We start from the raw sequence: 133,783 nt of genomic DNA, 5'->3' as shown, positions 1-133,783 counted from the left end.
ACAAATAAATTGAAAATATAAGTGACTGCAAATTGCCATAATTATTTAGCATTTCCTCCTTTCAAAACAAAAACAAAAGCGACACCAATTTGATTACACGAATCAAAACAAATCACCAAATTAGAGCCGCCGAACTTTCTACTGCTAATTTTCTACATCATATTTTCCATTTTTCTTTTTGACAGTTTTCTCTCCAATGGAAACAACCATCATGCAAACCAATAATTGACTGAATTCGTAATAACCAGCTATGCACACATGCAAACACTTTTCCCAAAAAAAAAAAAAATAACTGAAAACAACTCACACAAATGTCGGTCAACCGCGCCAAGTTCACAACCGGTGGTTGCCATTTTTTGCTTCTCGCTTCGCTGATAACGCAAACCACCTGAACTCACCTTCCCCCATTCCTTCCTTGATCAACCCCATTTAAAGATGATCGCACTAACATATACTCACGCGCTTACGCTCCCAAAAAGGAATCCGTTTCGTTCCATTTGTCTGCCACGCAGTCAATAACAGATACTAAAACAAGAAAATAAAAAAAAACAATCCAAATATGTTCACCTTTTCGTTTCGAGTTCACCGTCCGCTTCCGCTTGCCAGGTTCCGATCGAGGGATCCCTTAACCCGTACCGCCGCCGTACCGGTTGCGCACTGTGTGACGTTTGTTGTGGTCGATTTCAAATGTTTGCACTGATCAAAGTCACTTTTGGGTACCACTACACTGTTGCACACTTTTTTTTCAACACCACGCCATCCGGATGGTGACCGATTGAGCACTTCAATTCGGGGGAGTCTGACCGAAAGCTGACGGTACTCTCTTCCTTTTTCGAGTGAGTGGATGCGCACAGGCAACAAAAAACCGGTCGACGTCGTCGTCGTCGTCGTTGAGAAAGTAGTGAAAGTTTTTGTTCCTTCTTCTCGCGACGGCAAACAGGCAGACACCGCGTCACTAGCTAGCTAGCTAGGCGAGCGATTCGAGCTGAACGATGGTAGCACACATGCACATCACATGCGTTTATTAGGAGATCTTTCGGCAAGTCTCGATGCTGCGATGCGAGCGAGCGAGAGAGAGAGAACGAGCGGTGCGAGATTTGTTGGGCGCTAACCGATGCCTGAATATGAGAAACTATACACGTCCTACGTTGCGAACTGTTGCGGCAAGACTGAAACAGATTCGATCGGTGGTTGGGTGTTTTATCAATTTTGGGGTGTTTGGGTCCCGGGATGGTTTCGGACCACCGGTCTGTTTTCGCTGCTCGGGGAGGTTGCGAAAATTGGGAGAGAGTTTGAGAGTGGTATACAGAGTTAAAAATAATCGAAGCTCTTTTTTGACGGCTGAAAATGAGCCTGTTGCGACTCGCGGTGAATAGAAAAAATATTCATTCAACTATCCGTCTTATTCATTCAGTTGATTATCGTACAATATATTCATTACACTAATTATCTAGGAAAATGTTTTCAAATGCCGATAAAGCATATGAAACAACAAACATCATCGCTTACATTGTGCCAGGGTCCACTTTGATGCGTTTGAGTCGTTGCTGCACGGTCGCTTCGTGTAATAATCGGAGCCGAATGAAAACCTGCATGGATGAATGGGCGGTTTGTTCGTTCGACGTTTTCAACTGCGTCATTGAATATTGAAAATGAATGCGGCTGAATATAATCAATTTTCATTCAATGAATTTGAATATTTTTAACTCTGGTGGTATAGCTCGCGTGTTTTTTTTGAGAAAGAAGCTGCACGCAGAGATAACAGTCGGAAAATGAGATGACGAGAAAAACTGCCGCGGTGGTGAGATGATAGCAAGTGCACATCTACGCTTATGGGAGATTGGGGATCGTGGGGGTTCGTCGCCTGGGTCGTCGTTGATGTCTTATGAGTAATTTTTGGTTTTGTGATTTGTTCAGTAACTGGTGGATGGTTTAAAATTGGGTAAGGAAAATAACTACTCAATTTTCTGAGTTGGATTGACGTAGACACCCGATCAGAAACACATAACAGAAATATTTCAAAACTATATCTCGTATTGTTACTTGTTATAAATTTCTGTTATTTTAACTACTAACGAGACCAAATTTATAAGACAATATAATACAAAAAATGTGTTCTGTTATAATCTTGTTATTTCATTCTGATCGGGCATGGTAGGGTTTTATATTAATACCAAATCGATTGACATGCAACGGATCATGAAACCTTTAAGATATTTTTATTTCCTTGTTGATGCTGCCGAGAAAATTTTCAATGCTCTAGGTCTGAGTATATTGCACACTTATAATTAGTTCTATTTGAGCATTTAAGAATTTTTGTTTATTGTTGTACATTTATTTTTAAACTTTATACGTTTTTTAAACGATAAACATCTTTTTCTCATATCGTGTGTTTAACCTATTTTACAATCTCCTCATATTTTACATAAATTTGACATCTACACATTTTTATATTTGTTTTGTGGATATATCATTTATACAGTAAGTACCCGATTTTATTAGCTTTTTGAGCCGATTTCGCCAACTTTGCGTAAAAATCCATCTGATGGTCTCTAGTAGAAGAACCAAGCTAAATTCAAGTGAATCCTTCGACCATAGTTTTATTAAGTTATAGATATAATCTATTTATTTATTGCAAGTCATCAATCACATGTAGACCGGTTTCTTACAATAATTATTAAACTAACTTAAAACTAGTTAAAAATTTGGTTTACTTTAAACTGCTGCTTAAGTTTTGTTTTCAAAAATTGACAAAAATAAAGAGTTAGTATAAATGATAAGAAAAGGTTATAAGACTAGTCTAGGAACGTAAGAAAAATATTTTAAGTCTCGGTTTATTAAACAGAAAAAAATATCTCGATTTTGTCAATGTTATATATTATCACATATTTTATATTAATAAAGTAATTTGCATGTATTGCGTATTTGACATAATTTACAAATTTTTAATAGATTACGTATTCTACTTTACATGTTAGGAATTGTTATGAGCTTTTTAGCTTTCAGAATTTCAGAGTTATTTTAGCTTTCAGAATTTGATATTCAAATAAGACACCAGACTGGCGCTTGTTGATGTACCAGATCCTGAAGAGATCAAATGCTAATGCAAGAATTTTAAGAACTGTTGGGCATTTCAAACATTTTGGTTTTTGGCATTTCCAGTTTTTTTTAGAATTACCTGCAACTTTTAAAACTCTTAAAAAACATATTTTACAATATTTTCGTCCATCGAATGTTTACATTTTGTGCATATTTAACATGCGTTTTACATTCTTTTTTAACTTATTTGAATGTTTTTAGTAAGTTTAAGTCTTTTAGCTTAATATGGTTGACTAGAGTGACAGGAAAAAAATTACTCCTATCGGCCCACACCTGAGTCGATTCCTAGTCCCATCAGGAGTATTTGTTCCATATTTGAAGCAAATCGGATAAGTCTAGCTACCGGACCAACGTGCCTGAAGTTTGTATGGGATTTTTCGACAATTTACATGGAGAAAACCCACTAACTCGCATTTTTGCCGCTAGGTGGCACTGTATGCATCGTATTATCACTGTAAGTGAAAATAAGAAAGATAATTTAATTGCCTACAACTTTGTCGAAGACTGCTAGTGAATCCGGCATTGTTAAAAGAAGTTATTAAACTTTTAACGAAGTGATGTCTGAGTCAGTTTTGCATGGGGCCTAGCAGTGCACGGTTGTGTATCAGTACTCGATTCGCACGAACTAAACATTTTTGTGAAATAATGGTTAGGTTTAGGTCAATAGTATGTTCAGAAGATTTATAGTAAGTAATACGAGTCATATTTTGGTTAGAAAATTTTAGTTCCACATTTTACCACATAGAAGGCGCCAACACTAACTTTTCACCGGAAAGAGATAGAGATTAGTTGTCTTCCACAAAGTTATAGAACAAGCATTTCCAAAAAAATCTTCCGAACATCTCGATATGCTATCTCTCTTCTATAAAAAGTTAGTGTTGGCGCCCTCTATGCGGTCACAGGTGGAACTAAAATTTTCTAACAAAAACATAGCTCGTATTATGTACTACACTTCTTCTGAATATACTATTCAGCTATATCTAACCATTATCTCATAAAAATGTATAGTTGGTGGAAATCGAGTACCGATAAACAACCATGCACTGCTAGGCCCCATGCAAAACTGACTCAGACATCACTTCGTTAAAAGTTTAATAACTTCTTTTAACAAAGCCGGATGCACTAGTAGTCTTCGACAAAGTTGTAGGCAATTAAAATATCTTTCTTATTTTCACTTACAGTGATAGTATGATGCATACAGTGCCACCTAGCGGCGAAAATGCGAGTTAGTGGATTTTCTCCATGTAAATTGTCGAAAAATCCCATATAAACTTCAGGCACGTTGGTCCAGTAGCTAGACTTGTCCAATTTGCTTCAAATTTGGAGCAAGTACTCCTAGTGGGACTAGAAATCGACTCAGGAGTGGGCCGATAGAGTTTTCCAAAATTGATCATTTTTCTGGGCACTCTAATGGTTGACTCTAGAGATTTTTAGCCTTTCACGCGTTTATTAGTATTTTTTAACCTTAACCCAGCTAATATAAGCCATTTCGAACCTTCTCTAGCTTTGTTTATTAGTTTTTAGCCGCTCTGAAATATTTAATATTTACGAACCTTTTTTGTTTAATCTCGCTTTTAGTCTCTTATATCTTAAGTATATAAATACGACCGGATAATGTTTATTAATTTTGTTTTTTTATTCCTCGGCTTTTCCCGTTCTGATTTGAATGACCGAAAAGCCGAGGAATAAAAAAGAAAGTTTCTTATATCTTTTAGACGTTTCCGGCATTTCGGAGCGTTTTGAGTAATTTAAATTGTGTGTTTGTCTTTTTAAGCGTTTATAGTAGCATTGTATACTTTCTAGAGCTATTTTAACGTCTTTAAACCTTTAACGCCTGTTAAAAAAGAAGTTACGCTCTCAGATATCACCTTGTATGAGCAATGTTCAACAGCTGTCAAAACCCTATTACCATCAGTGTCCCGTTCTTATACCGTCCAAGACCTGTTCGTGCCTCGTCCGTGCTCCATCCGTATCTCGTCCTTTCTGAAGTGCCGTTCGATTTCATTGAGTTATGAAAACTTCCGTGTCATATGAGGCATGCCTCCCATTTTCGTGTTCCGTGCCCTTTCAGTGCCTTTTCTATGCCCTTTCTATGCCATTTCTGTACCCTTCCTGTTCCTTTCTGTGTCCCACCCATGTCCCTTCTATGCCTTTTCTGAGCCCCTTCTGTGCCTCACCTGTGCCCCTTCTATACCCTTTCTGTTCCCCTTCTGTGGCCATTTTGTGTCCCTTCTGTGCCATTTCGGTACCCTTTCTATTCCTCTTCAGTCCCCATTCTGTACACCTTCTGTGCCTCTTCTGGGCCCTTTCTGTGCTTCTTCTGGGCCACCTTTGTGCCCTTCTGTGTTCCTTCTGTGCCGTTTCGTTGCTCTTTCTATTCCCCTTCTGTGCCCATTCTGTGTTACTTCTGTGCCTCTTCTGTTCCTTTTCTGTACTTTGTCTATTCCCTTTCTGTGCCCATTATGTGGCCTTCTGTGCATGTATCCTACTGTTCCTATGCCCTTTCTGTATCCCGTTCTGTGCTCCTTCTACGCCACGTATGTACCATTATATCCCTATTCTGTGCCCTTCTGTGACTCTTCTACGACCCTTTCATGGCCCTTCTGTGCCCCTTCTGTGCTTCTTTCTGTGCCTCTTTCTGTGCCCCTTCAGCGCTTTTTCAGTGCCTTTCCCCTCTTCTGTGCCCCTTCTGTACCTTTTCTGTACCTCTTCTGTGCTCCACCTACGTCCCTTTTGTACCCCTTCTGCGCCTCTTTTGTGTCCCTTTTGTGCCCTTTCTGTTCCCCTTCTGTGCCCCTTCTGTGCCCCTTTTGTGCCCCCTCTCTGCCCCTTCTGGGCCCCTTCTGTGCCCTTTCTATTCCCCTTCTGTGCCCCTTATGTGGCCTTTCTGAGTCGTTTCTGCGACTCTTTTGTGACCCTTCCATGGCCCTTCTGTGCCCTTTCTGTGCTTCCTTCTGTGCCCCTCCTGTGCCTCTTTCTGTGCCCACTCAGTGCCTTTTCAGTGCCCTTCCCCTCTTCTGTGCCCCTTCTGTACCTTTTCTGTACCTCTTCTGTGCCCCACCTACATCCCTTCTGTGCCCCTTTTGCGCCTCTTTTGCGTCCCTTCAGTGCCCTTTCTGTTCCCCTTCTGTGCCCCTTTTGTGACCCTTCTGTTCCCCTTCTGTGTCCCTTTTGTACCCCTTCAGTGCCCCATCTGTGCCCTTTTTGTCCCCCTTTTGTGCCCTTCTGCCCCCTTCTGAGCCCATTCTGTGGCCCTTCTGTGCCTCTTCTGTACCTCTTCTGTACCTCTTCTGTACCCATTCTGTGTCCCTTCTGTGCCGTTTCGGTGCCCTTTATACTCCCCTTCTGTCCCCATTCTGTGCACCTTCTGTGCCTCTTCTGGTCGCTTTCTGTGTTCATTCGGTGCTCCTTCAGGGACCTTTCTGTGCCCTTCTGTGTGCCTTCTATGCCCCTTCTCTACCTCTTCTGTGCCTCTTCTGTGCCTCTTCTGTTCCTCATCTGTGTTATTTCTGTCTTTTTTGGTACATTTTCAGTGCCTCTTCTTTACCTCTTCTGTGACCATTCTGTGCACCTTGTAGCTTATGTGTCCCTTCCTTTCCGTGAACCCCCCTTCCTTCCTTTTTTGAATCAGCAGTGCCTGGGGAAGTGGGTACTCGAAAGTGAAGTCGATCTAAAACACATTTTTTTTGAATTTTGGGAAAACTTTTTGGTATGCGTATCTCAGAACTTCATACACCCTTAGGCTAAATAAGTTCATATCAGGGGGAGGGGGGTTTAAGATGAATGTTTTGAAGATTCAGGTCGACTGATACGTGTTTTCATTTTTTTTCGTTTAACATGCAGTCATCTTGTGCTATTGCACTGAAAGTTTATCCACTTATCGGACGTTTCGGTTCGATGTATTGTGCCTTCTTCAGGTAATCACTATTTGAAGAAAAAAAACAAGTTTAAAGTCTTTTTTATGTTTTCCTTCTGTGCTGTATCTTCTTAATAGAGTTCTGTCTTTCGTTAATCTATGTTATATTTTAAATTATTTGTGACGCAAATTCACAAAGTTACATTAAGGTGTTCTATATGTTGAGGATGGAAAATTTTCGAAATTTTCATTATTTTCTCTAATCAAGAAAGCAAAATTTTACTAAACACACTCTATTGTTTTACAAAAAGCATGTGCATATCTTAAAGTACTTATAAGATTACAACGCCGTTTTTCTCATCTTCTGCGGTGAGCATGATAGTCTGCAAATTGTTCAATTAAAATCAATGGGAATTTAAAAATTGTTAGTTCATAGCAGGTTATTCGGAAGAATTAGCGAAAATAATAATTTTTCAAGAATTTTCGATGTTACCTAAAATGGGCTTTGGGATAAAAAAAGGTTTTTTTAACAATAAGATAAATAAAAATGCTTCATATTGAAATCCCTTCACTTGTGAATATAAACAACTCATGAACATTTCAGTTCGATTGGCTCAATAGTATGTACTTAAATTATGTTGCGCGCCGCGAGGTCATTTTTTCGAAAAAGGCGATACCTAGTTAATCGTGTTGAAGGTTGAACGCGTTACTTGGTGCAGATTATAGGGGAGCCCGGCGTTCTTAAGACCATGGGGGTAATCCAGACGCTCTCGATTTCTCAAAAAAAAAATGTAACTTTCTGACTGCCGTATTTGTGGAAGAGCCATTCTGAAACATTAATTTTGACAGATGAATCTCATTCTGATTTTTTTTAGAAATCAATTACGACGGGCTTCATTTCTTGTCATTCTTAAAACAAAAATTATTATAATGGCAAAACCGTGATTAAAGAAACAAATAAAAGTGAAAAAGCGACAGTTTTTTAGGAAAGCTTAAGGCTCCTATTTTATAGAATGATTTTTGTTTGGGCTCAGATATTTTCAAGATGCTCACAACTTTTGTACCAAATAGCGTACGGGGCGATTCGGACCGCCAATCCCATCAACCACCGTTTAGCGGCTTGCGTCTGCGCACACGATTACACGCACCACAGCAAAAAAAAAATACATAGTGCGCCAATCGACAGCTGTGACTAACCAGATAGTTTTTTACTGTTTAAGGAGTATCTCCAATCATGATTTCATAGGTAAGCATAATTCTGTAAAAAATGACGATCTGAATTGTCCCGTAGGGAAGTCAGAATTATCTCCACTTTGTAAAAGGATGGAAAAACGTTGAGTTTCGCAAATCGTCGCCTAACGCTGCCATGGAGTGGGGCAAATGAATTTTTAAGACTCCAAAATGTTGCAGAGGTTTCAAACTAACAATGAGGACTATTGACCGATAAATTCCTAAATGTGAACATACCTAAAAATATATTTGCTTAGGTAGGTCCGAATAGGCCTGGGTTCCCCTACTTATTGCAATAAAAACGCATCGGAACTGGAAGCATAAAAAACTTTTATTTCATGTTTTTTTATATTTTGGACATTGCTGCACAGTGGTCGGAAACGTTAAAAACATTGCTGCACAGTGGTCGGAAACGTCAATTCACTAGAGGCCAAACCATCGAATATATTCACAGGGTGTCTTTGGAGGAATTGTTCATATGAATATTCCCCACAATCTGATAACAATTGAAATGAGGCATGGCTTACTATGATCGAACTATAAAAATTAACTATTTATACTGTCAAGGTAGAAAGTTGGTGTCTTCGACAAAGTTTTAGGAATGCTCATAGTGAAGAATTCTGTTGAAGAACTTGATCTTGTAGGACTAAAGGTTATCGATTTATAAGGCGTTTTCTATGGCAACCCCCTTTAATCTATTTTTTTTAATATAACTTTTTTCATTGTGTCTTTTCGTGCAAACTACGTTCAAGACAAATGTGTAGGTATCAAAACTACATAATATTGTCGAAGACTTATGTGAAAATACTCATTCATTTCAAAGTTAATGAAGATTTGTACATTTTTTTACACCAACTTCAACTACGCATAAGAAAGAAAGGTGCAAACCAAAATGCACGAACAGGCACTTTTTTCACTGTCTAAAGTATGCACAATTAATCTAAGAAGGTTTGGTGCGTGGCACTCTAGAACCCTATGAATAGGGTAGAAAACGCCTTATAAATCGATAACCTTTAGTCCAACAAGATCAAGTTCTTCAACAAAATTCTTCACTATGAGCATTCCTAAAACTTTGTTGAAGACACCAACTTTCTACCTCGACAGTATAAAAAGTTAATTTTTTTAGTTCGATCATCGTAAGCCATGCCTAATTTCAATTGTTATCAGATTGTGGGGAATATTCATATGAACAATTCCTGCAAAGACACCCTGTGAATATATTCGATGGTTTGGCCTCTAGTGAATTAAGTTCACGTTTTGGCGTTTCCGATCACTGTGTGCTGCTAGCGATAGGCACGAAATCCCGCTTGATCTTCAGAGCGCAGTAAGCCGAGCGGGAAATGAACCGCAATTCTGACTGATTCTAGTTAGCATTCCTGCTACAGCGACTCAACTGATTCTAATTACATTCGGTTGTGTCACTGGTGCCGGAATACTAACTAGCACCAGCTAGAATTCCGGCCCATTTTCCGATTGCAGTTTACTAGGAAGTATCATGCTAAAAGCAGCTGTTATTTCAGTTCAATACTCAGATCACCATGCAAATCTGCGTTTACAATATTGAGGTTATGTACATGAAATGTTTGCAATAAATTCTATTCGGTTTGTTTTATCTAAACACTAAAGTAACTGTGAGAGCTCATAGGAACTTAGGTATTATTATTACGATGCTCTCCCTTTCCGGTCCAATCTATTTAACAGTTATGTGTCCAACAAAAAAAACACCTTTAACAGGCCAACGAGGGTACCCGGGTACCCACAAATTGAAATGCTCATAACTGTGGCTTCCTTTAACCGATTTGGACACTTTTAGATATTTTGGATTCAGGAACTCGTCTACTTTTTGATTCTGTACAATAGAACCGGAATAATGGATCTGGTTTTTGGTAATCCGGATTTTCCGGAGTAATGTTCCAGTACTAGGATATGGTTTGTAAATTTTAATAATGTACTAGCAATATGAGTATCAAAACTCTTCAAATTGTCTTGGAAATCTGTTTTCTATTGTTACGGGACCCTATGGCAATTTGAAAAATGGAATTGGAATGGAATGGCCACTCACGGCCCCACGGGAACCTGTTCCGGAATGTCCATTCCGGGGTCAAATCACCAAATGGTTCCAAAACCACGATATACAGCCTACTGATGCAATTCCAAGAATTTTGATACCCATATTGCTAGTATTCCATTGAAGTTCGCAAATAGTACCCCAGCACTGGAACCTGCTTCCGGCAACCCGGATTCCCGGGAATCGAATGAAGTAACCCGATGCATTTTTACCAAGTCCAAAAGTGGGTGAGTTTCTGAATCCAAAACGGTCAAAAGTATCGAAATCGGTTGGATATTACCTTAGTTACGGGCATTTTAGTTTTGTGGGCCACGTCGGCCTGTTACGTAGTAAAAAAAATTCAGGAGCCCCTCCTTACTCCCACCCTTACTATATCAACAATATTTGTAACCCAAAAGCTTGACTTAGTGAAGTTCTAAGATGTCACAAAGTTTCAATGTCCAGCTATAGATAAAACATCGGAATTTAATTAATTGAAACTTAAAAAGGTACCCGGGTACCGCGTCGGACACACAACGGTTAAACAAGCAAGAGTATTGAAATATAGTAAAAATTCGTAGCTTGGAAGAGATTTTATCTACCAAAACTCATTTTTGTTTAGTCAGTGTCCTTAGTTAAAACATTTTATTCCGACTTGTTTTTAATCCAATTTAAAGCAATAAATTAGAAATCATAGTTCCAGAGTTATGCTCTACAGAAATAGATAATTATTTTGCACATGAAGTTTTGTCTAATTTGTGCAAGTGACATTGCAAAATTCAGCGAAGATCGCTTTCGGTTGCCAAGCAAATAACCGAGTTCAAGTACACTGTAACAAATTGTAAACAAGTACACAGAAAATGCATAGTTAATCAGAGCTAACATGCGCAAGATCATCTTCAAATCTATTAAGTTTCTAATCAGCGAATGCAAATCTGTAACCAATCTTAGTAAATGTCAGTACATAGGTTCATCTACGCTGAAATAATTAATCCTACATCGTATAGAAGGGCTTAGTTCACCTCCTCAGTGAACCTTGTTTTTAGCTGTTTGAGCAATGAGTTAGCAGGAAAAACAGCGTCAGTGATTATCCTCGTATATCGCACACAGGTGTCACACGGCCATTGTCCAGATCGCTCGCTACAATGTTGCAAACCTGACAGCACGTGGCCCAACACACAGTCGCCACACGTCACCGAACCGAAGCGAAGCGGAAGAAAAAGTGCGCCCATTTCCGATCTTCAATCAATCTTCTATGCTACAGCAACCATCGTGATTTATTATAATTTTCGCTGGTACTGATGACACCCGCACAACAAGCGAAAGTTCAACCAGGCATGGCGCCATGATTGCTGTTTTTGTTTTATTGTTGATGCACGGGTTTGACACTGATGGACACTTGCCCGTCATAATTATGCACTCTTTCGGTCGAGTGTGGTTTTATGCTGGGTGTCGTTTGGTTCGGGAAGCTCGGTGGTAAGTTTAATAATGGAAGTTCTCTGTCTTGGTCCATCAGGAGGAATTTTGTTGTAATTGTTTATAATGAGGTAGAAGAAGTTGTTGGCAAAGGGTATGAAAGGTTAATCGATAGCAGTTTCTAAGTTCGGCTAGATTTTATTTGTCGATTTACGGGATTTTTTCTATTTTTCTATCGGCTATATTCCAGTTGCTGAACTGTGCTTCCTCTCCTCACGAATTGGAGTCGAGAATATAAAAAATAGCGTTAAATGCACAAAAAGCGATTGGCGTGACTCCTCAGAAAAATCTCAACGACCTCGGCTGAGATTGAACACCAGACCAACTAGGGTCAGTGCCGTCGTCACGCTAACCACCGGCGCCACCAAGCTGACATTATCGCAGCAATTGCTTTACCAAAACATTCCGAGCAGTCCATCCATACTAATCATATTCAAAGCAAGCCGAAGAATGATGATGGCACTGCTCCTGGGGTCATCGCGGCCGTAGGTATATCGCTGCGAAACTGCGCTGGGTTGAGTAACAATCAACGTTAGCGAAAGGTGCAGCTCACATCACATGTGACCAACCGGTATTGTTTCGGGAAGCGCGGCACACCTGAGAGTGAATGCCATTCGTTTTATTATTTGTTTGCAGATTTGTAACTAACTAGTGCTGTGTCTGTACTCGTAGCAGAGGTATATGAAGGTCGTTATAATTTGTCACCACCAATTAAGTAAGGTTCAGTGAACGTAGCATATCTATGTATTACGGTATATTTCAACCGAATGTGCAAAGTGGATCTGTGTCCGTGTTGTTGTCATCGATAAAAAGTGTACGGAATGTGTGATATTGGTGATATTATGAGGTGTTTATTTCGGCAGAGATCAGCAGTCTCAACAATAATGTGTTAAATATAGTTATATTCTTGTTTCAGTGATTAAATTAGTATTTAAATAATAAGCCTCTATAATATTACTCAAGTTTATATTCTATATCAGTAGTGCAGTTTGAAATCCTGATGGTCAGTAGAACCTAGCTAAAACTATTCCAATTAACTAACTTATTATCACAATAAATATGTAGGTAAACAAAGTATTCCCGACGGCGTAAATGTAAAGCATATGCTAGGGCGAAAAGCTCCCCATTTCCGAGGCCAACCACGTCAATATAGTCTAATCTACAGGCGTTTTATACAAAGCAAAGAAAGTGAAAGGTGAAAAAGACAGTGAAAGCGAAACAAAAAAGTAATCAACCCAGGCGAACGCTCATTTCTCTTCGCTCCCGTATCGGCTGCTCGGACGCTCGATCAGTGTCCCTCGTGTGCATAATACTCCGGCTGCACTAATCGCTGCGAGCGTTTCCAACCGGCGGTGGCACCCCCAAAATCGCCATGATGGTGACTGATTTCCTCCGTTTCAGCATGCGAATAGACCGGTTTTGCTACGATCTCGTAGGTTGTGGACTTGTGTCCACCACCGCCGCCACCACCGGCTAGCGATTTGAGGCCCACTATGGTGGCAAGTGTCAACGCAAGCAGACCGGTCATCAGCGCTTTTCCAGCTATGAGGGCCAGCGTTCCCAGTGCGATGGCACCGAGCGTTCCTGGAAGGATAGGAGCAAGTTTTAGAAGTATGGAATTTTTGTGAGAATCATACAGTAGTTCACAATAACTTTTCATGAATAATCTAGTTAGGTGGGTTAGTTAGGAAATTAACCGGTAGAAGCTTACACAAATCTACAATTTGGAGTGTAAATATCAGTAGTGGGTATTGGATAAAATATGAAAAGTTTTGATATAAGCCTATCGATATTCAAAATGTCGAATGCAAAGAGTGACAACGACAAGATTGATCGGGACAAGGACCAACACATTCTGTAATTATATTTTCATGTGACATTTGCTTCGATCAAGAGAAATAGAGTAAACTAATTGTGTTTTACTATATAGACAGATAACAAAACATTTGAAAACGATTTTCTAATAATCCAGGAACAAATATTTTGAGCAAAGCTTCTTTACCAAAAGTTTGTAAAACTAACATTCTCATTTCTTACAGATGTTTACATATATAAATGTGTGCGATGTTAGGCATAAATACGTGAGGCATAAGTACGTTTGGCATAATGTATGTTTGGCAAAATAGACGATTGGTGTAATTTACGTTAGGCATAATGGACGATAGTCATAATTTAAAAATAGAAGATTTTTGTCTAGGCTAGTTTTTTTGGGTTAGAAAAATCTTACCACTATGCTTAATATGGAAAACGAAGTAAATCATAAAAACTAATTAAATACAAATATTAGAACAACAAAGAGGAACAAAGATGGGAAGCCAAAGGGCTGTATACCTAAGAGCTTGAGCTTGTGCTACCACCCCAGGCTTCTACTCCGTTATCGATCTGGACTAGCTGAAGTTGCACAGGGAATCAGTAGATAATTATGCTTGGGAGTAGCGAAACATCTTTCAATGTGCAACTCCTGGTAATCCTAAAGTGTTTATTGATCAATACCCGTGCCGGCCAGGCCCGAAACGTAGATCGCGGAAGGAAATGGAAGGAATTGTTAGTCCGATACTTACTTTTGCTAGAGGCCGTATATACTACTGCGCACTCCACAAGTATCACGGGAGGAGGATATTTGTTAGTAAGTATATAAGTTGTATTCTACTTCTTCTTTACCGACGCCAGAGAGGTGACTCTTTTATCTGGACGAGATATCGATCCATCAACTCATGGACCGAAGACCAACGGCTTTACTTCCCTTCCGAAGGAAGACCTGACCACAGATTTTTTCACGTCAGAAAAATCTCAACGACCTCAGCTGGAATTGAACCCAGGCCAACTGGAATGAGTAGCGGTCACGCTTACCACTCAACCACCGGCGCCGTCTAAAAGGGATGTACACCTAAGTGTACAAAATGTAAATAGACACAAAACACGACATGAAATAAACAAACATTTATGCAAAAATTTTTTTTAGAAAATTCTACGCTGAGCTGTCATCTTCTCGTATAGCTTTAACGAGAGATGAAAAATCAAATAAATTGCGAAAGTTACCCTTTATATGCATAGAATAGTTTTCTATTCATCTAACTTATTACAAAGGAAAGGCTGGCTGCTTTCTTCATTCAAGTAAACTGGTTTTGGTTAAACAAATTTTTAATGCCTACCATTGTTATCAAATTTTGAGGAATAATTCACAATAATGAGCAATCACTGTCTTGTGGAACCAGCAATGTATTTGGCTACGGATGTAACCAGTGTTGCCACAATTTAATCTGTACCGGGAGTTGAAAAATCATTTCAATCTGTAAAGGGCGAACACGAAATTATTGCGACACATTCAACAGGGCATAACTTTTTTACCATTGGGTAAAAATCAACCAAATTTTGCACACTTTCTCATTGATGTGTATTGTTTACATGCTGTCAAACTCGAAGTCGTGTTTTTCGATTCAACGAAAATGGAGGTGAACCAACGCGAGTCGAGAGAACAAATTCTTTCCAAACACCTGGAATTTCCTGACCTGTCGCACCGGCAGTTGGGAAAAATGTTGAACATTCACCATTCAACGGTTCCAGGAGCGGTTGACGTTGGACCACGGCAAAGGAGCTGGAAGAAAACCAGGACCGGAGAACAAAAAGACGGAGGGAAAGGTGAAGCGGATGATTAAAGAAAATCCCAACGTCTCAAGCCATGATTTGGCTAAAAAGATCGGCATGTCGCAGAGCTACGTCCAGAATGCAAAGAAGAGAGTTGGACTACATACATACAAGGTACAGAACTTCCCAAACCGCGATGAGCGGCAACAATCGACGGCTAAAACTCGGACACGGAAGCTCTACGAGAAGATGCTGACAAAATATGGCTGCTGTGTGATGGACGACGAAACGTATATAAAAGCCGATATTAAGCAAATTCCGGGTTTGGAGTTTTTCACCGCCAAGAGCAAGTTCTATGTGGACGACCAATTTAAGAAGAAGAAAATGTCGAAGTTCGCCTCCAAATATCTCATTTGGCAGGCCATCTGCTCTTGCGGACTGAGGAGTGAGCCTTTCTTGACAAAGGGCACAGTAAATGGCGAGATCTCCTAATCTGAGTGCCTAGAGAAGCGCCGTTCTTACAGCAGTATGACGAAGCCCCGCTATTTTGGCCAGATTTGGCATCATGCCACTATTCTAAAAGTGTCCTGGAGTGGTATGAGGCCAATTCTGTCCATTTTGTTCCAAAGGACATGAATCCGCCAAACTGTCCGGAGCTGCGCCCGGTGGAGCAGTACTGGGCAATGATGAAGCGGGAACTTCGGAAGAGCAAGAAGACAGTCAAAGACGAGAAGGACATGTTAAGAAAATGGAAAAAAAACTGAGAAACTGGTACCGGATGACACTGTAAAGACTTTGATGGAGGGCATCAAGCGAAAATGCGATCAATTTTACACTCAAGGCTCCATCGATTAACTTTTCTTTTGATTTTTGAAGTAAATATAGGTATAAAACTACCCTAAAATTTTGGTTTGATTTTAAACATTATAAGAAAATTGGCATGACATTTTCGGTGTCGCAATAATTTGTGTTCGCCCTTTACTCGGCTATAGAAAAATTTGTACCGAATTCTGTACCCAAAAAAAAAAAAGGTTGTCCTACAAAATTCATTTTTCTTTTACTTATTTTTCATTCGGGGAAACCAAAGCAATAATTCGGACTCGGTTGTTTTATTTGAACTGGAATTCCACAAGAAACCAGTCAGAATTCCAGAAAAGTTTGACCGGGTAATGTCAATATCAGTTCCAGTTCTAATTCTCGCTGCCACTTTGTGTACACCCTTAGGCCGCTGACAGAGTGGCGATACGAAGCAGAGCTGGGGCTGGTAATGACATTAGAAGATGCAAGAAGTTTGCTTGCAGTAAATCGAAAGGACCATGCCTGAGTAAACGTAGCTACTCTCAGAAGATTCACCCGGCTTTCACTCAGACATCATTCCTTTGATTTGCTGGAAGCAGGTTTCTCGCGTATCGCATTCTAATGTCAACTTCAGTTCAAGCACAGTTAGTAGCAGCTCCGCTTTCGATTCTCACCCTCACTCTGTTTAAGTAAATGTAAGTAGGGGTTTTGCCCACTACTCGGATTCTTGTTTGCCTGGCGGAAAAGTAAATAACCTAATAAATTACAAAATTTACCGACTTTTATTCCTCACTTCCTCTTCCTGCACTGTACGCTGCCCGGCGAACTGCTGCTGTTGGCAAGGCGGACGGTTTCTTCCGACCGGCCGGGACTACAACGGCCGCGTTCTCCTGTTGGTGTCGTTGGTTGCTCCGTCAGCGGTCCTTGACTTTTAGCTAGGGAGGTGAGCTTAGCTCCTTTGTTGAAACGTCCCTAGCGACGATGGCGAATTATCGCCGGATCAACTCGCTCCCCGCGAGATATCCCACAAGTCACCGCAGTGTACTTCCCAGGGAACACCTTTGGCCACCCTGCTTCTTTCTCCTTGACGTATAGCTGTGGAGGAGAACTAGGCTCGTTCGGCTGATCCTTCACAGCGAGAGTGGAAAGGCGTCTTCTGGATTCTTTATACTTAGTCGGAGAAGCGAGTTGCTCCTTGGCGCTTAGCTTCCTTTTCCGGCGACCCGACACCAAAGCACTAGTTCTCGAACCACCTTTGCGTGAATACTCTTCCGCACACTAGAACTGGCTGGATTTGACCAGCGAAAAACGTCCAAACGGCGCAAAAAACGCGACGTCGTTCACTCACCGTGGCTCGAAACTCTTTAAAAACTATCACTGCGATGGCCGCCTTCCACCCGACCAAAGTCGACACGAATGCACCCGCCGGTGTAAAGTGTCGTTAATAAAATAAAAAAAACCCTACCAAAACAAAACCGACAAACCGCCTCGGCGCACAGCTGTTATCGCCCTTGTATCATATCCAGCAACCAATAGACAGCAAAAGGAGAACGATGATTTAACTAATGTTACGAATATACAAATATTGAACAAAAATTACTACACCTATCTAACAGAATCGTTCACAAACAAAATCATAAAACAATTAGGTAAAAAGTGAAAGATCATAAGGAATCGTGGTGAGCATAATTTACGTAAACAATACACTCTATGGAGAGAGTATGCACAAATAGGTATATTTCCACCCAGTTGTAAATTGTTACCCTTACGGGTTACATCTGTCATCGGCCTAACTCAACGCTTACCTGCTGTTTATTGGGATGCATCACATCGTTAATTTATTTTACCCTGCTGTCATGTAAAAAAATCTATACCATTCTGTACTTTTCTACAAAAATCTGTAGTCTGTACCGTAGCAAATCTGTACCAAAAACACTTAAAAAATCTGTACCTTTCTAAATAAATCTGTACTTGTGGCATCACTGGATGTAACGTTGGCGACAGTACCTTGTTAGTTTCACCAACTTGTCTCAATGTATAGAAAAATCGCATTTTTAACTTTAGTGTGTGAACAATCGCATTTAACTTTAACTTTGATGGCATTAAGAATATAATCGTTGTTCTGAATGATATGGGAGGAAATCATTCTAAAAGCAGCAAAATTTGTATATTTAAATAAAACATTAAATTGACCATTCTTTATTTCATGAGTTATTCTTTAAGGCAGATAGTTTCTTCTCGGACAACTGCAACTTGCATGTGTGTTATCCATACCTAAATACAATTGATATTCAAATACAAATACAAATACAAATACAAAGACTAATTCTCTATAACCTTAAATATGAGTATAAATTCTCTATAACCTCAACTATGAGTAGACGACGGAAATCGATGTATGAAGCCATCTCACAATCCAAATTGGCGACTTTCGGTTAAAATAAATTTTCTATACATAACCTCAACAATGAAACTCAACAATATTTTCAGAATAGGATTAACAAGTAGATGACGGAAATCGATGTCGTAAGTCATTTTGTAAACCAAGACGGCGCCATCCGGTTAACCCTCCGGAAGTCGCGCAAATGTCTCACTGAGCGAGCAGCCGCAGCTGCTTTAAGACGATTTCGTTAGATTTTCAGAGCAGCGTGCACTCAGTGCGCTAGCGCGACTGCCGGAAGGTTAAGATCAAATCTTTATAACCTCGACAATAGGAGTATTTTCACAATGGGAATGCATTATGCAGTAGATAGAGTAGATAATGTGATGATATGGTTTTAGAAATCGGAAGTCGCTATCTTGGTCTTATAAATGGTGTCACTCATCGATTTCCATCATCTACTCGTCAATTGATTTTTTTTTATTTTCATTTTAAAGGTTTTAACATACAGGTCATTGGCCTCTTTTGCGGAATAGAGAAATTTCTTTAGAAAAATCTTCAACCCTATGCGCGGGGTTGGGAATCGAACCCAGATAAGCTGCTTACAAGGCGATCGATTTACCAATGCTTTGATCGCGCCCTTCGATTAAATTAACCCCTGATGAACCTTATGGTTACGATTATTTTGCTCTACAGGAAGTCACATTTTTGGGTTTTAAAATGGCGCCAAACATATGTTTTCATCATCTACTCGTCAAGACCGTTCCAAAAATATTAACATTGATCGGGTTATCGAGAATATTGCTCAACCGGAGGTCGGCATATCGGATCTCAAATTGGCGCCAAGCATCAATTTCCATCATCTATTCGTTAAAACTGTTCCAAAAATATCTAGGGTAAAGTGCCTATTTTCACTCACTATTTCATCAATTACTCGGTCTATAATCGATGCAATGCGAATAAATTGGGATCAACAGCTTTCGCTTCGTTGGTGGGCATAAATATAATAACACAAATGCCATGGAAACGGTGAAATGCTGGTGTTTGAACGCAACGGAAACTCGAATCGAGTGCCCCAATTGTAGCCCTACCGTTTGACCTAATGCGTTGAATGACAGACGCTGCTCTAATCAACGACTTCAAATGGTGATAATAGAAACATGGCGAAAAAAGCCTCATCGCCCTATATTGTAAGGGTTACCGAGAGTATTGCTTAATCGTAAGTCGCCGTTTTGGATCTTAAAATGGCGCCAAACAATAGTTTACATAATAGGTAAGTCAAGCCCGTTCCAAAAATAACCACATTCTTATGTTATATCCATTAACTTTTGAGGACTGCTTTGGAGGAATTCCACGAAGATCAGTCCGAAAATCTTTAAAATCGTGACCGACCATCTTAGATTCCAATGAAACTTTACACGTTTCACCGTCATGCAAGACTAAATATTTTCCACAGGTAATAAGATTATTTTAACTCAAGAGCAACTTTTCAAAAGGGCGTAAACGTTTCTACGTGTATGAATTTCAATTATTTTTTTGTTCGATTACTGTATTTTATACAGCAAAACTATCTGAGAATGAGTTACAGCGAATGAATACTTCTGTCTGAAAAAATATACGCTGAAAAAAATGTTGTGTCATTTTTCAAAAAAACAAAAATTTATGATAAAAATTTAAATTGCGAAAAAACCCATTTTTTTAAATTTTTTTATTTTGTTACCAAAAACCTAAAGAGAAAAGAAACATTTTGAATGTGATTGCATGACGGAGAAAAAATCGGTAAAAAAGTTTTCCTAACAATAACTTCGTACATGTTTTTAAATTTCATACTAATAGACATACAAAATTGTAATTCTATTACAGAATATAATTCTAAGCACCATTTAAAATCAAAATGCATTTAACAAAAATTTTCCAAAATGCGATAGTTTTCGAGATATTTGAAATTTTGCTCCTTCAAAAACAATTAGTTCGTGTAATTATGCTCTTTTATAAAGTTATTCGCGTTACCCCATCAAAAATGTCAAAAATTTAATGTTTATCGTTTTAAAGACGTAAAAGCTACTTTTTTAGTGTATTTGAATCCTGGAGAAGCTTTCAATAAAAAAGTTATCCTAACAACAACTTTTGACATTTTTTTATAATTCTTGCTATTTGCAGTCAATAATACAACTTTCTTTTAGAATATGATTCTAAACGCCATTTTAAATCGAAATGCTCTTAACAAAAATTTTCTAAAATGTAGTAGTAGTTCTCGAGATATTTTAACTTTTGTTTTAACAACACAATTATTTTGTTTTATTACGACCTTTTCATAAGTTAGTCGCGTTTCTCCATCAACAATAATAGGTTTTTCAAAAGGCCCGTAAACTTTCCTGCAACTTTCTCTTTGACATCAAGGCGATATTGTGAAAAATTTTAAAGTTACATGAAAACAACCAACATATGATTCTGCATAAGAATTATAAAAAAATGTTAAAAGTAGCTGTTAGGAAAACTTTTTATTGAAAGCTTCTCCAGGATCCAAATACACTAAAAAGTTGCTTTTACGTCTTTAAAACGATAAACATTAAATTTTTGATATTTTTTGATGGGATAACGCGAATAACTTTTAAAAAGAGCATAATTACACGAATTAATTGTTTTTGAAGGAGCAAAATTTCAAATATCTCGAAAAATATCGCATTTTGGAAGATTTTTGTTAAATGCATTTTGATTTTAAATGGTGCTTAGAATTATATTCTGTAATAGAATTACAATTTTGTATGTCTATTAGTATGAAATTTAAAAACATGTACGAAGTTATTGTTAGAAAAACTTTTTTACCGATTTTTTCTCCATCATGCAATCACAATCAGAATGTTTCTTTTCTCTTTGGGTTTTTGGTAACAAAATATAAAAATTTTTGAAAATTTTTTATCATAAATTTTTGTTTTTTTTAAATGACACAACATTTTTTTCAGTGTATATTTTTTTCGGACAGAAGTATTCATTCCCTGTAACTTGTTCTCAGATAGTTTTGCTGTATAAAATAGAGTAATCGAACAAAAAAAAATTGAGATTCATACACGTAGAAACGTTTACGCCTTTTTGAAAAATTACTCCTGTATCAAAATCTTCCAATTGCCAGAGAATATCATGGAGATTCATACAGCGAACACACCTGCAAAGTTTCGTTCGAATCGACGATGGTCATAGTTTGCGGTCGGCCGGATTCTCATGGAATCCCTCTTTGACGAAATGAATGGAAAAAAGAATGTAAAAAGTACTTTTTCATTACGAACTAAATCCCAAACAACGAACACTTTTTCTACGAACTAATTCTAATTACGAACCCTCGGTTCGGTTCGTAAATGGAGGTTCCAGTGTATTTTCAACCGAATGCTCGTTTCTTCCGACCGATTAGTGGACACGCACTTGGAGAACCCGAAAAAAACATTTCAATAATCTCCCTAAAGAGCTTAGGTTAATATCGGACGAATCGTCATCAGAATCACACAAAATTTAAAATAAATTATGCTTAATTTTTTAACAATATGAATAAGCATATGAATTTTTATCAACATAAAATCAAACTCTGAAACATCTTTTTAATTTATCGTGCTTTTTTTCAATTTTTGGTAGATAAATCAATTTAGTATCTCAAAAGAGCCTAAGAAAAATAAAATCTAATTCAATTAATTTTTGATTTTTCCAGTGGATGTGGGTAGTAGAGCTACGGTAGCCCCGAAATACTGTACCATAAAATATTCACTTAATTCCGTTACCGAAAAATCTGTTTGAAGTACTCAAATGGTCAAAAAATTCGAACCAATACGAAAAAAAAATATTCGTGAGCCAAACTACTGGTTAGTGAAGATATTTTAACTTATCAGTTCACATCAAAAATGAAACTCCACAGCTATTCAAACACGACTTACATGAATCTTTAATATATAACAATCATGTGAAGCACCCTAATTAGATGAGACATAATTCTTTACGACATTAAAAATGAATGCAGCATACCAAAATAAACCAAAAAAAATTGTACCTTGACGAAAAAAAATTATATTTTATCATTACGATAAAATAATTTAATGAACGGTTTCAGAAAAATATTTTTTTAAGTCATCCTAACAAGATAATTTTTTCTAATATGTTTTAGTATAAGATACGAATCCAGCGAACAAACATTACTTTTAAAATTTTTGAACCGTTTCGACAAAAAATATTTTGGAGTCACCCTTATGAATAGTAAATGTATATTTTTAATATATTGTAATACCAAAATAGAATCACATTTTGCTCTATGTCGAGCTACTATGGAGGTGATCCGCTTGGAATTTATATGAAAAAATAAATATCTTGTTTTTTCTAACATTTTTAAAATCCGGTTTCTAGTCTAACAAAAAACTTTTTTTTAGACTACTGTAGTATAGATGCTACTGGTTTATAAAGAAAAAGGTAATCAGACTAAGTGCATTTTTAAAAGTGTGTTCATTTTTTGCATGCACTGCTTACAAAAATATTATTTGAGAAACGTCATTTCTGAGAAAACTTTCCGAGGATGAGTTTAAGGGAATTAAGGGGTTACATACCTTTTCATTGCTCAAAAAATCAAATTTTTTTTGATTACTTTATTATCTGAAAGCACAACTCCATGAGAATAGCTTCTCAAATTTTCATAGAGAGCCGAGAAATAGTTCGAAAGTTAGGCACGCTTTGTCTACAAAGAGCAGTGGTAATTTGAAATTTTAAACTCGAATATCTCGAAATTTCGATTTTCGAAAAACCGCTCATTGTCTTAATTTTTTTATAATTGTTCGTAATTACTCGTACATTAACGATTCCTTTTTTATGCATTCCTAATTTTTTGTTTCATGCAAAAGAATTTTTAATGCAATTTTTAGAGCTTAAAACATCGATTTTTTAGGGAAAACATTCCCGAATATAGGTTCAAATTATTATTTGTTCAACTAATCATTAAGGTACGAGGAATACTATTATACTAATGGAATTTTTTTGTTTTGGGATTTAAGTTGGTCTGTTGGTGTTTAATCGTGATCACTGCAAGTATCTTAAATAAAAATTATTATCAATATATTTTTATAAACTAATGCTTGTTTTTAATGAAAAAGTTCTACCAAAACACTATAACTACAATATGATAAAGTCAATACTTTATGCCTTTACGTAAATTTCAACTTTCTTGAAATTTTTCTTGCAGGAGGTGTGTAACCCCTTAATTCTTCTTTACGAAATAAATATACACTGAAAAAAAGGTTCAGGAGCAAACAATTCAAAAGTAACAATATAAAAAAATCACCGGTCTAATATCGAAATAAAAATATGAGTCTATTATTTTTCGATCAGGAACCATCCACCCATATTTTATTTTCTGCGAACTTGCTGTATTTATTTAGGAACGCTCTGACACTCTGATTGTAATGATAGTCGTGAGGTTTCTACGCATTGGACTCATTTTTTTTCTTCAATTAATTTGACGAACAAAAATATATTTAAAACTACCGTCAAACGGGGTAACTTGCAACAGCGGGGTAACTTGCAACACTTCAACATGTTTCTGTTCAGATTAATTTAACAACGCTAATAATAGTGTTTGCAATTTAGCATTATAGCTGTCAAAAGCCAGCATATGTTAAAAGATAATCATCATACGTCTCCCAACCTTTGAACGGAACGGATCGTTATATTTCACAGTGGTGTTCGGTGTGTAAATTTTAGTGAATCAAGGTCATCCTTTGTTCGTTCGTTAGCTGCCGTTCTGCTGGTGCCGACAGTAAATCCAGTACATTGTTTTCGCTGGTGCGGAACAATCGACGTTGTTTGCAGATAAGTTTTGCTTTATTTGTTTTTCCTCGTTTGCTTTCTTTCCTTTTCCCTACTTTACTCAAATCAAATAATAAGACACATTCCCGTTTATATAACGCTCTGCCCTCGTGCTTAAATGGCCGAGGGCGAAATACCATCTGATGTAATCATGGAAGTCCCTGATCCCCCTAATACTCGCATTGCTCCCCGTATAAAGCAGTACCCAGAAGGTTCCTCTGGGCCATGGGTGGTATATTTTCGGACCGGAGAGAAACCGGTTAATATATTAAAACTTTCTCGAGATCTGACTGCTAATTACCCGGCTGTAACTCAGATAACACGTGTTCGGGCAAACAAGATACGTGTTCTAGTGAATGATCTCGGCCAGGCAAACGCGATTGCTTGCTGTGAGCGCTTTAAGCGGGAATTTAAAGCGTACGTGCCTTGTGTGGCCTGTGAAATCGATGGGGTAGTGTCCGAACCGGGCCTGAAATGCGAAGAACTGTTGGAGCACGGGGTTGGCTGCTTTAAGGACCCCTCACTTGAACAGATTAAGATCTTGGAATGCAAACAATTGTATACCGCAAACACCGAGGGAGGTAAGACTACCTACTCTCTATCAGGCACGCTTCGGGTGACATTCGCCGGCTCCTCTCTTCCCAACTACATCCTCCTTGACAGGGTTCGCCTACCAGTTCGCCTGTTTGTACCGCGGGTCATGAGCTGCAGCAATTGCAAGCAGTTGGGCCACACAGCCATATATTGTGGAAATAAGAAACGATGCGGCAAATGCGAAGGAGAGCATGAGGATGACTCTTGCGACAAAGACACTGAAAAGTGTATTTGCTGCGGGGGCCCTTCACATGCTCTTAAATCATGCCCTGCGTACAAGCAGCGCGGGGATAAAATTAAGCGCACCCTTAAGGAACGCTCAAGGCGTTCTTATGCAGAAATGCTAAAGAATGCTTCACCATCTGTCCTGTCCGAAAATCCCTATGCTGGTTTGGCTAACGTTGAGCAAGAATCTGACGACCCACGAGAGGGAACATCTTTGGTTAACCCAGGGGAATCCAGGAAGAGGAGAAATCCAGCCTCCCCTACATTGCCTCGTAAGGGTGCCAAGGTGTCGTCCACTCAGAGTGCGCCATCTACAACCAATAAATCCAACGGAAGTGATGCACAAAAGCCGAAGCAATGTGCTCCAGGACTTGGAAATATTAATTCTAACAAGGAGTACCCACCACTTCCAGGGACACCAAAAACCCCAAGTGTCCCTTTTTTTCAAACAGATACTCAGTCCAGTAGCGGACTAATGAAATTTTCTGACATAGTGGACTTAATTTTCACAGCTTTCAATGTTACTGATCCTCTTAAAAGCCTTCTGATACGTTTTCTTCCTATAATGCAAACATTCTTGAAGCAGTTGACTACTAAATGGCCCCTCCTTGCAGCGATCGTATCCTTCGATGGCTAAGTCATCGTACGAGGTCACCGATTCGATCACTGTTCTACAGTGGAACAGCAGAAGTATCCTCCCGAAAATCGATTCCTTTAAATTTTTACTAAATAGTTTAAAATGTGATGCTTTCGCATTATGTGAAACTTGGTTAACTTCCGATATAACTTCCACGACTTTAATATAATTCGTCTGGATCGAGAAAACCCCTATGGAGGAGTACTTTTGGGGACCAAAAAGTGCTATTCTTTCAACCGAATTAACCTCCCTTCGACACCAGGCATTGAAATTGTCGCTTGTCCATCTACATTCCTCCTAGAGCCTCGGTAGGGCACCGAACGCTTTGTAATATCACGGAATCCTTACCGGCACCGCGGCTAGTTCTGGGAGACTTTAACTCGCACGGTACGGTATGGGGCTGTCTTCATGATGATAATAGATCAACATTAATCCAAGATCTTTGCGATAATTTCAACATGACCATCTTAAACACGGGAGAAATGACGCGGATTCCTACACCACCAGCACGCGCAAGCGCGTTGGATTTGTCGCTTTGCTCGACATCGCTACAGTTAGATTGCATGTGGAAGGTGATCCCTGATCCCCACGGTAGCGATCATTTGCCTATCGTGATTTCAATTGCTAACGGTTCAAGACCATCGAAAACAATCAATGTCTCATATGACCTCACACGGAACATTGATTGGAAGAGTTACGCGACCGCGATATCCGTTAAAATCGAATCCACTCAAGAACTTCCTCCAGAGGAAGAGTACAGGTTTTTGGCTGGCTTGATTCTCGACAGTGCGAATCAAGCTCAGACTAAACCAGTACCCAGCGCGAATACCCATGGACGGTCTCCCACCCTGTGGTGGGATAAAGAGTGCTCAGAGCTGTACGCGGAGAAGTCCACTGCATATAAGGCCTTCCGGGAAGACGGGTTACCCGCTAGCTATCAACAGTACGCGTCGTTAGAAAGGCGAATGAAGAGTCTAATGAAAGCCAAAAAACGCAGTTATTGGCGCCGGTTCGTCAACGGGTTAACGAGAGAAACAGCGATGAGCACTCTTTGGGGTACGGCTCGACGTATGCGTAATCATAATAGTACCAACGAGAACGTGGAATATTCAAACCGTTGGATATTCGCTTTCGCCAAGAAGATCTGTCCGGACTCTGTCCCGGTACAGAAAACGTACCGCGCCGCGTCTTCTCACGATACCGCGAACGAAACACCGTTTTCGATGGTGGAGTTCTCACTTGCTCTCTTATCATGCAACAATAACGCCCCAGGGTTAGACAGAATCAAATTCAACTTGCTGAAGAATCTGCCTGACACTGCAAAAAGGCGCCTGTTGAATTTATTTAACAAGTTTCTTGAGGGTAACATTGTCCCTTATGAATGAAGGCAAGTGAAGGTCATCGCCATCCAAAAACCAGGAAAACCAGCCTCCGACCACAACTCGTATCGGCCGATTGCAATGCTGTCCTGTATTCGGAAGTTGTTCGAGAAAATGATCATGTTTCGCCTCGACAATTGGGTTGAAGCAAATGGCTTACTGTCAGATACACAATTTGGCTTCCGCAAAGGCAAAGGGACGAACGATTGCCTTGCGTTGCTTTCTACAGAAATCCAAATGGCCTATGCTAACAAAGAGCAGATGGCATCAGTCTTCTTGGATATTAAGGGGGCTTTTGACTCAGTTTCTATCAACATTCTGTCAGAGAAGCTGCACCAGCATGGTCTTTCACCAATTTTAAATAACTTTTTGCTAAACCTGTTGTCTGAAAAGCACATGCATTTTTCGCATGGCGATTTAACAACATCGCGATTTAGCTACATGGGTCTTCCCCAGGGCTCATGTCTAAGTCCCCTGCTCTACAATTTTTACGTGAATGACATTGACGATTGTCTTGCCAATTCATGCACGCTAAGGCAACTTGCAGACGACGGGGTGGTCTCTGTTACAGGGCCCAAAGCTGCCGACTTGCAAGGACCATTACAAAATACCTTGGACAATTTGTCTGCTTGGGCTCTTCAGCTGGGTATTGAGTTCTCCACGGAGAAAACTGAGTTGGTTGTTTTTTCTAGGAAGCGTGAGCCGGCGCAACTCCAGCTTTTATTAATGGGTGCAACGATCAACCAGGTTTTCACATTTAAATATCTCGGGGTCTGGTTCGACTCTAAAGGTACCTGGGGATGTCACATTAGGTATCTGAAACAGAAATGCCAACAAAGGATCAATTTTCTCCGAACAATAACTGGAACATGGTGGGGTGCTCACCCAGGAGACCTGATCAGGTTGTACCAAACAACGATATTGTCGGTGATGGAGTACGGGTGTTTCTGTTTCCGCTCCGCTGCGAACATACACTTCATCAAACTGGAGTATCGTTGCTTGCGCATTGCCTTGGGTTGCATGCACTCGACCCATACGATGAGTCTCGAAGTGCTGGCGGGCGTTCTTCCGCTAAAAAATCGATTTTGGGAACTCTCATATCGATTGCTCATCCGATGCGACATTCTGAACCCGTTGGTAATTGAAAACTTCGAGAGGCTCGCCGAGCTTAATTCTCAAACCCGTTTTATGTCCATGTACTTCGACTACATGGCACAGAGCATCAATCCTTCTTCGTACAATCCCAACCGTGTCCGTTTCCTAGATACTTCTGATTCTACTGTATTCTTCGACACATCCATGAAGGAAGAGATTCGTGGAATCCCGGACCATATACGCCCGCAGGTGATCCCCAATATATTTTATAATAAATTCCGAGAAGTCGACTGCGACAAAATGTTTTACACTGACGGATCAAATCTCGATGGGTCCACTGGCTTCGGTATCTTCAACAATACTATCACCGCTTCATTCAAGCTCAATGATCCCGCTTCAGTTTACGTCGCAGAGTTAGCTGCAATTCAGTACACCCTTGGGATCATCGACACTCTGCCCACAGATCACTACTTCATCGTTTCGGACAGCCTCAGCTCTATCGAGGCTCTTCGTGCGGTGAAGCCTAAAAAGCAATTACCGTATGTTCTGGGGAAGATACAGGAGTCCTTGTGTACGTTATCTGAAAAATCTTATCAGATTACCTTTGTTTGGGTCCCCTCTCATTGTTCTATCCCGGGCAATGAAAAGGCCGACTCATTAGCAAAGGTGGGCGCATTAAATGGTGACATATACGAAAGACCAATCTGCTTCAACGAATTTTTTAGTACTTGTCGTCAGAGGACGCTCAACAGTTGGCAAACCTCGTGGAGCAATGGGGAACTTGGACGATGGCTACATTCGATTATCCCAAAGGTATCAACGAAGCCTTGGTTCGGGGGGATGGATGTGGGTCGGGATTTTATTCGTGTAATGTCCCGACTAATGTCCAATCACTACACCATGGATGCGCATTTGCGGCGTATTGGGCTTGCGGAGAGTAGTCTGTGCGCTTGTGACGAGGGCTATCACGACATCGAACACGTTGTCTGGGTGTGCGCCGGGTATTGTGACGCCAGGTCTCAGTTAAAGGAATCCCTTCGGGCCCGTGGTAGACCACCCAATGTACCAGTCCGAGATATGCTGGCAACTCGTGATTTCCCCTATATGTCCCTTATTTATACCTTCATAAAAACGATAAATATCCCAATTTAGCCCCTCTCTTTTATTTCTCGTTTTTAGAGTTTCCTCCTGCCTTGTGGAACCGATCAGCTCCAGAGTGCCACTATGTAACCGCCATCGCCCTTACCACTACGCCTGCATAGAAGGAAACTGAAGCGAGAGCGACTCGAGGTCCGATGACTTTTGAAAGATTCCCCGCGGGTCCGAAGAATACCATCCGCCAATCCGGTACTCGACGACTTACTATACTGAGGCGCAAATTTGATACGCTGATCCCCCTCCCCCCCCCCGCTGTTGCAAGTTTTGCTCTTCTTTCCCTGTCTCTCCCCTGTCCTTGATACAACTGCTGCTACACTGATGCGGAAATAAGCCACCCTTTGAATATCTTGACCAAGCATAAGTTTTAGTTAAAAAATTCAAATTAGTATTCTGTATTCCTAGTTTTAAGATAGCTATAATTTTTACTCTTTATTGAAACTCTTGTCCTCCATCTTGTAAATAGAATTGAATCCCTAGTTTTAAGATTTCTGTGAAATTTCTCATAAATATTTGTTCCCCCTTTTGTGTACTAAACTATATTGTTAGTTTTAAGATAACCGTAAAATATTTCGTAAAATACTATTACTCCCCCTCTTGTATATCAAAGTGAATCCCTTGTTTTAAATTTTTTCATAAAAAAATCTTTTGGCCCTCTTTTGTATATTGAATCTTATTTCTAGTCTTAAGATAGCTGTAAACTTTCTTTTCCTTTGTAAAAAAATATTTCAACATTGTAACCTCCTAGTTTTAAGATATACAAAATGTAAAAACAAAAGCATTTGGCACCGCCAAGCTAACGCATTTGTGCCTATCAAATAAACGAAATGAATAAAAAAAAAAAAAAGATAATCATGTACTACCAGTCATTATTTTCGGTTTCTTTAGCGCGACAGGGTAATCTTCTGTATTTCGAGATATTTCAATAAAAACAAACTGAAATGTCGTGCTTTGGTCCACTTCAATGATAAGAGCATTTCATTTGTATCTCTTACGTACAGATCGAGTATACAACAACAAACGTTACTGTTTGATACATGTTTGTTTACCCTCTCAAATATATGCAAGATAACGATTTAACTATATTAACTACCCATGTGGGGTAACATGCAACAGTATTTTGTCTTATTACTATTATGACTCTAGCCATCTGGCTGATTGAGCGTTTCAAATAATAGTCTGTATAGCATTTTGAATCAAATTTTAAAGGTATAACCTACAACTAGAATATGAAAATGCTCCTTAAATACAGAACAGTACCAGGAAGTCGTCTTTACGTGAACTTGCTTCTCTAGCAATACTAGAAAATTCTCAATTTCTATCTTATACTCAACTCAACTTCGATTTTGAAATATTCAATGTACAATACGTAATATCTAATACCCCTCTTTTTAAAATCAGTTTTGGAATCTGGTTTGGAATGATTTGGAATTTAGAATGAATTTAAAATAGAAACTATTTTAAAATTTCTCAATGAGATAAAAAAATTCGGGAAGGTCCGGACCCCCAGAACCCTTCCCCTGGATCCACCACTGACTCAACTGGATTGTTCTAGCATTTATAATAGTCCAATTGCATGGAAAAGATAGTCGTTGACAGTGTAAATTAATAGGTTATCTGTTATCAATAATATCTGAAGACAACAAAGATGTAGTATAATTTAGTTCTCGCCGTTCACTGATAGTTTCACTGCACTGTTCCAGTGGAATCTAATCACGTTAATTGCGATAGAACTGAAGTTATAGTTCTATGGATAATACTTGTTACTTACTAGTTCTGAAATGAAGGGTTAAAACCCTGTTAGCTAGCCTTTCATACGAATTTCTTGAATAAATCGAATGTTCCCGCTGTTCAAAAACGTTGTTGATTATAAACAACATGGGCATCCAAATTATAGTACATTTGGTCGCTGTTCTTTGTAAATAACATGGGTATCCAAATTATCGTACATTTGGTCAATGTACTAAAGGTAAACAAAAATATACAGCAATAGACTTCAATGAAGTTCATGTGTTGCAAGTTACCCCATATGCGAAGTTACTTGCAACAGGCATAATTTTTGGCCATCGTGAAAACAGGGAATGATGCTTTGATTTGTAAAATACCATTTAGTAGTTTTTATACTCCCATTAGCGCTTGTACATATTGAAAATTATTCTAATGTTACAGCATTTTTAGTTATACCGCTTTGAAGTGTTGCAGTAACCCCGTTTGACGGTACTTTTTAGAAATATGATTTACATTTTCATAGCCTCGATTGTGGATCAACCATTTTATTTGGAACTTTTCTTTGAGTAATTTTATATCTCACCTCACACATAAACTACACTTACCTTTCATCATCATAGCAGCGGCAATCATCGCCTCCAGTCCACCCTTCTTGCCCTTCTTCCCCTTGCGACCCTCGAACAAATCCCGTGCCTTCTCCATGGCTTCCCCGTCCATCAGCTTCAACCGCAGCGAGTGACTTTTCAAATAATCGTTCAACTTTACGATCAAAAACTCATCCAGTCTTTTGTTCGGGTCCTTGGGAAAAATCCTGGACACCTCGGCAATAATTTCTGCCGTCTTTGTCACATTCGAATCCGAGTCCCGTACCACGCTCACTCCGGACATCAGGTTGTACTCGGACTGGTCCGATATCCGCTCCAGGAAGGATACGATTTCCAGCTTCAAACAGGTGACACTGTACTTGTTGATGCAGATCTTCTTCGAGTGATCGGTGAAGGCTCCGAACGCGGTAACCAACATCGCACTGATCGCAACACCATACACCAAATAGGTCATTTTACTGGACTTGGGCACTGTTTCGGGCACTTACATTGGTCACTAACGGGCACGTGAATGCAGAATAACGCAAAACCGTTCGATATTCCGAAAACCTCAAACTGCTACTGCCATCGATCGGCGATAGATCTTCAACTTTTATACTGCTTACAATAAATCTTGCGCTTGTTTTGTTAGGAAAAAAACGACAACAACAAGAAAAAATAGTACCCCAAAGATCCCGTGGGGCCGTGACCGCAAGTGCGGTGCCAGATCCCCGCCCCAGCTAGCCGGAGAGTGTAAAAGCCCAATTCCGCTAAATATGCGCTTGTTTCACGGCCCCTTTCCTTGTCGCCACACGCCACGGCCACCAGCTATTCGATGGATTCGTTCGCAATGCACGATTGGATACGATCAACCGCGCTCGTGCCGGTTTTGGTTGGTGGCTGCGCTGCTCTCCGGCTCGGCGAGACAGACTGGCGCTATGCTGAACTTGGCCTTGGCGATGGCGGTGGGGTTGCTACCGGCTGGCAAGTGTTGCGGTGTGGTTTGCGCTTCGGTGAGTGAATGGAATAAGTTGGCATTACTTTGTTGTATAGTGTTTGGAAGGATTAAGGTTTATTCTATGTTGTGTGTTTTTGTTGGACACGAATTCTGAATTCATAAACTGAAGAGATAGCAAACAGCATTTGTAGTGCGAAATGATCTTTGGGATTCAGATTTTGTTTTCAGGAGAAACAACTCCAAATTGCATTTCTCATTGTAATCCTTTACTGATTGAATCAAGTCTCTTTCAGTAAACACTTTTCTGAGTAAATCACCGCTTTCGAATGCCAATCGATCCGTTCACTACTACTCCCAATGTCTTCTTCCTTCTGATTTGTTCACAGTTTAATAACAGAAACAAATGCAAAATAATCGATTTGTTCAAGCATCAATTATATTATTCTCTTGCAGTCATAAAAAAGAAAATGCTGCGGTCTGAACATTGTCGACAATAACAACCGGAGAAAAAGCACGATCACCACTGAACCGTTTTGGATTCACCTCAGCCACCCACCAACCGGCCTCCGACCACCATCATGGGATGAATCAATTTAGCAACGAAGCTAGAAGCATTGGAAGTGTCTTTCGAGTGAAATTGAATTTCGGAAGCAAGAAAAAAATGAAAGGGAATAAAGGGATTTCATTTACTAGAGCATGCTAATAGAGCAAAAGTTTTCCCTTTCATCCAATCGATTTCACTTGTAGAAAGGTGTGTGTGATTTTCTCGGTCAACGATTCCGATGTTTTGGCAAGTGTTCGTCGAAGGTCGGAGAAATAACAACAGCAATGTTTAAACCTTGACCTTTGCTTTTATATTTTATACATGATGGCAATAAAAATAATGCACTTTGCTCATATGAGGAGCGAATGCCGTTATACTTAGCAGCATTTGAATAGTGGCGTAGGGGAAACGGAGGTGAGTTGAAACAGTGCCCATTGCAAGCGAAACAATAGCGTTAGGGTTCTGGTTGCTATACTTTTATTTTATATCATTCGCTTTCGTATATAAAACAGCTTGGGAGCTGTTTCAATTCAGTTCTGCACTGTTTGGGTCTGGATTGAATGGGCCACTATTAGTGGCAATCGTTTGAAATTTAGCAATTTAATTTTTCACTATTACTTTCGCTTTTTGTATTCCAATCTAACTATATTTGAAGATACCAGTTTTTAATTTCATGTTTATAGTTTTATCCATTTTTACTTGCTCTAAACTATTTCACTAATTTTTTCAATAGCTCAATTCTAAATCCATCAAATATGATTGACCTAAGTTAAAAAAAAATCACTGCGTACTTAAAGTGTGTTTTGACCAGTAAGAGACAAAAAATTGGCGTTGATTTAAATAAAATAAAAAGTTGGGTTCGGTGTAATTGAACCCAAATCATAGACCCATATTTGTGCAGTCGAATTGAGGTCATCCCGCAGATCACTGTGCTAATCGGTAGTTCCGCGATCATCACATTTTGCTTTGATTCCTTATTACGATATTTGCTCTATAAGCTCGAAATCACCAGTTGTAAGCTGATTAGCTTGATCACTTGTTGCAATTGGTAATCACTGGTCTGGTGCGCTGGTATTTTTTGTGGTCACATTGCTAATGATGATGATAGGGAATTTTCGTTGGCGAATCGCGAATCAAGTTGATCGAGAGATGGCTGGTGTGCTGACACACTAAGCAGTATAGCAGTTGGGCACGATGAAAAGGCGTGGATAGCTTGTTATGAATTCTGGAACAGATACACTTTTTAGGATTTTGGCACATAGATGAGATTATCTTTTTTTTCGCAATGCCAATAAAACCTGTACAATTCGGTTTTTTTATTTCATGCGAAATCGACAATTGCCAATTCGCCGAACTTTCGTTCATTGCCACAAAAATCAGGACATAATACTTAATACATAATTTTTTTCACCCTCTGTTCGGGTCTCAACCAGAAAGAATCGTTGCATTGGACCCGCGATTATCCACTACTGCAATAATCGATAGGGAAATCTGTTGAAAAGGCGGCAAAGAGATTGTTGATCTAGCACTCCTACTCCAAATGTAACCTAAAGGTGCCCTGCATTAAATTGCATCACAAGAAAAATTTTATCAAAATTCATTCAACGAATCGTCTTCAAACTTTCAGGGCCAAACAAAAAAATTTATAATTTTTTTTTTCAATGTTCATTTTATTCAATTTCATAGCCATAACCTACCTCCTAGCACTGCTCAGATCTTGTACAACGTTTGGGCCAACTTGTTCTGTGCTTTAGGGGCAAACCTTTTTACCCAAAATAATTTATTAGGATTTGAAAAAAGTGAATATATTCGACAAAACGCTTTTAATCCACCTAACAGTGTGATGAGACATTTCTTATAACTCTTATCACTCTCTTCGGATATTATATCGTTTGAGAACATTTAGAACTTGATGCTTCGCGATGTTTTTGATAACACATACTACATGGGATAGTGGCAGGACTCAGAGAATCGCTCAAATCAGCATAGGACAACATCAGTGCTATAAATCTCAAACCAAATCAATGGGAAAGCGAAAAAATCGACTTTTTCTAAAGGTGACTTTCCAGTAGTATCCTTGATTTGAATTATTATCGCTAATCCTAATGCCAAAGAACAAATAAAAACCCCACGATAACGAACCGTTTGGGAAAATCATCATCATCACTGGAATTTTCATTTTCACGAAACTTTTCGATAACCTTCCGTCACTTGCGTTAATGCAATGGGTGCACAGTGCTCTGAAAATCTAGCGAAATCGTCTTAGGGCACCAGCGGGTCTGTAAAGAATACTAAAAATTAATTTCTATTCCATAATTTTCAGTTCAGCAATTCGAGAGATCGTGCTCACCGCAAGTCATGAAAAATAGACTACGTTGTGAAGCGATGGTCACTATTTATTAAAAAATCACGGTTAAATAAAAAATAGAACTATTAAAAAATTTCAAATAGTTTATAATTTTCACAAACTTATTAGGAAAAATTGTTTAAAAAGCTTTCGTAATATTGTGGAGGAAAAAAGCTGAAAATTTCAGTATTTTCTCTATCTGCAACATATAAACCCCTAAGTATACCAATTAATTGGTATACGAATTGGAATAGGTTCGCCAAATTTTGGAAGAAGTCTATAAAATAACCCCTTGAAAACTACCTAAAAATTGTTGTAGTTCGATGCAATAAAAAAATCTCCAAAAAAGAAATGTACCTATTAATGTGAAACACAGCGATACAATAAAGACCCATTTTTATCAGTCTCATGGTGTATTTTAGGCTGACAAAATGGGGACATTGACTAAATCGGGCATTTTTTTCCTTTATAATAAACTGAAGCTGTTAAAATATTATTCTCGTCCCTTGATGTAGTCTGATAACTATTTCTGATTATGATGAACTTTTTATTTTCGCATATTTCGCATATCTTCATGATAAGGAAAACATGCTCAAGAATGGATTTACTCGAATTCAGTCTTGTTCGTCTGCTAGAGCCCATTAAACATATGTTCATATTTGGCTGATAAAATCGGGGTTTCAATGTGTTATATTAGATATTCAGCATTCGAAGAAGTTTCTTTTGAACGAGTGTAGCACGACTTTGTTTCTACTTACTTGAAAATCGATTATACTGTCCAAATGGCATAATTCCGAAACCGTAATTTTTGAAGTTTTAAAATTATGCAGAATTAATTTTTCAGAAAATAGTAACAGAGTTCGTGTCTAGCGAATTTGTTGAGACTTTATTGTAGTCATGAATATTAACCTGAGAAAATTCACCAGAAATACTTCTTGGACGATATACCGTCAAAATTATTTTATCAAATGATGCGCTGTTTAACGTTTGTAAAACTCATCGAAGATACTAAACCTCCGAAATTGGCGGTTTCAAAATGATGCTATCTTGACCATAAATTACTGTTTTTAAACATTTGACCTATACATATAATTGGTCATACAACAAAAATCAAGTGCTCATCAAAATCGATCAGAACCTGCTAGAGTCGAATGGAAAGCGTCATTTTTCATAAATTTCTCTCTACATTCGGAAAGTGTTATCCTCGTTATTAATCATATTACGTTTTCGTCTCAACTCGACGCATTCCCAAAATAAAAAACCTGTTTTAATCCACCTAGTGGTGCAATTGTGCTTGTCTCATTTGTCCAGACTACGATTCCATGGCTGGTTATGTTCAATACAATGGTGGAAATGAATATTACATGTTCAGTACGATTTGCACATACATACAATGAATCAACAGCCACGATCTTGAGATGCTATGTGATACTGAAACATCGCTTGAAACCAGCGGCGGATCATAGAGAAAGATCCTGGAGGTCCAGGTCCTGCCGAAAATTTTCAACTTGTTAAGGAATTTTAAACTAATTTTAATTTTAAAGCAGCAACCCCTCACTGCATACTCTCTCCGGGCCTGTATGATTGACGATTTTTAGAGTGATTGCATAACCTTTCTATATGAGAAAGGCAAAAATGTACCAAAGTCCAGAGAAGTCAATTTTTGTCAAACATCTCAATGTTTCATGCATTTTAAAGTCATTTGGCATCAAAAATACAAATTTGATTTTGAAATTTTTTCATTTCAGTTTATATGTGAATTTTCTGTGTGATTGCACTCTTCAACTCGTAACTCCGGAACCGGAAGTCCAATCAATAAAAAAATCAATATCAGCCGATGGGACAGTTGTACCTTTAATTTGTGCAAATCGGTCCAGCCATCTCTGAGAAACAGAGGTCACATTTTTTTTCTACATACACACATACACACAGACATTTTTCGATCTCGACGAACTCAGTCGATTGGCATATGACACTCGGCCCTCCGGGTCGGGATTACATTGACGAATTTTAGAGTGAATGAGAAAGGCAAAAACATTTTTAGCAAATGTTGAAAGTTATGCATTTTTCTTGGTGAGCAGTTTTATGTTTCATAGACATTAAATCAATTTTAACTTCGCTTCCTATTAAATAAAGACCCTTTTTACAGTACATCTCCACAAAAGCGAGCTCAATTTGAAAAGAAATCTGAGGATTTATGATTGATTACAGAAATCTGGAATTTTCTATTGGAATGTTTTCAGGCAGGAATTTGATATTGATGCAATTAGACAACTGTGAAATCAAGACCAATAGATCAGTTACATATCAGGACCCCTTTCCGACAATTTATCAAAATTTCTCATGATGTTTACAACAACAGGTTATCAATCTACGGATCAGATAATTGTTATTGTTATATTGAATTAAATCAGTCAGCATCAATAAATTTTCAACTTCAATCCAATATTTTTTTGGGTGTGGTAGGGGGGGGGGGGGGGGGTTTGTATGGTGTTAAACCCCAAAACCTTCTCTTGGCTACGCCGTTACTTGGAGTTATTTATTTCGCTTTTCATTTTCCGATATGTTTCAGATCGAACCGATGGTTATAAGTTAGAAAAATTGCAGTCAGAAGGTTCGCACAAATGAACATTTTTGTACTGATAAGTTATGAAGTTCCTTCCAGACAACTTGGAAGTGTTCGGTGATTATTTCTAGATTGTAGATAGAAAAATGAAATATAAAATTCGATTTATCGAAATAATGTTTAGCTTATTTCAATGGATTATTACTATATTGAACAATAAATAGGCGACACAGAGTAATCAACAAACAACAAGCCATAACTTTTAAAGTATTCAAAACAGATATTTAAAGTCTTCAGTAAAGTTATTCGCAAAGGAAGAGCTACAAATTTGCTGAAGACATAATTTCGATATAATCACTTCCAAGAAAATTTGTGAAAATATCTTACTCATAGGGGGATTAATCAGCAAAAGCACAATACCAAAAGAAAGGGCATATTACCTTCATTAAATTCTTCGAAGATACTATTGACCTAAAATAAGCCGTTTTGGCGTTAATAATAGATTACATGTTTTTGGTCATATTTCTGGCAATGGAAATGATAAAAATCTTTCGTCCGCATTTAATGTTAAATATCTCTTTTGATAATAGTCCGATTTCAACAACGATTTTCTATAGCTTGTTCGAAAGGTATTCGTTAAAGCTGTCTAAAAACATATAAATTGTTAATCTATGTTGTCAATTTCGGAAGATAATTTAAAAAAACTGCAAAAAACGCCATTTTTACACATTGAAACATTCATATCTTGAAAACTAAACATAAGAATCAAAAACAAATTAATAGCGTTCATACTGTTTTTTAGTTCTTTCATTTAAAATTGGTTTGGATAATATCGGTTCAGCCATTGCTGAGAAACACGAATGAGAATTTGTCCGTTACATACACACACACAGACACACACACACAGACATTGTCCCAAATCGTCGAGCTGAGTCGATTGGTATATAAGACTCGGCCCTCCGGGCCTCGGAAAAATTCTTCAAAGTTTGAGCGAATTCATAAAGATAGACGCTTCCCTCGCAGTGCTAGAAGCCGCTCAATTTTTACCTTCTAATGCTCAATACAATTCTTCTAGAATATTTACAATAGTCCAATTGCGTGGAAAACGTTGCCAAAGCTACTTTAAATTGATAAGTTTTATCAGTTTTTAATAATATTGCGCCATAACGAAGATATATGAAAAATTCATTTTACGTCGTCAACTTAAACTGTCCCTGGCAGCACTGCTCCAATGGAATCCAATCAGATTAATTGCAATAACTTCATTCCTAGAGCCGATCCTTGTAACCGTTAGTACTCAAATGAAAGGCAATAGTCACATTTACAATCCTTACTTATTTTTGTGAGCAAATCTTGCCTCAATCAAAAGTTATAGCTGTTTAAAAACGTTGTTGTCCACAAACAACATGGGTATGAATGGGTTAAACGTTTTACGCAGACAATACTACTATTTTCTATAGAATCATTCAACTTTTTCGCATAAGAAATAGAGATGGTCGGGTTCGGGTTTTTGGACCCGAAACCCGGACCCGACCCGAACCCGACGGGTTTCGGGTCGGGTTCGGGTTCTGTAAATTAAAGCTTCTCGGGTTCGGGTCGGGTTCCGGGTGTTCAAATTTGAAATTCTCGGGTTCGGGTCGGGTCGGGTTTTTGAAATTTTGAACTTTCGGGCTCGGGTCGGGTTCGGGTTTTTCAAATTACAAATTATCGGGGTCGGGTTGGGTTCGGGTTTTGAACAAAACAACCCAACCATTTCATGACAGTCTTTTTTGTAGTAATAAATAAATAAATAAATAAATAAATAAATAAATTAGGTAGTCTTATTCTAAAATCAATCGTAAAGTAACCTGTTTAAAAATATTCGCGTTTTGACTATTTAATTATGTAATATTTCATTTTGTATAGTCTTTAAAATACGTCAAAATTCTCTTTTTCTTCATATTGCTATAACTCCGGTAGTTTCAAATCGATTTCGACCATTTATACGATCTTGTAAAGACTTTTAAATTTCCTTTTGAACATTTTATTCAAAAACCGCTCAAAAAGCGTATTTATTCCGATGCTTTTATGAAAACCAAACGCCAATACAAACGTTCAAAATACAGCAATATGCAGTAACGGAGATGAAACAGGAAGGCGTCGAAGGAACAGGTAGAGCCGGTGCATTATACGTGTATATAAGTAAGTATGTTCCAGAGCCTGGACTGCAGAAGATAACAAATCGAATGATGCGTTTTGCATACTATATACAAATCATATTCATGAATGTGTTTTGCCTCTTTAATCCGCAAAAGCAAAAATTACGATACCAATCCAAGCGCATTTTCTAGTTACTTTGGTATAGTGCTTTGTTATATCAAATAACCAGGCATTGTAATTCTCTCTCACTCACGCGAAAAGAAGCTTATCCGATGTCCAACTTTTCCGAGATAAGATAAGTCGCAAAATTCTCCGTCTCCACAAATAGCATGAGAATGATTTTCCGGATAAAATTTATTTGACTTTTTCCTTCTCACCGGAGAAGGTGATAAAATTTTGATTTCGTGGAAATCAATAAAACTTAAAAAATACACTTAATTACAAAGAAAAGCGGCAAAGAAAAATGATAGACTTGTTTTTTTCGTTTTTTGGAATAACGGCAGGAAAGCAGCGAGCGAAGAAAAGATACCGTGAAAAACTCATTCACTCATTCTCCGGCTGTTTTATTTATCCGGAGAAATAACACGTTGTATTTATCCGGAGAAGTTGTGTGTGTGCCAATAACTTTTCGTGTGAAAATGTGAGTTTTTATTGTCGCAGTAGCAAACTATTTGGGCGCATTTACTCATATGAGCGATAAATGCAATGCCTGCAAATAACAGATACTATTATTCGGCAGAGCTGGAACTTATACAATTTTACACAAGTTTCTCGCTTTCTATGTATCGATATTTTGCTTTGAAAAAGAGATAAAAAAATTTATTTTAATTATGTACACATGACAAAACACTAACGCAAACGGGTTTGTGTGGTACATTTGTACCCCAAACAAACTTTAAGCGAGCACTGTTAAGTTGGTCAAATGAAACAAATAGGTTGTACCTGCTTTAACGGAAGTTTAATAATCAAATTGGTTTATGATAAAGATTGCTTGCAATTTAAATAAACTATAACGGAAAATTAAGGATTTGGTGGTACTTTGGTGTCATTATGGAGGCTCAAATTTAAAAAGGGCACATTATTTTTTTAAAAGCGGATAGTTTAGGCCAAATTTATTTTCTAGAGACTTTGTTCCATCAGACCTAAACCTAGCTTCACTTCCGCCAGGTTCCGTTGTTCATGACACTCATATGGTGATGGTATAATAGCATCACTATCAAATCAGTGGTACATATATGAAACAAGCACTTTCTGTCTGTTCCCGGGCTGAGCTGTTTGCATGATCCGGATTCCTTCATGAAAATACATGAATTTCCACGAACTTAAGGAATTGATCGCAAAAATTTTGTGTGTTCTGTTGAAGCAATTAACGGATTTTTAAAAGTTTGGAGTCGTTCCGAGAGCTCCATTGGAGAAGTCGAAGCATCTTTACTGGCGTGCTTACCGTATAATCTGAAGCATAAAATAACTTAGATACCCCATCATAGATCGTCCTATCGCTAATGATGGGATACAGGTTTGACCCTACCAACCAGTAACGTGGGTGACGTCATGTAAACTGTCGAATACGAATTGCCAATTGCCATAGCTTAATTTAATACATGTAATAAATTATACGAAACTGCCTTGCAGGAATGGTTTCTGATAAAAAAATCAGAAATTTTGGTTAAGGATGACGAACAAGGTTGTTGGAAACTGTGAACAAGCTTTCTGTTTCCCCATGAGTTAGCCACCGATTTAACTTAATTTCCGGTTAAGATATCGACGATTTAGAAGTTTCTCAGAACATTACAAATTCGACGTTCAATAATAGTAAATATAAATGCGGATTCTACTCGGCAGTGATTTGTTTTGCCATATGCAGATATAACTCAATGCCTATGTTGCTACTTCAGATTCGAGTGATTCTACTTGATGAGCCTAGGGTCCAGATCGGGTGCCTAGAATTAAAAATCTTCGAGATCTTTGGTTGATTCTCCGTAGCAAGTTGGATTCGGATCGGGCTTCTCAAATTTTTAACTTTCGGGTTCGGGTCGGGTTCGGGTTTTCAAATTTTAAAATTCTCGGGTCGGGTCGGGTTCGGGTTTTACAAAATTTTCATTCTCGGGTACGGGTCGGGTTCGGGTTTTTAAGCTTTAAAATGTTCGGGCTTGGGTCGGGTTCGGGTTTTTCAAATTTTATAATTTCGGGCTCGGGTCGGGTTCGGGTTTCTAAATTTTCATGCTCTCGGGTTCGGGTCGGGTTCGGGTTCGAAAAAATTGAAACCCGACCATCTCTAATAAGAAACACTAACTATGGTAACCCGCATTCCGTTTTGTTCCATGTTATATAGCCAGTAATAAAAAGAAACGCTAACAGAAAGGGGAATTAGGGTAAAACAAGCATGATAGCGTACTTTGTAGTCATTTTAGATAACTGCAATCGATCCCCACATTCTTACATAAGGAGTGCATATTTTCGACAACCGCACTTAGCGATCTATCACACTATTGACTAAAGTTGCGTTTTTGACACTTTTTTCCCACTGTGCGGTGGTTGATGGAATAGGGGGTCCGAATAGCTCCGTACACTCATTTCGCATAAAAGTGGTGAGCGTCTTGAAAATACCTGTGTTTTCACCCAAACAAAAATCTTTCCATAAAATGGGAGTCTCAGGCTTTCCAAAACACTTACCTGTTATTTTTTCACTTTTATTTGTTACTTTAAGCACCGTTTTGCACTTATAATGTTTTTTTTTATTTTGTGGATGGCAAAAAATGAAATACGTTGTATCTCAAAAATGAAACACGTTGCATCTCATTTTTGGGACTCATCTGTCAAAACAAATGTTTCAGAATGGCGCTTCCACGAATATGCACGAGAGTTAGAAAGTCCTACGATTTTCTGAAAAATCGAGTGTGTCTGAATTACCCCCACGGTCTTAATCGCCCCGGCTTCCCATAGAACTTGTCCACAGTCATTTTATTTAATTTCATAGTCATATCCAAATGCTTACTTTCCTCTCAATACTGCCCATAGTATAACGTTTAGCCCAATTTGTTCTTGTGTTCCATTTTTTCTCTTTATGTTTCCTATTTCACTTCCTTAGGATGCTTCTGGAGTGCCTGCTTCATGAGGCCCCTATTCCGTTGCGTTAGGAGGATTAAGATCTTTTGGCACGAAATTGACCTCCTTAACCTTGTACGACTCCAGAAATTTTTTCAAGTTATGACACCAGGCTAAATCCAGCCAGAACAGTGTGGGGCCTTTGTGAGACCTCGGTAGTGAAAGTAGACAGTGTAATTGACCGCTCCGATTGACACGAACGGGGTGCTCCGCTTTCCACATGAGCAAATTGCCTGCCAAATCATGTATTTTTGGCAAACTTAGAGATCTTCTGCTTCTTACTGCCTCAAGGACGTCGAAATTGTCCAGAGAGGTGAAGAAAAGAACTCCAGGAAGCTGATTTCATACAATGAATAATTTAAAAATCCGAAGCTACCGTTGATGTCAATTGGTAGACTGCGTTTGGAAATAGTAAGCGATAATTTCATATATAAAATCAGGTATTGGCGCCAATTCGTAAACCGTTTATCGATTGAACCGTCGATGAGAATATTCAGGATCACTTCCAAATGACTGAGGAATCGGATAGTGTTCAATGAGAGTATTTTTTAATCTATCTACATGATCATACTTGTTTCATGATAAATTAGAGTGATTAAGTCCTGAAAAAATCAAAGGCAATACAAGGCAATAACGGATAAAATTATACTAAAAACTCCTTCAAATATCATTCATTTGCATTTATTTTTCTCGCGCACTTAAATATTTACACATTCAACAACGATGGATAACAAACAACGACATGGTAGTGATGAAAAAGTATGAACAAATCAGTATGTGTATGAATCAATGTGAGAACAGAAACGACGGATGAAATGTAATAAATTAAATAAATAAACTATCGTGTGTTGAACAGACGGCGGTCAGGTGCAGGTCGTTTTTGGTTTACTAATAGGATTAATTAGCTTCGTGCCAACCTAAGTTCATTACTGCAGGGTAGCGTAAGGATTGTAAGCACCGTAGGCCAATTCCTGGGACGAAGCCTGTCCATTGCGGTGCCAGTCCTGGTGCACAATCTCGGCATTCACCGGCTGAGCACTGGTAATGTAGGCGGTGGTCACACGTTCCTGTTTCTTGTTGAACAGATCCTTTAGGAAGGTGAAAACTGTTGGTGGATGGAAAGGAAATGATCAGTGTTTTCAGTTTTTTAATAGTTCGTTATTGAACTTACTGGAGAATTTCAGTGCCAACAGTCCGGCGATCAGTCCCTTGAGCGAGATGAGCTTGATGATGGTGAGCAGGATTGGTAAGACGATCGACATCTTCAGCTTCAGTGCGAGCAGCAGCGGGAGGAACACTTTCTTCAGACGGCTGCTACGAGCTTTTGGGTGGAAAAGGTGGAGTGATAAAGAAAAATGAGAAAGGTGAAATTAGAATTGGTGGTGAAGTTTAACGAAAGTGGTGTTGTTTTTCGATGTGTTTCGGTGAAAGGCTTTCGGTAAAAGCTCCGGTGATTTGGTGAGTTGGGAAATTGAAGATACGGTAGACATAAATTTAGGATTATAGTTCTTCGCCTGCGCTCTGGATTGTGTAAACGTAGGCGAAGAATCGAAACACAGTAGAGTCACACGAATGATATATGATTATCTTTCTGGTGCATGCTGAGCAGTTGTTTAAGCGGTAGAATTAACTATAGTTAATTGTTTACAGATCAACTTAATGAGTCAATAACGAAGATAATTTACAATTATAATTTGTTCTATTTGTCTTTACAACCCACTAGGGAGTTGAGATTAGTCCCGGCATTGTACGTTTTCAGATATAGTCAAGACCTGTTTTTAGTCCTCCTTAGACATAGTCTCATAACCCTTTCCAAGTATCATTACTTTTTCCTAATGTTTAGTATAAATTTCCCGTAATGGTCTAAATTGATTTTCTTTAATTTTCGCATATTTTGAATTTTTAAAATTAAAAAAAATATGCTTAAAATAGATTTTGACTTGGTAATTGGTTCGTCTTCTAGATGTTCGATTCGTTTATTTATTGTCATCCATATAGTGTGACGTTAGGAGAAAGATCTGCTCCAAATTCAACAAATCAAGCTTCTACTTCCACCCACTCAGCAGTGCTCCGTTTGTTCAAGTGAAAGTATTCGCTAATGTTTGAACGAACTTCCCTTCCTTCCTTACTATTCCAAATAATCAACAGAAGCATTCTCTCTCTCTTCAAATTGATCAATCTGCTCCACACACCCGCTCGCACGCTAAGCAGAAACACTGAACCGAGAACGAGTGTGCCAATAACCTAGTCTGATCGGCCGAGTCCACGTATGCCACGACGATCAACCTTCACATTGATACGTACAATACCAAACCACAGACGCAACCGACGGGCGACGATCGAAGTCAAGCAAAGCCAACCAACCAAGGTATGGTATACCAACTGCGAACCGAAGAGAGGAGAATTATTGCGGTGTTTGCTTTCAGCTTGAGTTTATCTGCGCTGAGAGTCAGCTTCTCGGGGTGGTTCAACGAACTTGGCAACCGACCTGTCGGCAGTGCTGCTATTTGCGTTGGTAACCCTCTGGAGAGCAATGTGTTGGGCTGGTTGGTTTCTTGGGTAGTAGGTGAAAGAATAAGATCGGGGCGATTTTGTTTTGTTTGTTCGTGCGGTTGTCCGATTTGCTTCGATTGGTGTTTACATGCGATCGCGTGAGAGAGAGAGAGGGAGGGAAAGGAAGCGCATGCGAGAAGCCTGTTGAGCGATTTGTTCCGCTGTTGGAAGGTGAAGAATTAAAGATTGAATTGATCGAGGGGTCTGCCGAAGTTTACCGAATTGGTTTCAGTGCAATTTATCTTGTATCACAAGAATTGTGTCCGATTTCAATTATTTGAGGTATTGTTAAGCGTTGTGTTTCCAACAAAAAACATCTTTAACAGGCCGACAAGGGTACAAGGATACCCGAAAATTGGAACTATGCCATTTTTAACGGATTTAGGCATTTGAAAAATTCTGCATCATTTGTATGTACTCATCCACTTATAGAATCTGTCAAAATGAACCGCATGAATGCATCTGGTACCCGGTAATCCGAATTTCCGAAGGGATGTTACGGAACTAGAATATGATTTGTGAATTTTAATAAAAACAGATATCCAAATTTTTGAACTTGTCTCAGAAGTCTGTTATTTATCTTTTATTTTTGAGTAGTTAGATAATCCAACGGGCAATAAATAGTCTTAATGGAGGTCTTCATGAATAATTGTCAATATATAAAATTGAGGGCTGAAACACTTTCTGTGCAAACTCATACGATGGTTCACCAAAACTAAACAGATATTCGACGGCGAAACAAATTTCGAATTCATACTGTTATCGGTTTTGTGGAGCTCAAATATCCTTCGGTGGAATCTAGGCTGGAGTAGGCCAGTAAAGCGTAGGGATCGTTGCGAAGGGCGAAAGTCCAGCAAGGATAGTATCGTCGGTGATTAGATTTTCAGTAGTTTTGCCGTAAATACTGCTTGTTGAGGTTTCCTGCGTCGCTCTATTAAGTCAAATAGAACAAATAGACGACAACGATCTGGATACGGTGATAGTTCCAGAGGATTCGGCTAGGGAAGGTCTTTCAGTGCGAATCGAACAATTTTTTTCTGCACGCGTTCAATTCTGAGATTCCACACTAGCTGATGAGGAGTCCAAATCAGACACGCATTTTCACAAATTTGCCGGTTCCCAAGCAGTTCTACACTAAGCTTAATCTCTGGTTGATATGTCACATACAGTGTTCGATCTGGCAGCACTGGTAACTACTTTTTTTCATTTCGAATGTTCAAGACCAGGAGCTGTTTTCTTCGGCTTTGTATCAGAACTTCCTAGTGCTGTTATATTTGGCCGAATATCAAGAGAAAAAGTCTTTACAAAAAAGCTCATATGTCCTTAGTTTTTAAAAGCATTAAGGGGGGCGTCTGGTGAAGTGTGCAAAAATTTGACTTCTTTTCATCCGCTTAATTGTTAGTACTGAACCTCTAGAAAAGTCTCCGCAATCTCGGTGGCCACGCTGAAGTTATTTTGTTTTAAACAGCCTCGCATTTGTCATGCGTATTTGCTATAATAAAGGGCGAACACGAAATTATTGCGACACATTCAACAGGGCATAACTTTTTTACCATTGGGTAAAAATCAACCAAATTGTGCTCACTTTCTCATTGATGTGTATTGTTTACATGCTGTCAAACTCGAAGTCGTGTTTTTCGATTCAACGAAAGTGGAGGTGAACCAACGCGAGTCGAGAGAACAAATTCTTTCCAAACACCTGGAATTTCCTGACCTGTCGTACCGGCAGTTGGGAAAAATGTTGAACATTCACCATTCAACCGTCTCCAGAGTGTTGAAGCGGTTCCAGGAACGGTTTACGTTGGACCACGGCAAAGGAGCTGGAAGAAAACCGGGACCTGAGAACAAAAAGACGGAGGGAAAGGTGAAGCGGATGATTAAAGCAAATCCCAACGTCTCAAGCCGTGATTTGGCTAAAAAGATCGCCATGTCGCAGAGGGGGAGAAGGGAGTTGGACTACATACATACTAGGTACAGAACTTCCCAAACCGCGATGAGCGGCAACAATCGACGGCTAAAACTCGGGCACGGAAGCTCTACGAGAAGATGCTGACAAAATATGGCTGCTGTGTGATGGACGACGAAACGTATATAAAAGCCGATTTTAAGCAAATTCCGGGGTTGGAGTTTTTCACCGGCAAGAGCAAGTTCTATGTGGACGACCAATTTAAGAAGAAGAAAATGTCGAAGTTCGCCTCCAAATATCTCATTTGGCAGGCCATCTGCTCTTGCGGACTGAGGAGTGAGCCTTTCGTGACAAAGGGCACAGTGCCTCGAGAAGCGCCTTTTTCCGTTCTTGCAGCAGCACGACGAAGCTCCGCTATTTTGGCCAGATTTGGTATCATGCCACTATTCTAAAAGTGTCCTGGAGTGGTATGAGGCCAATTCTGTCCATTTTGTCCCAAAGGACATGAATCCGCCAAACTGTCCGGAGCTGCGCCCGGTGGAGCAGTACTGGGCAATGATGAAGCGGGAACTTCGGAAGAGCAAGAAGACAGTCAAAGACGAGAAGGACATGTTAAGAAAATGAAAAAAAAACTGAGAAACTGGTACCGGATGACACTGTAAAGACTTTGATGGAGGGCATCAAGCGAAAATGCGTTCAATTTTACACTCAAGGCTCCATCGACTAACTTTTCTTTTGATTTTTGAAGTAAATATATGTATAAAACTACCCTAAAATTTTGGTTTGATTTTAAACATTATAAGAAAATTGGCATGACATTTTCGGTGTTGCAATACACGCAATTTTAAATCGATCGGCAACAATTTTCGAAAAACTGACAGAGCCAAAAACACAGTGTAAACAATACATACTAAACTACTTCTACCAAATTTTCAAGAGAAAATATCGAATTGGTCATTTTCAACAGCGTTTATTCCGTGATGCAATTTAGTGTGGGACACCCTTTAGCAGCTTTTTTCTCGAAACGGCATTTTTGAAAGTGGTGAACACGATTACTCAAAAACCAATCAACGAATCGACTTAATTTTGTTTATGAGAATGCGCAATATGTGTAGTCGGTCGATGAACCAAAGAAAACTGAATAATTTTTTTTCTTTATTTTGATGAAAAGGGAGCGAATTTTACAGTAAAATATGAGATTATTCGGTTTTCATGAAGCCATTTTCAGAAACTCGAACTTTTTTTTCCATTTTTTTGATTCATTGAGTAACTAAAAGTCTAAGCTTCAGAAATCTTATTGAATTTCCTGTGTCAGACAATTTTATCTAGAGTTATCGTGTTCTTCGCAGCGCTCCTCGACGTGGAAATGGTTGGACGTCTACTCTTCGAACGCTCTGTGCAACCGAAAATATTTTTTTTTCAAGCACTATGAATGTTTAGATAGATCTTAACATTACACAAAAGATCCATTGTTGCCTTGCCTTCAAAATCGTAAAATAAAATATCTTTCGGTTTAAGCACTTTACACCAGACGCCTTTCTTAAAAGATGTCGCCACATTGAGATTATTAAAATCTCACTCTTCCTGAGTCAAGTGAGCATGATTTATCGTGGCGACTGACGAAGCTTCTTTAGTATTTCTGAAAAAGAACACTTAGATCGCCGTGTAGGGGGACACTTCATATTTCTCGGGCGCAGGACATGATAGTAGATCATGTAAGTTCTCCCTCAAGATAGGTACACTTTTTCATACTCTTAATTCAGAAGCCATTTTCATGATTCGCTGCATAACCATCACACCGAGCCTTATTGTTACAAAGGCTCATTTGCTTTTGATTGAGGTTTTGTGGTAGTGTTATAGCCACTGATAAAACTTAGATTGCACTTGTAGCGTGCTATAAAACTTCAATTGCTACTTGGGTAGTGCAATGCTGCAATGCATAACGCGCAGTACTAACAGTCGAACAGGAAGACGATCCTTGTCGAAATGAAAAGCCACCCTGCCAAATATCACGCGACACGAGTTTGGCGGGGTGCACTGTTTTGTCTCGTCCTGGGCGAATGCCGTAGAAAATCTTCGCTCAGTGGAGCAAGATGTCCTTAAACTGGGGGTGGGCGTAGCGTAGTTGGAAAATCGATTGCATTGTACGCAGCGCACCTGGGTTAGAGTCCCGACCCCGCACATAGGGTTAGAAATTTTTCATAAGAGATTTTTCTAATCCGAAGAGGTGAATGACCTTAAGGTTAAAACTTCTATAATCGAAATAAAGAACATGTCCTTAAACCGGACAACCCCGTATTGCAGTAGATCCACACTTGTCCAGTCACTTAATGAGTTGGAATCGATGACTACACCATCCATCTCAACTTGGTGAGCGGGTATATTGACGCGCAGTTTTTCATAAAAGCCCGTCGCCAGTCATTTGCTTGTTTCAGACAGAATATCACAATTCTGGGCATATTTGGGCAAAATTTCGAGATATCTGTCACAGCTGAATATTTCTGCGTCAATTTTTTTTTCGAAATCTTCTGAATACTTAGAGCTTTTTTCATCATCCACGCTTGGCTCTTAAACCAGTTTTAATGCACCGGTAAACCTGGTTCAAAAGTTAAGCGAGGGTGAAGGAATCGGCCCTTAGTGGATTATCTTTGGCGTGAAAGAAGATCGGATATGGTCCGACCGGGTTCAATGCGTTTGATTTTAAACGGGAAGTCGGAGTTTTTGATGGCGAATCTGGTTCAATATCCATTTTAGCAGCTAAATCTTTCCCGGAAGTGTTTATTTATGCACGAAATTAGACAGCGAGTGAGAGAAAGAGAAATTCTTAGAGATTTCTTTTTTCTTTGTAGGAAACTAACTGCGACCAACATTTAGATCTACTGTTGTTATCAGACATAATAAATTGAAGGACAAGTCTGAAGAGCAATCATATCTTAACTCGATCTATGGCTGGGTGTAACCGATTTTCTGAGCAATTTGCACTAAGAATGTATGAAAACCTTAATCAGAAATAGACCATAAAAGTATAAAAAGGTGGGTGAGAACTGTCTGGGGCACAACCAGAATGACGTGATTGTAATTGGAGTGGCAATTTAAATCTAATGATATGTACCGTAATCCACAATCCACCAACCAGGTCACAGTTCCTAAAATTGTCTTATAAGTACATTGGTCTTGATATAGCGTCGGGAGCCAATATTTATGGCCACCTTGAATTTTTAAACTCTGCTTCCAAAATATTGATACCCCAAAAAACTTTCATGCAAAATTAGAGCTGAATAGGAATAAATGTCGTGAAACGTCGAGATCTGTTGTATTTTCCAAAAAAAAAAATGTCTTTCTGGTATATGGAAAACTTTAAGTTGCGGTAGGACTTGAGTTTAGAAAAGTTTTTATTTTTTTGTATATGCAATGTCATAGGTTTTTCGGTGCTTTTACAAGTTTTCAACCATCGGAAATAAACTTAACGGTTGGTGAAGGAACTAATATTCAACTAAATTCTTCGTATTGTTGTATAATGGGCGGGTTTAATTCCCTAATAAATCATTTGCTCGGTAAACTGATCTACACGTACAGTCTCCCGAAACAATCTTCTGTCCGTCGCCTTAAAATACTTCGCGTTAACTAATTTCACCTTACTTCGGATGATGTTGCAGATAAATCGGTATTTAAAATTTTTCAAAACTATTATGCTCTGTTTGTGCCCCCGAAATGGGTTGGGGAATTTCGGAGAGCACTGAAATCTTGATCTACTTTATAAGCTAAGTGAGGATAGTAAAAATAAGTCAAGATAAGTGTGTTATTTCCATGTACAAAAATTATCGTTTGAAAGTCGAACTGAAAATAAAGTGAACATCAATGGAGCGCAAAGCTTAGGTTCCGCCAAGGGCGCCAAACGATCACGCTACGACTCCGAGTAGCGAAATTGTGTTTTTGTAGCGAAGTACTAAAAAAACTTGTTCCAAATTTAAAGCTTACAATTCAATGCTTTAAGCGTGATATTTGGGATTTGAAGGTGAATATTGTTATAAGAATATAATTGAGAATGATTTAGAAATTACTTTAAATGAGTGTGATCGAGAATTGTTGATTTCAAAAATGTTTATTCGGAAGGAAAACCTAAAACCTTCCATTCAAGTGATCGATTGGCAACATCGGTTAATGCGGCCCGAGATATATTTGAAAACTTCCGAACATACTCGCAAAACGCGTTTTTCTGTTCTATTCAAAACCGAAATGAATATAATAAAACCATGCAAGCCCGTTGCAAATCCTGGAACTATTTACCCCAGACCTAACCATTCATTTTATTATGGTAATTCTCAAATCTGAAAAACCAGAGGTTTAAAGTTTTCCTATGACATTTCAAATAAGTATGTTAAGTAATAAGTTGTGTCAGTTAAGTTACCTCAGAAACGTCTCATTAGTTTCATGGCAGACCGATCTGACCGCGAAAAAAGCGCAAAATCGAAAAAATAGAAACGTACCAGGCACGTAGCTAGAGGAAGGCTAGGGGGCTAAAGCCCCCCTCTGAAATGTTTTGAAAATAATTTTCAAAAATATTATTATCAGCGACTCTAGCTTGTAGCTCGTTTGGTTTGAGATAAAGTTAGAAGATTGCTGTTTCCAACAACCAAAATCAATGGACATGAAATTCTGTGTGGTTTATGCTTCTCTCTCAGCCGGTGTGAAGCGAACGACAAATAAAGTTACTTTTATATTGTGTTCCTTGTCTGAAGAACAAAGGAAACTTCTACTACACTATGCCCTTGTAACTTGTCGAGATGAGTGAGTCGCAGAAGCAAGAAGTGGTGCACCGGCCAAATACTGTGATTAGTCGTTATTCGCATAAGACCGAGTATTTGTGATGAGGAACATTTTCTGAAGGTGAAAATTGAGACTATACTTACGACAGCCACCTTTATTGAGTTCTACCACCTCAGATATTCTGCGCCCACAGCGTTCAACAAGTTGGATCAGGCGAAATCATTGATTTTTAATGATTTAAAGCCATTAAATTTTAATGGCTGTGGGTGACAATGCTGTAATTAGGATCTTCATATAAATGGACGGTGAGAGAATCAATGTTCGGTTACAAGCGGTATCCGGCTTACTTGCAGATACATGTGGGAGAAATGCAGTACAAAACATAATGCGATAGTACAATTACACATAGTATTCTTTGCACATATCAAAGGCTCCAGTGCTGTGATGAAACGTCACATTACGATTTATTTACCGCTGAACACAAACAATTACCAAATATGTGGCACATGTTCAGGTAATATTGACAACGGCAAAAACTGCGTCAATATCTCAACATCTACAGCCAGCACAATCGTTGAGGAAATTCACAATCATAAAGGCAACAAGCAAGCATGTTTGCGAACATAAAGGCAGCAACCACGATTATGACACGGAAGTGTTCAATAGCGAGATAGATATGAACGACCCCCTATACGCAGTTGCTGAGGAAAAAATATTTCCCTGCTTCGTAAACAGGTATCTACGTGCAATGGTTAAAAGCTTGCGTGAGATCTGTCGGACAGCAAGTAAAACTCATTTTATTATTTTATTGTTGGAAATAGATATAACTAGATAACAGAACCACTGTTTTGATTGTCTAAAGCATTGAACCGAGTTCACTTACGAATTATTGAAAAAATAGTAGAAGAAGTTTAATGGACGATTGAGTACTAAAACTCTCCAAAAGTGAACGCATCATCGCAAGTGAATGTCCCGTTTAACAAAACTCAGATGTAATACTCGATATTGGCAACTCTATTTTAAATTTAAATGAAAGGTTTTTGAGTTGTACCCAATTTGAATTACTGTATTAGGTCTGTGCACTCTGTACAAAATATAATAATTTACTGAGAACGATATAGCTGAGGCGACAGTTTTTACTTTCGCGTCATTTTAACGCAGCATCATTTTCATTGGCTATTGATTTCACTTTCATGCGAGGAATTCGCTCCGTTCGTGCGAGTTCGCAACACTGTTGCGACTAAAATGTTGTGACTGGTTCAATCTATTAATCCAACAATTTCGATTTTATGTCTTCAGTATATAGCAGTCTCACGATCTGTTTTTTATTCGTTTTGGACTAAACTGAGAGCTGATCAGAAATCACGGAGGAGGAAAAAAGAATCAGCTAATCTAGGAAGCCTCAAGAGCACCTCTTCTATCTTTTCTATGCACTCAGAGCGAGTGCTTTCGGAATTTCGCTCTGATCCTCTCAATTCGGTTTGAAAATACGGCATTTTCGAAAACACATTACGTCTTCCGCACAACATTCAACGTTAGGTGGAACAACGTTGATTGAAATTGTTTCCTAAATTTTGGTAAAACAAACCTGTAATCAAAAAGCATTACAGCTTTCTTCAAGAAATCATGCATCTCTTCCAATCTTGATGATGATTGTAAAAAAACTTGAGCTAATTAAAAACGAACCAATTACTGAGCAGATTGTTTGAATTGACTTAGAAAGTGTAACTGCAAGCATCTTCGCATCACGAAAACTGCCGCTGATAAAAAATTTTGCAAAAGATTTACAGAAATCGGATAAATTACAATAATTTAAAAACATAGAAATCTGAAAGAAAGTCTCTTCGGCACCGGAGAAGCAAGTGCGATGCTAAAATTATTTAGTTCACCCATATTTATAGTTTCGAGTAATTCTAGTGGTGTCATCAATGTTACATTCAATGCTTCGAAATTTCAAAATCAGTGAACTATTTCTGCTTATTGAAACTTATTGATTCAACGCCTCGGTCATTCATTAACTTTCCAACTGACTGAAATTTCATGCAGAATCGAATGTTTTTACCCACCAAAGCATTCATTTGTTATTATGTGAACAGTTCGAGCATTAGTGATCTGCGTAGTCTATGTCTAGTGCATTTTCGCTCAATAATCCCTCTCAGAGCTAGCATAGAAACAAAATTCAGTTTGCGTAAGTAACCATAAGCATTAAGCCATTGCACTGTATTGGCTATACATTTGCACTAATGTTGCATTGAAACTCCATTACAGCATTAAAAACGCAATAAAGCTCTATATTAGCATAAATAATGCATAACTGCACAGCCGACATGTAGCTTGCTCTATATACGTATATAAAGCTGATATAACGCGTACATGCTTCAAGAATCATTAAAGCATGTAAGCTTTACAAGTGCATTTAATGCCATTATAGAGCAAACAAAAGGCTGATACAATGCTATTGTAATACTGTGGGTTTATTTGTTATGCAACTCTTCTTGAAGATTATATTCGGCATATTTCATTTCAATCGAACATATGCAATATAGTCCAGGAAGCAAACCCAGCGCACTTACCGTGAAGGACGAGGCAAGGTACCTCAGTTCGAGACTTACTAAAGGTAATTTTCGTAAACATTCATATCATGTGAGCACGAAAACCCATTAAGGATATTCATTTCAATGCATTAGAACAGAGTCAATTACAGTTTAAAACAGTATACTTTATTTTAATTTTTTTCCTTTTTGCTCATCATACCGAAAGGAAAGAAATGGTTTTAAAACCATGGCGGACAATGACAACCAACTGAAGCTTTTTAATAGCATTAGTAGTGCCAATATAAGGTTTTCAAATTTGACATTTGTGCGCTTTTGCTATATAATAGCATTAGTACTGCAGAAACGAGCTGTCAATCTCTGCACAGTAATAGTACTATATTTCGCCTTTTCTGGCATAATACCAGCATTATGTAAGTATTTAGGGCTTCACGGCTTTTTAGGACAGCTTTATATGTAGATCTGAAGCAGATATTAGACTACGTTATAATGCTTATTGATTACTTGGGTGCTACTGTAACCGAACATATGCGAACCCGAATGCGCTATGTCGGGATAATGATTGACGAGGGAAAAGAATTAAACATTTCATTAATCGCGGTTGGCACCCGATCAGAACATCATAACAGAAAGCTATCAAATTTATATCTCATGTTTATATAAATTACTCTCCGTGTTATCTTTATGATATACCGATCAGGAATGCAAGAAAGCTTATATCAAGATTATATTTTCTGGTACTATCATTGGATTAATAATATGATATTAATGTACGCATACAACGATGATGTTACAGTAAGTTATATATTCTTTCACAATTATCTTTGAACGCTAACGGTTACACAAATGACAGTATATTTGCTTATACACTGAGGTCTCTTTTTATGCGTCGTAATTCAACTTTTTAAAGCGAATTTTCTAAGTTTTTGATTTTTTTTTGATTTGGAATTTCAAAATTTCGCGTTTTGAGTATGAACAAGTTTTAGACGCAATTGGTCGGAGACAGTGGCGGATCCAGGGGGACCCCCCCCCCCCCGAAAATTTTTAACATCTTGATAATTTTCAAAAAAGTTTCTTTTTTAAATTCATTCTAAGTTCAAAATCTTTGCAAACCAGATTCGATTACCAAAACTGATTTTAATTAAATGAGGATATTACATATTACGTATTGTACAATGAACATTTTAAAGTCGAAATTTTGGACCCCCTCCGAAATTTTTTCTGGATTCGCTCCTGGTCGGAGAACTTGTCAGTGAGGTGTTTGATTGACTTACTTGGTTACAGTTGGATTAAGAGATGGCATTGCCTATTTTCTGAGACACTCGTCTGACACATAACTTCGAGTAGGAGGCGTACGATTTAAATGTTAAAGCCATTCGTCGCTGTTGTGCTATCTTATGACAAACGCTATTTTGGGGCAAACTGAGTTAGATATGCCACATTACTTATCTGAACAATCTCTACAAAGTGGCATTTTCAGAATTTTGAAATTCTACTTGGTTACTAAGATATAGCGAAAAACATGATGAGAAATTATTAGTTTTTTGCTTCAAATCACTATACCTTTACCTATATATATTTTAAACTGGAAATATAGCATATTTGGCAACACTGCAACCAAAAGTTACTATTTTTTCTAGATTCCCTGATTCATTTCTTTCAAAATGCATCTAACCGATTGTTTATAGATCAAATTAAACCAAAGATATGAATAAAAGTTTATAATTGATGCTTTTTCTCTATGGAAAATTTTCCATGCACGATTATGACACGCCATACAAATTTTGTCATCAATACACACCTATGACACGTGTGAGTGCGACTTTTGTTTACATTTGTAGTAAAAACTAGCAATGCAGTTCACCGATCTTTGTAATATTTGGGAGATTAATACAGAATAGATAGAAGCATCAATTGTCTTCTCTGAATTGATTCTACCATTTATAAGTTACAAGATATTCAATCTCAAACTTTAAAAATCGTTTTTCTCGAAATGTGTCAAATGGCGCTTGTCATAAGATAGCACAACAGCGACGCATTATCATAACAAGCTTTGGAATCGTGAAGTTATCAAAGAACTTTTCTAAAGATTATAATTTTCTTATAAAACTTATTTCGAAAAATATGCAGGAAGTATCAAGCAGTCCAGATGAAATAAAGATACGCGAATTGAAATCAAAAAGCATCTTACAACTAGTTTTCATGGCTTAGTCTAATGAGTATATAATTAATTTTCCTCTAATCTATGCTGCATATTGCGAAAACGAATTTTCGGGTCACAAAAAACTATCTGATATATTATACTGATCTCCAAAATTTTCGTAGTGTATTTTGAGGATCTTGGTAAGACTTTCAGTGCGATTTCTCCAATTTATGCAGGTTTTTATGAACACTTAAACCTTATCCAGTTTGTGGCTTTCTAGTTTGTGAGTTTTTTAAATTTCTAAACTATCGCGACTTTTTTATTTTATCCTCCGCATAAAAAGTGTTTGAGTTTACTTGAGTATATTTAATGGTTGAACTGGCAAGTGATTTGAATGCGTTTTAGATAATCCTTGAAATATCTAAAAACTTTAATGCAAAAATATTGTTAATTTCCTCCTTAAAATTTAATCAAATTTGGAAAAAATGCGTAACAGAAATAACATGAAATATTCAAGAATCCGTCCCATCGAACAAACATCAACAATTTCTCGAATTTTCTCATAAATCTTTTATATTCGCAGTTGATAGATATAACTTCTGTGAAAGATTTGCATTTCTAGCAATTTATTGGGTGCGAGATAATTGTACTGATTTGTTTAGTCTTCCCCATATCAAAAATGCCAATAACAAATCCCCAAAAGAGACTTATTTTGAAACCTGAAAACACATTTGTTGCTTTGAATCTATGCGGAATCCTAAATAAGATTTCTCGTATTCTCCGTAAAATAATGTACGTAAAATATCCGCTCAATGTTACCATGTCGCATCGACATTATTTCTAAAAACCACGTAAAACACGTTAACGTACAAGAGAAGCGCCAAAGCGCACTATTTAGAATCTAAAAATAGCCCCTCTTTCCTAATCTGAAAAAGATATTATAAAGCTATTCAGTCTATCGTCATATAGACAGCTGTATTGGTGAGTAAAACTTAATAAACACAAAGCGTATGGCACCAGGAAAACAAAGAGCACTTAGGCTTGGCAAAGTTCAATGTGTGCGTTCTGGAAACGTCTTCTGCATCTATAATCGTTTCGCCCTTGACGGAAGCGTGGAATATTATGCTAACTTTAAACATCAGTCGAAAACAACGTCGTTGGTTCATGCAGGAAACTTCCCCCGTCAAACTCAGAATACCCAGGTTCAAAGCGGCAATATCGACAAATAATAATCTGCATGTCATATATTCACAATAACAATGGCAATGCTATAAAAGCTTTTGATTCATGAAGCTTTTTGCTCCCAAAGCAAAAAGCGCCTTAATGTATGCTTTATTTTTCTCGTATTCTATTTTTAGACGTGCACGCTAAAATCGTTGATATTATACAATAAGTAATACAGGCTATGTTGGGGTCAATTATGCTATCTCATGTTGTTATGATCGTGATATATTGCTATCAACGTTTGTTATAAATGTGATATTCGTAGAGAATTTTTTGTTAGAATTTTTGTTATTTTAACACCTAACGGTTTCTGCTTTATAACAAAATTTGCTAGGAAATTTTTCGTAACAAAATATCAGCATGAGTTATAACTGTGTTATTTCCTCCTGGTCGGGCAGGAATTGAATTTCGGTTCTCTTTCAAGCTCACGCTGGGATGTCAAGTTTTTAAAGCTCTGGTTACAAAATTTACGTAAATTGCAAGATAACAGTAATCAGGGATTTCCTTTCGATTAGTGAACAGTCTTATAGTAGATAAAATTCCGGCTAGTTTAGTAAATTAATTCATTGAAACATCTCTTTTGTATTGTCCGAAAATCCATGACTTCCGAAATGAAACCTGTAAGTTTCACGTGCTCAAATATAATATTTGCTTAATCTAGGTAAATACAGCTACAGTTCTTATTTATGCTTCGTAGAGAAATCAGCAGTATTTTTTGTACACCCTTTACATGTCATCAAACAAAATTACTGGTCTGTCTTTTACCATAGTTTCAAGGATCTAATAGAAGAATTGCCTAGGAAAATAAGCCTGTCTAATGATATAAAAAGAATCAATTTCAAAAAAGAATAGGATCTGTGAAAAATCTGAATACTTAAATAGATAAATAATCAGTTGTTCTCACTTGTCTGAAAATAATCTTTAACGGAGCATCATTTAAATTGAAGAATATTATAAATTTGAGTTGAATAGGAGTTGAACCGTTGCTGCGCATCTACAAATCGCCTGCCTAATCAGAAGATTTGGAGCTAATTTCGACATTCTCTTGTATTTGTATTTGTATTTAAATAATTGAGTCTTAATGAACTATACTAAAAAAATGATCTAAAGTGGTAAGCGCAGAACTAATGACGAAGTCAAGATTTCGTTATAATCATTGAAGCGACGGGTCATTTCTAATATCGGTTGTTGGCAGCGTAGCTGGTGTTGTACATTTCAGAGTGCAGCAGTGTTCGAGAACAAAGGACACGGGCTGGTGCGTAGAAGTTAATTTGTGATAGAAGATCGGGAACATCATATTCAGCCATAAGAAGCTTAGACACGAAGTTAGTGTACGACGCGGGTCTACGATCTTCTATAGTGTGTAGTACTACTAATCGACAACGATCTTCGTATGGTTCAGGTTCAGCGTAGCGTTCCAAGGCAATTGACGTAATGCATATCGTCTGAATCTGCGCTGGACAGCCTCACTTCTTCAAGTTGTATGATGGAGACTCCCACCAGACCACGTTTGCAAATTCCATCGGTGAAAATGATAGCTTATAAATTAATAATGAAAATCAAATTCAAAAGCAAGAATTCGTCGATGTACTATACCATTTCTTGTATCAGACCCAATATTGTCTATTGGCTTAGTTTTGGAACTGTATACACTAAGAAATTTGCAAAATTACATTCAGTTTCAAGTGACTATCTCAAGTCACCAGAATTAACACATTTATGCAACAAGTTTTAAGCGCCTCCCGAAACAAAATCCTGGTTACGGGCCTGAAACGCACTCTGTATTCCCAAGCAAACGACTGTCTACGATTGACATACTGCAAGCGCAGAAGTTCTGAATGCTGCTGAGAAACGTAAAAAAATGAAACCTGAAATATGAAACCAATGAAAACTAACAACATTATTTCCCACCCTAATACAACAACTCAGAATTGATGGTCCCCTCGATCTATAATCTTGAGAGAGTCTAACAACAAACAAAAATCCCGGGTGAACACCATCGGTTTCCTTATAGAACTGATGTTTGATTTCGAAAGTTAATAATTTAGTCAACTAAAGCTTTCTGGAATATCCAGTGCAGTCGTCAAAGTCCTCCGAAAAATAAAAACTTTCCCTTTTCGTCATCCGCCCCTATGTCCCGCATACACTCGAAGCCAATAAATATTAATGTTTATATTTTCGTCCACTTGCTGCTGCCAGCAGCACCGTGTAAACGATCATCTTTCATAACATTTCGGGTGACACAGAGAGAACAAGGAAGGACAAAAAAACAATCAACCTTTTGTTCAACTGTGTCCAGCTCGTTGTCCGTGCGGCGGACAAGACACGAACGTTTTTTTTCCGAAACCGCTAATTAAAAGTTGGTTAATGTGCTGAAAGCGGCGGCGACGGCGGAGAGGCACAAGGTTCGGTCGGGAATGTTGGGGGAAAGAGAGACAGACAGACAGACAGAGAGATGATAAATATTGAAACCCATCGTTGGCGTATTGATTTGGGTACGTCGTCGGTAGCCGGAGGTGGTGGACAGACCCGACCCGGATATTTGGAGAAATCGAAAACAACTTTCATTTTTTCGGGGGGCTTCTTCCCTCCTGTCGCCACGCCGCCTTCCCTTCTTTAGTTACAACAGGGGGATGTGGTATGTCCCCTCCCCCCGTATTGAGAGTGACCTGAGACCGAAATCGTCTGATCGGTTTTAGTGCGTTTTGTTGGTCGGTTGTTTTGTCGGTGTACCTACATGGGTATTGCAAAATTTCAATAAAAGTCGCATCCGCTTTCCAAAAGGCAAGCAAAAAGAGTTTGATGCTTGCGAAGGGACGAACTCGCTGCTTGCTGCTGCTGGGAAAGGGCCTGGGCGTTTTGTGCCTTTTCAGTGGTGGGATTGCGGGGTTGGTTGGGTGGTCTGGGCAGGTTATGTAATTGGTAGCGGATGGGCGGTATGCTTTGTTGGGTAACATTTAGTTTTTGGAGCGATTTGGAGTGTCGCCGCTGTAGGATGGACCGTATGGTGCACACGAAATGTTTCTTGTTTTGGACATTTGGGCTGTGTCTAGCTAAAGAACAAATGCGCATGTTTGATATATGTGGACACACATCCTACTTTTTGAGTAGCTAAACTTTTTGAATTTTTGAAATAAGTGACCCTAAATTATTGCCATATAAAATTTGGAATAAAAATCTTTAAAAAAAAACTGTGGTACCCAAGTAAATATGGCTTCGCGCAAGCCATTTGTTCAAATGTAACTTTTGTTCATTGAAATGAATTTCATTCATAAGTCTGAAGTTCTTCTTGGAAAATATTTGCAACTTCAGAAACATCGGAATGTCACAAAGAATCAGAAATTATGAAGTTATAACATTCGCAAATTTAAACAAAATTTTGTCAAGCGCCTTTTTCAAAAGGAAGTCTTTACCCAACCGGAACAAATCGGATAATTAAAATAAATTATCCATTTGATTTAAATTAAAAACCGTAATTTTTAGTCAGTCACGAAATTTGCGTTTCGACTTTATGCCATCAGTGTCGTGGCAGACTGACATTTTTAAAAATTATTATTATGTGCTATCGTTTGCTTATCGCAGGGAAATATTCGTTAAAATGTGTTAAAATGATAAAACTTGTATGTTCTCTAGAACTTTAGGAATTATTATTCGAATTTATTGCTGTATTCTCATTATGGAGTTTGTTTATAAACATGTTTCGATAAATACTTAAACATTTCAGAAATTTATTCTGAATCACGATGTAAAATTACCGAACAACTGAAGTTTTTCAGTTATAATTGAATTCATCCGGTTGAAAATCATTGGTTTATACCAATGCTAGAAAGAAAGTAAAATTGTAAATTGCAGACATGTTCGTAGACATGGTTCGTTTAAATGAGTTAGGTACCAGAGCAAATTACCATGGGTTTAGATACCATACAACCCCTTGAAAAGGCCATAAAGATGGTCCGTGCCAAGTTTAACTACCATCAAAACACCATAAAATGGTCTCAAAAACCCATAAATACATCAAAATATGGTTTTTTGAGGGATCTACTGGACTATGGTGATAGCGTTTCCATTGGTTGATCCCATTTAAAACACTATCAACAAACCATGCAGTGGGGGTAAAATTGGACTATGACCATGGGGGTGTTATGCGTTTTTCGGTTGATTGGGTAGAGCAATATAGAACCAGGATCGGCCTGGACGAATCCAAAAAGTATCTAATGCTTGATATTTTTTTTTGAAGAAATAAAATGACTGAGACATTTTTTAAAATTTTTATTAAAAAAAACAACTTTTGCTGGTGTCGTCATTTTGGACGCCATTTTTGACACCTTACACTCGAAAATTTTTATTTTATAGATGAAACCTTAATTAACATTTTGCAGAATAGCGCACATGTCTAAGTCATTTTATTTCTTCAAAAAATTATCAAGCATTAGATACTTTTTGCACAATTATATAAGAGGACCCCTTTAAAATTAATTATCTTATTAATCAAGATATGGGTATGGCTCGTTTCACGCCGTGGCTCGAGTTTGATCCATTCATTTCCAATCTTGTGATATCGTTCACTCGAAAATTTCTAGATCAAGTGGAGAGTTGTATGTAAAACGAAAAAGAGTCGTAAGTCGAGACAAATCTCGACAAACATATGATTATGGCGTAAAATACAACTGTATAAATTAACTTTGATAGGAAATTCCGAAAAAATTAAAGGGTTGTGTACAGGACACGACCACGGTGACATTAAAAATGTAGCTTTTTTCAAGAGCGTGCAAATGAATTTTATCTATCACACATATCGACTCACGTTCTTGTTCACTCGCCTGTTTTCATATGTCATAATTTGCTATATACCCTCCCCATCAAAACATAATTTATTGAAGGTCTTTTAACGGTAATCTATTATTTATTCAAGTATCTCACTAGGTGATTGGCATTATTTGGCTGATCCATCTAGTAAAAATATGGTCTGTCCAGAAAATATATTCAAAAGAAAAGTTCCATATTGAGAGCTGTGATGAGGAAGCCCACGCCCGCCAACGGAAATATACAGATTCTCCATGAAATATGAAATTTCATTTTCCATTTAAATTTTCAATAATGTACTAATGAACTTAAGTAAACAATCTTAAGGTTAAGTATTTCTTGATCGATTAGTGGTTGAACCAATTAAAATATTTGATAAATTACATCATTGTTATACAACGTTCGCACTACCAGTTAAAACGGGTTTTTATGCTATCTTGGTGACATTTTTTCTTGTTGCTAATTATTAAAACGTGTTATAACTCTGTAGTGTAAACATTGTATTATTAAACCAATTCTACAGCGTTTTATGTTATATAGGTGTTTTATGTGGTAATAGGACTGACATAATTATATCTTCAGTACAGCGGTTTGTTTCATAATTTAAAACAGATTTATTTTAAAGTTTCAATTAGTATACCCAACCGTTCTATTTGTTGTATACTTTAAAACGCAATTAGAACTGTGTTTTAAATACATAGGGTAGGACAGATGTTCTGACTGGATAAACTGGGAAAACAATTTTAAGTAGGGTGACCATATCAGACGAGTAAAAAACCAGGACAGTCGAAAGGGTACTGATTCCCCCGTTACCTTTCAATCGACATTGCCTTTTCCGCATGTTTTCGGCAGTTAAAAAGTTCTGGGGTCTGGCAGGTAGAGCTTGCACAGTAAAAAAGTTATGGGAGTCTGCGAGGAAGAGCTCTGCCAGAAAGTCTCTCATCGGAATTTCACAGTGGCACTACTTGCTACACCAACATAAGCAAACGTTTAATGCTGAGATGGTCTGTGTAGTACCGGAGAGGAGTTTTCAGTACTAAAAACACGATATGAGCTGCAACTCCGATGGTTTGTGGTTTAATTGATGTTGATGAAGGGCTGTGTGATGGGTATGCTTGCAGTTGATATTGCTTCGTTAGAGGTTTGTGTACATGGTTTCTCGTAGTGTGTCTTCTTGTATAACAACGTAGGACACGCAGGAGTCTGTCCTTCATACGTGCACAGCGTGATTTGAGATTTGGTCACGCGTTTTGCTTTGAATTGAAAGTTCAGATATGAAGGAATAGGTCACTCGCATTCTCATGAAACAAAAACCGTTGGAAATACCTAAATTTTCTTCGGGTTTCAAACATAAAAAATTCCACCGTTACGTATTCCGGCATGATGGTTGTAATAAATTTATTAATAGTACCCAGGTGTTGATCGTGCAGACGCATATCAATCTTATCCTGGTCGATATAAATGGGTATCTTGGTCCAAACATTATCATGCTCAACGACGTATTGCATGCTGTCTTCCATTGCGTAGCTGTCCGTTATAGCCAAAGTTTTAAATGTTATCAGTAATGAGTGTAGTGAGCTTGTATAACGACGACTTCCGATAGTCTAAACTGTATTTGCAAATTTGCTGTTGAATTTTGCTGTTGAGTTTCAAACATTTTGAAATGAATGATCGATATCGTATCGATGCAATTAACGGTGCTTTATTGTTCACACTGTCTTTGGACGATATATATTATTCGATTGCTTTGCTTGTTTATAGTACTGGCACGGTACATATAGACAGCAGACTTTAGGTAGAAACGTTCGTTTGATTCACTGCACTGTTGACAAGCAGAGCGACTGATTAGGTGCTATTTTTCTTTTTATGGAATGGATTTCCAGTAAGACGAAAAAAAGCCACTAGCAAGGGAACTCAAGTAGAAGCAGAAGCACCAAAATGCCGATGTGTCTTTTCAGAGGTACCAAAGGGAATTCTTCGAGTCCCGGATTGAATGACGATTTAAGCCAAGGAGAAGCGCTGGTAACCATTGTTTCATCGATATTGATGAGGTACTCTTGGGAGATTTAAAGAACCATCGAAAAGTACAATTGGGAGATTCGACTATATTAAGTTTTGTTTGTCATATTCCGATTGAGGGATGAGTATACGTTGCAGTTATGGTTGCGGTCAGTCGTTACTGCGATCTAGAGCATAGTGAAAATCGAAGACTGAATAGATAGAAATATATTAGGCTCACAGGAGAAAAACCAGGACAAATCAAGCATTTTCCTCGACTTCCCAGGACACCAGGACAGACAATGCAAAACCAGGACATGTCCTGGGAAACCAGGACGTATGGTCACCCTAATTTTAAGTCCAGTAACGCTTAAGACATGGCTTGAATTTGAATCGAAAAAGAACACCCGCTTAAACTGCTGCTGGGTAAGTTCTGTTTTAAAATTTTCCGTTGTGTGCAGTACGAAACAAAAGTATTTGAAATTAGAAAACAAAAAGTTCTGCTGGGAATGTGATTGTCTCCGATGCAATTACACTCAGATTTTTCAAGCAGGGGATACAGGCCGTGTAAATGAAAACCGCGTAAATTAAAAAAAAAACGCGTTATTGAAAACCGCGTAAATTTCAAAATCCGCGTAATAAAACCTGAGTGTGCTCTCCTATATAAAATACTACGCTGCTGAACAGTGCAATAACTACAGAAGCACGTTGTCAGATGCCTTACACATAAAAAACATATAACCGAAATATGAAACATGAAAACCAATAGGCTCTTTACCCTACGCAGCTACAAAGCGCCGTAAACATGGATTAACAAGTTACAACGCACACGCATGCATAAAAATAAATATATTTTTTTCAAACGCAACACTCTTAAGCAGCACACACCGTATTGAATTAAATCCAAACCACCCAACCCACCCACTTTGCAAATCATTCTGTGACACCGTGCTGGTACCCGAAAAATCCACACACGGCCACCGCTGCCGAAAATGCATAGCGTCTACCGCTTATTGTAGTGCCCAGACGCTGCAGCCATGATCTTACCCGTTCGACATAAGAACAAAAACTGATTCAAACGGGTACGCGTCACCTCTATTTATAAACTAACCGTATATGGTTTAGTCACTTAGGTGCGAGTGTGTGCGAATGCCAACGTTACCGAAAATCGATAGCGCTTATTGCATCGCCCGGAGACGATGTTGCTCCTATGGGATAAGAGCAACAACTGATTTAAACAGACATGCGTTGCTTCTATTTATGACTTTTCGTGTTTCATTGAGCAACTAAGCTGCCCTCTCTTGACGGCTGTGTCTGAGAAATCTGCCTCACGAATGGTAATTTTCCCGTTTTTCGTGAACTTTTTAATTTTACCAATTTCCAAAAGTCTGCTTTTATTGGGGAGATATTAAATTATTACCAATATTTAAGTTAGGTGTTTCTGAATCGGTTGGTGTATGAATGATTAAAATCCATCTAGTAATATCGGAGTTATAAGCGTGCAAACCTTACATAGTTTCGTTACATGGGAGATAGTTTAGATTTTAGAATGACACCTAGCCCCAGATAGTGGAGTAAGACATTTTTAATGTCAAAACCCGTTACTGACCGAACACAGTTCACAGAGCCCAATTCCATATTTCCCTTTTGTTTACTATCAACATGAATTTTGACAGTTGGCTTTTACGCCGTAATCAGATGATTGTCGAGAAATACTAGGAATGTGAACCACGAAAACGAATTGCGAGTAGTGACCAATACACAAGGAATCATGAACTAGTTCACGAATCAATGAATAATATTTTTCGATTTTGTGAACCATTTCACGAGCACGAATTGTGCGTTGTTACCAATATACCAGGAAACATGAACCAATTGACGAATCCATGAATAAAATTTCATGAATTTATGAACTTTTTCACGAACTCGAATGGTGAGTCGTGACTAACATACCAGGAAATGTGAACAATTTCACTAGTTCATGAAAAATGTTTTGTAATTTTGTAAAGTATTTCATGAGCACGAATGGCGAGCAGTGACCATCATTCTATGAATCATGAACCAGTTCACGCAACTTTTACTAATATTCTGAGTTCTGTGACATTGTTCACGTGAACATATCAAGATTGTTATTTTATCAAGCAGATCACGAAAGTGAAAACATATGATTTTGTACACTATTCAACGAGAATGAATAAATTTTGACTTATACATTAGGAATCATGGACTAGTCCACGAGATAAGACTGTTTTGATTTTGTGAACTAGTTTAAACCACGAAAACCAGATCATGATCGAGATGTAATAAATCATGAAGCAGTTCACGTCGTATACTTGAACCATAAACATTGTTCCTTAGTTTGTAAATAAATTCACGAAGCAACCTTTGATTTATGAATATTGTTCAATACGTTGTGAATTAGTTCACGAACTGAAAAACGATTTGGTAGTGACGCAGCGGAAACCGTGACTGGAGTTTACAAAGCAAAAACAAATATCTCCACTAGGGTGTCCCAAAATGACATCATGTTAAAAACCTGTTTTAATCCACCTAGCGGTGCAATTGTGCCTTTCTCATTTCTCTAAACTATGGCACGGAGGCTTTTTATGTTCAACATAATTGTGGAAATGTCCATTACATTCTTAGTACACTTTGCACTTATACACAATGGCATGTCAGCCACGAACTTGATGAGCTACGTGTCGACGGTGAAACACTTGAAACAAAAAAATATCATACTCCATTAGCCTAATCATCATTAGATCAATGTTATCTGCTTGCTAACTCATTTTGTCATGCGGGGCTGGGTATGTGAAGAGGGCGAAAGTCCCATGAACGAACGACTCCCCAGCTTAAATTGGTATGCTTTGTGATACAGTGGTGGTTTAAAGATGATGGGGTTGAAAGGGAGGGGTATGAGGGCTGGATGGGGTGGTGGTCTGAGGGGTGATTTAAGGAGATTTTTAAAGGAGGGGCGCGAACAGTAGAGGGGGGGGTGTAACCCCTCTCCGTAAACCATCAACTACGCCCCTGTTAAAATCCAGAAACCCTAAACGAGTCGAAAAAAAAATTTGGGCCGGGATTAGGTTGACGTTTTTCAGAGTGATTGCATAACCTTTCTATATGAGAAAGGCAAAAATGTGCCAAAATCCAAAAAAGTGAATCGTAGTCAAATTTTTTTTTCGAGTTTGCATCAAATCTCGACGTTTCATGCACCTTGAACACATTTAGCATCAAAAATAAAAATTCTATTTTTAATTTTTCCTATAGTTTATATGAGAAATTTCTGTATGGCCGCACTCTGAAACCCGTAATTCCGGAACCAGAATTCCGATCGATCCAAAATTCAATAGCAGCCGATGGGAAGGTTGCACCTTTCATTTGAGACTAAGTTTGGGCAAATCGGTCCAGCCATCTCTGAGAAAAATGAGTGACATTATTTGACACATACGCACATACATACACACACACACATACACACACACATACACACACACATACACACACACATACATACATACACACACACATACAGACTTTTTCCGATCTCGACGAACTGAGTCGAATGGGATATGACACTCGGCCCTCCGGGCCGGGATTAGGTTGACGTTTTTCAGAGTGATTGCATAACCTTTCTATATGAGAAAGGCAAAAAGGTTAGGGTATCAGGACAACTTTCTTCTTCGGAGTGAATTTGCTAAAACGCTCCCTACTGGTGGGGAAATTTGATTTTTAGAAAAAATGGGCCGATTTTGGGTAAAATTTTCAAATTTTTTGCCTGTTGAAGTGCTTTTGAAATGTCTTAGATTTTTTTCAGCATTTTTTCTTTTTCTGAAGATCAAAATGGAGAAGTTTAGTTAGTTAGTTTGAACAAATTTTGAAGTACAAGAACGGCTGAGCCATTAAAACTTAGTAAAAAGTGTAATTATTGGTGTTTTTCATTAGTTGTTCTTCAAAACTGGGTATCTACAAATTTTTAAAAGTATAGAGAACACTTCAAATAGTTGAGCCGAATAAAGGGGCGCAATTTTGTCGAAGAAAGTGTATAGCTACGGTAAAAGGGGTATGAGTTATATAAATTTTTATACCTTCGACATTTTTTAGCAATTCATCAACAATAATAATGTTCCAAAAATAAAACAATTCAAATGTGCTTAGCCCACATATTGTCTTTCGGAAAATAGAAGGAAAATGGTTTAGACGGCGTTTTCTGTTTGTCTTTAGTTCGTCAGGATCTGGTTTAATAAGAATTTGATGATTTTTTGTACCTTCAATTATAAAAATAATGATAACTTTACTAATGATGCCAAGTCTCTAATTATTTTTAGAAAAGTTAATTCTCTATAGTTACTTCTTGGAGGCTTATTCGCCAAAATTAATGTACTAGAAGATGTGATGTATTCTGTTGTAAAACTTTTTCGAAAATACAAAGCCTTCAAAATTGACTATTTCGGAATTGTGTGATCTAAAACGTAAAGATCAGTTTTTCAACATTCACCCTTCTGCATTTTTCTTCACTTTAAGGTACCTATCATGGGAATGGGACTGTGTATACAAAATCTGAATGCGTTAGTCAATTCGGCATACAAATATATGCCATAACTTGCCACTAACTCGACATATTTGTTTAATTTTCATGATTTTAAGCCCCGCTAGGTGGTTATTAATATACCAAATAATTTAAAAAAAATCGTCAAATGCTCATAAAAACTGATTCTGATGTGGTAGAGACAAGAAGAAAACGCCATTTTTCATCATTTTCCTCCTATTTTACGAAAAACAAAATACGGGCTAAGCACACTGAAATTGTTTTATTTTGTAGAACAGTGTTATTTTTTATGAATAGCATAAAATGTCAAAAGGTTATCAAGCAAAAATTTAAATAACTCATACCTCACTAGCCGTAGTAATACACTTTCTTCGGCAAAATTACGCCCCTTTATTCGGCTCAACTATTTGAAGTGTTCTCTATACTTTTAAAAAGTTGTAGATACCCAGTTTTGAAGAACAACTAATGAAAAACACCAAAAATTACACGTTTTACTAAGTTTTAAAGACTCAGCGGCTCTTATACTTCAAAATTTGTTCAAACTAACTAACTAAACTTTTCCATTTTGATCTCCAGAAAAATAAAAAATGCTGAAAAAAATGTAAGACATTTCAGAAGCACTTCAACAAGCATGAATTTGAAATTTTACCCAAAAATGGCCCATTTTTCGAAAAATCTAAATTCGCCACCAGTAGGGCACGTTTTAGCAAATTCACTCCGAAGAAGAAAGTGGTCCTGATACCCTAAGTTTTCATTTAAGAAGTGAGTCCGATGACTTTTTTAACATGATGTCATTTTGGGACACCTTAATCTCCACTAGTAAAAGCGTTATGCAGGCGTTACACAAGGAAAATTGAACATAAATGGAAAACACATGATTTCTGTTCACGGTTCGTATTTTCGTATCGTAAAAACGTGTTTGTTCCAAAATTTGGTGACGGCCGGCTTCGTGTTTGAATAGTGTTGATGAATAGATACCGGACTTCTAGTTTGTAACTTTAATAATACAGTGAAGACTCGATTTAATCTACACCCGATTTTGTCTGCCCCCGACTTTGTTTACCCCCGATTTCGACAGTCTCGCATGAAAATCCGTTCGATGGGCTCTAACAGACGAACCAACTGAAATTCGAGTAAATTCACTCATGAACCACATTTTTCTTATCTTATAAATGCAAAATATGCAAAAATAAAAGTATCTTTTTGTTTTACACTGAAAGACCCTCTCAAGGGATGTTTATACTAAATAATCAGAACCATTATCATATTTTTCAAGCCCGTTTCATGTTGTCTGAGTTATATAAAATAACGCTAACGGGTAGTCGCCATTTGGTATTTTAAAAATACCCCCGACATTGATATTTATCATGGGGAGACTTTACCAAGCGCAGAGTTCTACTATTGGCTATAACGTGTTCTATTAAGTTCTTAAAACATTTTCAAAAATATGTTTATGCTTATTTCGGTCGCTTAAGGTAATTTGAAAAGTTTGGAATGAAAAATCCTTTCATTATATAAAATAATCCGCAATTAATAAATTTGCGTTAAATGATGAATTTTTTTTATCAAACATTGCACAGTGGTCCGAATTCACAATTTAGCAAGACAAAAATGTTTGTGGCTAAACCTTATGCTTTAGAGCTATGATGTCTTCAAGACAAATAATCAGTATTGATTAGGCCATCTCCAGATGTAGATGGTATTAGGGTGGCTCTTATTGTTAGGGTGCTTCAAACATTATTTTCTGAGCAGATAGAATATTGCAGTCTTCAGCAACATTGTAGAGGAACTTACACCAAGCAACTTTGTCGAAGACGTCATAGTTGTATCTCCAAAGATTTTTATTTTATACCTATTTTAATTGAGCAACTTATGGTGTTTCTAACATAAACAGTTTTTTTGCTCTAACTTTTTTATTTTTTATTTCTCATAAACAGTGCCTTCAGACAACTTGTAAAGCTTATGGAGACACATTTTTTTATAAAAGAAGAATTCAGATATCACTTTCAGAACCGAAGTTATGAGTAATATTGAATAAAAAATGGGTCCTTTTAAAATCTTTATATCTAAAATTGGGGCAATTAAAAATAATTTCTTCTTCTTGTATTTCAAAGAGAATACTTTCAGGCATGTTTAGAAAAAAAAATTTGCCAAGGTGATATTTCGGAAAAAAAATTAAATGGAGTTTGAAAATTGTGAATTCACTACCGAAAATTCCTCATATAGAGTCAAAATTTGTCGAATGGGCCACCCAAATTGTCACATTTTCGATAGAAGGTCCAATTTTTTGGTAGTACGTGGCATTGCAAAACCAAATCAAGATGGGCACCCAAAAAAAAAATTTTCCATAATGTCATAGGTTAACAGACATAACACTTTAAGGAAATTCGTTAAAAAAATATCGATCCGCGAATTTTACTAGAACACTAGCTCCACCTTTTATACACGGTTCCAACAATTAATTTACAAAAGGGTTATCCCTCAGGCTCAGGCACAATTTTTCACTAGTGGTCTATCCCCCGTATACTTGCCATTTAGCACATTTCGAGAAAAATGATTTTTAATGTTTGAAATTGAATATATTGATACTTATAAATGGTAAAAACAATTCAAAGAAGACAATTGATGCATCTATCTACTCTGCATTAACGTCTCAAATATTACGAAGACTGGTTGACTATGTTGCGAGTTTTTAGTATAAATGTAAACAAAAGTCGCACTCACACGTGTCATAGGTGTGTATTGATGACAAAATTTGTATGGCGTGTCATAATCGTGCATGGAAAATTTTCCATAGAAAAAAATCATTAATTTATTAACTTATTCATATCTTTGACTATATTTGGTCTATAAACAATCGATGAGGTACATTTTGAAGGAAATGGACCAAGGAATCTAGAACAAATACTTATTTTTAGTTACAGTGCTACGTTGTCGGTTTAAAACTTCAACTGCATTTTTCTCAGAAATTGTGTATTTTGGATTCAAAAATGATTCTGCCATTGTGTTTTTCAAACAGTTTTACACATAAAAATATCTTATACATCAAGATAACTAGAGCCAATGCACAGAAACAGTCATTTGAAGCAAAAATTTAAAAATTTCTCAGCCCGTTTCTCACTATATCTCAGTAACCAAGTTGCTTGGTGTAAGTTCCTCTACAATGTTGCTGAAGACTACAATATTCTATCTCCTCACAAACAGAAAATAATGTTTGAGGCACCCTAACAATAAGAGTCACCCTAATACCATCTACATCTGGAGATGGCCTAATCAATACTGATTATTTGTCCTGAAGACATCATAGTTCTAAAACATAAGGTTTAGCCACAAACATTTTTGTCTTCCTAAATTTTGAATTCGGACCACTGTGCATTATATGGACGTATCAACTTGACCAATAATTACTTTTAAGGGTGTCGGGCCATTAGGCCGAAAGCCGTTAGGCCGAATGCTGCAAGGCCGAACGTCGTTAGGCCGAATGGGTCATGAAGCCGAATGTCATTAGGCCGAATGAGTCATTTGGCCGAACGCCATTCAGCCGAATGGGCCATTAAACCGAGTGGGTCATTAGGCCGAATGGGTCATTAGGCCGAATGGAACAGTAGGGCCGAATGGCTCATTAGACCGCTGAATGTGATTTGATTAAAAGCATCGTTACAGAGACTAATTGAGATGAAGGGCTCATGAGTTTCCCATGGCTCAAAAGTTACTAACTCATGTTGTGCTAGATGGTCCCTCGAAATGTCAAACAGGAAATGCGTTGATAATCGAAAGTGCTTTGCTTTACTTTGGAGAGTGCTGTATATTCCTTAACATCGGTTGTGATGGGTTTATTTATATGTATTTTATTCAAAAACATTTTTTTAAATTTGCTGATTGCGGATACCAATACGTATTCATTAGCATTGTATGTATCATCCGGAACATTAAGATGCACAAGCCCTATGTCATAAGATCAAAAATTGAGCGTCTGTCACAACATCCGAAAAATTAAAGTTTCAACCCAAATTGTTTCCGATTTTTACAACGTACCCCTAATGCGTCATAAGGTCTCTCTGGCACAACGACGCATATTCGTTATCAGTTTTAATGTTAGCAAGCGCCTCAAAACATCTCGTCATAAAATTTCTTTACGAGTACAAGTGGAACCTCCCTTTAAATACTTAATTCCCTCACGCTTCACCAATCTTCTGATGATTCGGAAGCGGCGACCTCTCGCAAGCAAACCTGTGATCCACTCGTTAATTAGTTTAAGTCCGACGGAGCGGAGCGATGTCGGACAGCACTTGACCTAAAGCGATGTGGCGTAGCCACATTAGGCGTCGCTTTTATTTATTTGTTCCATTACAGCAAAGAGAAAGGTGTTGTAAATATTCTAAACATTATTATTGTAAGTTTTAAAAAATCGTAAAGAATCACCCTTCATTGAAAGTTTTCAGTTACAACCGCTATACATATTTATCATTCTCTTTGGTTCATTCGGCCTAATGACCCATTCGGCCTAATGACCCATTCGGCCTAATGACCCATTCGGCCTAATGACCCATTCGGCCTGATGACCCATTCGGCCTAATGACCCATTCGGCCTAATGACCCATTCGGCCTAATGACCCATTCGGCCTAATGACCCATTCGGCCTAATGACCCATTCGGCCTAATGACCCATTCGGCCTAATGACCCATTCGGCCTAATGACCCATTCGGCCTAATGACCCATTCGGCCTAATGGTCCATTCGGCCTAATGACCCATTCGACCTAATGACCCATTCGGCCTAATGACCCATTCGGCCTAATGACCCATTCGGCCTAATGACCCATTCGGCCTAATGACCCATTCGGCCTAATGACCCATTCGGCCTAATGACCCATTCGGCCTAATGACCCATTCGGCCTAATGACCCATTCGGCCTAATGACCCATTCGGCCTAATGACCCATTCGGCCTAATGACCCATTCGGCCTAATGACCCATTCGGCCTAATGACCCATTCGGCCTAATGACCCATTCGGCCTAATGACCCATTCGGCCTAATGACCCATTCGGCCTAATGACCCATTCGGCCTAATGACCCATTCGGCCTAATGACCCATTCGGCCTAATGACCCATTCGGCCTAATGACCCATTCGGCCTAATGACCCATTCGGCCTAATGACCCATTCGGCCTAATGACCCGTTCGGCCAAATGGCCTTCGGCCTAATGACCTACTCGGCCTAATGGCAGTCGGCCTAACGGCATTCGGCCGAATGACATTCGGTCTACCGGCTTTCAGCCTAATGACCCAGCACCCTTTTAAGGTACTCACACATTATTAGTGAAATGATTTTACATAAATTGGATCATTGAAATAGTTATTAAGGGAGACCGGGGCTAGTTGGCGGTGTTTTCAGATTTCAATTTTTATCGCTTTGATGTAGATAGATCTTGCAAAATAGAACACGCGGCATGAAAGAGCAGACTCTCGCCAACATCGCTGATTTTTTTAAAGTGTTTTCATGCATTGTCTCCATTTTTAGAGATAAAAATATGTGACGCGGAAAATCCGCCAACTTACCCCGGCCCCGGGATAAGTTGGCGGTATGTGAGTGTACGCCAAAAACCAAGCAATTAAATGAAGATTCAATTACTTCAAGGGTCCTTTTGGAACGTGCTGGCTGTCTTTTCGAGGAAACTGTATATTAGCCGACATTTGCTATTATACTTCAGTTTCAATACCCCGGCATTTTGACTTTGACGCGTACTCCCGATTCAAAAGCAAATTTTCGAAATTCTTCGTGCAATTGGCCGGAATAAAGGTCTCCTACATTGGCGAGATACACAAGAAAAAGATTTTCTTACTTTGGAGTGAATTCCAGAAATAAAAATTTTGATGACTTTTTTGCATTGTAAATAGTACCGCCAACTTACCCCAACCCCATATTTTATTTAAAAGTATTTAAAAAATATCTTTTGTTTTTGGATAGATGTAATATCTAATAGATACTATACGGATACCGAAAGCTCTTTTCACGCGTTATCGAAAAATAGAATCATTCGGGAAATAGATTGAAAATCACCCTAAATAACGCAAAGTATTTAAAATTTTGAAAATTTACTTGGTATGCTCGAAAACACAATATCACCCACAACTTCCAATCGTTTTGCAACAAAACCACATTGGACAACGGGTTTCACACAACTTGAGGTACACAAAAAGAGGCAGCGCTATATGTCTAATAGAAACAGAGAAAACGGGATTCCGCCAACTTACCCCAACCGCCAACTAGCCCCGGGCTCCCCTACTAAAAAGTTGCATGACATTGAACGCAATAACTAATGTTGGGGAGTCTTGACCAAGAAAGGTACATTTTTTTCTGATATTTACTATACTGTAATACCTGCTGCTAATGTTAATCACGTCACAAAAAAAATCGCACATCAAATTTCAGTCTGTATCTTTTAGTACTAGTAAACAAAGTTAGTTGAAATATGGCTGATTTCGTGACGTGTGAACATGCGATATAAGCAGTACAAGTAATTCTTAAAAGGAAGTGCACTAAAAACAATCGAAATTTATGAAATGCAACCCTTTTATATTTTTTACTACTACCTAAGGATCTCGACAACATGGAAAAAAGGATTACAGTATGATTTATATCATTATTTTTGCACTGATTTTTCAAAATTTTCTTGGTCAGGTCTCCCTAGGCCTCGGTCATCATATAAAATCATATCGTCTCATTCCCTCATATTTCACGATTTCTAATTCTTTACACGTGTTGCTATATTTTGGAAGAAATCTGTTAACTCTATCTCTTTTAATGGATATTTGTTTGTTTTGTGATAGTCAGAGTAAATTTGCAATGAAAAACAATATTCCATATTTATAAGTTTAGTCTATTGCTATTTAAAGCAAATTTTATGCTCATCATTTGCGGCGAAAACAGTTTTTTGGTAACTTGTCATAATTCTGTGTAATTTCACAATTTTCATGCATAGACCCATTGAGTAACTGTGAAACGATGGCGTATGGGGAACAGAGATTTTTCTGGCTTTTGTGGTCTGTCTCAAAATGTTAATGGGTTCCGATTTTCCACAGTAAATACTACTCATTAGTGCAAAATTGGAAATTTTGGGCAGGTTTTGTAGAAACTGTCTGTTCTTTCAGAATTGCAGCAAATATGTATATATGATGTTCCGATGTTACGCGATTATATCGTTTGCACCATTTAAATGGATTTTAAATCCATCTGAAAAATCTCGATTAAAGCATCCGATCAAGTCATCAAGGAATATCAGAACGTTGACCTTCCCAACTTCAACAATTTCTTCAACGCACCAAGGCTAAAACAGTTCTAACTTTCCGCGTAGTAACTTTCTCTTTTATTCTGAAACCTGTTCCTGCCAAGAATATTACCTTCTAGCGCTAAACAAGAATGAACGGAGAAAAGAGAATCATGAAATGTCATTGACTTCCCTGCATCTTCTTCTATGTTTCAAACTTTAATTCTGTTTTCTTCCACTCACCAAAAAAAAAAACATATGTATCCCACCAGCCTGATCATCGATCATCATCGTTGGGGTTACAAAGCATTCCTCTGAAAAAGTGAAAGTTAATCACTTGAACCAACTCGGGAACGAGGCACCTCCTCTTCACCTTGAACTCATCGCTTGCCGCCGACGTCACCACCACCACGACCCAGCGCAACAATCTTCTTCACTCTAATTACCACCGTGTAAAGAGCGTACCGTCTCGGAACCGGGACAGAAAAAAATAACCCTTTTGTCTTCTTCACGCCTAAGCCAGCTGAAAGGATTGGACGCGAATCGTCAAACCGAAGCACTCGGCTGGGGTTGGGGCTTTGGTTTTTGGTTGGATCTTCGACGTCAGCGATTGTGCGGCTAAGCAATGGGTGGTTTTTTTTGTCTTCCCTTCGCTCGAAGCACTCGCCTGGCTCGGGCACTCGGGAGATTAGTGAAAGTTTTGATCAAATATAAAACACCACGTCAGCGCCGTTGAATTGCTCATTGCTGGCTGGCGCAATGGTGCTTACAGCGGTGTCCGTGCCTGTGCGCTGTTGATGAAGCTGCCAGAATCTGCTGACCCGGCATGGTCGACAAGCGTTGGTTCTAACCATGCTGGCTGGATTCGGAAAGGTATGTTAATAGATTGAGGTAATACTATTAATGTATGCCGTTTCTTTATTTTCAGGAGACTGGGTAGCTTCGATAATGCGATGGACTTTGTACTAATGGACCAGCTTTCTTGACAGGATGCTAAGCCTTGCTAAATTACGTTTCAATTTTACGATCAATCAGTTCTTAACCACATCTAATAATCGGAATTAGTTTGGTGGTACTTGAAATGAAATCACCCAATTCTTAGCACCACAATCAGCGTTTTAGAGATTGGAATCTTATCGCTCTTTGTCTGGTTGTATATCCGGAATACTGTCTACTCCGGTATTATTATACCATTTCATGAGCCTGAATTCGCTTTGCTCATTTGAAAATGTCACCGATGGTTAGCGGCAAATTTTCTAAAAAGCCATCAGCTTTTAACACATGCACAAATGTCTCAGAAACTCCTCTAAACTATTTTTAATTCAGAAAATCTGAAACTTAGAACAGATTCTTGATTCTTACTTTCAACTAAGAATCACATTTATCATGGGAATCAAGTTCCAGAACACACTCTGGAAAAATGGACTAAATTCTAGAGGCGTCGTAAGGCCATTTGTCACTCCTGGGCCATCCTTGAATTGACGCGCTATCGTCCGACATGTTTCAAGCGCAAGGTTTTCAGATATATCAGGTTTCTATCAATATTTTATCCGGTTTATTGCTGATCCAACAGCATCAGGGGAATGTTGAAGTTAAAGAAATTGAAACACGTATAAATTTACTAATTGGTTTTGAGCCACTATTAGTGTACTCCCAAGTCGCACACGCCAAAAAACTTTCGTTTCAAGTAAAATCCGGTCGAGATCGACAGGTCAATTGTAAAGAATTAATTCAAATGATTCATTAACAATGAAATATGATGATATCATATTTCATTGCTAATGAATAACCAGTACATGCTTTATACTAAGGCAACCTAGATTACCTGCGAGCAACAAACTATTCTCAACGTTCTATAGTTTAGTTTTGAAAATTTTTTGCAAATTATCAAAAAAATTTTTTGAAATAAATTGAATTTTTTGACTTAGTTTAGTTAGCTTTACTCACTAAGTAGGATTAATCGCCGTTTTTGAAATGCATATTTTATATCTTCACAAAGGTGCCCAGGATTGTACAACTTTTTTGAGAATCCTGTGCATCAATGGTGCCACCAATTCCTTATGCTATCAGATTCAGTTCCAAATTTCAGTAAAATTGGTCAACATTTTCGTCATTAAGTGGCGTTGTAAGTAAACAAGTACCGAGTCAAGTCTGAGTTTCTTATAAGATATATCATTATAAAAGACTTTGTTGAAGAAAGCAAGACAACTTTGTTGAAGAAAGTCATCAGCATTTTATTGAATTGATGTCCTACTGATAGCGGCAAAGGACCAACCCAGTAATGCGCAAATCTATTTCAAATCTTGACTAGCTTGTGATTAAAGGGTTACATACCTTTTTGCGAAAAAAAAATTCAAGAAAAGAATCATTAAGATAAGAGAAAAATTAATTACGATCAATCGTAAAAAAAGAAAATCGGTGGAGTGGTTTTTCGGCTACCGTGATCACGGTAAAGCCATTTTTATGGAAAACGATATTTCGTGATAATCGTCTTTAAAATTTAAAATTTCCACTGTTCTTGGTAGACGAATCGCGTTTCGACGCGCTGTAACTTTCGATCTATTTTTTGGATCACTATGAAAATTTAGGAAAATATATTCAAGGATGTAAGGATGAAGTAATACAAAAATATCGATTTTTTTAAAAATAAAAGCTTAAACAAAATGAACTTCAAAAAGCAAAAAAAAAAATATTAACAAAAGATGAATTCTTGTTTGACCACATTTTGAGTGTAAAACTTTATTTATAGATTCGAGTAAAGCGCATAAAAATATACCGCGAAAATTAAGAAATCCACGAAAACTATCTAAATCTACCTAGCAGTGACATGAGACATTTATTATACATATCACCGTTGGATTGTTCATTAGTGTGCAGAACTAATGGGAAGAAGGCAGGTGTGATGAACACAGTTTTTAGTCATGCACAAATGAATTGTTGAAAAAAAATTAAAACAAAGCAAATTAATAAAAATTAATAAAGTAAAAAAAATGGAAAAAAAGTTATCACATTAATGAAATAAGTAGAATGATTAATTGAAACAAAATAATGAAATAACCCAATGCTATTCGGACCTACCCAAGCAAATCGCCCTTTTAGGTAGATAGATGTGAAAGAATTTATCGATCAAAGGTCCTAGTTGATAGTTTGAAACCTCAACTACATGTTGGTGTCATAAAACTTCATTTGCAGCACTGCATGACAGCTCTAGGCGACGATTTGCAAAACTCTGCGTTTTTCATCCTTTTTCCATGTAGGGGTAATTCGGACCTCACTATGGGGCAATTAAGTCTCTTCAATTTTTTTTTCACAAAGGAATTATGTATATCTATGAAATATTTATTCCTTAAGAAGCAAAAAAAATATGTTACAAAAACTTTATCTGGTTAGTCACAGCAGTCGATTGGCGCATCCTGTATTCCCTTTGCTGTGGCGTGTGCAATCGTGTACGTAGCCGCAAGCCGCTGTACGGTGGTTGATGGAATAGGGCGTCCGAATAGCCCCGTACGCTAATTTCAAGCAAAAGATATGAGTGTCTTGAAAATATCTGTGTGTTTTTAACCAAACAAAACTTCATTCCATAAAATAGGAGCCTTCAGCTTTTCAAAACATTTACCTGTTAATTTTTTGTTGCTTTAATCACAGTTTTACTATTATAATGATTTTTATTTTGAGGATGGCAAAAAAAATGAAATACGTTGTATATCCTTTCGAAAAAAAAACCAAAGAAATTAGATTCAGCTGTCAAAATTAATGTTTTAGAATAGCGATTCCACGAATATGTAAGACAGTCAGAAAGTGTTACGATTTTGTGAGAAATCGAAGGGGTCCGAATTACCCCCATGGTCTTAGTAGCCCCGGGTTCCTCTAAATAAAGCAAATTAGTTTTCTCATTAAATGAAAAATGAAAGTTAAAAAAAAAATGGTGAAAATTTTAATTAAGTTAAATTAATAAATTGTATGAAGTGAGTAAAAGAAATGACTGAAATTAATGACATTAATACTTTGAAGAAATATAATAAAATACATGAACTAAAATATGAAATGAACACAATGTATTAAATGAATTAAATTAGTTTAATCATTTAAATTGATTAATCATTTAATTTAATATAATGAATCAAACTAATTAATTGAATTAGATTTACTAAACCAATCTAAATTACTAAATGAGTCAAAAGATAAAAATTATTATAATAAATAATGCAAATGAAAATTATAAAATGAGCGACATGAATGAAATGAACAAAAATAATAAAATGAATGAAGTGAATAAAATAGAATTGAATTGAATTAATAAAACAAAAAAAAACAAACGATATGATTAAAATGAACAAAATGAATAAAACAAACGAATTGATTGAAATGATCAAAATGAACCAAAGGATTGAAATGAATAAAATGTACAAAATGATTAAAATGAATAAGATGAATAAAACAAAGTAATGAATAAAATGAAAAAAAAAAATGAAAAAAAGAATTAAATGATTAAAATGAATAAAGTGAATAAAATAAATAAAATGAATAAAGTGAATAAAATGAATAAGATGAACAAAATGAATAAAATTAATAAATTTAATAAAATGAATAAAGTGAATAAAATAAATAAAATGAAAAAAATAATAAAATGAATAAAATAAATAAAAGAATAAAATTAATAAAATGAATAAAATAATAAAATGAATAAAACTAGTAAAATGAATAAAATAAATAAAATCAATAAGATGAATAAAATGAAAAAAAAAACGAATAAAATTAATAACGTGAATAAAATTAATAAATTGAACAAGATGAATAAAATGAATAAAATAATAAAATTAATAAAATGAATAAAATCAATAAAATCAATAAATTGAATAAAATTAATAAATTTAATAAAATGAATAAAATGAATAAAATAAATAAAATGAAAAAAGATTGAAAAAAATTAATAAAATGAATAACAGAATGAAATAAATACAATAATAAAATGAATAAATTTAATAAAATTAATAAAACTAATAAACTGAATAAAATAAATAAAATGAATAAAACGATCTAAATAAATAAAGTGAATAAAATAAATAAAATGAAAAGTGAATAAAATGAATAAAATTAAAAAAATTAATAAAATTAATAAAATTAATTAAATTAAAAAATATTAAAATAATAAAATGAATTAGCATTGCATGAAAATGTATAACCTCACTTTTCTGACAGCTCAGAGAGCTTGTTTACATGGACTTTTTTGGTTGAAAATTTTTGGTTTAACCCAGTACAAGAAACTCGGTTCGAATTCTAACACTATGTAAATAAGCTCGCTGAACTGTCATTTTTTCGAGCATTTTTACTCATATGACGTCATCTTGCAATGTCCCATAAAGTGCATAAAATAAATAAAATGAATAAGATGAATATAATGAACAAAATGAATAAAATAATAAAATGAATAAAATGAATAAATTTAATAAAATTATAAAGTGAATAAAATAAATAAAATGAAAAAAGAATAAAAAAATTAATAAAATGAATAAAACAATAAAATGAATAAAATGAATAAAATTAATAAAACTAATAAACTGAATAAAATGAATAAGACGAATAAAATGAAAAAAATGAATAAAGTGAATAAAATAAATAAAATGAATAAAATGAATATAATGAACAAAATGAATAAAATAATAAAATGAATAAAATTAATAAAAGTAATAAAATCAATAAAATTAATAAATTTAATAAAATGAATAAAGTGAATAAAATAAATAAAATGAACGAGATGAATAAAATGAAAAAAAAAATAATAAGATGAAAACAATAAAATGAATAAAATTAATCAAATTAATAAAATTAATAAAATTAATAAAATTAATTAAATTATTTTTTTTAAAAATAATAGAATGAATTGAACATTGCATGAAAATGTATAACCTCACTTTTCTGACAGCTCAGAGAGTTTGTTTACATGGATTTGCGCAATTTTTGGTTTAACCCAGTACAAGAAACTCGGTTCGAATTCTAACACCATGTAAACAAGCTCGCTGAACTGTCATTTTTTCGAGCATTTTTACTCATATGACGTCATCTTGCAATGTCCCATAAAATGAATAAAATGAATAAAATGAAACTAATGAAACAAATGAATAAAATGAATAAAATAAATTATTGTCCATGTTGGACAAAATAATAAAATGAATAGAACGAATAAAACAGAAAAATTAAATGAATTGAATAAAAAGGAGAAAACACTAACAGAATAAAATGAATTAAATTATCATTATAAAAAAGTTATCAATTTAAAAAGCTTATAAGCGTGTATAAATTATGTATAATTAGAAAGTTATTTGTCTAAAACATGCCGTATTTTAACAAAATAACTCCTATCTCATATTTGAGAAAGAAAACAACGTATAAATAAATGATAGCGTTTAATGGTCACGCTAGGCATTTTATTTGGAATTATTTTCGTAAAGATCGGTTCAACCATTATTGAGATAGTTAGGTATATTACATTGGTGCACATACCTACAGACATACACACATACAGACATTGTCCTAATTTATTCATCTGAGTGGATTTATATGTGAGGATCGGCGCTTTCAAAATTGGAGCGAATCCTGTACATTTCGTTTGTAATGAATGTAAAAATCGAGTTATTTTCAAATCTGCGTTTCCATGCTAAGCTAGCAGAAATCGGCAATTGAACTCATTTTGAAATCCAAGATGGCTGTTTCCGGTTACTATAAAACAATACAATGTAGATCAAAATGGCAAAATGTCTTAAGGACACTCGGGGCCCTTTTGCTGTAGTGACCTAAGGGCCCCCTATCATTGAACAGATGAAGGAAGATATAGAGTAGGATGGTTCTTCGTGCTACTCTTCCAAATTTGAATCAAATCGGCCAACAATTGATTTGGTATGGGAAAAATCATCAAAATGTTTGAAGAAAACCACGGTTATAGATATCATAAAATCAAAATATCGGATATTCTAAGGTAGACTTACTAGCGATTGCAATAATGTAACATCATATCTCAATAGTGTGTCAATCCAAGATTTTTAAAAGGAGACATAGAAATGCCAATTGGAAAGATAACAGAAAGTTTAAAGGTTAGAAATAAAAAAATATTGCGTGGTGTTTATCCTAAGGGACCATCCATAAATGACGTAGCATTTTTTGAGTGATTTTTAACACCCCCTCCCCCATCGTACCATTTCGCCACAAACCTCTAAATACCCCCTCTGATAATTACGTAACTTGACGGTAACTCTCCCCCTCTTGACCCCGTAATTTAAAAAAAAAGATAAATGCTACATCATTTATGGATGGTCCCTAAAGGCATTTGCATTATATACTAGTACCCTGACAAAATTAACATAGGGTAATCTGACCATCATAGCTGCATGGCGTTGTTTGAGAATGAAGATGGCCATGGAAGAAAGATGCATTAGGGCGGGTTTACCGTCCACCATTTGAACGTTGTCTAGACCCAGAAGTAAATTCTTCATATTCCGTGGTAAGGTTATGGTGGTTTTAGTAAACTATTTTTTTTTATTAGCACAGTTTTCACATGTTCAAACTGAACTTAAAGCCACCTTGATCGCAATGGAGTTGTTAAGTCCCAAAAAGGTAAACAATAAATTTCAGCGTTAAATATAGCTCATTGATAAGCACACAGTTAGCGATATTGATGACAGGTATTTTTTAGGCTCAAAAAAGTATACAAGAATATCCAACCTTAAGCAGTGTAATGACAAGAGAGAAAGCGAACTAAATGCTACCCAAGCTGCAACGGGTTACTGCGTAAATGCAGCCTAGCTGCAAAAAGGTGCACTACATGCAGTAGCAAATTGCCTGCACCAGATCGAAAGTATACATAAACGTAGGATTTTATCATTGTTTAATTACTGCAAATAAATTGTCTCCCGGCTCAGTTAAACTAAGCCTCACTAGTCAATTGCACATTGGAATATCCTATGGATAAATACTGCATTCTGACAGGGCAACCCTGATAAAACCCTTGATCATATTGTTCCTTAATACTAATTTCAGCACTTGAAAAAATGTAGTCGTCAGAATACCATGAACTAGCATTGTCTTGACCACACACAAATATTGTATCACTGGCTTGATTATGAAATCGGTCTCACTTTGTTTAAAAGAATACTTGAAACCTCAAATATACGAGAATTTTTTCACGTTTCTTATTGGTCTTTCAATCATCTTGAAGAACTTGTTTTCTTCAATGTTTTGATACATCATCCTCAAGAGAACTGAAATATAATACAATATAATAACTTCAATCACCACCGATCACATTCCAAATTTCACTGTTTACAGCGTACATTATACTCTGTTCTGTGCATTGTCCAGTTTTTGAAACACTTCACCGAATTTTCCGGAACCCGCTCAACCCGAGCTCTCACCTTCCATCTGACGACCCTCGCTTTCATCGCCGGCAGGAATGCTGAACTTAACACTGTGACCGTTCAGATACCGCACAGCACGATCTGCCAACTCTTCTCCGGTGGCTGCGAAGGACCGTCCATCGGCCGATTCGTCCCGTTCCAAGCTCAGTCCGCCGAACAGCGGGAAGCTGGACTCGCTGTCGATTTCGTCGATCAGATTGATCATTTGCTCTTCCTCTCTGGTGCTGGCTGCGGTAGTCGCTGCCAACGCAACCACCAGAACCACTAGTGCGCGTCGTAGAAGGTACATTGCTGGATCGAATTTATTGGCTAGCGGAACGAAATTAATCGGCGGACGCGTAATTTTGCTAATTGCACTACACACTCGTTGGCTTACACTTAACTGATGGATTGTTTAATATTACAATGCTATTTATTGGAGCGCGATTGGTGACACTTCGAATCGGATCGGACTCACGGACAGAAGGGACAGCCAGTTTCGGGTGTCCACCGTCATAGAGAGCGGGCCGGTATGGATTGTGTCCAAAACTTGCCCCTTCGGACGTGGGCAATAGCAGGCGACTATCGGCGTGGCGGCGACGGAGGTGCTTAGTATGCATCGCGTGTTCCTTAGATTCGTTGATAGTGAGTTCCATACTTGTAGACCCGGCCCTGTCCAGATTGTCTGCGCCGGCTTTCGGTAGTTGGGGAAAATATTTGTGCCAGAACGTGCCGGGAATGGTTGATTGAATGGGGTTTTGATTGGAATGTGGCGTTTTGGATAAATTGTTGGCGATTTCGATTTCGTTTGCATTCGGTTATGGGAAAGAAATTGTGAACTTGGCTGCGGCTAATAGATTTTCTTTCTTGGTCACGGGTGCCAGATGGTAACCGGCAGTTGAATCGGGCTCGCATATTTACCTGGGGTATACCAGGATGTTAGTTCGTAAGATTAGACGAAGGTGTAATTTCCGTTCTGTACCAAAAAAAAAAACCATCTATGGTTATTTTGATTCATGACTGTTATTTTATGCAAAACGAAATTTTCTTGACCTGAAAAATAGTTATTTCAAAGATACCCTGGTTTATTAGTGAATTTGGAAATATTTCGAAATTCGCAACAATACCAAAAATAACAGAAATATGAAATATACCAAATTTCTCCTTGGTGGAGAGATTTTGTAAGTATTGTATGTTTTGTTTCAAACCACTTTTGCGCGTGAAGAGCACAAAAACTAAATTAGTTTCGGAATTCGCGTTTCGACTTCGTCTTATCAGAATCTAACACGAACTTAGTAACAGGACTAAGCTAGCGCCAGATCCTATCTTTACGGGACATCACGCTGGACTTGGATGTTTGCTCAGAAACATAAACAGTGCTTTCATTTTCAGGAGCTAAAGTCAATCCAGCTAGCTTAGTTCTGTCACTAAGCTGGTGTCGGATTCTGATGAGACGAAGTCGAAACGCAAATTCCGCAACTTATTTATGAAATAGGTCATAAATGGCAAAAATTAAATAACAGACAAAAGACAAATATCTCACAGGAAAAAGTTACAAAACTACGAAAACAGCTAAAAAACTAAAAATGTTAGAAAAAGCCATCACAATGATTTAGAAAAATAATAAGAAACAGTTAAACTAGTCAAAATAACAAAAGTTGGAAAATGTTGAATTGGGGATTAAACGTTGAAATACTTTTTTATATTGAAACCAAAGAAATTTTACAGTTATAACTAGGAACACTTTTCGATATGCAAGAGGGAATAGTTGAATTTTATTAAGAATAGGAGGTTTTAGCTATTTTATTAGCAATACTGTTTGACATTTTTAGCAAGAAAGATATTAATTATATTAAACTAAAGCTAATAATTGTACAACCATCTTAACGCTAAGAATACTGTTAGAAGGAGAAGGAGCAATTAAATTTCATTGGGATTAGGGGGTTTGGTACTAGTACGATTGGGCTTTTTAAATGGGAACGGGGAGATGAATGACATCGATTATCGATTCGAACGGCCAGGAGACATCACGAACTGAAATGCCGGGTGGTCCTCCTCAAACTGACAGGGGTTCCTCTAGACAACTTTGTAGTATGGCTCAGATGCGGATCGGCAGCACACCGAGTTGCGCGTGTGATGTTCGTGCTGTAGGTCTCGTATTTGTTAACGACGACGGAAATGTTTCGAATCGTCTTGAAGTCGTATCACACCATCGATGGTGTACGGTGTAGTGGTGAGAATGATGAGAAAATGAAAAAAGGAATGGGGCAGTTAAATCTGTATATTGATGGTTTTTAGGAAGATGTATACGAGGAACATATAAGGGAGATCACGGCTTGTCAGAACATCTCGAACCAGGACATTGAGTGATCTTCCTCGGGCGCGAAGGAAATTCTTTGGCTGAGGCCTGGTGGAACAATACTCGGCGCACGCCCAAACAATAAGCTCGATATCGTGATAGCCGTTGCCACGTAGATACCATTATCTACGAGCCCAAAACTTCGAATATGTGCATCCAGCGTGCAATGGTTTGACATGAGTCAAGATATCACACGAATGAAATCATGACCCATATCAATTCCCTTCGGGACAATCGAATGTAGTACCCTTTCAAGTTCCCCATTGTTCCACGGAATTTGTCAACTTTCGAGAGCGCTCTGATGAATAATACTGAACAGTTCGTTGAAGCAGATTGGTCTTTCATTAATGTCATCATCTAAAGCGTTCACGCTCTCATTGCCCGGAATGGAGCTATGACAAGGGACCTAAACCAAGGTTCTCTGAAAAGATTTGTCAGACAAAACACTCAGCAGAAGGGCTAATATTCTGCGGCATGTAGTTAAAATACATAGACATAAAACGGATCTGAGAATTGAGCTCGACAAGCCTCTCAAAATTTTCAATCAACGAAGTCCCCTTAATGTCCAGGAAAACAGATGCCATCTACTCTTTACTAGCATAGGCCATTTGAATTTCTGTTGAGAGCAACCGTTCGTCCCTTCGACTTTGCGAAAGCCAAATTGTGTACCTGACAGTAGGCCATTTGCTTCGACCCACTTATCGAGACGGAATAGGATCCTTTTCTCGAGTAACTTTCAGGTTGAGGACAACATTGCAATCGTTCGATACGAGTTGTGGTCGGAGGTTGGGTTTTGGCTGGCGATGACCTTCATTTGCCTCCAGTCGTGAGGGACAATATTACCCTCAAGAAACTTATTAAATAACTTACACAAGCGTCTCTTGGCAGAGTCTGGTAGATTAATCAACAAGTTAAATTTGATTCTGGTTGGTCCTAGGGCTTTATTGTTGCATTATAACAACTTCCACATTAAAAAAGGAGTTTCGTTCGCGCTATCGTAAGGGGACGCAGCGCGGTAGATCTTCTGTTCCGAAGCGGAGTCCGGACAAACCTTTTTTGGCGAAATTGAATATCCAACGGTCGAAGAACCGGTTGTACCTCACACATAATCACGAAGATTTCTGCTTGGAATACAGTAAAGTATCTACTTAGCGAGTGAGATTGTTTCAATCTCATTTCACGACAGTCACAGTGGGACGACTTAGAACAAAAGGTGGACTAAAGTCCAAGCTTTGCCGTATTGGTTTAAATAGGGCGATTTTATGTAATTTTGATACGCTGAATCCGTTTTTGATATTAAAACATTTCAAAAATAAGCGTTTACTATTCATTAGGGTGTCTCAAAAATATTTTTTTTCGAGGTCGTTCTTAAAATCTGTGTATATTAATTTTCGTGTACTAAATCGTTTTTGATATTAACACATGTAAAAAAAATCATTATAGGTTAGGGTGGCTCAAAGAATTATTTTGTAGTGAAGACACAAATTTTTTTTAAAAAAAGATTTTGTGCGCTAAATTTCTATTTTAATTATAAAAATAGAAATTAGCTTTACTACTTATTAGAGTGGCTCAAAAGTAAGTCTTTTATAATAATTTTTTTCAATAGTAATTTTGGAATTTATTTTCCATATTGAAATGAATTAATTGACAACTCATCATGGGGCTTCAGAAATGACTATTTTGTTTTTACGAATCAAATAAGATGTGTTCGACTAATTTTGGAATATTTATTTCGTTAGTGGGTTACTTGATATGAAAGCTGCATTTTCTATCATTTTCAAAACAAACATTTTGAGCATCTTAGTGAAATGTTTAATTACATTCACTAATCAACAAGATCATGCTCTCAATGCTATTTGAAAGTTGTGCATGTATTCGTGTCATTATTCTAGCTATAAAGTGATTATTCAAATTCAATATCACTAATAACCATGCGCCTCCATTCAGTTTTTTTTAATTTTGACTGCTTATCGCAAGTTTTCGCAAAACTAGCATATACTCATTTGAAAGAGAAAATTAAAAGCTTTCGAATGAGTATAGTGTGATCGTGGGCATTCAAAGGGGGTCGTTGTTATCGCATTTCGAAGTTTGAATTCAATAAAAAATCATGACAAACTGTTATCTAAACACTAACAAAAGCAACTTATTTCTGGCGATTTTATGATGTAATTTTATCACACCGATAATTTTGATAAAGTAATGCAATGCATAAAATCAACCATTTCTTTGAAAAACGAAAATAACCGGATGTAGTTCCTATGGTCAAATTAGTATGTAGTATGTAAGTAGCCACCATCCTAGCTTGAGTCTTGCTCTGCATGCGGCTCCACTTAACAGTACGCTCAGATTTCGTTACCGTTCGGCGTTCAGCATACCGCTGTATAAAGGGCCAAAAGGGGGGTGGCGGACCCGTAGGCAAATACACCTACTCAGTATCCGCGGGCATCAAAGAATCTCCTTCCAACAGTAAGATCCAGCAGATTGAATAACGAATTTTGCAATACTTGTCAAGCTTTCCACGAGATGGTTTGTTGTAGAAGAGCGCGTCAAATTGTTTACAACTGTTGGAGAGAAATTTATCTGTCGCGAACGACGGACACTTTTCCTCCTTGACTCCGATTGGCTTCCACTTCATTGTCCAGTTGTAACTTCAATGATGCCCTGATGCACCCTCCTCACCCCTTTCTTCATATGCATATAATGTCATATAATACAATATAATATAATATAGCTTAATGTAATATAATTCAATGTAATAAAATATAATATGACATAATACAATAGATAGTAATATAATATAATCTGTTCAAATATAAAATGTTTGTATATATGTGATCCATGGTGATGTTTTTTTTTTTTTTTTTTTTTACAATGGAGAAGACCTTTATGTCCTAGCCCAGTACACGTGCTAACGGTAGGGTCCAATCTACCACACGGGGTGCACTGGGGGCGTGTCGGACTCGAATGGTGACCAGCCATTAATACCGACTAAACTCCATTGGGCTCCGCCATCATTCCTCCCAGGAACTACCTCTCGGTATTACTTCTGGGGGGGTGGCTGTACTAAGTGTACTCATTCACTCTCACTCACGCGATCATACATCCTGTATGAGGCTTACTTGGGTGCTCTCTCAATCACACTTTGATTCGCTCTCAAACACTCCCACATGAGGCTGACTTTTGTGCTCACCTTTTACGTTCCATGCGAGGCTGACTTGTGTGCTCACCTTACTCATTCCTTGCTAGGCTTACTTTTGTGCTCGCCCTACCCATACATGTGAGACTGACTTGGGTGCTCACCCTATCACCTGATTCACTCTCAATCGTGCCACTCTATTGTACCTTTGTCACTCCCTCTGGCATCCCATGTGGGACATTTTTCTTAGGCCCCACTTCTGACATACCATGCGAGGCTGACTTTTGTGCTCACCTTTTTCATTCCTTGCTTGCTACCAACCTGTGAGGCTGACTTTTATGCTCACCCTTAACATGCAGTGTGAGACTGACTTGGATGCTCACCCTTTCACTCCTCTGCCACGCCATGAGGCATCGATAGCTTAGTTCCAACATACTACGCTACGACCCTCCCGTCTTGGCATGAGGCAGTCCACTTATACGCCTATACACTCACTCTTCTGTCTTGCTTCGGGGTGGCTGGGTTTACCCCTTACGCGGTTGCCATTCGCTGCGCCAACCTACCTCGGCATGAACAGACCATTCACTCTCTTATTTTGCGCTTGGCCTTTTTTCGCTCCAACTAACCAATCACTAGTTAGCCGTGCCCGCCGTCTGTTGCTCGGTTCGCCAGATTACCTGTAGCCTACTGGCAATCTGGATGGTAGCAGCCGAGACTGCGTTCCACTTCTCCACCGTTTGACACATCCGCTGGATAAGGGTATCCGGGGTTGTGTCCCAGCCACAGACGTCAAGCATTGCTCTTCTTTCGACGTCGAACCGATGACATACGAACAGTATGTGTTCGGCAGTTTCATCTACACCTGGGCAGTCCGGGCAGACTGGGACCTCCGCGTGCCCGAACCTGTGGAGGTACTGACGGAAACAGCCATGGCCTGACAGGAATTGTGTCAGGTGGAAGTGAACTTCCCCATGGGGTCTTCCCACCCAGCTCGATATGCTAGGTATCAGCCGGTGGGTCCACCTACCTTTCGAGGAGTTGTCCCACTCACGCTGCCATCTGGCGACCGAGGTCACCCTGGTGCGCTCGCGGGCTCCCCTATTTCCACGTAGCTCAAAGCACTCCTCATCTTCCCGAATGACCAGCCCGACTGGCATCATGCTCGCTATCACGCAGGATGCATCGTGTGATACCGTGCGGTAGGCAGATATCACTCTGAGGCACATCACGCGGTAGGTGCTCTCCAGTTTCTGTAGGTAACTGGTTACCCTCAGTGCTCTTGACCATGACGGGCCGCCATACCTGAGGATAGATACGGCAACGCCTGCCAGTAACCTACGTCTACTGGCGCACACCTTTGAGCTGTTGTACATCATTCTCGATAGAGCCGCAACAGCAGTCGACGCTCTCTTGCACGTATAGTCGACATGGCTGCCGAAGGTCAGCTTGTCGTCTATAATGACTCCGAGAGACTTCAGACTTCGCTGTGAAGTGATCGCGACTTCTCCCACATGGATAACTGCATGTTGTGCCGACTTGCGGTTGTTGACGATAACTACCTCCGTCTTATGATGAGCGAGCTCCAGGCCTCTCGCGCTCATCCATTCCTCCACCGTGCTAATCGCGTGTTCTGCGGTTAGTTCTACCTCAGGAATTGACTCCCCGTAGACCTCCAAGGTTACGTCGTCGGCAAAGCCGACAATCTTGACCCCAGGAGGGAACTTCAGTCTCAGAACCCCGTCATACATGAGGTTCCATAGCACCGGGCCTAGGATCGAGCCCTGCGGGACTCCGGCGGTAATCGGAACCCTTTTCTGACCGGCATCGGTCTCGTATAGCAGTACGCGGTTTTGGAAGTAACTTTCCAGGATCCGGTACAGACCCACCGGTAGGCTAAGCCGGTGTAACGAGAGCGCGATGGCATCCCATCCATGGTGATGTGATGTGATGTATGTTACTACCACCTATTGTAGCAGGACCACCACCCATAGCACTGAGCAGTCCTAGCACAACAATTTGATCAAGCATGACTGGCTACTCCACTCTTCCTGTCCAAATCTCTTCAATCAACTCCCATTTTCCATACATTTTGTATATCTAGCATTTGGTTACATAACGAAAAATTATGATTGCATTTATGAATAATAATACAACGTTATCAATAAAATCTGTATATGTAGATATTGTAAATTACGGTTCCGCTTTAGCTGAAAAAATATGTTGTTAGTGTAATATGAAAATATTATTTATGCAACAGTAATGGGACTATTGGGAAACAATAACATAATTAGTCGCCCAATGGCTCCACTTTTAATATACTTCACTACTTTGCGTAGAGTATCACTGAACGAGAAACTACTAGAGAACTTCACATAATTTCTTCATTATAATTTAATATAATATAATATAATATAATATAACATAATATAATATAATATAATATAATATAATATAATATAATATAATATAATATAATATAATATAACATAATATAATATAATATAACATAATATAATATAATATAATATAATATAATATAATATAATATAATATAATATAATATAATACAATATAATATAACATAATATAATATAATATAATAGGCAATTGCTCACTGCAGGCACCCCCCCCCCCCCCCCCGTTCAGATGCGCAAGACGAGGTGGCCGCGAACTGGTCCTGCAAACGAGTTGATCACAGTGTGAATTGCGCTTCCGACAACGAGCACGCGGCCAACTCGTCCGGCGGACCCTCTGTCACCCCGCGCCGCCCCGGACTCCTGGACTCGGCTCTGCAGCATAGCCGCATCAAGCCAGCTCCACCCAAAACCCCACCTTGGTGAGCACAACAACTCTATGAGCAAGGCTAGCAGACACAACGCACTCCCTAAGCTAACCAATGAACCACCGAAATTCCCTCCCGCCGCCCACTTTTTATGAATCTACATCATTAAATCAACATATTTCTGAAAGAAAAACATATCCTCCACCTACAAGGGAAGAAGCACCCAAAGTAACCAACTACCATATAATATAATATAACAGAACACAGTATAATTTAATATAACATAATACAACACAATATTATACGATAGAAAATTACTGTCAATATCGCCATTTTATCATCCAAAGGGGCTGATAAAAAACAGGCTTTCGCAGTATCTCATGCAATATAGTGGCTGTAATGTATAGGTATATGTAATGTAAATGAAGAAACCCGAACCCAAGCTAACCGCGCTCACTCACACAAGTATGCCGCAACCACGGACGAAAGACACGCGCAAGGCCAAATGTGTCAACGCTAGCGATACCATGGCAAGGAAAAAATACATCGATGCTACATTGCTGTACGGCGCACTTATACTGCTATATAACAAAATACATATGTAATAATATGAGAAATCATGCTGTTTTATGATGATGATCAGTCTTCCTAATTAAACACCGAATACCATGCTCCATCCTGCTTTGCGCCCGTGTATGCACGCACACATAGGTTTATGGCACCAGTCTTCTTGTATAGATATGAAACATGTGTAAGCACAAAACAAACCACGAAGAACTTCATGTCCCTATATAAAATGAAAAATAAATCCAATTAGAATACTCTCACCGCGGTCCGCCGTCATGGTCCTCTCCGAGCGCCACACATACTAGACACAGATGTATGTGTCTCTTTGCACCAACAGCGAGAAAATCGAAATACGCGAAGTATTATTCACACTACCAGTCTGTTTTCCATCACCGGTACATCAGGCCAACAAGGCTTACATCTGTTTTCGTGGATAAGTTCACACAAAACATCTACCGCACGGATGTGTAAACGTACAAAACGTATGAATTCGCTCTTGTGACATACATTCCACTTATCCTTATAGAATGATAACGTGACGTTCACACTCTGATCCGTGTTCGAAAGCCAACATATCGTGCGGATCGAGCCTAAATCCCACGAGTACGAAATTGGTAACACAAAATCAAACCATCCTACTGTTGCACTACACTACTACCATGATATTATCGATACATGGAAATCTCGAGTCTATACGCGTAATCAAAACTACAAAAACTGTCTGCTCCCGGCCAATTTCACACGCGGATTCACTGAAAACCTAAAAATTGCCTTCTCCTCTAAAATCACCAAGGAACACTTTCTTCAATTGCACCAGATTGCATAATCATTTTAACGTTATACCACCTAGGCATACGATAATGAAAAAGAAACGCGCAGAGCTAAACGAAAGTATGGCCGCTGCCTTCGACTCTTCGAACCGAACTGAATGTAGTTCCTATGGTCAAATTATGCAAAAAACACTTGAATTACGCCCTTAAAAAGCTGCCAAAAATTCATCAATTTTACGTTAAAATTACTTAAAATCTCGCAAAAATGTCTCTGATGGCCCAGCCGATAGGAGAAAAATACTAGCGAGAATATCGCATAACATTCATATATGGACTTAAGTCCGGGCTCGTCCCACTGTGCAGTACACACCAGCACCTGCACGTCCCTCGATCAGATAGCCAGTCAGTGTAATAGGCCACTTGCGTTTGTAGTTGTCTCTCCATTTAGCCAGACAACCACACCTCTTGAGAGGTAATCTTCACATGGAATGTCCTGTAAGGAAAACTACATGTGAGTGTAATATCGCTAAGTCGACTTTTCCAGTCCAGGCAGTGTAACGTTATAAAGAATAGTGTAAATCCGCTGTCAAGGTTATCTTGCGCATTCTCCGCCTCGTCGAGGTTTCAGCTTTTTTTCCAGTTTTTTTGTATGTGTACGTTTACCGTTATTAGAGCAGTGAAGCTGCAGTGTTTCTTTTCTAGTAAGCCGCATAGATACCGTCATATAAACAAGTTACGTACCACATAATATAACATTCCCCATTCTTGTCTCTAATAGTCTGCACTGGGCAATAGGCCCGTGCGAAAATGACTGACCCCTGGAACCCTGAAAATGATTTGTCTCAAGGCGAGATGGGTGACGAAATATAATCGCCTCCCCGATTAAAATTGTACCTATGCTCCAGAGCCATTGGTGATCTTCTTCCAGACCAAAGAAATGTTCGAATTTATTGCATATTTCTTAAGTTCTGACGGAGCGATATTGAGCTGTGACAGAAAAATTGAAAATTCTCCCTGATAAGCTTTAGGTGGCGGTGAATAGTTTGAAGCAAGCAAATAATATTGCTGACTGCGAGGCTTTTGCCAAGAAGTGTAGAATATATATACCATCAAATCGGGTTGAATGCGAAGGGGTCGTCTCCGACTCGAGTTTGAATAGTGCGGATCTGCTGACGCATGGGGTTGGCTGTTTTAAAGGCTTCATGCGTCAGCCAGTGACGATACTGGAGTGCAAGCGTTTGCACTCAGCATCAATCGCAGCTGACGAGAAGAGGACATACGTCAACTCAGACTTTCATTGGGTGACCATTACCGATTCTGCTCCCCTTAACTACCTCCTCTTTGACAAGATTCGTCTGGGTTTACGCTTTTTTGTGCCGCGGGTCATGAACTGCCTAAATTGAAAAACAATTCGGACATACAGCCTCCCATTGCACAGAGTAGTAACTGGGGTCGAATCCTGGCCAAAACTATTTATTGCGGCTATTGCTATTATTATGCCTTATTATGAACTAAAAATAGCAAATAACTGGTTTTTGGGACTATTTGGCATCTATCCACCTACCAGTGCAGGGGTCAATTTTCTTGATCCTTCCGAATACTAGTATTTTCGAGATGATCTTTGTGAATACATTTGTTTTTCCCGCTGCATGAACAGTTGGTCAGCGGAAAAGGAAGAAGAAAAGGGATACCTGTGCATATATTCATAAAGATTCATTTTGCCAAATATAGTATTTGACCCTACAGCATTTTGGCGTACCACAAATCAGTAAAAATATCAATATTTTCAAATCGTTTGGAATTTGTGGATCGGAAAAGATCGGAAGAGATTGTATGTTTTCTGGATAGCCGCAATCTTGTTTTGTAATGTTGTTTCAGCAACTTTGCCGGATCTTGCCGTATAATGTAACTTTTTTATCATTCAAATTTGGAATAAATTGTTTAAAAAAGTTGTTTTTAAAGCTAGTCCAATACATAGCAACACTACTATTTTCGGTTATTTTTAAGCTGAGGTTATACAAATAGTTGTGTTCAATTACGTTTGTTATAATATTGTCTTATTTAATACAGTCATCATCATTTGAAAGCGATTTTGCTGGATATATAATAAAAAAAATGATTAAAAACCCTTAAAATATCACAATTTTGCATCCATGCAAAAATTCTTTAGCAATTTTTGGCATACTCTTTATTTTTCCTCAATATGCAGTATGCTTTTTGGTATCTAAAAAAAAATAACTAAATAAAAAATCGAAAAAATTTTTTTTTTAATTATTGGCCAAGAATTTGTTCTATTTTCTCCTCTGTGCATTGTAGTAATAAAGGATGTCGAAAAGTGTCTCTACTGTGTACCAGACGCGAACTCTCGCGGACGGTATCCCAATCCATGGTAGGACAAAAAGTGCTCAGACGTGTAGGCGGAGAAGGCCTCCGCCTATAAGACATTCGGTGGTGAAAGCCAAGAAACGTAGTTACTGGAGCCGATTCGTTGACGGACTAACGAGAGAAACAATCTCACTCGCTAAGTAGATACTTTACTGTATTCCAAGCAGAAATCTTCGTGATTATGTGTGAGGTACAACCGGCTCTTCGACATAATTTGTTCGACAAAGTTATAAACGTCTGCTCCGATAGTAAGGCTGCAGTCAAGGCCCTTAGCTCAGACAAATCCCGGTCCAAGCTAGTGATAGCGTGCCGAACTCAAATCGAAGATTTGAGTCAACACTATCTACCTTGTCTGGGTGGCCGGACATTCAGGTATTACTGGTAATGAATGGAATGACAATTTGACCAGGGCAGGTACAGCGATTGAGGTCCTGAGCCCGACCTGCCAATTTCGACAAGTTTGGTAAGAGAAAAATATGGTTCTGGGCTTCGTTCAAGCATTACAATTATTACAGAAATTCTACAAATGTATTGCCAAACAAAGGCGTTTCTGGAACAACCGTGTCCAGTGATTTCGAAAAATCTACTATATTTTTCGAAACTCCACTACACTGCTGACCAACGGCCACTGCAAACTCAATTAACACATGGTAAGTATTCAGCGCGCTGAGTCTTTTTCATGTGATCTTTGTGAATTCAACTACGGAACCTCACACCATCTGGTTTGCAACTGCACAGTAGAAGCGCAATTGAGAGTCCAATTTTTCGGCCGTACTTACATAGACAACATAGACGTGTTTGAACGACTGCAACTCAGTGGACATACTAAAGTTCCTTATCCAAAGTACTAAAGAGCTTTTGGCTTACTCGCAGGCGATTTGAACTACTTGTCAGTTTAACTTACCAGCTGTTTGTTTTTGTGCTGTTATTTTTCCCAGCCTTCCAATTCTACTCCCTCCCTGCTCCTTCTCCTTTCTTTCCGATTAGGAAATGACGGGAAGACACTGTCCGGCATAAATCCCAGATTACATACGGGGAAAGTGCCATTTAAGCCAGTATATTCTGATTCCTGAGGATCAGTTTTAAAAAAATAATATTGTCACTTTTTACACACACAAATTTTGAAGAAAATGTAGGCGGTGGTCAGCTATTTTCGTCCGCGTCCCTTATCACCAATTTTTATACAGTGATTCATCAGCAGTACTATCTTTGAAAATGAACCACCTTGGTTATGCAACTAATTTTTTCCGATCTTTTTTAAATGCAAATAATTAAGCAATCTTCATTTCGTTATATTTTGAATTGCACATATTTTGTCGTATGTAATTTTAAATGTACTTTCATTTGATGGCACTGTAAGGGAACACGTATCCGCCGGTTGATGCCAATCGAGCTGACATTTCTTTCGACTGAACAAACTAATTTATTTGTTTGTTTAGTGTTCATTTGCCCAACTAGGAAACTAATCCACTGGGTCTTTAATGCGGGTGGGAAATACGCATGGTCTTGTCTGAGTGAATGACTTTTGAATTATGTATGAGGGCGGAGAATTGACAATTCGCAAGATCAATTCAAATCCAATTACCAATTTGCGGCAATCATTTCAGCACGAGGAACAAATGTTTTATGGTTATATTTAATGCTTTACTTTTAGTCCATTAACTCATCAGTCACTTATACTGAGCTAAGAATAAGTACGTACTATTTGGAAACGGGGGGTGTTTGATTCGTGCATGATGTTAATATCGTTTAGGAACGCAGCATTTGTATTTTATCTGTTTCACGTCTTCATTGTAATATCGGAACGTTTAACTTGAACGAGGTGGAAAATTTCAAGTTACAGGATCTTAATATGCTTGTGATTATACCAAGAAGGACCCGTTATAAATTCTGCCACGCTATTAGGAGGAAGAGTTATGAATAATTGTGACATAAATGGAAGGGGAGCACGTCATGTGCTTTGACGCAATCGGCCGTTTTACGCACGATTGCGCCATGTATATAGTAAATTCCATAGAACATGAACACTTTTGCTAGTAGCGGCATAAAAGTGCTACTACAAAATGAAGGAAAAACTAAAATAATTTGATTCGTATTAGACCAAGGGGGAAAATAACGTGGTGACAGAGAGTTAGTTAGTATTGGGTAATCTTTACGTGACATAATTTTTGAATGTTCCACCATGCCACTTTTAAACTCATTGTTTACAGTCCATTTTACATTGTCGACAACATTCCCGACAGCCGGCTGTCCGGAGTTCAAGTTGTTTTCGATGAAACAATCTCAATAAACGATTAGCCAGAGTTTAAACGCCTAGAAGATTTACGTATCCTACAGTCAATAAACTATTCAAACATGCACGAAAATATAGTCTCAGTCGCATCGCTTGCTTGAAGCGAATTCTGACTAACAACCCACCCACTACCCAATCCGTGGTACTTATGGGAGTGTCACTGAGTCGGGGCCTTCCGTTCAGTAAGTACCACATCAAAACTTCCTTTCTCATCCCAAGTTACGGTAAAGATGGTCGTGGCCCGCAATGGTGACTCTCAGGCGAAACTCTCGCTTGGACTGGATCAATTGTTATTCCCAAACAATGCTCCTCAAGTAGTCTGGCTGGAAATGAGAGTCATCAGTCTGCAATCTACGAAGTATACCGTGCTTACGCAACGCAACACAAATATTGTAGAAAATGTAAAATCGCAAATATGGCCAGTTTTGACTCCAATGAATTCAGCTGCTTTGAACCATTGTGCAACGTTTACGTCGCAATGTCGCTTGTGACTAACGGCAATTAATGAATGCGTCGCACATTTTAACCTCAAACAAACAATGAAAATCCGGCTTTCTTGCGCTCTCTTGACACCGCGACTTATCGCACGTTAATTTTCGAATCATTTCTCGAGGTCCTCGCTCTCACCAAAAAGGTCAGCCCAATTTGAAACTATATTCCGTTTTCCAGCTCATCCCATTTTGCATATTACCCCTAAGTTCTCGATTGACAGGCAGAGTTCGGGTGAAACCGAGCTGCTCATGTTAATTAGCGTGAATCAAAATATGGATGTTGATCGGGGACAAAAATTGGAATTTGTCACACTTTCCAAAATTAGCGGCACAAGATGACAGAGCGACGTCAATCGGTTCGCTTGTGTGTCCAACTGTCCATATAGCCACATATCTATAGCTGTGGGATATTCCTAGCGTGAGGAATGGTCCATCGTGTGGTCATGTACAATGCGTGCGCGGATACTGAAACGGCTGAAACCGTGGCCGCGGAATTCCGTCAACAAAACACTATGCAGATTAGCGCAATAAAAATTCATAAAACTGTCGCATCGTGCCGATTAGAGAAATTTCGGTTTTGTTTCCTGCGGCGCGATGCATGAAAAATCTGTTTCTATCTATGAGAAGTCTTCCGTGGTGTCGTTTTCTGTCGCCTCGCAACAAAAAAGGGCCATTGTTTCGTTCACTTTTTTAGGTTTTTTATTGGTCCTAGTTTTTGTTTGATTTTCGATAATTTCATACTACTTCTTTGTCCAGGAATATTCAGTTTGGTTTGGATTCAATTCGCAGCTTTCCTAATTATCATTAAATATTTTAATATTTTTAGTGTTGGTGCTTCCCCATCATCGAATTTGACGCACTCAAAGCAATACATCATACGAGCCAGCTCCACTGCGTCCCATTGCCAATGCATCTTCTCGCACAGACGATGTGAATGATGATTCAAATCTCTCCCCGGAACGGTTCGGATACCGATCGAACAAACGAGTGAAGTATGCTATTTTTAGTTCATCGACACCTGCCTCTCTGGCTAGTCGGACGGACGGACGGCTTAAGTGACAGCTTGACCAACTGAAGCATCACGTTAACAGTAGGTAACTAGTCGATGTATCATGCTTATTTGCTAACATCTTCGGACAATGCCGGATCCGGGAAGCCATACGCACTGGAGAAGATTTCGCTTTCCATGGATTTGCATCGATGAGTTTTTGGTTTGTTTGTCTATCCTAGTCTGGTACCGATCTCAGCGCACAGGGGTAGTCGAGCTTTGCATTGTAAAGTGAAAATTCCGAAGGAAACACATGTCTTCAATTAGCTGAGTTATGTTCATACAAACATTGTCTATTCATGATTTTTTTCTAATAATGTCTTTTATTTACTGCTCTAAGGACGATATCTTTTTTCGCATTTGACTGGTAAAGCCAAAAAGAATTTTACCTTCGACTGTTGTCAGTTTCAATACTTACTCTCTAAATAAATAATTCATAAAATTGAATGTAAACACATAAAGAGTAGGACGCAAACACAATTTAAACTGCAGCATCAAAAACATCTTTTTTTTAAAAAGAAGGTAAAAATAGAAAATGATCAACAGACGCAATTTCACTTAATTGCTCTCGATTGTAGTACAACTTCCTGTATGCATAAGTGCTATTTCTATACAGTTTGGTACTTATGTATCGCTTTCTGTTTGATTGTATGTAGTTGAAGTTATGTTGAGATGCTTTTTCAGATCCACGTAAATATCAGTGCATCCAATGTGAACTGGATGGATTTACTCATCAACGTTTGCTTACAACTATTTATTGCTCGAGGCACGTTTTGACGTAGGACTACGTCTTTCTTTGCTATGATGAAATCTGAAATTTTTACAAAAACAAGAGTGTTTTATTAATAAGTCTAGTTGATTTTTTAGGCGGATATAGAGAAATCATTTCTATCTGCATCCACTGAATTGATTTCGAGATACGACAAAAAACATATCACAAACGACGATAATTAAATTCAAATCATTTCAATTTTTATATTTATCTCTACTGTAAACGGAACTGGTTTATTATCTCAGAGCATGCTATGTTACCGGCCCAGTCTAGCCATAAAATGCAAAAACATAGGTTTGCACGCATGCTGTATTGCGTCGAAGAATTACACACACCGTAAATTATGGCGATTGATTGTACTTTCAAGTTTTTTTTCCTGGCTTATGATTACCGAAAGGCTTTCGAGCCGAACAAATAAATTAAAGGGAAAAACCTGAATCCTATAAGCTCAACAAAAACCATAACTCAAGCGTCTTTCGTTCATTGTCTGCATTATACGGAATAGATATCGTGTATAGAGGTCCAACATAAATCGAAACAGTATGCATTGAACGTGCGCGGTAGAAAAAAATTTGCGATGTTCAAGTGCTGTCGCCGCCATACAGTGTCCAAGCCAGTAAATTGTACTCAATCGGTAGCAGACTTCCTGTCTACATTCCAAATTTCAAAATGATAAGAGTTGCTGTTCTACAAAGCTAATATAATTAAATCATTAAAGCCGTCAATTACCGTTAAAGTCATTTACATTTATGCCTTGTCTCGATTCAAATAATTTTTGAAAGAGTTGAACAATTGTTACATCTGATAGGAATTAGGTGGTAGTTGAATTCAAAACATACACCCAAAACAAATCCTCGGGAGCGTAAATGCATCTGTTTTTCCGCTATCTAACTTTACTCGTTTTCAATTCTCGAAACGCTCTCAAATATGTCTACAATGTTCAACCGCACTAATATTTGCACAAGTCAATACCAAATCCCATATCTATACGTCATTGGCCACACAGTACAGAAGTAACTTGAAATACACGTACCACTGTCTCCGAGCGATACCACTCAATGGGCTTGTGCTTGCTCTGTAATGATGAGCAGCTTGTAAAGCTTATTCGATGAGCTAGTAAGCATGTGTCTGTATGGTTCAGGGCGTAAAGTGGCTTTTAGCGACCAGAAGTTTATCGGTTCTAATCCAGCTAGTTCTAGTTCATTTTTTCTGGTGAAGCTTAGCTCCCAACTCATACATACCAGGGTTGTATTAAACAGTTAGCAATTGGTCCAAATTGTGCATGCGTCAATGGATGACCGACGGCAGAGAGGCAAATGATATCATCACACTCACCACGGGTATGAAGCTTACACAGCAAAACAAATATGAAAATTAACTTAAGCGTATTTCATAATATCGCAGAAAAACTATTCGTATAACTATGTTTTACGAATAAATTTACGCTAATGATATATAGCGCACATAAAATGAATCCTGAAAATCATGCAAATCTGTGTATGTTCCTATGAACATTTACATTGTTCTGCTCAAGACTTGCGCGCTATTCATTCAACTTTTAGTCAAAATATCTATTTTTTAAATGATTTCATGTGTTGAGCAGAGAGAAAACTAACTACCGTAAACCGGGGTGACATTGATCACTTTTCGAAGTAATCATTACATATTTTTAGACGCAACACATTTTTTTCAAGTTTAATATTTTTAAACCATGTACTCATGTATGGAGAACAAGATTGGATGATTTTACCTAAATTTGTGCGCTTACAGTCCGCTTTTTTCAAAAATGATTTCAAGTTGAAGTCCGTTTTCGTGTTCTGGGGTGACTTTGATAACCTGTATGTTCACCCACATTAAGTTATTGATGTCAATGCTTTTCATTCAAATGTTTATTTAAACTAATTCTGGAAAGATACTCATTGTTAAATAGATGTTAATTGGTAATAGACAAAGTATTTCAATGTACTGTAAAATTCGAGTAACCAAAATTCATATAATTTGTGTCCAACTAGAATAAAAGATTCTGAAAAACCTTTAAAATTGCTAAAAAATTGTTTTGTTTCAGTGTACAAAAAGTTTCATCCATTTTAACACGTTGGAATATTGAACAACAAAAAAAAATGTTACGAATTTTAGGTTAAAATAATTTGAAATAATTGCCAACTAGTTTCACAAAAATTGCATTTAAAATAAACAAACTCTTACAACTAATTTAGCATATCCCAATCTAAAGGAAAATAAAAACTCGCTTTTAATTTATTACTCCTGCTCAAATCTGAGATTTATTTGTTTTAAAAAAAATAGATACTTTACGAAGCTTCGTAAAAATCAGGTAAAGTCAAATTTCGGTTTTTTGTAGTTTTTGTACCCAAAAACCGAACAATATACTCAAAAAGTATAACAGATCAGTATTATGTATGTTTAGAGTAAAAATCATTTCAAATTGAAATGATTCGGTAGACTATTCTGGTTTAATAAGCGATCTACGAAAAAAGTTTCGAGTGATCAAAGTCACCCCGGTTTACGGTACGTTATGCGCATACATGCATGAGCCACAGCTCAATGAGCTTGGATCGTTCACGCTCAAACCAAACTTATATACGCCACTTTGCAGTCACGATTTTATGTGTCGTTTTAGCTCAGCCAGTAAAGGGGTGTCTTTAGTGAGTCAATGGTTGTCGGTTCTAGTCTCGGTATATTATTAATTAGCAATTAAATTTATAGCTCGATTTGTGGCCAATATAAAATTAATCACACGCATAATTTTACACTATTGGTCGCATTCCTTTCATGTGCAGTATAGTTAGCATAATTTTGCATGATTTTTTTTTTCTGTGTAGTTTTCAACCCAATGAATATATCGTAGGGAAGGAATAGCGAAATTTGTCTTAATACTTTCGCTATAAATAGCCCATTGTACAGATAAGATTAGCTTTTCTAGGCAATACTTTCATGGTCGGCTGTGTGGAGTTCAAATTGCTTGGTTTAGAAAACAAAGGATACTGGGTAGCCGACTACCCAGATTTTGAAAAGAACAAAAAAACTAAACAAGATCTTTACTTTTTCGAGTGATCGTGTACTCGATAACCAACTAAACTACTAGCTAGTGCTTTACAGGTCGCATCGCTTGCTTGGAGCGAATCCTAGACCTTATACCTTTCCAAACCACCAACTCCGCGATACCAATGGGAAAGTCTGAGTTCCGTTAAGTAGGTGGAGCGTCAACACTTCCCGTCTACCTTATCCTTTATCCTTCCCGTGAACGATGGAGATGGGGGAGGCCGGCAATGATGGCTATCATGCAGTTGAGGTTTTAATATGGGTCGGTTTGGTATGAATCGCTACATACCATTTCCTAAGCAACTCCTATTAGATAATCAGCAGTCAAACATGATCAAGTCAGTGTGCAATCCGCCAAAATCATCGTCACAACGCAACGTAACGCAAAAATACAAAAAATATTATTTGCCGTTTTTTGGTGGTCTATACCACAAAATATGCAATTTCATATGACATCAACGGCATTTATTGTTTAGTGCCCTAATCGAAGATATTGCTAAATGAAAAGTTCTAACTTTCTCATAACTTTGGAACAAAAAAGTTTAGTCGTTGGTGTTTTCAAGCAAATTATGCACCCTAGAACAATCTTCAAGTTGTCCAAAAGGTACTTGTAGTGTAAAATAAAAACTACAAAAGTAATAGAAATAAATCCCTTTTTTAAAGAAACACCCTATTGCTTACATTTGCAGATTTCTCGCGCAAAAAATAAAAGATAGAGCTTGTATATCTTCAGCTAATTTGACTAAAATGTGTTGTTGTACAAATTCATCGAAGACAGTCAAGCTTTATCTCGAACCATTAAAAATTTTCATTTTAGATCTTGTTTCTTATTAGAACCACCCCAGCTTCTGTTTAAATGAAAAGCAGGGTTTTGCAAACTTTCCAAAATATATTGTAAGGCTAAGTCATTTAGTTTTAGCAAAAAGTTAAAATTCTTGCTAAAATTTACATTCTGGACACACTACTTCCTTGATCCTTCATCTTGGTTCCTTGATCATGGATCTCTGCTCATAGAACCTTATTCCTAGTTCGTTAATCGTGGATTCTAGATCTTGATCCTGGATGCATGATCCCGATTCTTCTATCCTGGATTCTTGATCCTGGTTATTCGACCCCGGAATTATCAATGGTGGATCCTTGATCCTAGTTCCTTGATATTGGAACCTCGATTCTGGTAAGGATAAAGAAACCAAAATCTAGGAACTAGGTTCAAGGATCGAGGAACCATGATCAATGATCCAAGATTAAGGTTCAAGAAACTAGGATCTAGGAACCAAGATCAAAGAATCGGAGTCAAGGATCCTTGATTAAATAACTATGCTCAAGGACCCATGATCAAGGAATCAGGATCAAGGATCCGGAATCAGAATCCCAGGGCCCAGGAACCAGGATCCAGGCTCTCTGATCAAGGATCCAGGATCGAGAGTCCAGAATCAAAGATGCAGGAACAAGAGTCCAGGATCAAGGATCTAGGAACCAAGTACAAGGTTCCAAGATCAAGGGACTAATTTTAAGGTTCAAAAAACCAGCATCAAAGACCAAGAACCAGAGTCAAGGACCAAGAAACCAGGATCAAAGAAACAAAATCAAGGATGCGGGATCAAGGAATCAGGACCAAGGATGGATGATTAAGGATCTACGAGCAAGGACGCATGATCGAGGAATCAGGATCGAGGTTCCAGAATCAAGGGCTCAGGATCAAGGCTCCCTGATCAAGGAACAAAGCTAATGGAACCAAGATCAAGGTTCCAGGATCACGGAATCAAGCTCAAAGATCAAGAAACCGTGATCAAGGATTTGATGGTTAAAGGATGCAGAATAAAGGATTCACGATCAAGGAAGAACCAGAAAGAACTAGAATCAAGGAATAAGGATGAAGGAACTTGAATCAAGGAATCAGGGTTAACAATCCAGGATCACGTAACGGGGTTCAATGAACTAGGGTTAAAAGTCCAGGATTAAGTAACCAAGATCATAAATCCAGAATCAAGGACCCAGCATCGTAAAACCAGGGTCAAGGATCTATGATCAAGGAACCTGGATCTAGGAACCAAGATCAAGGATCCTGGATGTACGAACAATACCAAGGATCCAGCATGTAGGAACCATGGTCAAGGAAGCAGGGTCGAAGATCCATGCTCAAGGCACTAGGATCAAGAATCCAACAATAAACGATTCCAAATAAAGGAACATGGATCAAGAATCATGGATCATGGATCAAAGATCAGGGATTAAGAATCAAGGATTCAGGATTAAGCACCCAGGATCAAGGAATCAATTCCGGATCAAGAGTCCAGGATCAGGGACCTAGGATAGATTGTTCAGGATCAAGGAACCAGGATCAAGCATCCATGATCAAGGAACCAGGATCAAGGATCCAGAATGAAGGTACCCGGTTCAAAGAAATAAGATCATTGATCGAGGATCGAGGAACCAGCATCCAGAATCATGAAATCTGAATTTAGAATCCATGTTTAAGGAACCAAGAACAAGGATCTAAGATCAAGAGGCCAGGAACAAGGGTTCACAATCGAGGAACCATGATCTAGAATGCATGATTAAACCAGATCCTGGGATCCAGGACCAAAGAAGCAAGATCAAGTACCTATAATCAAGCAACCATGATCAAGGATCTAAGGTCAAGGAACCAAGAGAAAGGATCCATGATCAAGGGTCTAGTATCAAGGATGCAGGATTTGGGAACAACCATCAAGGATTGAGAATTCAGGAACCAGGATCGAGGATCCCAGATTAAGGAACCTGGATCAAGGATCCAGGATCTAGGATCAAGGAATTAAGATTAAGGATACAAGATCAAGGAATGAAGATAAAAGATCCAGGATCAAGAAACCACTATTAAAGGTCCTTGATCGAGAACCTGGATCAAGGAATCAGGATCAAAAGTGCTCCTCCCCCTCCGTGTACAAGCGTGGACAATTCCTGTTATTCCTCTCCTCCCTACATTGTTCACTTTCCAATTTTTTTTTCGAGTAATTTCATAACAATGGATTTTCCGGAAAATTTCTAATGTGTTAGACTATTATGATGAAGAAGGACTTATTAAAAATCGTTCAAAATTCAACCACAGAATGTTATACACTTCTTTAATTTTTTGTGAAATTTGCATTAAAAATTAAATTTACAACGACATTCTTTTATATTTACGTTTAAAAGATTCATCATAACAAAAAAAAATTGAAGTAACCTATTGCTTTTTTGAATTGGATCATAATTTCAATCAAACGTTTCCAAAATTAATGACATTTGACCAAGATACAGAAGTTTTTCTCCGATTTTTTTTCGTAGGATTTCCTCTGATTTTTTTGATGATAGTTGCCATCATTGTTTTAAATTTTCACATATGCAGGCACACTCGTACATTATGCTGCTATAAGCACTTTGACTATTGCAAAATCCTGAAAAAAATGAAGGTAAGCGCTCACACCAATTATGATACAAATTTATATCAATATCTTTCAAAAGTCAAAAATATAATGAAAATCCATGTGGACATTCTTCACCAACCCCTTCCCATCCCCAAGGACAAGCGTGAACTTTTTCGTGGCCCCTACCCAGTCCTAAATAGTCCACGTGGTATATGGCTGGCCCCTAAGATGTTTTATCAATAATGGGGAAAAGGAATGTTAGTCCGACACTTGTTTTTGCTAGAAGTCGCATTTTTTCGAAATAAAAAGGTAGTGGAAATGAGTCAAAAAACAAGTTATGCCTTCTTAATCGTATTAAACAAGTAGATTTATTGTGCTCCATAAGTTGTTTTGAGACATTCTGTCGTGGAATCATGCCAATTTCCCTGTGGAAGTAATTTTAAATTAAAAATTCCGTTGATATTGCAAAGTATATCATGCATACGGCAGATAACAAGAATAATATATAATATTGTCACGACAACCCAAAAAAAATCGTGAAACGGAATGAACGTAGAATCTCAGTTTGAATAAATGAGAAAGGTACAATTGCATCCAGAAGCGGATCCAGAAAAATATTTCGGAGGGGATCTGAAATTTCGATTTTGTAATGTTCATTGAACAATGTGTAATAAGTAATGACTTTGTTTAATAAAAATCAGTTTTGGTGAAAAAATCTGGCCTGGAATGATTTTGAATTAAGAACGAATTACAATGGAAACTATTTTAAAATTTCTCAACAAGCCAAAACATTTCAGAGGGGGTCCGGACCCCCAAGACCCTCCCCCTGAATCCGCCACTGATTGCATCACTGGGTAGATTAAAGAAGGTTTTTGTGTTATAATTCTAAAGGTAGTAATAAAATGTTTGTTCCAGCCGCTGAAAACGGAAAAGTTTCTCAATTTGTTTTCTTACCGTCAAAAAATAACACTTCCAATTTGACATCTCTCTTTTCAAATCAAATCTTCTCAGCGTATTTATTGTAGTCTCCATTGAAAGAAAAAAAATCAAATTAATGACTATTGACACATCGTGTTCGTTACTTTACACAAGTCTATAAAACTTTTACAAATTAAGCGGTAATCTATACAGTCGAGGTTTTGCACGTTGTGATTGATGTTTGTGGGTTTGTATTTGTATTTACGTTTTGTGCTGCGATTGCTTTGTTTCTGTTTATTTTTTCTCTCTATCTCTCTCTCTCGTATATATTTGTTTCCGAGCTAATAACTAGAAAATCATAAATTAAAATAAATTAATTACACGTTCGATCTCTTGCGAATCTAGTTTTGTTTTAGTTTCCTCTCTCTCTCTTTTTCTCTCGTGGGTTTAATTTTTTGTTGTCGCTTGCAAATAAATTACTACACACTAGTAAAACACTAATTAGGCTGCTTTAGATCGGAAATTGTCGGATTCCTGGGAAGTCGCTCCCAGGGCAAACCCGACCAAGACGTTGAAATGGTAGGCGACCGCCTCCTGTCAGGGCGAATCGGGACAGATTGAACAGCAAGTACGGAAAGCCATCAAGCGATTGGCACACTTTCGGTTGTGCCGTGCAGCCACCTGAGCGCTCAGCCGCGGGCTGAGCGTGTCAATTGTTTGTGCAAATTCTCTGCCGACTTTCGTTTCGGCCTGTGAGCTTGTGTTTTGTTTTGTTTTGTTTAAGGTGTATGTACAAATGGGTGGCTTACCAATCGTTGCAAGCCGACGGCTTTGTACCTTTGTTTTCGATTCCTATCTCGCAAGTTGCTCTCACTTCACGGCGCAGTGGTTGGTGTGCGTGTGTGTTGGTTTATCGGTTAAAGTTGTGAGTGGTGAGGTGAAGAGGGTAGAGAGTGTTGGGCTGGTGCTGTCGGGTTTGGTGGAAAGATTGAACGGGCGCTGGGTGTGAGCTGGCACACCCGGTCGTTGCAGTGGATCACTGTTGTCACGATCCGATGTGGTTTTTAAATGCTGTTGTGCGTGTGAGTGGAGCTAATTTTGCGACTAGGCTGGGGACTCGTCAACGATGGGTCGCTCGCTTGGTGGCTCTAGCAGAAAGAGTGATAGACTAGACACTAGGGCGGTGGGAGGAGGCTTGCAAAGTGCGAAAAGACAGGGTACAGAGTGGTGGGCAGGGAACCCGAGGTAGAACCCAAGAAACGAAGGTGCGAAGGTAACGGATTGAAGGCTAGCTAGAGTTGAAGGGGTAGAAGGGAGGAGCTTCTTAATCTAATATGGTTTCGTTTTGGAAGTTCGTGGACAGGTTGTTTACGCCTTTGGGGCCTGGGCACTGTAAGCGAGATCCTGGGCGGTGTCGTAGCTGCGGGCATAAGGATACTGAGAGTTTCCTTGGGACCAACCGCTAGCACCAGCTCCAGTCCAACCAGCAGGGGCAGGGGCAGCAGCACCACCACCGCCGAGAGCGCTTCCAATAGCAGCAGCACCACCACCGCCTCCGACAGCCTTTGACAGCAGTCCAAGAGTACCAGCTCCATCAACGGCTCCTCCGAGGAATTTCTTGAATGCCAGGATAACGGCCAGGATCAGAGCGATCTTCGAGACGAACAGAGCCTTGATGGCGAGCAGAGCGACTCCTCCGAGAAGTAGGGGCAGCAGAGCGAACAGCTTTCCTCCGACAGCCAGAGCAAGTGGGCCGAGGATTTTCTTCAGTTTCTTACCTGTAAGGAGAGTGCGTGTGTGTGGAAAGAGAAACCGAAAAAAAAGAAAGCCCCAAATAGAATCATGTGCAAAGGAAGGAAATGGCGGTTAATAAGGTAAGGTTAGTTCGGTGATACGGACCTTTCTTCAGGGTTCTACCTTCTTCGAGGGAACGGGCAATGGTTTCGCTGGCTTCCTCCGGCAGACGGATCTGGATGGAGCGGGCGGTGAACAGTCGCTTGGCGGAGTCGATGGCCATATCGAACAGGGCGTCGCTCTTCTCTTCGGAAGTGGCCGGCAGGGTGTTGATGATTTCGTTCTCCGAGACGGATTTGCCCATACGTTCAACTGAGGCCGACGCGTCTCTGTGTAGGGGGAGAAATGAAAGCAAAACACAAATTTGTTGATTAGAACTTAATGGCGGCATTCGAGGGTTTTATTTTAATTATTTTTGTGTCGAACAGTATTTTTGTTCCAGATATGCAAGAACCGATTTTGCAACGCCACAAATCTACCCATACGGAAATGAAATGAAATAAAAAATAAACCGGGTCCTCTTGCCACCAGCGGTGGGGCAGGTGATATACAAACGAGAAGTAGGTTTCCGAATTGTGCGCTCTGGCAGGTCCCACTAATTAGACTCTTTGGTGTGTTCTAATTTCTAATTTCCGAGCCGAGCAAGTGATATGGTGGGCGGCTGAGTATGTATTCGAGGGTGCACCGCAATTATCCATCGATTCGAATGAAGCGCTAATATTGCGCAATGCGAATTCACGCTCGGTAAGACCCGGTTTGGAAAGCCATGGGAGGGCTGCGAGCGTGGCCGGAGGAAACTACAAACAGGCTGCAGCTGCCTTGGCCGACGCTGTTTGATGTGGGTCAGTCTCGAGCTCTCGATATCAATTACGAGGCGGGCGGGCGGAAGCGCTGTGGCCTAGAAAGTGTGTGTTGGCGAAGCTTTTCATACTTCTCTGTTCGCATTTGTGAAGTTGTTTGGGGCTCGCTGCGCACCCACCGTCCCCTACCGAAAAAAATGGATTTCGCGTAATCATATCAAACGGAGCGGTTTGCTGCTGCAGGTGCTCGAAACGGAATGCGGGGTATTAGAACGGGGCACGCGCACCGCGAACGGTAATCGGCGAGGATGGTTTCGTCGAGGCGTTTTATTTGAATCAAGACGCGATGATGCTCGGGATGAGTGCTACGGTGGGATTCGACAAATGGAGGAATCTGGATCACATTGTTTCGGAAATCGTTTGATTGGATATTTTGGGTGCGTGCGTAGTTTCACCGCCGCCATCTACAGGGAGCAACTTGTCGACTTTCACTTTCATCTGGACGAGTGATTGGTAAACAAAAGTAGCCTAACCAGCTGAAGTGGAAGTACCGTACAATCATTTCGCGGGGTAAATTGGAGCATTCATTTCTTTGATTGCTACGGAGCTGATTCGTGACATCACGTGTTTCGCTCTTTTGTACGCGTGAGGCGGCACGAGCAAGATACTGACCATCAGGCGGAATCTTGTGTTTGCTATTTATCAAAATGTCGGAACGATGTGATGCGTATTTTTTGGACCGGGATTCTGAGATTATGTTCGAATGCGAACGGTCTAGTGATTGAGCATTAGTTTTAACTGACGCTCGAAGAAAATGGTTTGTGGCTTGACAAGAGACATGAGCGAAACGGTTAACTTCGAAGATCCATTTTCGATTTAATAGTTATGTATGAATCGTTCTGCCGTTCTGTAAATCTTCTACTTACTAGCCTAAATCCTAGTATCATCACGTGACGAATTTCGAAATAAGTATCGTCACGTAACGAATTGTTGAACGAGTTCCGTTATGACAAATGTGGGAATGGCATTCAGAAAGGCTGTTAAAAAAATCAACATCTTTGGAGACTCTTAAAAAAGCATTAAACGTGTTATTATTAAGTAATGACATTACACAAATTTCAAGGAAATTCCATCATCACGCGCCTTACACCAGCATCAAAAGTAAAATTGCTGCACAGTAAGGACCTTACAAACGCCGCGTGTAAATGAACTTCTTTGGAAAGGTTGTTCCGGTTGAAGAGTAACGAATTACGAAATCAGTAACTGTGTCACGTGATGACTTTCAAAATGAGTGTCGTCATGTGACGGATTAAGAACAGTATCGTCTATTGTTATGGCTGATGAAGTTTTGGAGTGATAAAATCCGAAATACTGTCACGTCACATGAATTCTGAAATTGTTATCACGCCACGAAGTATTAAAACGACGACTACGCGTAAATAATAATGCCAAATGTCAAACTCTCGAACAACAATTGAGCAATTGATCCAGAATGGGGAGTACGAGACCGATGAGTAGCAGTAAAACATTGTCGAAGGGAAAGATGTCGACATGAGACACTGAATGGCGCCTTCAAAATTGGACGAATTTTTTGTTATGGTTTACGAAGTTTTGGGTTGATGAATTCCGAATATTGTCAAGTAACGACTTTCGAGATAAACATTGTCACGTGATGAATTCCGAAATAAGTATGGTCACTTAACGAATTCGTTGGCGAGTTCCGTTATGACGAATTTTCTGAACCTTCCCCATGCTATTCGGAGGTTTGTGTTCCTAAACATAGACTATATGGTATTGATGCATCTTGAAATGGCTATCAGAATGACAATATAAATCGTAAGAATCTATACCAAAATTGATGGTTTCGTCACGTGATGAAATGAGTGTCGTCATATGATGAGTTTTTTCTCGAGTTCCGTCACGATAAATGTTGGAAAAGCATTCAAAAATTGTCAAGAGTAAGAAGCAAATATGACAAACGCCAGGGGAGAGGAGTGTCTAAATGAGGAATGCCTCAGTGAGAAGTGCTGGAGTGGCAACTGTCATCGTCTCTAGTGTTGCGTACTAGAATGACTAGAGACGAAATGACGAATGCTAAAATTTTTACAAGATTATCACCGGACTGGTGAGCGCAAGAATGTCTAAAGGGTGCAAAATATCATTCAAAATGACAATTGTATGTATAATATTATAGACAAACAATGGTCCTAAGTGTACATGAGAGCCTCTCTTTGTTTATTTTCTCTTTTGATTATTACGGCGTCATCATAGAACTTGCCAAAATTGCTTCATTATACATCGAATGTCTCTGATTTCGACTAGCATACTATGCTAAAAGTTGAGAAGCAAATGTATAAAACAGTCGAGTAATGATGGGAAGAAAGAGGGAGAGAGAGAAAACAAAGAGAGTCGAGCTGACGAATTTAAGGAAGAAGAATTGTTAAGTTACGAAATGATTAGCGCTTAACGATTTCTCGCATGTACCGCGTACCGACCGACAGAATGACGACCTCCGGATTGTCGAGTATCGAAGCTACTGAAAAACGAGTGCTGGAATGACGAATGGTGCAATGAGAAGGGCTGGAATGATGAATGCAGAAAAAGAGTGGCAAGTGTTAAAATGACTTTCGGAATGATGGTTTGAATTGTTCATAATTTTTTGTAGTAACGAATTTGGAAATGGGAAATTTTGTAACGTGACGACTTCCGCAATGACTGCCGTCACGTGACGAATTCTTTCACGAGCTCCGTAATGACGATTGACAGTACGATTGTTATTAAATCAGCTTTGAACAAAAAAGTGACAAGTACTGGAATGACGAATGCTTAAATGACGAGAGTTAAAATGACTACTAGAATGAAGAGTGCTGAAATGACGAGTGCAGACGAATACTGAAATGACGAGTGCTAGATTGACGAGTGCTGGATTGACGAGTGATGGAATGACGAGTGCTTAGATGATAAGTGCTAATATGACAAGTGCCAAGATGACAAGTGCCAAGATGACGAGTGCTGGAATGACGAGTGCTAGAACGATATGTGCTGGAATGATGAGGTATGGCGAGTACTGGAATTGACAAGAGTTGAAATGATGAGTGCTAAAATGGCGACTACTGGAATGTTGAGTGCTAAGATGATTTGTGCTACAATGATAAGTGCTAAGATGACAAGTACTGGAATGACGAGTTCTGGATTGACGAGTGCTGGAATGAAGAATGCTAGAGTGACGTGTGCTGGATTGATTAGATATGGCAAGTACTGGAACGACAGTTATGGCGAGTGCTGAAATGACAAGAGCTGAAATGACGAATACTAAAATGACTACAAGAATGAAGAGTGTTGAAATGACGAGTGCTTAGATGATAAGTGCTAATATGACAAGTGCCAAGATGACAAGTGCCAAGATGACAAGTGCCAAGATGACGAGTGCTGGAATGACGAGTGCTAGAACGATATGTGCTGGAATGATGAGGTATGGCGAGTACTGGAATTGACAAGAGTTGAAATGATGAGTGCTAAAATGGCGACTACTGGAATGATGAGTGCTAAGATGACAAGTACTGGAATGACGAGTGCTGGATTGACGAGTGCTGGAATGAAGAATGCTAGAGTGATGTGTGCTGGATTGATTAGATATGGCAAGTACTGGAACGACAGTTAAAGCGAGTTCTGAAATGACAAGAGCTGAAATGACGAATACTAAAATGACTACAAGAATGAAAAGTGCTGAAATGACGAGTGCTTAGATGATTAGGGTCATGATGGCGAGTCCTAAGATGACAAGTGCTTAGCTAACAAATACTGGAATGACGAGTGCTAGAACGATATGTGCTGGAATGATGAGGCATGGCGAGTTGAAATGATGAGTGCTAAAATAGTGTTTACTGGATTGATGAGTGCTAAGATGGCTTGTGCTAGAATTATAAGTGCTAAGATGACGTGTACGGGAATGACGAGTGCTGGATTAAAGAGTGCTGGAATGAAGAATGCTAGAGTGATGTGTGCTGGAATGATTAGGTATACAAGTACTGGTACGATAGTTATGGCGAGTACTGAAATGACAAGAGCTGAAATGACGAGTACTAAAATGACGAGTAGTATAATGACTGTTGAAATGAGTGCCATCACGTGACGCATTAAAATAATAGTAACCAATCGTATATTGTTATGGCTGGTTTTGGAGTGTCAAACCCGAAATAAAGGGTAGTATCACATGATGAATTCTAAAATTGGTGTCATCACGCAACGAAGTATTAAATTGACGGCTAATAGAAAGTAATAATGACGAGTACTATAATGAAGAATGCTGAAATGATACGAACTAGATTGATCAATGCTGGAATAGCTAGAATTGTAATAGGAAGTTCTGGCATGACGAGTGCTTTAAGGACGAGTGATGGAATAATCAGTGTCGGAATGACGAATTCTGGAATGCGTGTGCTAAAATGACGAGTACTGGAATGACAACTGATGAAATGAAAAGTGGTGGAATGACAAGTATTCAAATGACTCGTGCCTTAATGCCGAGTGCTGGAATGACGAGAGCCCGAATAATAACTATCGGAAAGAATCGGCATGACGTATGATCAACACTACTGCATGTAACAGACTTTTAAATGAATTTCGTAATGTCAAGTTTCAGACAAATAGTATCAGAATAGTGCATTCCGTAACGAGTGTCGTTTGGTAATGATTGCCTAAATAAACTATGTAAGGATATGCATTGACGAGTGCATTGGAAGTTGGGATCTTCATGACGCTGCGAATATCGTCACGTGACGAACTCGGGAGCGCGGGTGAAATCACGTGGCGAATCCCTATAAGAATTTCGCCATGATGAGTGCTAGATTGATAAATTCGAAAATGTGAGTTTCGAAATTACGAGCGTGGAAATGACGATTTCCGCGTAGTTCCTTGTAGTTTCTGAAAGGAGTGTCGCAACGTGACGAATGCCTAGCTACGCAATGTATTAAAGATTGTTGTAATAATTAATAGTAACAGAATGGAAAATTTAAAAAAACGTGATGACGCATGTTGGAGTGACGAACCCTGTAATGTAGAGTGTCGTTAAGTGCGTGTCATATCGTGTATCATTGAGTGTCACGTGACAAACGTTAGAAACACTAGAATTAGATTGACGGTAGAAAAGGGCATTTGAATAATTAGTGTCAAAATGGTGAATATTAAAGTGAAGATTTACGACATGTTTTGAGGGTATTGTTCCAGGAAGAATCAAGTTTTACAAGCTGACGAAAGGTGAAATAACAAGTATCAGAATGATGATAAAAAAGAGGAGTAGGGGAACGGTGAATGATAGATGGATGAATTACAAAATGAAGAATATTATCTCGTGATAAACTCCGAAGTGAGTTGCGGTGTGAGATTCGTCACATGACGAATTTGGAAGTTGGGGTCGTCACGTGACGAATTGCGAACCGATTCAGTGTCATCGCGTTCCGATTCCTACAAATTAGAGTGACAAATTCTGAAATGAAAGGATATCGTGGACTCCATTCTCACAGTCACCTAGTGAGTAGAAGGAAATTTTCTCCTAGTAACTGGATGACGTGACTGTGTAAATAGGGGCCCGGATTAAAGTAATCTTGTGTAGTGTGGAAATTCTAGAAATTGATAACCAATTCTGAAATGAGTGTCGTGAATGTAAAAGTAAATAATTTCGGAATACAGGGTGTTGAAGGATTAATTGGTTTTGGAATTGTGAAATGGGTGTCATCATGCAGCGAACCCTAGAGTTATTCGTGTTGGAATGACTAGTGCTGAAAAGGAGTGCTACAATTCTCGAAACGAAAGTATCGCTTTAGAACAAATTCCTTGTTGAGGTCTTTGGTGAAGAATGGCTAATTTCGACGTAAATATTGTCACGTGACTAATGGTGTTGAAATGGTGCGTATTAGAGAGTCATCATGTGTCAAATACCGAACTGAGCATGACAGGAATGAAAATAATGGTTTGAAAGACTCAAGTGTACGAATAAAGAGAGTCTAAATGACGATTTCCAAAATGACAGGTGATGGAATCAAAAAAAAGAATAATCATAAGAAATGGGTAACTAAGAGAAAAAGTAGAAGAATCAATAAAATGGTTAATTAATTGTTTAAAGTTGAAACAATCAACAGTTTGGTATGACAATTTTCGTTAAATTGGGTGGCGAACGGAGGAATAAAAGTTTAAAGAGAATTAGATCCAAATGAGTGATCTAAAAATAATGGAATGCGTGTAGTAGCAGTTACGAAGTAATGGAATTGTTGGATATAAAATTAAAAAGGGGCGATTTTCTAACTGACGATGAATGTTGAAAGGAATTGTGATTACAAAATGTAAAATGTGACCAAAAATTTCGTATAGATCGCATCCTTACCAAAATCGAATCAAACAACATCCCAATTTTTTTGGGCGTTCATTTAACATCTAGTAGCGCGGCAGTTCTAGTACAACTTTAGATCAAACTACTTTATGACAAGTACAAAATCGTTCTACTATACATATACTAACAGTAAACATCTTCAAAATCTTGTTCCAAGCAAGTGAATTATGAAACCAAGCAAGCTAATGCTGGTCGCAGAGGTTCGTCTCCTACAAACAGCCTACAACTGGGGTTCCTAATTTACGACCCCGTTGAAATCTGTAAGAGCTGTGAGTTTTCCTCCACAATTAATGAGGCTGTGGGAACCTAATCAATTCAACATTGTCACAACATTTCACTCGTCAGACCAAAACCCTCCAAACGGAACGGAACGCCTTGCACCTGTTAATGGAAAATCGCTCAAGTCAACCGCACAATGCACCCCCACATTTCGTAATACGATCGCGGAACCAATTGAAATTCAACAGATCTTCACCAGCCTACACAGGTAGGTAATAGCCTGAATGGTCGTAACTGTGGTCCGGGAAAGGAACCGCCGCGGGTTTGCTGATTCATTGCGTGCATCGAATCTGCAATTAAGTTTGCTGGGGAAGGCGGGAACCAAACTGTCACACCGTCACTCAGTTGCACGTTGTTGTCGTGCAGGGAACTACTTGCATAGTTTCCTGTTTTCCCCAGCGAAAAGTCACGGGATATTTAGCTGCACAGGTATGGGTTGCATAACACCCCCAAAAAACTTTACTTTTCACTTCTTTATCTGTTATCGATTTCAGTCTATGTTGTTTTCATTAATTTTTTTTTTTTTTGAAATTCACCTTGAGAAGGTTACACCAGGCACGATCTCGATGTTGTTGGCACGGGCAGCACGGTTCAGGGCGGTAATTCCTTTCACCGCCAGACAGGTTCCCATTTCGTCCGATTCGAAACAGCTGCCGAAGAATTTGAGCGCCATATTTAGCGCACTTCCGGTCGACGAGGTTTCCTCTGCCGGAGCTGGGGCGGCCATGGCACAGGCCAGGAGCACCGCGGATACGATTAGCACTTTCATGATTACTGGGGACTTGTTGTGTGTTTATTATTTTTCTATCACTTCACTTCACCCGCTAACTTCAGAGTTCTTTTGATAGCACAGAACTTTTCCACACGCACTCGCTCGCTTCGGGCTGCTCTGTGTCTGTCTCTTCGAGTTCGTTATTCTTCAACGATCGGTAATGAATTGTACTCCTATCTCAATATTGTAACCCTTATATAGCACCAACAAAAAATTGCTTCTTTAAACAACGAGATGATGATAAATTGTAATACCAAGATATTATGTTAAATAATTTCTGTATCGGCAAACACGCCCGAAAAGAGCAAGAGAGAGAGAGAGAGAGAAAGAGATCCGTGGCCGGAGGAAAAAAACGAAAAGGAAAACACCGAAAAAAAACCATCCGATCATTTCTCCCGCTGCTGCTCTCACCTGTGTGGGCATTTTTCCAAAAAAAAAAAGCAACACGAGAAAATATCGCTTCGACACCTGCAACTTCAGCACTTGCACGGTGAGATGCTGACTCAGAGCACCAACCCGATCCGAAGATCTCTTTCCAGTAAGGCTCTCTCTCTCTTGCTCGCCAATTCCGCACGCACACACGATCGTGCCATCATCTCCCGATCCGACGACGGTGACGGCGATGACGAGATGAAAAAGATGCCTCTTGCTCAATGTTCACATGCTAGTTCACACACCGTCATCCTGCCGGTTACCGATCGCGGAGTTGGCCGGTCCCGCCCGCCTGATTGTGAGAAAGACTGTGCAGCTACCGCCCGCCTGCCCGCTTTCGCCTGCCTCAAATACACATACGCACCCGAGCGTCGTCGCCAGGCCAATAAGAAAATAATGTTACCGATTGTGTAAGAGATGCCGCAGGTTCACACCCATACTCAGTTTGTCACCGTTGGTATGCAGATGGATATCATCTTCCTTGGCGGGGTGGGGTCCGACGATTTCCGCCGCTACCGCTACCCGCAGAACTCCATTCCTTCGAGCGGTGGCAGCTGTGGAAGTCCTGCTACCGCTGAAGGAGGTTAAAAGGAAAAGTTAACGGATCTGGTGGTGAGCGTTTTCGAAAGAAAAAAAAATCATTTTGGCTAGCTTACACCATTCCGTAGATGCTAATTTTTCTGTCGAACGACCCTGATGTTTTTGGGGTAATATCTTTGGCAAAGTTTGAATTGAAGACATGCAGTTACGGCGGATTCGCTAAGTGAATAGGAATGCTGTCATAAGTCACTCATGTTGGAGTACGTTTTATGCAACTTCAATTGTTGTTGGCGTAGAAGCAGTCAATTATCGCATCAATCATCAACTTTAAAAGAAGTCTGGTCAAGTCGGCTGTAGTGTTCGGGAAGCTTGTGTTTTTTTTACATCAGAAATGTATTTTGAAATTAATTCAGACAAAACCACTACACATTTCAATTTACCATAAATTTAGAATGATCGACAATACATTGACCAAGTGTTCTATAAGTTGGTCTTTCAATTTAATGTAATTTAATTTAATTGAACTTATTTAATTTTATTTATAATTCATGCTCATCTTGTTTACAAACGACAATTTTTTTAAACAGTTAAAACTTTTGGTTTTTGCAAGATTTTCTCACAAAAGTTAGTAATGCCAATAATAGGGGTTACGCCCTATCCTTTCAGCACAAATAGTTGAAAGTATTATCCGTAGAACTGAACTTGTTTCAATTAACCTGATTGTTTTCCGCTGGACCAGTGCTGTCAGGGATACTGACCGATGAAAATGATATTTTATTACATCTTCGTTGTCTTGATATATTATAGAAAAAAGTTTTAAATAGACACTGACTACATTTTCCATGCAATTGAATCTGTTTTTCCGCCGGTCTCTTTCCGCACTGAGTGCCAATCACCGATGCCAGAGAGGTGACTCCATCATCTGGACGCTATAGATTTCGGCCCATCCAGCACCGTTTTGCCGCATGAGCGGTGCGACTTCGAAACAAAGGTACACTGGGATATTTGTAACTCTTCAGTACGTTGGTAAAATGATTAAAATTTGAATTAAAAGTGTCTTACATTCTAAAGTCTATACAGTTAACTCTTTCTGTGTCGATATTGAAGGGACCATAGACATAGGGAGAGATCGAGATAGTTAACACATTGATATTTTTTTTCTTTCAGGACATCATAATGCATGCTGCGAAACGAAGATAGAAGCTCGTCCTAGGGGGTAGCAGTGGAAGGCAACGCATATATCTAGAGAAAATTTTCAATAGGACGTAAGTAACAATGAGAGATTCTCTTTGGGGTCTTTCTCTTCTGTTCATTACTCGGCCATTTCAACGTTTACTACTCTACTCTTTGCATAATATTCTAGTAAAAACCGTCGGCTTTCGATATGTACTGGAAAATTAGTGCAAAGTGTTGTAATGACGTCGTAATAATCGAAAGAGAAAGTAAACAAAGAGAGGCTCTCAATGTTACTTACGTCCTATTGAAAATTTTCTCTAGATATCTTTTTTCTGTATTTATATTCATCAGCTTCACAAAGTTTACAATTGTGCAAAATTGTAATCGAAATTATTTTGACCACGAAAACAACATTTTCGTACTATATTGTCGAAATTGTGTAAATATTTCTCATTATATAGAGATACTAGTTCGGTTCGTTTTATAGATATATTAATTCGATCATTCAGTGGCGTAGCCAAGGGGGTTTTGGGGGTTAAAACCCCCTCCAAACCAAAATATTTGAATTGAAGAAAAAAAAGTTTAATGCTGACTAGTTTATTAAATATTCAAATAATAATTTTGGAAGTTTATTATCTGTTCATTACATTGAGAACTTAATGTTTAAAACGTTATGGGGACTTTTTGTAAATTGTGAGAATGGGATCTTGTAACTAATATTTTAGTGAGGATCCTATAGTTGATAAATCATGTAAATATCAAGCAAAATAGCTCAATGAAAACGCCTACATAGAAACTGATGAAAAATGGAGTTTTACGCTTGTCTCTAACAGGTCAGAATCGGTTTTTATGTACATTTATATAAAGTGCCACTAGCTAAAATTGGTAATTAAAAAAAATTTAAAGTTTTTCACGTTTTTCGCTATTTATGATGTACATTTGGGTATCGAATTGAATGGCGCCAAGATTCCATAATTTGGAAACCCTCAGCTTTTGGAGATTTAGTATTTAGCACTTTAGCAGCATAATTTTATTGATTAATTTTTCCAATTGGATGAATTACTAATTCCAATCAAATTTAGTTCGAGGCTTAGTGTCTTCAGCAAAGTTTTCAAGAATGTTATTACAAATAGCTTGGTTGAAGATATGAATGCAACCCGTATTTGTGCATTATAGCATTATTGCACTACGAATTCCCTTACTAACGGTTATAGGCGGCAACAAAGAATTTGGGAGAACACCTTGTAGATGACTTTACTATCCTAGTATGTAAAAGTGACTTCCACGCCACTTTGCTATATATACTGGATGGCGTTTACGTCACCTTTCCGTACAAGGGCAGTTCAGTAATGTGATTAATCGGTAATTAGTTGCAAAAATCCCGCTTAACACAATTTTTATAGATGGGACATACTACTCCCTACATCCTATACTTCGGTAAAATCTCCTCCTTCCAGATCTTCAAAAGCACCCAGTGTAGTGCTCTAGCCAATTCCTGTACTCTGTGTTTGAGTAGCTCACTTGACAGTTGATCATTGCCAGCGGTTCAACCGTCCTAGTTTTTCATGAATCTTAGGTAGATCCGGAATCTGTCGTCGACTGCGCGCGTCTACAAGCTGATTCTTGCAATACTCTTGTCGTCTACTGCTTCGCTGTTTAGGTGTTCGTCATAATATACTTATCAATCGTGAGATTTCTGCACAAATAATGTGTACACCTTATAAGGTGTGCAGACTATCCTGTGCGATAACCGGTTTATACAATGCCTCCGACCTATCAGGATGTTTATGTCACCGATGACGAGCTTAACATTCCGCTATAGGCAGCCATCATAGACATGCTCCAGCTGCGCATAAAATGCATCTTTCTCGGCTTCGTGAGGTCAATGCACATTGATAATGCTCTAGTAGAAGAAATGGCCTTTGATCTACACTACACACATCCATTCGCTGATCGTCTGCCACTTGACCACGCGTTGGCGCATTTTGCGCAGCTCTTGTGCCGTCGCTCGATCCCCGCATTTCCACACCTTCTGCCTCGTCTATCAAAGCTATGCTACGGTTTCGAAGTTGCGAGTTTTCAGCTCATGCTTTTGTTAGTAAAGTGGTGTTTTTTGATCCACTCATTGAACTTGACCTAACCTGTCTCGTAGTCCGCCACCCAACATAACTGACACCTGCGGCAGGTACTTAGTTCTGCCTACGGTAGGGTTATAGCGCCCATGCCCGCTCACACCATCCCATTTCGCTATTACTGCAGAACACGGTAGTACCCAGTCGAACGCGGCTTACAGATTAAATGTCATCAATAGACCCGCAAACATTTTTGAAAAATCTAAGATTTTCGTCAAAACCCCCTCCAAACCAAATTTCTGGCTACGCCACTGCGATCATTAATCCTCCTGCATGTGAGAAGTTAGATGTTGTTTGCTTATGTTTACAATTTGCAATTTTTTCCACAAAGTTAGGGAGAATATAAAAAAATCATTGCTTGCTTTGTTTTTAATGTTTCCGAAGTATCTCGAAAAGAGGTCTGTCCTAATTTTTTATATATTTGCATTTTTTGCTAAACGTGCGCAGATGATACGATGTACACTGTAAGGATTCAAAAAAAAATCATTTGCATAGTATGCGTAATTTATAAACGTTTTAGAGCACTACGTAAAAATGTTGGCTAACAATACTTTCTCTGATTGATCGAAAATTTCGTTTCGACGCTATGTATTATATATTTCATGGGCATTATATGGCCAAAATTGCTTCGAAAATCGAAACATCAAGATATCTTAAAAGTTGGTTTGGCTAATCCCATTTATTAAATATCAGTTGCGAGAACGCAATTTTATTTTTGTTACTTTTTGAATAATCCAATCTAGAAATATGCACATCACATGATTCCTTTTTCAGAAGAGTCCCTGGAAAACGACAGTGCAGCTTTAAAAATCAATATTTTTGCAAATGAATTTTTTTTTATATTTTCAATAAAATGACTTGTTTAAGGATATCGTTGATTAGATTACCGTTCTGGAGATTGAATATGATATTACTGTATGGGGTGCTCTCTCCCCATCTACAACAAAATTAACCAATTTAACATTTAAAGGTGCTGGAAACGATTGTAAACAAACATATTGTTAAATATTCCGCTGTAGTGTGCAATTTTCTAAAAAATCTCTCATGCGTATACCAGTAACTGCACAAATTTTTGAGGTAAAGATATAGCACATCCAGATGAATATGCCAAACATGAGTTTTTTTGCAATGCCTGATATGACTATACGAGAACATATCAATACATATCAAGTAAATAGACATCGGACTAAATGCCCTAATCGTCAATCTACATTCCATGCTGTATCCACTGTGCGATGTGCCGACGGAAAAAAAGATCACACTGACATAAAGAGAGAAAATTGCAGGTGAATTTTGAGATAGGGAGATATCGAGATAGAGAAAATATCGAGATACGGAGGTTTTTTCACAGGCAATCTGAAGGGACTTACGAAATAATCGAGATAGGGAGAAATATCGAGATAGAGAATATCGACATAGAGAGAGTTAACTGCACTGGTATTGCTTTGTCAATATCCCAATGACGAATTTCGCGCCAACTCGAACAAATGTTGACAGCACCCTCTCAGATTTTAATGAAACTTTCTGTACATGAAGACTTTGTCACAAAAAGCCACTTTGCATACTTTGTTTTTCCAAAAATGATCTAGCCTGTCTTTTGAAAAGGGCCAAACTTTCTTTACCAATTTTTTTTTCAAATGGCTCTAGTCTAAAAATGACAAATCCTACAAAAAAATGTTGTAGGAGTGATTTTCACAAAATTAGTCAAATTTTGGAATTTTATCGAAAACTGAACCATTGAAAGTCATAATCATGTCATCATCCATTTTCCCAGCTGCTAGTTGTCTGATACATGCAAAAAGTATCAGTAACGAATTTGGTATATATTCATAACAAACCTGAATGAGGACTGGAAGACTACAAGACTGAAAGACTGGACAATTGGAAAACTAGAAGACTAAAAGACTGGAAGACTGGAAGACTGGAAGCCTGGAAGACTGGAAGACTGGAAGACTGGAAGACTGGAAGACTGGAAGACTGGAAGACTGGAAGACTGGAAGACTGGAAGACTGGAAGACTGGAAGACTGGAAGACTGGAAGACTGGAAGACTGGAAGACTGGAAGACTGGAAGACTGGAAGACTGGAAGACTGGAAGACTGGAAGACTGGAAGACTGGAAGACTGGAAGACTGGAAGACTGGAAGACTGGAAGACTGGAAGACTGGAAGACTGGAAGACTGGAAGACTGGAAGACTGGAAGACTGGAAGACTGGAAGACTGGAAGACTGGAAGACTGGAAGACTGGAAGACTGGAAGACTGGAAGACTGGAAGACTGGAAGACTGGAAGACTGGAAGACTGGAAGACTGGAAGACTGGAAGACTGGAAGACTGGAAGACTGGAAGACTGGAAGACTGGAAGACTGGAAGACTGGAACACTGGAACACTGGAACACTGGAACACTGGAAGACTTGAAGACTGCAGTTAATTTGTTCCTCTCAAAACTGATAATATTGAGACGGTCGACAGAAGGAGTTTTTACGTACTGAGCTGAGCGAATAGTGTCAATTGAGATTTCAAGCGCAAGATGAAAGTTGTCAAGTGGAACAATCACACTGGATGGTTCATTGACGGAACATGTCGTGACGGCACCCAAATGAGCTCTGGCTGATTGAAATCACCAAGGACAATCATCACACCATCCGCGTTAGCATGTGAAGAAGCGTTATTCACAGCATCCATGTGAAGTTGCATGATATTCGAGTCGATTTTCAGGAGGAATATAGATAGCACCAATATAAAAGTTTCTCGATGGAGTTGTAATTCTAACCCAAACAGGCTCAACACTGGTTAAACTATCTACATATATCTTACATGAAGCAAATGCGGTGGAAACAGCAATCAAAACTCCTCCTCCACGACCGCGAATACTGTTGCCACTATTTCGGTCCACACGGTATACGGTGTAAGCATCGCCGAAAAGCTGCACCGATGTTATCCTTGCATTAAGCCACGTTTCGGTGAAGACGCAAACATCGTAGTTACCGTCCATGGCAGCGAAATACACGTCGTCAATTTTCGTCTTGAGCCCTCTAGCGTTTTGATAGTAGATCCGCAAACCATCAGTGTTATGTGGGAGGTGTCGTGTTGCATACCAATTTTCAGGACTGCGGGCTCGATGATCAGCATCAATGCGACTGGCGCGCAGGATGTAGGTACTGTTGTCCGGAAGAGGAACAACATGCGTTGCGGAGGGAATGACCAAGCCATGACTGTTGTGTCCAGCGGGTGACTGAGATGGGAGACATACTGATCGGACAGATGCGATACGATTAAAATTTTCATTTTGACATGTAAGGTTCGCTGCAGGATAATATTGCCGGACACTCTGGGGATATGGGGAAACTCCCTCTCTTCTAGTATCTGAACCGTACAGTCAAAAAACCACCCGCGATATACAAACGCCCACGCGCTCAAACATGGTAACATACAAATGCTCGAATCTTTCGCGATCATCTCCGCACATTTACGCCAGTGATCTCGCAAACATGAAAACGCCGCGGTGATTAAGTGAACATTTTAGCACTTTTTATAAACGCGGGCTCAAATGTGAACATACAAACGCTCGTTCCGACGCAATCATGAAACTTTCACGCAAACTGTTTCAATATGGTTCTGATAGCACTGAGGTTTCAGTCAGGTCCACTGGGGAGAGAGGCGGTCATGCTTACTATTTAACCAACGGTGCCGTCTAGGGAAAATTTAGGACAACTTAAAGACAAAATTAGAACGAATTAAGTTCTATTCCACAATTTATCGACGTATTTTTTATCCATTGTTTTATATTGACCTTCGGGAATGTTGTTGGAAGTTCCGGCTTCCCGCACTACCAGGGTTACGATTCTGATCGGGTCGCCGTTTTAGATCTAGCTCACAAGGTCCGGATATAGTTGAAGAGGCCCTCATTTGTCTTGCGGCAACCCACTCCGGAACAGACACTATTTCGAGCAGCTCATTTAATGAAAAACAGATATTCTCCTTCCCTATCAGTATGCGACTACAACCATGAGAAGCTATCAGTTTTATTGTCGTTTCACATGCACAGATAGTGTTAAGCTTAAGGTTTTGCGTTTATATAGTGCCAAATCGGTGCCAGATATTTATGAGACGAAGTCGAAGCGCAATCCTTGACTAGTCTAGTTATTGTTAGTTGACCACCCCACACAAAAATAGTTATCACCCAATTTTCACCCTCTGGAGTAAACTAGCATAGTATTATCAAAATTTTATGCTTTCATATTCATTTATCCATCATTATCTAAGCTCCGCAAGCAAAGCACCATCTCTTTACAAAACTTGGAAAATGCGTTAATTAGAATTTTACCGAAAGAGCAGTCAGACATAAACGACTATTAATTCGTAAATCTCAGCGCTTTTTACAGCAGTGGTTGCTGTCCTAGTTTCAGAAGATAATTGTCCAGAAATGCACACCGAACAGCTCTCAAACGCCTTTTGATAAAAATTGCTAATTTTTACCTCCGGAACCGTACCAATTACGAAACAATTATCTCTCCCACGAAACCCGTCATTTCGGGCACGGTACAAGTTGCAAACGGGCTTGACTAGGTCAGTAAACAAATAACCCAGTTATGTACCCGAAAAAAAACCTTCCAATTAAGTAAGACATTGCCGCAAGCAGCTTCAAACCACTTCAAATTGCATGGCTGGCGAGTCTATGCCTCGGAGACAGGACGGAATGGTCGTTCGTCAAGCGACGAACCCGATTAGCGGCGGGTTCGCTTCCGTCTTCTCCCTAGCAGCAGCAGCAGCAGCACCAGCAACCGGGTATGGTCGACGTAAGCAAACTTTTACACAATAACATTTAATCACATCTCAATTCACAGCCACAGGCTAATGATCGGCCTCGCCCGGCAATGATGACGGTGAGGTGAAACCTGCGTTCATTGTTGTCTCACGAAAAATTGCGACACCGACAACCGCGGAGTGTATCCTCCCCGTTTGTCAGTTCACATCCGCAGCAATGTGGGACACATCACGGATTTTGAATAAATAAACATATTTCGCGTCGTGTCTGTGTCGCATAGAAATTCCGAAATATATAGGTGGGTAGGTTTAAAAGTGATAAAATAACATCCCGGTAACGAGAGGAGAAAAGTGAAAACGCTGCCCATCTTCTTCTTCTCCTAATGGCGCATCTTTCGAGGTGCGTTGGCGGGCGTGGGATAGATTCCATTCGTGGGTGTTACCCTGAACCGTTCTTCTAACGTTTGGGGGAGGACATGGATTTCCTGTGTGTGTGCAGAATGCATGGAACAATAGGTCGGCTTTGAACACGTCATTTGTTGTTGGTTGGTGATGCCAAGTTACAATAGATTGCGTCATTTGGCTAACACTTCTCCGGCTACGGCTGCGATGAAAGTTCCGCGTTGCTAGGAAGAACGGAGGAAAGCATTGCGCGGTTTCGCCTATTCGAAGAATGGCTGTTCACTTAACACCATACGACCACGTGATTGACTGTGCCGAGAGAAGCAAATGCTTTGGCCGGGTGTTTGCGTGCGGGAGAAAAAAAAGTCCAGCTCTAACGGGGTGAGACGAAGAGAAAGAGAAAGAGAGAGCCTACTGGATGCGGTTGAGATTGCGAGATTTGAGCAGGTTGCGTATGGCATTCTTTCTTTGGGCGAGGATAGTGATGATTTTGAGTAGTGGACAATTTATCCTGCATCCACGACAATTTTTAGAGGAATTTTATTTTATCGATGCGTATTTTCCGTCGGTCTCTGTCCTGTTCGCACTGATTACCTATCAGCGACGCCAGAGAGGTGACTCTACCACCTGGACCCTAGATATCTACCCATAAACATATGAACCGGGACAAATGGGCTTTAATACCCTTCCGAAGAAAGACTTGATTACTATTTTTTTACTTCAGAAAAGCTGAACAACCTCGGTTGGAATTTAACCCAGACCCACTGGGATGAGAGGCGATTACGCCAACGACTAGAGGATCACTTAGGAATGTGTCTAGGAAAATACGCTTTCGGTTATTTATGCTTGTCCTAGATACTAGATTGTTGTGATTGTTTTCGACCAAATGATGTAAAAAATAAATATTTTCGCTCAGAACTACGGGGTTTGTTAACGTTAAACTTCTCACGCTATCTTGCAGGTGAAATTTTGAAACTTTCCCTGACATTGATATATTTGACGTAACCACATCAAACATTAGCAGATCAATTGAGCCGCAATGTTCCTAGAAAGTATCATCAATATCCATACCGTAAAAGAGTTGACTGTCCTGAAGAAATCAATGCATCCTCTTATGGCCCAAGCTAGCAGTGATTGTGTTTACTTTGCGAGGATGAAATAACAAATCCAAACATATTTTCTATTGACAGTCGTCACCTCAAGTGCAAACAGTTTTTCATCACCTGGGCGGAGCGAGCAATTATCGCTCGTTGGTTGGAATCATTTCACTTTCCCGGCGGCGAGCCTTATGGGCCTGAACACAACGAACGGTCTGCTACCGGCCTTGGGCACGAAACGAAGGTTGCTGCCGCCCTGCCTGGGCACCTCAAACATCGATAAAAGTTTTATAATAAAATCTCAAACACTACCTGTGCGGTGCTTTTTTGTCGGTGGAGAAGTCACCGGTTCGGAAGATTTTCATTACCCGGTGCAAATAGGCTTATTTGTTTTATTATTACACTTTTCAGCTGATCCGCTTTGGGTTCGTTCGCTTCTTCACTCCGATGGAGCCGCGATTTGCAGCCAAGCACCTCAACCTTCACCGGCTAACGACCGTAGCGGATGATGAGATGAGCGCGAAACTAAGCGTGGTAAGCTGTTGCTATTAAATCCCATCGCTTAATCTAGCCGAGTTAATTTATGAACGTCTTCATCATTTGAGTTTGTTTCAAACTGACGGTTCCAGTCACGTTAGTGTTAAATTTGATAACATATTTTTGCGAAGCTGTATCTATACGAAACGTCAGATACACTTCTCAAAGGTGTTAACTATTAAAAGCCATGGCGTACTTTGAAAAGGTACGAGTGACCACCTTGAAGAGTCCACTAAGCAAAACATCAGACACAAATCAGAATTTACGAGTCTAAACAGGAGGTAATTCAAAAAAAAATAAATTACCAACGGTTCGGGTCGATTTGCTCGCATGGCGGTAAAATCCACATCTGGTCGGTAGCCAGTTTACTTCTCCAAATCACACCATTCATTCTGCTAGCTTTCTTCAACGAACTTGAACCCGTTTTGCGTCTGATTCCTCCAAGCCCCGAAATGAAATCGAAAGCAAACAGAACAGCCGCGCTGGCTGAACCAAAAGAGAAATCAGGAAAAGAATCTTAATTGCATGTTCTAGTCCGTTCACTTAGACCAGAATGGGGAGGAGCATTCTAGTCTACGTGCGGGCGGATGGCGGCGGCGGCGGCGATGCAATCGTTTTGGAAAGAATTCTGGAGCCAACCGGAATGAGTCAATGACCCTTACGGTGGTCGGCGGCGTGTTGCGAACGTGGGACTCCTAAACGAATATTCGAACGGTTAGGGCGACTGCCGTCGCCGAAAGTGCCACGCTCGATTTTCAATATTTAAATGTGGGAAAGCAGATGAGACTTTCGAAAAACGCGATTGAGATCAAACAGATGATAATGGGCCCCTGCGTCTTCGGCTGCAGGAGAGAAAATCTAGCACTAATCGATGTCGCATATCGCGTGGAATTTCGTTTATGCACGGAAGGGGATCGGCCGGTTTCCGAGGCTCGGTAGTTGGAATCCACGTGCGGGCGTATGCTGGATGGAGATTTTTGATTAAATTGGGAATTTATATTTGGGATTTTTTTTCCTGCTACTGACCAGCGATAGAAAGCAGCGGTTTACGATGGTCGGTTTGTAACCTTTGGTAAGAGCAGCATCAAAATGCCATTGACACTCCTTAACTATAAGTGAAAGTGAGACTTAACGATTCTAGTTTTATCGGGTGGACGTGAGCTAGGACAAAGGCAGAAAAAGCCATAAATCGTAGAAGACTGCATGAATGGAGTCTTTGTGGCTGGACGATTTTATATGGTCGGTGTTCAGTCAGGCTGGACTAAAAGGCACTGTATTGATTTCGAGAAAAACGAGTATAAAGTTTGAATCACAGCATCCTTTACGTTATTACTCTAAAAAAAATTTTGCCATAATTTTTGCTTATTATAACATATTTCGAATCTGGCAAAAGTCGGATGTAGCTGAAGAAATGCTTTATCCAGTGCTATCATTATCTCATTTTTGAGATTTTGCGACTTAGTTCGGTCTGACTTAACACCAACCATATGTTATGTTGAGTAAAAAGGAAAAGGGACCGTTCATAAATTATGAAACACTTTTAGCGGAAAGAAGTTTTGATCAAATATGACAATGTATGACAGCGGTTCTCAACCTTTTTCGAAACCCCCCCCCCCCCCCCAACCCTTAGAAATCACCCTAGGTTGCTGCGGACCCGCACGGATAAACATCGATTTTGTATGCTATCAATATGTTATTTTCAGTTTGTTTGGAAACAAGACTTGAAATGTCAATATGCTCCCGGAAATTATATTTTTATTCGCGGACCGCCAGCAACAACTTCACGGCCCTCTAGGGGTCCGCGGACCTCAGTTTGAGAATCACTGATTTATGAACCACTGATTTATGAGAGTGGGGGAATGAGCTAGAACATGGCGTATCTTTTTTTCGTGAATAAAAATCGTAATGAAAAATAATTCCTTACCTGCTAGAACAGGGAGGAATAAAAAAATTTGTGGCAATTTTCGACATGGTGGGAAGGGGGTGTTAATTACGGGTAATCTTTGCGTTACGTAGTTTATGGATGGTTTTCATGAGTCAAATATGTCTAAAAATAGACGTATTATTTGTTTATGACATTAACAGTCAATTCTAATTTAGTTACAGAGAGCGAGTAAAGGCGCTATTAGCTAGGCTAATTAGCCAGTACAGGGCTAAATACTTCTGTCCCATCCCATCCCATCCCAGGAACCTACGACCAAAGGAGTGACATTAATTCTCTATGCCAAGTCACTCCCAACGATTTATCAAATACCCATCAAATTGAAACGGTTGGTACGGTTGTCCACGTTTCTTCCTTATTCAAGGTTTGAAATATTTCGTTAATTAAATTCTTCATTAAATGAATAATTTAATTGTCGTATAATTTTGAATTATCTTCACTTTGTACGCTGCACAGTTGGCCTGGCCGCTTTAATGATTGTGTCACATATCATATGTACCACAAACATTAATATTGACAAGAAAAATTGTAGGCGAACGTCTGTAATTTTCCAGGATTCCTACATGTATTGGTTGTGTATGTGTAGACTACAAGCCCGATTAGAGGGGGAGGCAGCCAGGGCAATTGCCTTGGGGCCCGGGTCGCATTTGGGGGCCCGCGTTTTTACCCGGAAGATGGTTGAACACGTCCGGTATTCATAGAACACGGTGTGTTTGGTAGAACAAGTTTATGCAAACAAATTCAGCATCTCTAAAACTTCAGGATATAGAAGAATGGACTATCCCCTTTCATTTGCATCCAATTTCAAAATAAACCGTCGGGGCTCTAGCGCAACTTTTTTTTGAAGTTTTTTTTTTGTGAAAACATAGGTTTTATATTAGAACTAGTTCACATATCTACCCCTAGATGGTGCTTTAGACATTCGAATACCTCTAAAAGCCCGAGCAAATACTCATGGGTTCAAACACAACATAGCCCCTTGAAAACACCTTAAACATGGTCCGTACCAAAATACACAACCATCAAGACACCATAAAATGGTTTCAATAACCCATAAATACACCAACATATGGTATTTTATATGGGATCTTCCGGATCATGGTGATGGTGTTTTTATAGGTTGAACCCATTTCAAACACCCATGTCAAACCCCGTGAGCATGGGGGTATTATGGGCTTTCCGTTTGCTCGGGAGTATGATAGATAATTTAATTTTCTACAAGTTGGTTTAGATGAACAGTGCATTCAGAGGAATTTGA

At 38.6% G+C, this 133,783-nt stretch overlaps 3 protein-coding genes across 3 annotated transcripts; all 3 read right to left on the bottom strand.

Moving 5' to 3' along the window:
• Positions 1-12,996: 12,996 nt before the first annotated feature.
• On the bottom strand, positions 12,997-32,175 carry LOC131694930 (uncharacterized). The gene is made up of 2 exons (XM_058983473.1): positions 31,722-32,175; positions 12,997-13,292 (listed from the first exon to the last, which is right to left on the bottom strand). Exons 1-2 carry the CDS (start codon positions 32,173-32,175, stop codon positions 12,997-12,999), a joined length of 750 nt encoding a protein of 249 aa, XP_058839456.1.
• An 11,983-nt stretch (positions 32,176-44,158) lies between these two features.
• On the bottom strand, positions 44,159-85,827 carry LOC131676287 (uncharacterized). The gene is made up of 4 exons (XM_058955406.1): positions 85,526-85,827; positions 77,254-77,256; positions 44,531-44,680; positions 44,159-44,464 (listed from the first exon to the last, which is right to left on the bottom strand). Exons 1-4 carry the CDS (start codon positions 85,815-85,817, stop codon positions 44,286-44,288), a joined length of 624 nt encoding a protein of 207 aa, XP_058811389.1. The 5' UTR covers positions 85,818-85,827; the 3' UTR covers positions 44,159-44,285.
• Positions 85,828-109,567: 23,740 nt separating this feature from the next.
• Positions 109,568-119,653, bottom strand: LOC131677388 (uncharacterized). The gene is made up of 3 exons (XM_058957181.1): positions 119,269-119,653; positions 111,374-111,597; positions 109,568-111,252 (listed from the first exon to the last, which is right to left on the bottom strand). Exons 1-3 carry the CDS (start codon positions 119,499-119,501, stop codon positions 110,843-110,845), a joined length of 867 nt encoding a protein of 288 aa, XP_058813164.1. The 5' UTR covers positions 119,502-119,653; the 3' UTR covers positions 109,568-110,842.
• Between the last annotated feature and the right edge of the window lie 14,130 nt (positions 119,654-133,783).

The sequence above is a fragment of the Topomyia yanbarensis genome, chromosome 1, assembly GCF_030247195.1.
Source record: "Topomyia yanbarensis strain Yona2022 chromosome 1, ASM3024719v1, whole genome shotgun sequence".
Lineage (NCBI taxonomy): Eukaryota > Metazoa > Arthropoda > Insecta > Diptera > Culicidae > Topomyia > Topomyia yanbarensis.
The sequence above is the reverse complement of the archived record's forward strand: the minus strand, read 5'-3'. Positions and strand labels throughout refer to the sequence as shown.

Bases quoted from the DNA above. Each gene is read 5' to 3' on its own strand.
- LOC131694930 (XM_058983473.1), bottom strand. From the start codon at position 32,175: ATGACCTATTTGGTGTATGGTGTTGCGATCAGTGCGATGTTGGTTACC. The intron at 13,293-31,721 runs GTAAGTGTAGTT...CTATCCTTCCAG, and splicing joins CGCTGCTATGATGATGAAAG to GAACGCTCGGTGCCATCGCA.
- LOC131676287 (XM_058955406.1), bottom strand. From the start codon at position 85,817: ATGTACCTTCTACGACGCGCACTAGTGGTTCTGGTGGTTGCGTTGGCA. The intron at 44,465-44,530 runs GTAAGTTCAATA...ATCCACCAACAG, and splicing joins GTTGGCACTGAAATTCTCCA to TTTTCACCTTCCTAAAGGAT.
- LOC131677388 (XM_058957181.1), bottom strand. From the start codon at position 119,501: ATGAAAGTGCTAATCGTATCCGCGGTGCTCCTGGCCTGTGCCATGGCC. The intron at 111,598-119,268 runs GTGAATTTCAAA...CCCCCTACACAG, and splicing joins CCTGGTGTAACCTTCTCAAG to AGACGCGTCGGCCTCAGTTG. The intron at 111,253-111,373 runs GTCCGTATCACC...CTCTCCTTACAG, and splicing joins AGGTAGAACCCTGAAGAAAG to GTAAGAAACTGAAGAAAATC.